Below are 144,179 nucleotides of genomic sequence, written 5' to 3'. Positions count from 1 at the left end.
ATTTTCTCTTTTCTGGCTTTGTGAATGATTTCTTGTGGTTTATAAAGAACCCTAGATTTTGCAGCGTGTGAATAGCTGTTTGAATGTGTGTCTTGTGTTTGCCCTTATGATCCAGTCGTCCAGTTAGGAGTAAACGTGTATCCCTTCTCTTCTTAGGTGTGCCGCCACTGCGGCTAGGCACTTGGTGAAAACCCTTAGAGCGGACTTGATTCCGAAAGGGAGTACCTTGAATTGATAGCGCGCCCCTTGTGTAGGAACCGTAGGTATTGTCTTTGTTTTTGTTCATAGGAATGCGTAAGTAGGCATCCTTGAGGTCTATTGTTGCCATGTAATCTCCTTATTTCTTGTAGCGTAGCCATTTTGAAGTGTTGTGTTAAGATGAACTAGTTTATGAACCTTAGGTCCAGGACTGGCCTGAGTGATAGGTCCTGTTTGGGAACTAGGCAAGTATGGAGAATAGTTTACTTTGAAAACTGCCTGTTTTGGTACTAATTCTATTGCTTCTTTTTGCAGTAGTTCCTTTATTTCCAAATTTAACTGTATGAGTTCCTGTTTTTTGAAAACGTTTGTTTTTGGTGGGTTTGTAGGTGGTGTCTTTGTTAGTTCTATGCAATACCTGTATTTTCCCAGATTTAATATCCAATTGTCTGTTGTGATTTTCTTCCTTCCACTGGTGTTCGATGTGGGTCCTGTTGTATGTGGGAGTCAACTTGAGCCGTTTCCTCTTCCTCTAGAGGGCTGGCCTCTGCCCCTGCCTCTTCCTCGAAAGGGCTGCTTGGGTTGTTGTTGCCAACTCTGGTATCCTGATTGTTGGCCTGTTTGTTGTACGTTCCCTTGGCCTTGTTGCTGTTGCAACATTTGCTGTCCTTCGCCAAATGCACCTCTTCCTGTGGGTTTTCAGTTGTTGAACCCAACTCTTTTGAAGGTACCTCTTTGCTGCAGCGCTCCCATCGCTCTGGCTGTTTCATTATCCTTCTTGATTTGTTGGAGGGATTCATCTACCTCCTTCCTAAACAGTGCGTCCCCTGTGAAAGGCCTGTTGATGGAGGTTTGTACCTCCTGTTTGAACCCTGAGATCCTAAGCCAAGCATGTCTTCTTAAGGTGGTGCCTGTGCACATTTGCCTGCTGGCAGTGTCTGCTGCATCTTATGCAGATTTAAGGCATGTGTTTGTGATGTTTCTGCCTTCTTTGAGAATAGATTTTTCTCTCTTTGTGTCCACCTCAGTGAGCTTGTTGATGAGCTCCTCTATGTTGTCCTACTGCTGATGCCGTATCTGTTCAGGAGGGTGTTGGAGTTAGCAATGCGCCATTGTGTTGCTGCTTCTTTCTCCATCTTTCTTCCCACCATATCCATTCTCTTGCTTTCCTTTTCAGGTGGGGGTCCTGTGTTAGAGAGTGCATTAGCTCTTCTTCTGGCTGTGGTGACGATGATGGTGTCAGGCATAGTGTTGCCTTGAATATATTTAGGGTCCTTGGAGGAGGCCTTGTATTTTTTCTCGACCCTTGGCATCACCCCCTTGATTGAGGTTGGTTCCTTAGAGGCTTCCTTGCCCTGGTCTAGGATGCTTGGTAGCATTGGCAAGTACTGCGTTACCTTGTTGACAGGGGCCAGTGTTTCCAGCAGGAAACAACTGTCTCCGTTTTCCTCTTTGAGGGGTACCCCGAAAGTGTCTGCTGTCCTTTTCACCAGCTGGTTGTAGAAGGCTATATCATCTTAGACGGATAGCAGCATATCTCCTCTTCGGGACTTTCAGTGTTCAGGTCATTCCATGTGTCCTCGAAATTTTTGTTGCCTTCCACCTCTTCTGGAGTGTCTCCGTAGTCCTCGGGATCTTGTTCGTGAGGTTCGGGGGTAGGAGGGGATTCGAAGATGTCCTCCTCTTCTCCTTCGGCGTCTTCCACTTCTTCGGCGTCAGTGTTTTCCGGATCGATGACCAGGGCTTTTCCGGCACTCTTTAAGTGACGCGTCAAACTCCTTTTTTCTTCTGGAGCAGCATCGCCATCTCAGCCGCGAGTCGCCTTCTCTTTTTCACGACCTAGAGTGTTCTCTCGGCATCAGACACCAGAGTCTTTCTTTTCTTGCTCGAACTTGCGTCCTTCAATGATATTGTGTTTCCCTTTGGGGGTTCATGTTCAACCCTGCTTTTTGGCCTCTTATTCGATTTTTGCTCTTTGGTATCCCTTGGAAGGATGCCGTGGGGTTCTTTAGATCGTGGCTGACCTTCGATCGCCTTTTTACTCTGCCTAGCACCAAATGGTGGTCGACAGTGCCTAAAAACAGGAGGAAAAAAACAGACTATTCCAGACCCAACCACTAGGTGGCGGAATGGAATAATGCACAGCATGTGAATCCAGAAAAGGATTCACGCTTCAAAACCAGGTTTAGATTACATACAGTGGCTGGGGGCACCCGTGGAGGGAGTACTCTTTTTATAACTTCCATAGAAGGTTTTATGACCGGGATCCTGAAAAGGGATATGTGTTCTCTATTCTGAAGGTAGGCAACAACTGCAGTTAAGTGGAGCCAAATGGAAGTGTATGTCAGGCCACAGATCTGTAAGTGTAAAAGGTGGCAGACAATGTCCTGGGCGGTTACTGCCAAAGAGTTAATGTGTTGTGATAAGTAGTAGTAGACTGTTTCTACTTAGCTACATAGCAGGCATGGGTAGTTGCCATGCGTGCTACCTTAAGAATGTGCACGCATTCCAGAGAAAAGTTCAGAAAACCAAACTCGAAGACCTCAAGAGCCAAATCACAAGGGTGTGCATCTTGGTGGGGGTGTCTGATTTCTCCATGGCTCTGTGTGAAAAAGTCTGACCTGCCAGGGAGCCTTTCATGTGGCACCACCAAAAGCTTGAGGAGGTTGGTGAACCAGGGTTGTCTGGTCCAATTGGGAGCCACCAGAATCAGAATGAGGAAAGTCTGCTGAAGCCTCCGAACCACAAACAGAAGAAATGGGAGAGACGGAAAAGCGTAGGCAAATAGCCTTGACCAGTTTATCCATAATGCATTGCCCATGCAATGTGGATGAGGGCACATGGGGTCAAAGCTTGGGCACTTAGCATTTTTGCTGGTGGCAAAAAGGTCCATGTCGGGAAATCCCTATTGCCGAAAGTACAAAAGGAGGACTTGCAGGTGGAGCTCCCACTTATGGACTTGTTCCTGCATCTTGCAGAGGAGGTCTGCATTGTTGTTATCCACTCCCAGAAGGTACTTCACCAGCAGACAGTGAGGTCCCATAAATGCGTCCTCCACGCTGTATGGGAAGCCTCTGTTGTGATTATCTGCAGAAATTTGAAGAGAAAGGGCAACCCCTGCAACAGATTGTTGGTGTTCTGCCACTGTAGAGAACGAGAAGAGCGGCACCCAATCAACACTAGATCTTCGCAATGACCCTCCGCTTAAGACCATTGCTGCGCTGATCACGCTTGCAAAGGGCGCATGTGGAACCTGGCATGAGGGACTATGAAAATGCAGGAGGGCCATCATTCCAAGGATGATCATGACTGTTCCAACTGCAACCTGGTGACCTCGCTGAAAAAGAGGAAGCAATGCCTAGAAGGCCTGCATCGATGCAGGACTGGTATGGGAGAGGGACTAATGGTGAAGCCCAGGTCAGAGGTTTATGGTAGCCTGAGTATGCATGAGGCCCTGCTGGTGAGTTGCGCTCTTGATCAGCCTGTCCAGGTAAGGGAACATATGGAAGCCCTTATGCCACAGTTGTGTGGCCACCACTAATAAACATTTTGTAAACACACTGGGGATGTTGGCGGCTCTGAACAGCAACACTGTAAACTGATGTTTGGCATTTTTCACAAACCGGAGGTAGCGCCGGTGATCTGAATGAACTTGGATGTGGAACTAAGTGTCTTTGAGGGGTAGTCAAGAAGGCACCTTGATGTAGTAGAGGCATAACATCTTGTAAAGTGACCATATGGAAATGTTCTGACAGGATGTACTAATTGACGGGCCAAATGTCTAGTATGGGGCTGAGGGGCCCGTCCCAGATGGCACTGGCTCAATGGCGCCCTTAGGCAGGAGAGCCTCTACTTCTTCCCGAAGCGGATGTTGGTGTTGTGGGGGGAGGATGTGTCTGTCGGGTGGGATGCAGGGAGGGGTGGAAGTGAGCTCTAAACACTAACTATGGCTTATGATGTCTAGCACCCACTAGTCTAACATGATCGGCTGCCATGTAGGGAAGAACGTACAAGTTACTTACCTTCGGTAACAATGTATCTGGTAAAGACGTTGTCTAGCTGCAGATTCCTTAACTTGGAATATCCCCAGGCGTGAGACTGGATCCAGATTTTTTTTTTGCAGCAGCACCTCTGCGCGCGGGGACGGGGCCACACGACCGCGCTCTGACGTCGTCCACATACGTGACGTCAGCGAGGTCATATAAATCCCTCTCCGCGCGCTGACTTCAGTTTTCTTCGGAGAAACTTTTCCGCGGCACAACGCGGACCCACCAACATTCCGAATCCACCTACTCCCAACAATGATAAAGGTCTTTAACCACTGCGAGAAAGAAGGCGCAGTCACAAAATCTATGATGGAAGCAAATAAAATAGTCATTCCGAAAGAAGGCAAAGACACACAGCGACCCCAAAACTACAGACCAATCTCTCTTATCAACACTGATTGCAAAATCTATGCCAAAATCCTAGCCACAAGACTGAATACAGTTCTACCACAGCTGATCAATAATACACAAGTAGGTTTCCTGAAAACACGTATGTCCCATGACAACACTAGACTACTCTGCCATGTACAAGAGCGCTCCTCCAAATCTAACAACCCAACAGTAGCAATCACGCTTGACGCAGAGAAAGCCTTCAATAGGGTGTCCTGGAATTTCCTAGAACAGGCCATGCAAGCTTATAACCTAGGAGAAAGTTACATTAGGAAGGTAATGGCAATGTATAAGGCATCCAAAGCGCAGTTACCTATCAATGGCACGACCTCACAGCATTTCAATCTCCAACGAGGGACAAGGCTGGGATGCCCTCTATTCCCTGCACTGTTCCTCCTGGCACTTGAGCCCCTGATTAAAGATGTAATAACAGACAGGAAGATAGCAGGAATTACAATCAATAACGTGACAGAGAAAATTGCAGCGTATGCAGATGAAATACTCATAATTACAGAAGACCCAGAAAGCTCTATTAGGGCCCTAGTGGACACCATAGCTCGATTCTCTGCGATCTCAGGATACAAACTGAATAGAGACAAGTCGGAGTGTATGCCACTCAACGTACACACACATAAAGAGGTAATAGGAGAGTCAAGATTAGCCTGGTAACCCGGGTTTGTCAAATACGGGAAGAGCCTAAAGGCCACTCTGGAACACAACGAGAAACTAACCCTAGCGAAGATCAAAGTACTACTAGAAAACTGGTCTCCCAAATATATCACATGGTGGGGGAGAATAGACACAGTAAAGATGATGGTCACCCAGGTGGTCAACAACCTGGCCAGCATGCTACCACTTACCCTATCGGACAAGTTCCACCGCAAGATAGAACAAATGATAAACATTTTCCTATGGCGGGGGCAAAAAACCAAGAATAAGCCTACAAAAAATAAAATTAGAGAAGAAACTAGGGGGGCTAAATATGGCGGACTTTAGGACATTCCAGACAGCCTTTATAGCCAGACAGGGTATGTACTGGGTACTTAACACAGGTCAAAGAAAAATTCCCTTTGGGCGAGTTAACACTAATACATAGATACTTACAAACATACAGTGATCTGACCAATAACCAACATATAACAAGGAAGCAATGAACATTGGTGAAAACTTCAATATATGTGAAAACACTCTGGAAGAATAAGATATTAAAACAATTTATTAGCATACATTACATAAATTAAAAACAATTAAAAAGACAGTGCGTATAAATGTTTCCCAATACTCAAGCAAGCAAAGGGTCTAGCAGTGAAGGTCACGAACGTCCCGCGTGGATATCTACTCGTATTGCCGGCAATACGAGTAGATATCCACGCGGGACGTTCGTGACCTTCATACAAGAGGGCTAACACGGAGGGAATTGCCTCGTGTCTGGTCGAGGGTATTCTACTGGAACCCTGAACCCCCGCAATGTTGATAAACGCTCCATTGTAAAGTGTTGACGATAATTTTACCACGTGCTTTGGACACAGCGTTTTCATTACTTTCTACCAGCCATAACGCTGGATTTGTCATCTATATCGAAACTTTTGATAAAGGCCTTCGCCAGTATTTTAAATCAGAATTCTGTGTATTTAAAGAAGATAATTCGCTGGACGAATATCTCCACTAAACTATAAGGAGGCAGCATACCCTTTATGATACACTGCTAGACCCTTTGCTTGCTTGAGTATTGGAAAACATTTATACGCACTGTCCTGATGAAGGCGGGTTCTATTTGAATATTCCGCCGAAACGCGTCGATGCAAGGAGTTAATCCGGGATGATAAATTAAGGAAGATTCAAAATAACTGTTTAGTGTTTGAGTTTAGTCCTTTTTCCCTGTAGCTCCTTTTTTATTGGAATGTTGATTTTATTGATTATTGTTCCGTCCTGTATGTGTTTCCCAATTTTTATGTTTTTAATTTATGTAATGTATGCTAATAAATTGTTTTAATATCTTATTCTTCCAGAGTGTTTTCACATATATTGAAGTTTTCACCAATGTTCATTGCTTCCTTGTTATATGTTGGTAATGGTCAGATCACTGTATGTTTGTAAGTATCTATGTATTAGTGTTAACTCGCCCAAAGGGAATTTTTCTTTGACCTGCGTCAATTGTGGAACCCTATCCCTTTGGTTTTGGGGTCCCTCTCTCTTTTACTAGAGATTCTGGGTACTTAACAACCAGACGTACACGCCGACATGGCTTAACCTTGAGAGGGCCTTACTAAATAATACGGATCCAATAACTCTCCTCACCGCAAGCATTCAGACACATCCGAACAGCCCCATACTCAAAAACACTAGAATAGCGCTACTCAAGGTAGACCGGAAACTCGAACACAGTATTAAAAACCCAAACTGGGAATCATTATGGTGTAACCCCAATATAAAATATAGATGTAAGCCCCTGGACATAGACCACTGGATAAGTCTAGGACTCTCGCTCCAAGCCCAACTGGAAGACGGGGGCAATCCTCACACCTTCAATACTCTAAAAGCAAAACATAACCTTCCAGACATAGAGCTCTATAACTTTCTCAAAATTAAAACAGCCCTAACAAAATCTAAGATAACAAGACACAAACCCACGATTATCCAATACATGGAGAACTTAAAGTGAGCCACATGGTCTTCCACCTCTACACACTCCTACGACCCAAATCCTACAAACTGAACCACAAAGCTAGCATGTACTGGGAATCACAACTTCCCTCCACACTCACTGAGCAAGAAAGACAAACCCTCTGGACCTCACCATCGAAAAATAGGATATTCCCGACCCTATCGCAGACAAAATTCTGGCTACTGCACAAGACATACTGGACTCCAGCACGATTAGCAAAGATGGGGCTTAGAGAGAATGACCGCTGTTGGAACTGTGGTATAGAGAAAGGGGACATGGCACATCTTATCTTCCTGTGCACTAAAGTTAAAACATTTTGGAAAAGAGTATTAGCTTTCATTGATAAGACACTAGGATGCACACTCAAGGAGGAGTTCGCCACAATCGCCACGGCTCTTATAACTGCAAATGTAAAATCAAAACAAGACAGGTACCTCATTGATCTCCTACTAACAGTAGCAACAAAAACGGTACTCTCAAATTGGAAGGACACAGCCAAAGCCACATTCAAGGGTTGGCTGAACTGGGTGACCTACCTTAGAGTGGCTGACATGCAAGCGCTAAGAAACACGCCCTAGAAGAACCCCACCAGAGAGATGTGGACAAACCTAGATAGAGCCCTGGATCACTACGAACCCCCATGAACCCCCAAAAAAAATAAGTAGTACGACACTTGGAACCTCACATGGCACGAGAAGCAGAATAGCGGAAAGAAAGAGGGTGGGGCTGTGATCAATCCCGACCAACCAAAACATGATGTACATCGCCTCTAGAATTTATATCAGAAACGCAGTAGAGGGTACCTGATGCAGTACCTATTCCTATTATAACCACCACACTCCATTCGTTTAGTGTTATATGTTGCAACAGATAATAGAAAGGAAGCAAGGAAGCAGAGCAAATGTAATTTATAACTGTGTACTGACCCCCCCCCAGCAGCCACCTACCGGAGGCTGGGGGCCTTGTATCAAAAACCTGGAAAATGTATATGTTTTGTGTATATGTGTAAAAAAAACAATAAAAATATATATTTTTTAAATAATGAGAAAAAAAATCCGTGAATAAGGAAGGAGAATGGTGGAAGACACCATCTTCAAGACAGAATCAGACACGGCCGACAAATATCAGTGGAAGATGTGAGAAAGAGCCCTGCAAGCTAAGCGAAGACCCCTCCCCAAGTGAAACAAGTGAAGAACATCTCAACAGACAGAAATAGACTGATAGTGCCATGTGGAACTGTGCCGTCCACTAAGAACAGAACACAGAAAGAACAACAGTCCACTGTAGGAAAGAATGAAAAGACTGACATTTCCCCTCTAAAAACCGAGATAGGAAACAGAGCACAACCGACCCTCAAAGAGGATGACAACGAGGAGACCAGGACCCCGAGGTAGTAGAGAAGACGGAATGAAGGGAAGGGAACTGGAGAGGAAAACGAATCCCGTTGTGAATAAAAGGCACCATATAACAGAAAAGAAGCCCCTCAGTAGAGGTTAACTACTTATGAAAGCACCCAGGGGAGTGCAACAATCTGAACCCCCTTGAAATATAAGCCAGTGGCAACTGAAGAGGCCAGCGGAGAACACCACTAGACAATGTCCTCGCAGAACAGGGAGGCTGGGTGGGCGTTCAGGAATCGGCGGCTAGACAACGTCTCTACCAGGTGCATCGTTACCGAAGGTAAGTAACTCGTACATCTGATAGAGACATCTAGCCGCAGATTCCTTAACTTAGAATAGATACCACAGCCATACCCCAAAAGGAAGGCGAGTCTGCGACAGAACAACAGAAAGCGCCAAGCATCTGATCCGGCACCAGAGTGACAGATAAAGGGGGGAAGCTGTGGCAGAACAGCCAGGCAGCAACCCAAGCAGCTCGAAGAGCAGAAATAATAGGATAGAAGACATCCTAAATACATGCCAGAACGGCGCCAGACCATACCCTTATACAAAAATGACAGGTAGAACGGCATGAGCCCTATACCAGAGCAAGAAAGAGAGAGGAAGGAGGACCACTCTCCGCTTAATGGCACACAATGAGTGCACTGACCCAAACTCAAAATGAATTTGAAGAGATGCAACCAGCGCCTAACAGACTAGCCTATAGAAGGAAGCCGAAGGAGCCGGTGTCAAGAGCCCAAAGGCAAGAGCTAGACCTGTGCAATGTGTTGGGAATAGCCAGCAGGACAAGAAACACGCCAAGTGCACACCCAGCCCCAAAAAGGGTAATGAGGGGCAATTAGCATCAATCCCCAATAAGCTGAAGCAGGTCGAAATATGCAGCAGGCAAATGGCCATAGAGACCTTAAAGTGACTTATACAGGAAGCAGAAGAGTACCCGACTGGACAGCATGAAGCCAAAGCGATAACCAACCCACAATGTAGGCTTGCAGGCAGTAGTCAATTACCACTGCCAGGAGAAAAACTGTCCCGCAGGCATAGCTTTGTAACAAGAGTAGGTGATAGTTTGGGAGTCTCAGAATCTGAGACCAACACTCCAGAAAAGAGCCCTGCAGCGTGGAACACCAAAAAAGGGAGCATATTTCAATATGGGAAATCACTCCAGTAAGCGAAAGCAAGGAGGCCCCTATGGTAACTTGCAGCAACTCCGAAAAGATCCCCCACACATGGAGATAGTGGTCCAGACCTCGCAGCCTTAACAAGAGGAGGCAAGGTAGGAAGAGGATACCAAGACAACCGGCATGTATACTTAAATGTAGAAACATATAAGTATGTAGAAGCAGAACAAGCCAGGAGCATAAACATGCCCATACCGGATCATACCTAACACAGTAAGGGCAGGAAGGAGACGTTTTTTTGAAGTGGAGACCATGAAAACTCCCAAGGAGGCGGATAACCATGGCGTAAGCAGACGGCACCAGGGAAAAACATAAAACACCCTACAGTGGACCACCAAGCGACGCATGGAGCTCACAGGATCTCCAGGCCCAGGTGAGCTAAGCAAGGCTATATATTAGCGTACAAGTACCCCACATGGAGTAGGCATCCCACAAACAATGGGGAACACCTCTTAGGGCAATAAGCCAGGCCAAAAGAACGCAGTAACTAACTGAAACCGTGAACCGAGTTCCGAGCCGTAATGACATTACCGACCTGAGCCACCGGCTGAGTACCACAGTCAGAGGACACAGCAACCTGTGAAACACGGCCACCGAAGGCCAACAGGCAGCTGAAAGCAAAACACATCCAAGGGATGCCAATAAAAGGGTAAGCACCCTTGACCACAGAAAAAAAGAAGATGTAAGGCTCACTGCCCATGTTAAACACAGAGCGCATCGGATGCGAAATAAAAAAGTACCACCACAGAAGACAGGCCTAAAAGGACCTAAGCGGGAGGACGAAAGCCCCCAGAAGCCGGTGAACCGCCGATTCGGTGTGAGCATCAAACAGCAAAACCTCATCAACGGGCAAGTCGACCAGCCGCTCCCGGATATTTTCAGCAAAGACGCTATCTCTCAACCAAGCGTGACGCCTTAAGGCAACAGAACCCGCCATGGCTCGGCCCAAAGAATCTGCAGTATCTAAGGCTGAACAGATTGTGAACTCTGCAAGGTCGCGGCCATCCCGGAGGAGGTGAAGGAGATCAACGCGAGCACCTTCAGAGGTGGTAGAAAGCAAAGACTCTGCAGAGTCCCACAGGGCAGAAGTAGCCCAGGTCAAAACACACACTATATTCAAGGACCGTAGGGCTGCACTAGTGGATGCAAAGATGTTCCTACCCCATGACTCAAGCCATCTGGACTCCCGAGAGGGAGTAAGCGTTAGAGGGGGCAGAGAAGGAAAGGCAGTCTGCAACACAAACCCCTGCACATCAGGGTGCATAAAAAGACAAACAGGATCATGTGGAGCTGGACGGTGGAGGTGCAAAACTGAACGAGCCACCGGGTTACCTGAAGCAGGCCGGACCCAGGTACCCAAAAGGGCATCATAAAGGGGAGCTTCAAAAGGCAAAAGTGGCTCCACATTTCCGGACCCACAGTGGAGGACCTCAAGCAAGGGGTCCACAGACAAAGGGCCAGAAGGAGGTTGCATATTTAAAATGCGGGTGGCCAATGAAACAACTCTCAAAAAAGCAACACCTGCCTTAGTAGCCCTCCGCGGAGGGGACAACAGCTCATCAGTGGGAGAGGGTTGTAAGCTGAACCTCCCAAGACAATGAGGGTGCGCCCAATGCCCCACGGAAGGAAGCCCCATGGAAGAATGAGGATCCTGATGGGGCTCCTGGGGAGGCGAACAGTCTGCCGGATCTGGGAGCTCCTGAGGAGGCTCCACAAATTCCAAGGGGAGCATTGGAAACACTAGCTCCGTTGAGGTCGGGCGGGAGGGCAGCGCGGAACTCTCTCCAAAGGCCCCTATAGAAGAGTCCAGAACTCAGCGCTGACACGGCGCCAAAACGAAGCGTGTCAGTGCCAATCGTGCCTCTTCATTCGCCGACTCAGCAGCATCCGGTGTCAAAACTATTACAAGCTCCCCTTCTGAAGGAGGAGAGGGCGCTGGGGCCGGTGAGGCAAGCTTCCGGCAACGCCCCGGTGCCGGCTCAGCCTCATAGAGAACAGGCTCCGAGTCCGGAGAAAGGAGCAGAGGCGGAGCCGAGGAGGCAGGGCGCCGACCCCAGCTCCGGACAGGTGGCCGCCTCCCCGGAAGGCTTGGGTGTGCTAAAGTCAGGGCTATGAGCACCGGCAATCACCTGTGGCGTCACAGGGAGCCCCACGGGGCTATACCGTGCGGCAGAGGCATCGTGGGTTGTAGAGGGGGACCCAGCTGGGCTTCGCCCTAACGACTCCATGTGGACCGTAGAGGGGGACCCAACCGGGCCGCGCCCTAACACAACATCTGCAATGTTCCTGTGAGGCAAAGGCTCAATTGGTGCCAGGGGCGAACCTGCTGGCGAGTCCGTCGGAGATCCCACAAGAAACGGAGGCCCAGAGGACGCCCCAGCAACGGGAGAGGATCCAAGGGAGGCCTACAAAGCCGTAGCATAGGCCTCCATATGGGCCAGAGTCGCCCCCACACCCAGAAAGGGCGGATAGAGGGGGAACGATCGTTGGGAGCGCACGTCCGGACAGAAGAAGGTGAGGTCGAAGACCTAGGGGACAAGCGACTCGACTTACCAAGTGGAGAACGACGGCCTCGGACCCCAGAGGGCGATCGACGGCGGAACCGAACAGTAGCGGACCTGCCATCAACAAAGAGGCTGGGGGGGCAAGACGACTCCGACGGGACAGCCATGCCAAAAGAAGCTTCATAAGGCGCTCCCGCTGAGACTTCCGTTTCAGGAATTACAAGATTTAAAGCCCGAAGGCATCGCACCCTGTTCCCGACCCTGTTCCGACAGGCTGCGGAACTGCTCACTCCGGATCCATGTTGCACGCGGAAAAGAAGGAAACTGACGTCAGCATGTCGGGAGGAACTTATATGACCTCGCTGACATCACTTACGCGGATGATGTCAAGGCAGGGTTGTGTGGCGCCGTCCCCCGCGCGCAGAGGTGCTGCTGCAAAACATTTCCGGATCCAGTCTCTCCACCTGGGGATATTCTAAGTTAAGGAATCTGCGGCTAGATGTCTCTAGCAGACACTTGGAGTAGATCATTAATAAGACAAGGGTTATTTGGGTCCCAGGGATAATATTTTACGACCACTCAACACTATACTCCCAGAGGGTAACTGAACAAAATACAAATAATAGTAGAGGGTCAAAAAAGCGAATTTCTAAAGAGACGACTATGTATGAGAATCAGTGGCAATAGTCCACTAGTCAGGGTACATCATTCGTGGTTATTGAAAAATACCCATCAGTAGCTCTTCCTTGACGCCCTTTTCATCATGTGGGTTCCTTCTAACCATGAAGGATGGTATTTTAATATGGTCAATATCGACAGCATAAGGACCAGTGATGGTATAACTGGGTCACAGGGAGCTGCTGAAAACCAGTGCGAGGGGGTGTATAAAAGTGCAAAAAGTGCAGGATAGTGATATATTAAAATTAGATAACTATGAGGAAAAATTATTTATTAGAGACCTCAGTGTTTCTAAGAATTAAAACGAGCGAAATTGGTAGTTTCACCTAATAGCTACCAACAGGTTGGTCGACATGTTTCAGCAGACTTTTTGGATCACAGGGGTATCCACTGCATTCCTCAGGACCTGTATCGCTACTGCTAGTGATGTGTTGACAAAATATATATAAAAAGGAAATCTTTCACCTGGGTATTAGTGAAGAATCATTCTCCCAGCATATTGTGCAGGAGAGTGCTGCCTCACCTCACCTGGCTCACAGCGCAGGTATTTGAAGCACCGCTCTGTCCCTCTGGGACGCTGGAAGTACCGACGGACAGAGCGGTGCTTCAAATACCTGCGCTGTGAGCCAGGTGAGGTGAGGCAGCACTCTCCTGCACAATATGCTGGGAGAATGATTCTTCACTAATACCCAGGTGAAAGATTTCCTTTTTATATATATTTTGTCAACACATCACTAGCAGTAGCGATACAGGTCCTGAGGAATGCAGTGGATACCCCTGTGATCCAAAAATCTGCTGAAACATGTCGACCAACCTGTTGGTAGCTATTAGGTGAAACTACCAATTTCGCTCGTTTTAATTCTTAGAAACACTGCGGTCTCTAATAAATAATTTTTCCTCATAGTTATCTAATTTTAATATATCACTATCCTGCACTTTTTGCACTTTTATACACCCCCTCGCACTGCTTTTCAGCAGCTCCCTGTGACCCAGTTATACCATCACTGGTCCTTATGCTGTCGATATTGACCATATTAAAATACCATCCTTCATGGTTAGAAGGAACCCACATGATGAAAAGGGCGTCAAGGAAGAGCTACTGATGGGTATTTTTCAATAACCACGAATGATGTACCCTGACTAGTGGACTATTGCCACTGATTCTCATACATAGTCGTCTCTTTAGAAATTCGCTTTTTTGACCCTCTACTATTATTTGTATTTTGTTCACTTGGAGTAGATCCCCAACAGGTGTTAATTGGGAGAAGGCAAGGCAAGTCACTGCTTGGCAGGGCCAGCTACCTTGGGGAAACAACTCATACCTCTTCCTGTGGAGTTGTAGCCTCTATAGAATCCTCATAAATAACCCCTTGTGGAGGGTTGTTGAGGTTGCCGACATTGGAAATAGGTGGAAGTGGCTTTGGAGCACCTCAGTAGGCACACGTCAAAAGGACCCACGAGGGGAGGGCATTTGAACGGCACCTATGGCCTTGGCAGTCTCCATGTCCTTGATCTTCTCCAGCATTTGACCAGCCAGCGGCTCGAAGAGGTGCTCCCCGTCAAAGGGCAGGTTAAGGAGATGCTGTTGAACATCTAGCTTGAAACCAGCACATGGAGGCCGGTGTGCCTATGGATGAGGATGCTGGAATTAATGCAGTGAGTCACTTTGTCAGCAGCATTTAGGGCACAGAGTATGGTGGTATTCGAGAGGCGTTTGCCTTCAGAGAGAGACCTTTGGCCCCCTTTGGGGTATTCATCTGGGAGGTACAGGAGGAGCTCCTCCATTTCATCCCAATAGCCCAGTCATACCTGGAAAGTAATTTGATTGAGTTAGAAACGCACCAGTGATTGGCGAATTGTGCATTAACACGTTTGCAACAAGCATCAATCTTTTTGTTTCCTTATCCGGCGGCGGTGGTGGTGCATCACTTGTGTCCTATGCATTGGCCTGCTTGAAGGCAGTGTAGACTCCCAAAGAGCTAGGGGGGGAGTTGGCCTTTAATGCTGACCAGGTCTAAAGGAGACGCCTTATATTTATTATCTGTTCTAGGGGTGACCACCCAAGCTTTAACAGGCTACTTGAAAATATCAGAAGCCGGTTTGAGCACCCCCTTCAACATAGCAAGGATTGTATGAAACACTGGAAGAAAGGGTTACCAGTAGGAAATCCTGCTCAATGGCATCCTTATTCATTTCCACTTTATGGCAAGAGGCTGCTCTGCCTAGAGGACCTCGTGATAGGAGGTGGTGTCATTGAGTGGGGAGGGACAGGCGGAATAAAGTTCGGGGTCCGGGTCGCCCAGACGATCCACAATATAAACACCCCAGGGATCATCCTGCAGGTCATGGGGGTTCCCTGGACTATGGTCCCTGAACTGTGAATGTGGTGGCCTCTGAAGAATGAATGAGAAGGGGTCATCAGGTGGAGGTGTGGTAGAAGGAGTGGAGGGCAATGGCATTGACTGGTTGCCTGGTCATTTCTCTTCTTGCCCTTAGTAAGTGGTGGCAGGTCAAGAGCTTCCTTGAAGTTGAGCTTGTGCTTGGAGCCATCCTTGGTCGATGCCAGTGGCTGGGCGAGGATGTGTCCAGTGTGAGGATGAATGAGGATATGATGCTTATGGGCGTCGAGTTCTTCTTACAGCTGCTGCACAACAGGTTTGTCGGAGCCAGCGGAAGAAACGTGTCTCTATGGAGAGAGAGTGTGTGCCTACGTGTGGGTCGTCGACACTGAGCAAGGCTTCTATGTCTAACATTTCAGCTACGTAGGGAGCATTAAAGCAGCTGCCGGCACCAAGGGAGTGGTGAGCGACTAGTGTGTTGGTTTCAGGATCTTCTACGGTAACGAGCAAAGGCTGGCATGGTGTCCGAAGTGTGCACTCGGTGCCTACCATGGCTGGGAGGCAGTGGCAGCCCGGAAGCCTATTGGTGGGCTTCGAGGCTGGATGACTGGCCTCTTACAATGCAAAAGGGGTATTTGTAATCACGGTCTGCTGGGTGTGAGTCATGTCCTTGGTTTCCAAGTCGGAACCCAAGCACGGCTGGGTTCTGGTAAGAAGGCATTTTCCTCAGCAGACAACGGTTCCGTATGGGGCTCACCCTCAAGGTCCTGGGGGCCAAAGATGTCTGGGATGTCTTCGGCAATTCACTGCGACATTTCAAGATGTCGAGCCAGACAGTACAAAGAGTTTTCTTGGAGTGGAAGGAGCAGCTGGAGGCGTTGTGCTCGAGAGAGTGGCAGAGGTTGCACACCTGGTAGAGATCGGTCCACAGGTATTTGGCACAACACCATACACGGTAGAAGAATGGCATCCAATCCATCACAGGCAAGACAGGCTTGTTGTGGAGAAACAATGAGTACGGCCCCTGCCTGGGCATTGACGTTGTGCCAATCCTAGACCCGGACGAGCAGACACGTGTTAAGTCGATGCAAAAAAGGGGAATGTAACGCAGAACAATACCGACAGAAGGGAGAGGCACCAAGATGGCCCAAACAGATCACTGCAACAGCGCTGATCCTAAGCTCGGTAACGCAACTGAACCCGACAGCAGAAAGAAAACAATCTAACAATTGAGCTTATGCTCATGCGCATTACCAGCAGTAGGTGGAGCCACTATACCTTGAGAACACTTCTACGAAGAAAACCAACTTGCACACATCCTGGCCCAACACTAGATGGCAGGATTATGCACCTGGCCTGCCAAGTGTCACGCATCAGGAGTGACACTACCACATTTCAGTGTGGTGATCCGCACCAACGCACTGAAATGCAAAGTCACGCATTTCGAAGCGCCCAGAAAGCTGGCTGCTATCCCACCATTTTTTACTGTGAACAAGGTGCAGAGTAATAGTTCTGAGCGACATCGCTCGCTCTATGCTGGTCTCAACAGGCTTGGGGGCTGCCAGAGCTCCAGGGAACCTGTTACTGTCGACAATGTAACATACAGTCATTAGGATTGCGTTCACGGCGCGGCCATTTGACTGATCACTTGGGAGGAGTCGGTGAGTGCCCAGTGTGATAGGCGGTGAGTCATGCTGCAGTTGCCCGCCCGCCCGCCCATCGCAGTTGAATTAGAAGTTTGTTGCATCCTCAGCTGGCGGCAAACATTTAGGCTCATGATTGAACCAGTAACCGGAGTAGTTTGCAGTGCCCAAAAAACTTTCCTGACTGTGCAGCAGCTATGTATCTGAGCCGCAATCTCATGACCCGCCCCCACCCCACAGCATTTTTATCTACAGCAACACACGCCTCGAACAGTACATTTTCGAGGAAAAATCGAGCAGATCAACGTCGAACCATGTGGGGAAAAAAAGGAACTGGCATCAGCACACCTGAGTCAGATCATAGCCATGGCCCCACCTGTTGATATGGGAGGGCTATCTTAAATTTTTCTGGATCCAGTCTGGCACCTGGAGAAGATTCATGAGGTGAGGAATCTGCAGGTAGAAGTACCCTTCAGAATTGTAAACAACAGCCCCTCTCGTATGTGGATGCACACCTTTTTTATCCATCTATATGCGTAGGAGGTTCCATCCCTCGCATTCAGTGATAACTACCTAGGAGCCCATGCTGTTCATTTCTTTACAGTCTGTGCTATTTCTAAAGTCTCTATTCTCTTCACTCAGCCAATGCACTTTGTACTTGTAAGCCACACAGACAATCAGAGGACATCAGCCAGCCATTCAAAACAACTAACCTCCATATCCTCTGCATCTTGTTACGGGCATATTCATGCTCTCTTCGCTACCGTTGACACAGATTTTCTCTTTAACAGTTTGGTGTAAATGCAGAGCAAGGTTCAACTTATATTATAGGACACTTGAATGTCATCAATAAATTGAATCAAGAGGTTTGACGGGCACTCAGAAACCTGGTGTTTCATCCCGCTCTGTGAGGCAGCGAGGCACCCTTATTGTGGACCCTTCTCTGTCAGGGGACTTTTTCAAGAGACAAGAGGGTGAAAGTACCTAATGCACCATGTTGCCTCTGGTGCTGGACAACATACTAAGTGAAATCCAATTAACATGCTCAAGAGCTACAGATTTTTTGGGACTAAACGTTCCTCCTACAGTCCAGAAACTACAGAGTAATTGTTTGTGAACAGGCACTCCCTTGTCGAGCTAACGTGCCCCTGCCCTAGAACTACACTCTGTTTACACTGGTTGTACCAGAGCATAGAACCTAGTTTCTGTGGAGAGCACCCTCTGCTGCAGTCCATTTTGTGATTTGTAATCCTTTTCCTGTCCTGTTGTCAAGATTAGTTGCTGATCAGTGCAGAGGGTTCCTGAAAAGAAGGCGGGCATGCAGTCAATACGCAAATGGTAAATTGACATTGAAAGAGGCCTACTTAACTTCGTGCTCAGGGGCAATTTCACCAGCCCTTGCTGAGGTCATTTATTCAGTTAGATGCCTAAAACGTCTTGCCGAGAGATCGGACAGTGGAGATACAACAGATCCAGAAGTATGAGACACATTGCTCCTCTCTACCAAATTGGATTCTGCAGGGTCAAATGTTTACCCCAGTTTCTGTAATTTAGTTCAAAGACAGTTATAGCTGGGCCAACATTTCAGTGCCTGTTCCTTCTCTGTGAATTTTGCCCCCATGGGAGGCAGGACCTGCAACTAAGACAGTTTAGATCCTGAATAGCTGAACATGGATCACACTGCCCTTCTCCTTTGCCATCAAATTTCAGTGGTTAGTATAGCCAGTTTTCCATCATGAGTTCAGACTAAATTCTGCCTAATTGACCAACAGGATGAAGGGGAGGTTACTTCATCTGCCTTATAAATGGCTGCTCCTCAAAATTGTGGCAGTATTGATGCAGCTTCCATGCCCTTCTTAGTGCTACCAGAGTGTTAGCAGTACAAATGCACTACTGTCTCTTAAGGCACCTTTCCACTCGCCACTTCTAGGCCTGCTCTCAGATAGTGCAAAGTCCACTGGGGACAGGTGAGGCTTGAGATGATCCTTCCTGCACGTGTTCTTGCAAGTGGCTACCCTCGATGGTGCAAAACATGGGCTTCGATGTTGGTACCAGGGAGCACAATGAATTGTAACCATTCAAGCATACCTGTTGCTCATAAAGAGCGTAGAGACTCTTCACTGGAAGAGGTTGTCAACGTACAGGTGGCAGCCTTGTCAAACACCCACCAAACTCAACAATAATTACCCAGTGCCAAATCCAACAAGCTCAAGCGGCATGGAACGAGGCACCTTCTACAATGGCCTAACCAAACTAGCTGGACAACAAATGCCTGGCACTGGCAGTCCTATTATCGTCTTAAGGAACTTCCATGGTCACTCTATAGTAGTGACAGCATCTTCCCCAAAAGTAAGGCATAATCCTGCCTCAAGAACAAGGAGGCAAGATTCCTTGATTCATTCGGCATTAAAAAATATAGCATTTCAAAGGTCTCCGCTGAAGCAGGCTAACATGAAAGCCATTAATACCAGATAAAGGATGTACCTGTGACATGAGTTTGGTACTTCTCCTTACGCCCAGAATTTGCCTGGCAGTTACATTGTAGAATGATATTAACACTGCTGCCACAACCATGAAGAGCGGTCTTTTCATACGTAGGCAGTTGTGGCTTAAGTCGTTGCTGTGTACCATGCAAGAGGCATCAACTCTTTCCTGGCCCACAGTGCAATTTTTAATTTTTCAGTCAGGCCACTTTGGGCAGTAAAAAATTTTTTTTCAGGTTCAACAATCACTCCAACATTAATCTCAAGCAATAATCTTCGAGTAATTAAGTCCACATTTTTTAATAAACCTCAGTAAATGTTTGGGCGAAATTCTGAGTCTCTGAATATCCTATATTTAAATATATAAAGTTTTATGAATTCAGTTAAATTACAAAAGAGACCCCAGTCTGTTTTACACCTTGTAACCCTAACCTTTAACTTAAGAAATGTATTTAAGAGGATTCTACTTGTACGCTCCATTATTTGATTGTTTTTAAAGCGTTCTCTAGAAATTTACGTTTTGTGCTTTCTTTTTCTCTAAACCGTTTCCAATGTTTTATTTTTCTCAGTTGTGAGAAAATCTCTTTGACCACCCCCGTTTGTGCTGACTGGTATTGCTGATTTTGAACTATGCACACTGGGGTACGGCTAACCGGTCCCTACTGTATGCATTCTATGACCCCTAAAACAAGGTAAAATGTACTTCTCCCTAATTAGCATGTTTAACCGCATCAAAGCTGGCAGAATTCTGCTCCTGCGCTGAGATATTCAAAAGCGCATGTTACGTGACGAGCTGGGCTCGTCATCAGCGTGCGAGGAGGCTACGCCATGACGAGCCCAGCTCGTCATGAGCGTGGAAGGGGTTAACTTTCCAGTAAGGCAATAGCATAAGTGAGAACAAATAAACAAGTTACTGGTAGAGTCACAGTCTAGCCGCAGATTCCTTAACTTAGAAAATCCTTGTGAGTAGAAGACTAACCCGACAGGCCCAATGGTGACATATACCCCCCCTCAGCACCGAAAACACGTACCTGCACCAGTGAAGAAAACCGGATTGGAGCATAGCATGAAACAGGCTCGCAACGTAACTCCTCCCCCTTGTCCTCTCCCCGTACAGCAGTATACACAACAGGAAGAGGGCGGGGATAACCCCGGAAGAAGAAACCCACAGGAGATGAAAAGGTGCAGAGACGTGACCAGCGGGCGCGATACAGCCAGAAGCAGAACGAGACGGAGGAAAAGGAGAATACGCCAGAAGACGGACCGAAACCAAAGAAGCAGACGCGGGAGACCAGGACGAGAGCGAGACGTGGTACGAGGAATGGTGGTCTCCGCAGGAGGTGGCTGAGGAGCGGCCGCAACTCAGGAGAGTTGCGGCAGAGCCGGTGAGTCTCAAAAACCAGGGGGAAAGAAGGGACTGGGGCGGCGGGAGGATTTATATGTACAGGAGGGTTGTGGGAGGTTAGGAGGTGTACAGGAGGGTGGCGGGAGGTTGGGAGGTGTACAGGAGGGTGGCGGGAGGTTCAAAGGAGTATCAGAAGGGAGCGGGAGGTGGATGCTTTAAGAACAAGGAAATAGTGAAGAAGATGGGCGAGGAAGCCTGATTTATTTTGTTAGTAGTTTATTGATAATAGTAATACCCAGAGCATAATTAGGGGCTAAAAAAAACAAGACATTGGCCCCAAAGTATAAATATCCTGAGCACTTTTCTTCTTGATTAATAGACCCCGAATTCTTGCATTCTTCTCTCACCTTTGCCTGTTCCCGTGCACAACCCGCATGACAGTGGACCTCCTCTAAACCTCCCCCTTTTTTTTTTAAAGTATCATCCTACCTCCCTCACTCACTCTTGTTTTCTACCCGAATATTAGTTGCACCAACCGGGTGTGGTGACGGAGACCTTAAAGTCTACAAACACCTATAAATAATCCCTACAAACACTGACAGCTCCCTCTTTTTTCTCCTCTTCTGACCCTCCTGGGAAGGACCAACCACTGGAGTGGCAAAACCTTGACGAAGAGAAGATTTCCCAAGACCCAAGAAGAACTGTGATTGTGCTTATGAAATTGAGAAGGACACTATTGCTGCCAACATTTGATTATTGTTGAATAAATACCGCCCAACTGGCTCGAGCTGCTGCATGGCCGGTAGAGAAATGGGGCCAGTACTTGGGACCTTTACTATCTGGGGATTACAGGCCTCATACCAAGCTGCCAATATCCTCGGTACCACCCCTTAGGACTAGATAAAACAATGCCTCTTGGAATGGCTAGGAATTGATAATGATACTTATAGAATGAAGTTACGCCAAATTAAAGAAGGCCCCCAGGAAACCCCTAGAGCGTTATACTTCCGCGTAAAAGATATGGCCGACCGATGGTTAAAACCCACCACCGCCACGAAGGAAAAAATTATGGCCAAGGTCTACTTGGAACAGTACCTATCCGGTCTTCACCCCCGATACAAAGATGGGTGAGACAACATGCCCATCTCACACAGGAAACAGTGGTGGGAATTGCTAGTGCATATAATCAAGCTCAAGAAGTACAAACCCGAACCCATGACCCTCATCCCTGGAACCCCAGTGTATAGACCCCCAATAGTTCGACCCCTGGGACCGACTGTGATGAGAACCCCTACCCCCAGTCCACAATGTTACAGATGTGGGGGAAGGGGACATATAGCATGCTTCTGCCCCCAGAAGGAGGAGCCAATGGAGATTGGTCTTGCCAAGAACTATTGTTGTCTTACCCAGTCTTCACAGCCACACTCTTATTATGATGTAACCGTAAACGAACGTCCCTTGACTGCCCTAGCCAACACTGGTTGTCGACAAAGCGTGACGAGGCCTCAGGATTTGGGAGACAACCATGGCCCCGTAGACGGTGTTGTAAACATTCAATGTGTCCATGGAGACACCAAAACATATCCAACTACTCAGGTTCACATACAGCATGCCACGAATCCAGGATATGATTTAAAAGTGTGACTCATTCTGCGCTTACCTGAACAAGTTATATTGGGGAACGATTATTCTCATCTACTACAGCTACTTCGAGAAACAAAAACCAAGGAAGGGGAATGGTGGGGTAATGCTCCCTTTGCCCATGACGAAGATCCTGAATGGCCGCCCTCTAAACCTAGGAAATCCAAAGACGAAGAGAGAAGAGCCAGTTCTCCGGAGCATACCCTGCCGTCCCAGTGGAAAATCCTTGGGAAGTGATAGACATTTTCAGACTGCCCAAAGAGAAGACCCACTTCTGCAAGAGGCTTGGAATCAAGCCCTAACCCAGGAAGATCCACTGCATGTATGTCCTTATTTCTTTGAGAAAAATGAACTGTTCTACAGGAAGGCAGAACCCACTAAACCACCCCAGTTGTTAGTCCCTACCCCTTTTCAAGAAAAAGTACTCTATCTGACACACAGTCATTTGTTGGGAAGGCATTTTGGGGACGAAAAGACCGAACAGCTCATAACCAAGCAGTTCTATTGGCTAGGTATTTACCATAGTCTAGAGTAAGGACTTACTGTCGTGAATGCCCAGTATGTCAAAGAAATAGCAGATACAGACCTCCTAGAGCCCCTCTCCATCCACTCCCCATCATTGAGGAAACCTTTTGTAGAATCGGGATGGACATCATAGGTCGCCTTTTGCCTTCTCGAAGCGGGTGCCGCTATGTATTGGTCCTCGTAGATTACGCAACCCGTTTTCCTGAGGCCATAGCTCTACTCCATCCCGATGCCGCCAGCATAGCTAATGCTAGGATAGCTGTTTTTTCCAGGGTGGGGTTCCCGAAAGAGATCCTGACGGATCAAGGGACCCCATTTGTTTAAAAACTGATGAAACAAGTGTGCTCTCAGTTGGGTATCAAGCAAATACGAACGGCAGCGTATCACCCCCAGACTGACTGTCTTGTCGAGCGCTACAATGCTACTTTAAAGACCACGTTAAAAAAAAACTTTTCGCTCTAGAATCCAAACGGTGGGAGGATATGTTACCCCTCTTATTATATGCCATACGCTGCCAAACGCAGAAAAGTACGGGTTTTCCCCGTTTGAATTACTCTATGGTCATCAGCCTCGCTCCTTATTAGACATGTTACGGGAAACCTGGGAAACAGAACTCCACAGTACTACTCCCCTGATAGAGTATGTCAGTAATTTAAAAACTCATCTAGGCCAGATAAGAACCATAGTGAGGAACAAGCTGGAAAAAGCACAGGAGTCCCAAAAGAGACAATATGACAAAAACACAAAAGAAAGGTCCTTTTCAGTAGGAGACTCTGTATTATTGGTGATGACGTCGTCCGACCATAAGCTGTTAGGACAGTGGCAGGGTCCATATACCGTATTAGAGAGAGTGACGCCGGTCACTTACAGGTTGGAAATGGACAAAGCTAGAGGTACCACCCAAGTATATCACATTAACCTTTTGAAAAAATGGGAGGGGCCCCTTCCAACCTTGATGGGACATGCGGAGAGAGACCAACCCTTATTTCTTCAATGTTTAGATCCCGACTTGCCTTCCCACTTGAAAAACCATCTGGTAGATAATCATTGCCTGTACACAACGTGTTTTCCTTGACACCAGGAAAAACTACGTTAGTAGAACCCGCTATTAAGACCATTCCAGGGAAAAGAGTACGACTCAATCCCTATTGCATACCCGAGGCCCATCGACAAACCATCCGAGAGGAGGTTCAACAAATGTTGAAGATGGGGATCATTGAACCCTCAGTAAGTGAATGGAATTCACCCATTGTCCTCGTGCCAACGGCAGATGGCTCGGTACGATTCTGTATCGATTTTAGAGAGGTTAATAAAGTATCTGAATTTGACACCTATCCACTACCTCGAGTGGACGAGATGATAGAACGCATTGGGAAGGCCAATTTATGTAAGGGGTATTGGCAGATTCCCCTAAGAGTACAAGACCGAGAGAAAACCGCATTCTCCACTCCAGATGGGTTATTCCAGTTTGTCATGCTTCCTTTTGGACTATATGGGTCTCCGGCTACTTTTCAGAGGGCTATGAATCCTATACTACGTCCCCACGAAAAGTACGCAGGAGCCTATATAGACGACATTGTCATAAAGTGATACAGGCTTTGGGTAATCAGGGTTTCAAAATGAATCCCGCCAAAAGTCTCCTGGCTGCCCGAAATGTAAAGTACTTGGGTTATATGTTAGGAGAGGGAATGATACGACCACAAAGCTCCAAACTCTCTGCCATCACTCAAGTACCCTTTCCCCGTACTGCAAAATCCCTCCAAGCCTTCCTCGGGCTACTCAGATACTATAGGAGTTTTATACCCCGATTCTCATAACTTGCAGCACCTCTCCAGATCTCTTACAAAAAAACTTAAAAACCGAAGCCAGACTAAAAGAACCTAGCCTTGATCTCATTCATTCATTTGAGACCCTGAAAAAGACCCTAAATTCGGATACAGTATTAGCCAGCCCAGACTATGCCCAGCCCTTTATCCTTCAGACGAACGCCTCTGACCAAGGACTAGGGGCGGTACTGTCCCAGAAAAATCAACAAGGAGAGGAAGGACCAATACTATATCTAAGTCGGAAACTATATCCCAGAGAGCTTAACTATGCAGTAATAGAAAAGGAAGCTCTTGCCATAAAATGGGCCATTGACACCTTAAAATACTATCTGGAGGGACGAGAATTCACGCTCTACACCGACCATGCCCCATTAGAATGGCTCGCACGCAATAAAGGAAACAGCGAAAGGGTATTACGTTGGTTCTTGTCATTACAACCTACTAGATTCCATACCAAACATCGGAAGGGGGCAGAACATGCAAATGCCGACTTCTTTTCTAGATATCCCTGTGACATTGCCCCTACTAGAAGGACAGCATGGGTGAGGGGATGTGAGAAGACTAACCCGACAAGCCCGATGGTGACATATACCCCCCTCAGCATCCAAAACGCGTACCTGCACCAGTGAAGAAAACCCGATTGCAGCATAGCATGAAACAGGCTCGCAACGTAACTCCTCCCCCTTGTCCTCTCCCCGTACAGCAGTATACACAACCGGAAGAGACGGGGATAACCCAGGAAGAAGAAACCCACAGGAGGTGAAAAGGGGCAGAGACACAACCAGCGGGCGCGATACAGCCGGAAACGAGAAGGAAGCAGACCGAGACAGAGGAAAAGGAGAAGACGCCAGAAGATGGACCGAAACCGAAGAAGCAGACGCGGGAGACCAGGACGAGAGCGAGACATGGTACGAGGAATGGTGGTCTCCGCAGGAGGTGGCTGAGGAGCGGCCGCAACTCAGGAGAGTTGCGGCAGAGCTGGTGAGTCTCTAAAACCAGGGGGAAAAAAGGGACTGGGGCAGTGGGAGGATTTATATGTACAGGAGGGTGGTGGGAGGTTAGGAGGTGTAAAGGAGGGAGGTGGGAGGTTAGGAGGTGTACAGGAGGGTGGCGGGAGGTTAGGAGGTGTACAGGAGGTTCAAAGGAGTATCGGAGGGGAGCAGGAGGCGGATGCTTTAAGAACAAGGAAATAGTGAAGAAGAAGGGCGAGGAAGCCGGATTTATTTGTTAGTAGTTTATTGATAATAGCGATACCCAGAGCATAATTAGGGGCAAAAAAAAATCTGACATTGGCCACAAAGTATAAATATCCTGAGCACTTTTCTTCTTGATAATAGACCCCGAATTCTTGCTTTCTTCTCTCACCTTTGTCTGTTCCCGTGCATAACCCGCATGACAGTGGACCTCCTTTAAAACCTCCCCCTTTTTTTTTTTAAAGTATCATCCTACCTCCCTCACTCTTGTTGTCTACCCGAATATTAGTTGCACCAACCGGGTGTGGTGACGGAGACCTTGATGTCTACAAAAACCTATAAATAATCCCTACAAACACTGACGGGTCCCTCTTTTTTCTCCTCTTCTGAGCCTCCTGGGAAGGACAAACCACTGGAGTGGCAAAACCTTGACGAAGAGAAGATTTCCCAAGAGTTGCAACACAGAAACTGGTGGCAGGTTGTAGCGGGGAGAGCTTACCCTCGGAAGAAGGGACCCCTGTGGTGGATTGGTGGGTCTCTGACGTGGCTGCCCTTCCCTCTTTTTCCCCACATCAGGACAACTGGCAACCCAACTCTATGACAAGCTGGCCAGACAACATCGACGAGGAAGGTGAAGGCTCTTTTAATTGGGAGAGTTGCCAGGACTAAGCCACACCCCTGACTGACGTCTACACTGCCAGATTGGTAGAAAGCAAGGAAGTGGAGAGAACGGCGTGTGACGTCACCGTGCCAAGACCGGAGGAGTGCGAGCAGGTCGTGAGGAAGCAGAGAGACGTACCGGAGTACAGAGAAGAGTCATCCCGAAGAACAGAGGCGGTAGAAGGAGAGGAGGTCCAGCCGGAGGCCCAGCCAGAGGAAAAGGGAAAGCCAGGAGGCCACCGTCAACGAGAGTCGCCCAGCCACACTCACCGGGGAGTGTGGCTCCACCAGGTACGGCAGCGTGTTACTGGGTGGTTTGGGAAGCGGGGAGACACCGCATAATACCTGGAGAGCCTGCCCCTAGTGTAAATAGAAGACTGTTCTTGTGTATGAAGTTCACGGAGCACTAGTCAATCTTAGAAGCGCGAAACACAGTGACCCTTACACTCCCCGGGCTTCCCCATGGGTATACTTCATTAAAGGACCCTTCCTAATGTTAGTCCTCATTTTTATTTTTACGCATGTACTTCGGTGGAGCAACCGAGGAAGCGCTGGACCCCGAAAGAGAGAGCAGTAAACCCCAGCCGAAGACAGGAGAAGTCAATCCTGCCATATTAGCAAGAGAACGAACTTCACAAAGGAAAAAGAAGACCTTTATAAAAATAAAACCCTATATACCTCGGTCCAGTCTCCGTGCCCTTCATTCTCCCCCATCACCCCCGCAACACAGGTATTACTGCCGCACTACCAGGCAGTTTTGAAAACCGTTCCTTGGTTCTAGCCACAGTATGCACTATTGCCCGCCTCCTAAAACCAGCCACCAATATTGGTCTTAACTATATAAGCTTCTTTACACAAAAGTGGAGAGGCAACGTGTATCATATATATTATTGGCTTAAAATGGCATATATTAGACATGAATAGATGACAGGAGTGACGAATCTTCCAACAGATGACGTAGTTTTCAAATGCTTTTATTGTAATTCATAAAATCCGCAGCCTACGCGTTTCGCCCAACACGGGATTCTCGTTCCGGAACACACTTTCCGGAACGAGGACCCGAGAAGGAAGACTCCAACATAGGAGATAGGACTTTATGCCTAAATCAGCACATGATATCGACACAGCTATTGTCAAAGTTATTTGTTCATTCAAAGGAGCAAGGACACCCCTGACATAGGAAGGGGAAACACTCGCCCTCGCAGGAGTGGGAAATCAGTGAAGACTCCACAATTGGAGAAATTACGTTTCAGTCCCAAGATACAAAGATAAGCCCTGAAGAAGCCTGTGTTGGGCGAAACGCGTAGGCTGTGGATTTTATGAATTACAATAAAAGCATTTGAAATCTACGTCGTCTGTTGGAAGATTCGTCACTCCTGCCATCTATTTATGTCTAATGTATGGCATTTGAAGCCAATAATATATATGATGCACGTTGCCTCTCCACTTTTGTGTAAAGAAGATTTCCCAAGACCCAAGAAGAACTGTGATTGTGCTTATGAAATTGAGAAGGACACTATCGCTGCCAACATTTGGTTATTGTTGAATAAATACAGCCCAACTGGCCCACTATTTACAGCCTCCACGTCTGTTTATCCGGCCTGCCCTTCCACAATCCTACAGGTGCCAGACTGGATCCAGATATTTTTCAGCTGTACCTCTGCTTGCCAGGGGACGCCACGCCGCCCCATGGCTCTGCCCTGACGTCGTCCACGGATATGACGTCATTGGAGCCATATAAGTCCCTCCCGGCGCGCTGACGTCCGTTTTTTACGGTGAAGCTTTTTCGAGCCACAACGCAGAGCCACTGCTAAAACTGTGAGAGCGTGGGAACAGAGTGCCAAAAAAGAATAAAAATCTTTGAAACAACAATGACAATAAATAATAAAATGATGAGAAACATCACAATGTATTGTAGAGAAAAAACCATCATACTGTAAGGAACTGATGGGAGAGAGCAAAGTACTCGCCCCATGAAACAGTCTTGCAGAAGCGAAGAACCATACCCTCCTATGAGGCAAAACAGCAATGGGAATGAATGTCAGGCAAAACGACAAGCAGTCAGCAACCATATGAATGCCATTATAATGGATAACAAGACTGTAACAACATGAAGTTATGGCAATTGACAACATTTCTACAACGACAGAATGTGCAACCATACGCATTAAATATGACCAATTGACTGTGGTATAGTCAAATACACCCCAAACTAATGGAGAAAAAGTTGTGGCGGGGAAGAGAGGGAAGAAGGATATGACCAATCTCCACACTGGAAAAGAACCAGAGTGCAAGAGCGTGGATGGATATAGGAGCCCACCACTCAGTTGGGTGGAGAAGCAACAGGTAAAACAGAATAAGACATCTTGACCTGGGAAGGATGTGAAGAGACGAATACGCATGAAGACAGAGACCACAGGCAGAAAGACCAGTGGCAAGAACCCAACCTAAAAAGGTCCTCGCAGAGAGGGGACGATGGGTGGGCGTTAACGAATCTGTGGCTAGACTGTGTCTCTACCAGATACATTGTTACCGCAGGGAAGTAACGTGTTCATCTGATAGAGACATCTAGCCGCAGATTCCTTAACTTAGAATAGAGACCAAAGCTATACCGCATTGGACGAGGGTCTGCAACGGAACCCCACCAAGTTCCAAAGAGAACTAATCCGTCAATAAAGATAGACTAAGACAGGTGGAAACAGCAAGTGCAAGCCTGGCTAACACTAGACCCATTAAGCTCTGGAAAAACAGCATGAACAAGTCAGGGCAATGTCACCACAGTCTGTCAGAGGACAGTAAAAAAATTTAAGGTTCCGGGAAGAACAAAGGGAAAGCACAGAAACCAGAACGGCCAGTGCACAATAAAAGAAAACCCATACGTTTCTGTAACAAAAATAAGAAGCAGAACAGTGTGCTGTACCCATGGATCGACCAAAAATAAAAGTCCCAGAAAAAGGACAAAACAGCATGACAAGAGTCAGAGCGATCAAAATGAGCATGCACAACAGTGGATGCCCAGAATGACATGTAGAGAGTCAGATTTAGATGTCCCCCATGTAGAGATATACTAAACCATGACTACAAGGAGATACAGTATGTGGATAACGGGGATACACATATGCAGACAGTGGAAGCTACATCAGACACATGCACAAACCCATGAAACATAGCATCAACAGCACATATGCATCGGCAGAAAGACACCGAACGTATCACCAGGTGGTCATACTGACCAACCATACACTGAAGTACATTGGTCAAAGGATACACACGCACACCCACACACACATATATATACACACACACACATATTTTTGGTATTATCATTTTCTTTTTTTTAAGAAAAACAAGGAAATCTCGAAGAGCATGCCCAAGACTACTACAGCAGCCTGCACAATAGGTACCTACGGCTCCGATGTGAACCATAGCGGGACATAACATATGGCAAAACACAGTAAATCACATACAGATATACTCAGAAATATGTGTATATATAACTATATACAGACACTGTATAAATGACAATGAGCATATCTGAACAGAGTCTTCTAAGGATAACATCGGCCGAGGCCATGAGTAGAGGGACCTGAGCCCCTGCCTGGTAATGAGCAGAGGGAAGAAAAATGACATAAGCACTTCCCAACACCAGAGATTGAAGAGCAGACAATACCACAAAGAGTAGAACGCAGCCAACGCTGTGGCACCAGTTGGACCAGCAGGCCACCCAGTGCCTATTCACATACCCAGTGTGTACCCACAGACCGTGCCAGAACTGAAAGAGGAACAGAAACTGTTCCGGCAGTGGAACAGAAAAACACCCTCACAAGAGACAGTGGCTTATGGCTAAGACAGCCAACATAGGTAAAAAAAAGGAGGAAACACAGTGAAACGCTTGAAATACAGCCAAAAGCAGGAAAATGAAGGTGTGTACAGGCCAGGATGAGCCAGTCGCAGCATAAACTCAACAATACTCTGGAGAAGGCTTCATTCTCAGAGGGAGGAGAGAGCTATGGACCAACCGTAACGTACAAACATGTAAGCTCCCAAGAGAGCTACACCACCCATGTGGGTTTTACCAGAGGAGAAGTCCAGCAACAGTAGGGGGGGCAGAAAGAAGCAAAAACCATATCGCGATAAGCCTACAGTATGAACTATATGAAAGTTCCCCAGAGGAAAAGAAGGTAACAACCCTAAGAGGACCCCTCGGGATCCTCAGTAAGCATTGTACATACATCACCCAGGAAGAACATCTCTCATGGCATGGTAGAATGGCTATACAATAACTAACAAATACCCCACATAGGGTATGTCACATCCTATAAAAGCAAGGGAACACCTCTTGAGACTAGCTCTTAGACAGAGGAGATGAAAATAAGGGCAGAAACAGCTGTCTAGCTCTACTGTCTATCTGGGCAATAACTTGAACCCAGAGACGGACACCAGAGAAAAGCAGTGACAATACTGCAACCAATGCAAACAAAGACAATAAGTCTGCAACAATGGACTGAAAACAATGTCAATCACAGGAGCTCAGAGCGTTCGCCTCCCCACCTTCTGCTCCACGGCCACCGAAATCATCTGCGGCGTACCCCAGGGCTCTTCCCTCAGCCCGACGCTGTTCAACATCTACATGGCACCCCTCACCCACGTCGCCCGACAGCACGACCTCAACATCATCTCCTATGCCGACTACACCCAGCTGATCCTATCCCTCACCAAAGACCCTCACACTGCCAAGACCAACCTCCACAAAGGAATGAAGGCCGTTGCTGAATGGATGAGGAACAGCCGACTGAAGCTGAACTCGGACAAGACGGAGGTCCTCATCCTTGGCTCCACCCCCTCAGCCTGGGATGACACCTGGTGGCCTGCAACCCTAAGAACAGCCCTGACACCCACCGACCACGCACGCAACCTGGGGGTCATCCTCGACTCCACACTCACCATGATCAAGCAGGTCAACGCAGTCTCTTCATTCTGCTTCAACACCCTCCGAATGCGCCGCAGAATCTTCAAGTGGATCCCCACTGAGACAAGAAGAACAGTCACCCAGGCCCTCGTCACCAGCAGGCTGGACTACGGAAACGCCCTCTACGCAGGAACGTCGGACAAGCTCCTGAGGCGATTGCAACGCATCCAGAACGCGTCACACGTCTGATCCTCGACATCCCCCGCCGCAGCCACATCACACCCCACCTGAGAGACCTGCACTGGCTCCCCGTCAACAAGAGGATAACCTTCAAGCTCCTCATCCACGCACACAAAGCTCTCCACAAGACCGGCCCAGCATACCTCAAAACTCGACTCAACTTCTACACCCCCACCCGCCAGCTCGGCTTCGCAGCCTCGCCCTCGCCACAGTCCCCCGCATCTGAGGAGCAACCATCGGCGGCAGATCCTTCTCCCACCTCGCCGCCAAGACCTGGAACACCCTCCCCACCAACCTACGACAGACCAAGGACCTACTGGCCTTCAGGAGACTCCTCAAGACCAGGCTCTTCGATCACTAGCAGGACCCCACACACCCCCAGCGCCTGGAGACCCTCACAGGTGTGTAGTGCGTTTTACAAGTGTTATGATTGATTGATTGATTAACAGAGTCTCAGAGGGTGAAAGTAGCCCCTACAAACACGCAGGAATTGTTCAAGGGCTGAAGGCCTGAGCTCACAGACACAAACATTTGTCTACCACATGTCTCCAACCAGCAAGACTGCCTAGTGGGTGGAAATATCCGAGGAGAGGACAATAGCAACGAAGCTGAGGTTGCCTGGATGACAAGCCCTTGAGCCCTAGGGTGTAGGGACAGACCGGGTCATCTGGACATGGGCGAGGAGGACCTCGCCCATGTCCCCAGAAGAATGTCGTACAATAAGGCAGCAAGGGCTTGATATCTGCGTTGCCCTGGTGGAGCAGATCCAACAAGGGATTGGAAGACAGAGCGACAGAAGGAGAATGAAACTGTAATATATGTCAGCAGCTTTGCGAACAACTTGTGTAAACGCTGCACTTGTATCGATGTCCATTCTAGGTGGCGGCAGCAGATCACAATTAGGTGACGGTTGCAGGCTAACACGTCCACCAAAGGCCAAAGGCACTGCAGCCTGAGGAGGGCCATGCAATTGCTCCACATCAATATGTTCCGAAGAACGTGTAAGCAACACTGGGGGGGTTGAATCCCCAGGGGCCCCGTCCACCATCAGCAAGGGAGGAGGAAAGGACGTCTCCGGCGTTGAACGACATCGAGACGGCACTGCATTGATGTCGACGAACGTCGAAGGAGACACTGTTGACCGGTGTGGGGACGGCGTCGACCCGGGGACAAGTCCCCTGCTGCAGCCGCATCAGATGTCATCGCAGGGAGCCCCACAGGACTATGAACAGACGCTGTAGGTGGACTACAGCCCGACGTTTGAATGGTAAACCCCACTGGTCCAACTCCCGACATCACAGCGACTCCGAAACCGGAGTCAGGGTACTCGACTGGCGCTGAGGGCAAACCTGGCAGTGAGATCCCAGTCTGAGTCCCTACCACCTCTGTGGAGCTCGAAGGCACGCCAGGTAGAGGGGTGACCCAAAGATGGCCAGCAAAGTCCGGTAATATGCTTCCATCTGGGTCCTAGTCGCCCCAACCCCAGGAAATGGGGGGTAGGCGGTGGTCGACTGCTGTAAGTCAGTGTCTGGTAAAGACCAGGAGCAGCGACCACCGACGTCATGACTACGTGAGGCCGACGGCCTCCGTGACTACTTGTGCTTACCTGAGGAAGGCGAGCGGCGGCTTTGGGAACAACTCTGTGACCTGGCCCGAACCGGAGCCTCAGCTCGATATGGAGACAGGCGACGCTTGGACTCCGAACTGGACATTGGGGGCACAACAATTTCATCCTCCGTTCCCACAGGGACTTCGGTTTCAGCTTCCGACAGGCATCACACACCATAGAGTCGTGCTCACCCAAGCACCACATACAAATCGCATGCGGATCTGTCGCCGACATCTGCCATGTACAGGTCTCACACAACTTAAAGCACAAAGGCATCGGAACACTGTTCCAAGGCATCAGTAAGGCCTAAGAAACAGAAACAGGCCAGAGAAACTGCTTCTCCCAGATCCGTGCTGCAGGCGCGTAAAAGAAGAAAACTGACATCAGTGCGCCGGGAGGGACTTATATGGCTCCACTGACATCATATCCGTGGACCACGTCAGAGTGGAGCCATGCAACGCCGTCCTCGGCACACAGAGGTCCTACTGAAAAATGTCCAGATCCAGTCTGGCGCCTGGAGGATATTGTAAGTTAAGGAATCTGCGGCTAGATGTCTCTATCAGATATTGGTGTGTCCATTTTGATGACAAAGCACCTTTCTTTTCCATAAGCAGGAGCTACAACGAAAAGGCAATGCCTTGAACGTTGCTTTTCAAAGTTTTGATGAGAGCTATGGCTTGGCCCAGCTTTAACCCACTGCTAAAAGTTGTTGCTCCTAAACTACTTCCAACTCTAACATATGGCAGCGAAGCCCTTGATGCGCCGGATACAGCAGTTCTTCACACAGTCATCTCAAAACCCTACAGGTGACTTTTTAGTCTTCTCACCAATTCTTCCCCCGCTCAAATTTACCTGGAATTCGGGCTGATTAAGCAATCAATATTCAGGAAGGGGGCTCACCTTAAAACCTAGCAGAAACTTAAGACGTCAGCCAACAAATCTCTAAAAAGAATTCTATGATTAGAAATATCAAGAAACCAGAAAGCTCCAGCTGGGTTATATTTTGAATCTGCCATCAATACATTGGGGGCACGATCATTATGGGACCTTATGTCTCTCCTGCAGGCTTCAATAGGACAATTAACTGCTCAATGAGGAAGCTCTGCAACTGAAAACAAGGTTGCACTGGCGAACAGATCCCACTGGCAGATGATACTAAACGACTACCAAAGTTTCAAGCCACAATATTATTTGATTGCAGGTTGGAATCCATTTTTAAAGAGGAAATGTATGGGGTTTCGTTTTGGTCACTTATGTTCTCCTACTCATATTTTGTCCTGGCTACGAATCAAAGCTCCGAATTCCAGTTGTTGATGTAGGAATGGAGTGGAATACATGGTTCACCCATTGTGTATTCGCCCTAAACTCCTAAATGAAAGGAGAGCCCTCTTAAGAGTGCCCATTAATAATGTGGCATTCAAGTGCGTAGAAAGGCTGTCATTGCCTGTTTTAACTCTTGGGACACACTTTTAAACAAACGATTTACTATATTTTCAACAGACGTGGACCAAATGCTCCAGGCATTGGAAGTACAGCCTACCATTTGTTCAATTTTCAGTGTTCTATTGAAATCGCTTTTTAAATTTTGAACAATGTTTCCAACTTCAAACTGGCCTCTTCAGTGACTACGTGGACACAAGAAGCTTCAAGAGGCCTTTTCCAACAGTGACCTGTTGCACAGTTACAACTGGACTCAGACTGGACTCTGCTGGATGTTTTTGCTGAGTGCTGGCCCTGAGACCCTCATAGCCATAGAAGTGACCATGGGGAATGGCTTCAAAACAAGAAAAAGTTGGGACTTCAAAAATGTTCACACTCCAAAGGACTGCGGCAAACCACCTAAGGTTATCTGCCCCAAAAGCAAGAACTTGGTGGGCAAGAAGATCAGGCTGGTCATGCTCGGAACTTTCAGCCACCAAAAGAAGACTTTAGCTGACCCTTATGGCTATATGTCCTGCGTCAGAGTGCCTTGACCAGCTACAGCTTCCTGGCTTGTCCCGCTGAAGCTTTTCAAGCTAAAAATAAAAGTCTTAATGTAGAAATCTTTACCAAGTGAAGGTGCGAAAAGTATCTGGTCAATGAGAATACTTCAGAGGGTGTAATATTTGAGAGTTCCTGCACTGAGCCTTTTGCACCACAACCAATAGCTATCCGACTTTGCCCTGTAAAGCCTTAAACCTTGCTCCGCTGCAGGTTTTTAATTTCCTTAAAAAGGGAATATGTCAGAAGGTACAACTTTGACCAAGACAACCCGCTTGGTGTATCCGACCTACGATGCACCTTGGTCGGCTGAAAATCACACCCAGGTCCCAGTCAATCGCAGTGACTTTTGATTTGTGCTTTAATTTTTATTGAACGCTTTTGCAGTAAATCTTTAATAACCCAGATTTTCAGTAACCACTATTGGGTTTTAATGATTTCCGTGTTATTTCTCTTGTTAAATTACTTTTGAGTTTTCGTTGTGAGGTTTTTATTGTGTTGAATTTGTAATTTGTCACTGTTATGGAGTTGCTAAACGATTTTCAATATTTTCCCAAGTGAAGCCTGTCTGTTCTGTGCCATAGACAACAGGGGTTGAGCTCAGGTTTAAATGACTGAAGCTGTGCGTTTAACCATCTATGACTTTGTACTTATTACTTTGGAATGACTTCCCTAATCCCCAACTAGTAATCGACTTACATTAGAAAGATACAAACGATGAAGAACTACAAGTACAGATAACTATGTAGCTTCTTCTCTACAATTCTATATTCCATGGATTCAGGTGCTTTTGAAATAGATAAGGCAGGCAGTGTCACTTTGGGAGGTAGCAAAGTAAGGTTTTGTCATCAATGGAACAGTGAATCAAAAAGGTCCTTCCTCATGGCCAACCGACCTTTCACTTCCATGAAGTTTCAAGTCCAACAGTATAGGTGCTTGCAAATAGGCTCAAGGCATTGCTGACAGCAATGTTCTGTTTGACAAGGAGGTCTGTATCAGCCTAGCTGACATCGAAGTGGTTACGCTGATGCTAAGCTTATCTACATCGATGGCCTCATGGTGAAGGTAAAGGATCAGATGGGAGCCTCCTTTTATGATTAACAAGAGAGCCTTGGGGAGAGAGGGCTTGAAAAAGAGACATCATATCTTTAACCACTCTGCCTGAAGACATAAGAGTTTTCTTGCTCACAAAACAGTCTGCTAGCCCATAGTGTGTGTTCAGCTAGTCATGTGGATTGCTCCTGGAAAACATACTACCTTTGCCAGGGTCTGGAAAGTTAAAGAAGCTGGGTATTTAGCCTTCATGCACATTTATCGGTTGACAAAATAAGCTTCTTTCATAAGCACAAGCTGAAGTTCCACTAACCCCAGCTTTCAGCACATCAAGGGAATAATACTGTTCTAATGAGCAGGTCTATCCTAGCCTCAAACCAATTGTTTTTGTGGCAGTGAAAGTAACTTCTTGTTTAACATTTCAAAAGCACAGAGAAGGATCTACTGATGTGCAGTCAAAAATCTGAGAGGCTCCTTAGGGGAAGAGCTCACTGACTAAGGTTGGACAGCTCAAATAAAGAGGTGGATGGCATTCTTTATTGAATGGAATTATTTCCATGTGCTGAGGATTCTCAGTCTGATGATGAAATAGTGCAGAAGCGTGTGAAACCATAAAAGATGTAATACTTGAGAAGCGTACGCATGGCTGTCTCCAAGGTACTGGCCTCGCAATTATTAAATTAAACAAGAAGTCAGTGCTTGGTCCTGGTAACATGCTGTAGTGGGAGCAAACATATAGGCTAGGGAATGGCACCAGAAATGTAATTTAACTAACACACACACACACAAACACACACACTAACACACACACACTAACACACACACACACACACACCCACACCCACACCAACACACACACACACGTGCCAAGCCCCCCAAGCCCCACTTACCGCATCAGCAGCCTCAGCCGCCACTCCTGAATTCTGCTGCCACCGCTCCTCTGGGCCATCCACTCCGTGGGCGCGTGCTTCTCGCAAAGACGGAAGTCCCGCCCCATGACAGCCGTGAGCGTGCACATCCCGAAACCGGAAGTTCGGGAACGTGCACGCTCACGGCTTGTTGATCCTCCAGCAGTTCTTGTGTATCTTGTCCAGATACTGGAGCTCGTCATTGTAGCTGCGGCTTCCTCTGCCCCTTTCACACACTCTTAGAGCCTCAGAAAGAACCGGTGTCCAAGTACTCACCGTGTCGCAGGCAGATGACGTAGAAACAGACAGCTTTCTACAGATGCAGCCTGCAGATGCCCAAGCAGAAGCAGGGCTTGTGACGTCATCTCTGGGTGCCTCAACACGCCTTGGCTGGCTTTCTGGCAGCTGCGTGTCAACTCGTGTAGTTCTACTGATAGAACGAGAGAGGTGGCCTAGTGCTCTTACCCTTTACCGCTGTCAGGCTGCCAAAACGGAACTTTAGAGTCCTGGATTTTCATGTACAGCAGATTGTGTCTTTGAAAAAAATGGTATACGATAAATTATACAATACACGCATTAAAACTTTACCTTAACCTATTTTACGGAAATTAATAGTGCGGTTTTCTACATTTTGCAAATCGACGAAACAACCGCTACGTAAGAATGGGACATGCTTCCCATTCCAACAAGGATGCTACAAGATAAATTTGTATTTCTCAGCCCAAGCCTATTATCCACGTTGTTATTATGTCATTACGATTGACGTCATTGACACCGCCTCTTCATATGTCATCTCTGTCACTTTCTTCCCCCCCCCCTTTCTCAACCACCATGGCTCACAACAATGGGGTTCCTTCTGATTCTCCCCCTCACGTGATAAGATGGTCCCCGCCCATTCTCCCCTGTCACGTGGGTTTGCTTCTCAGACCGCCGCTTCAAAGAAACATTTGGAGACTAAGGAAGGTGGCAGCGAGTGTCGGCCCGTGTTCCGGTGCTGCAGCGCCTGGCCTCTTCTAGACTTTACCAGAACAGCACGACCTCAGGTACAAGCTGAACAGAAGGCGCCTCGAACATGCAGTTCTTGTCCATATTGAGTTTGTAATGCGGAAATTGCACGCAGCAGAAATCTTTGACTTTTCTGGCGAGGTTGTCAACTCCTAGTATAGCTGCCAAGTTTTCAGATAGTTTATGTGTGACATTTTCATGCGCTTAGTGTACTTATGAGTGACTCCGTACAGAAAAATGGAGACAGTTTGAATGACACACATACTGTTTGTAAAGCAGTTTTAATATGACTTTATTAGTCGCAGTGTTTTCTCAGCCGTAGGCTGCGACCTCCTAGCAATATCAATAAGCAAGTAACTATTCCTCACTGTGCAAGCCAGGATTCAGTTCGGTTTCTCTTTGGTTGCACGCACACATGGTAACCCTCGTTGTCAGTAGTACACATTCTTTTCATTGGTAGTCCATCAGCAGCGGATCAGCACCTGTCCTGCAATGTTAGGTATTAGCATGAGGGTGGCACCTGCACCGGTCCTCTTTTTGACCAAGTAGAAGATGTTACTAGGGAGTGAGGTGGAGGGGAGAATCAATCAGGGGTTTGTAGAGCGCACTACTTAACCGTGGGGGTCTCAAAGTGATGGGGCGCGGGGGGTTTCGGGCTCCTCCGAGGTCATCCGAAGCACCAGGTCTTGAGGTCTTTTCTGAAGATTTGCAGAGTAGGGCTTCGTCTGATGCTGAGGGGGAGTTTGTTCCAGGTTTGGGCTGCGATGTAGAAGAAGGATCTGCCTCCCGTCTGGCTTTGTGTACGCAGGGGATTTCAAACAGGGATTAGGTCAGCGGACCGGAGGTATCTTGGGGGCGTGGAGGAGATTCTTTCGTTGAGGTACTGGAGTCTAGTGTTGTGAAGGGCTTTGTAGGCGTGTGTGAGCAGCTTGAAGGTCACTCTTTTTTCGCCGGGGAGCGGGTGGAGGTGCTGGGTGATGTGGTTGTGTTGTTGGATGGTGAGGATGAGTCTTACTCCTGTGTTCTGGACAGTATGAAGTTTGGGAAGGAGAGATTTTGTTGAGTCCGGCATAAAGGGCGTGTCCGTATCCAGTCTGCTTGTGATGAGTGCGTGGGAAACACTGGGATGATGAAGCCTGGCCATACTCTGGAGGTGACACAAGAACAAATATGCTTACTTGTTATTATAAGACTGAATATAAGTATGATATCGGCAGACGTGAGGCCGATTTATATCCCAGAATAAAGTGAAGACTTGATGAAAAGTGGACAACAATCTGACGACTATTACTTTACTTCTTTTGGAACACTATTTGTGTATGTGCTCAGGGCACAGCTTAACGTTTGAATGTTTTGAGGATGCTGGGTTTACATCCTTACCCTTAGAGCACTACGTACGATTGGATTTATAAACTTAGGGGCACATAGCCTTGTGCGCCTGATTACCCCATTCACCCCCTTAGCTTTAAACCATTTGAAGGTCTTGTGGAGTATGCCAAGGGTGTTGAAGCATGTGGAGGATATGGTGTTGAACTGTCGGTTTATGGTGAGAGAGGAGTTGAGTAATCGAATCAGAAGTGCTGCGACTCAGTAACTATGGGTTCCGGTCTATTTAACACACTAATCTTATATTTAGGGCCGGCCTTGGGCATGGGTGATCTGAGCGCAGCAGGGAGTTGCCTGACTTAATGTCATGCAAGCAGCAGCCTGTCCATTCCACTTGGTGTCAATCTGGTCCCGTTAAAGATTTTGAAATTAGCCCTTAATGAAATTTACCTTTTTGGAGATATTGTTGGGACTAAAGATTTGCAACCGGTGCCAAGAAAACAATAGGCACCAAGTCCACTTGATGCCGGTCCAGGCGCTTAGTTTTTGTTTATGTATGTTTAGCCGACCAGTGCCGGATTACATCTGTAGCAGGTCGGGTAGGTGTTGGCCATGTGGTTTGGCCTCACCACACAGGACCCCCAACAGAATACACGCACACATGTGATTATACTATTGGCAATGGCCCAGAGCAACGATCTGCCCATTTATTTATCATCTCGGACTGAGCCTGACCCTCTGCGTGAAGTAATTGATACTTTGTAATGTAGAGGCAAGGGGCACTCTACATCTCTCCCATCTTTTCAAATGTTCTTGCATGAAAGAAAATCTGGACACTTGAGCCGGACTCATAAAGTCTTTCAGTGTCTGACTGGGGACCAGGTGTGGCTGAAGACCATACTTAAGGCTCCGGGAGATGTTATCAGTCTCATGCCCATTAAGCCGGGGACCTTCTTAGTTGCACATTTCCATGTGAGGGGAACGTGGGGGTATTTCTAGTGCTTGCCCTTTCAGATGCTTGTTGAGTTTTACACCTCTGCTGGGAGGTGGAGGTCAGGTGATACTCTTCCTCGGCTTCAGCATTCTCTTCAGCAGCATTCTCTGAGCGGTCTATGGAAGTTGCCACCTGTTTTAACCATGAGATGTTTCTGGTGATCACCTCCTTGCACTGTGACCATGGTTCTGTTGATCTTAATCACTTCCCATGCTTCAGTCTCATAAGGGGTTCAAAACTTTACCCAGGAAGTCTGTCCTTCATGAGAACCAATGCTCCGATTTGTAGAGTGGGTTTGTCCGGCGACACTGGCTGGCCTTCTCATTGCTGGCTTTTCTCCGGGATTGTGTAGCTTCAACATCCATGTCTGCCGGTCGCCACTCAGTGTCAGCCAGGATGCTATCCCGTGTCTGCTTCCTAAACAGTAGATTTTCTGGATCCCAGTTCATTGTGCTGTGAGGGATTTGCTGGCATGCTGGTAGGAACTTGTGCAGGCAGCATTCAGCATCCTCGCCAAGTTCCAGCCCAATCTTCAGAGCCCGGTTGAGTGTTCTCATGAATCTCTCTGCCTCCCTGTTCGCCTGAGGCCACTGCATGGTGATTTTCCAGTGGCAAATGACCAGAGATTCTAATTATTCTTTTAATTATTTTTTCTTTGTTCAAGTTTTTTTTTTAAAAAAAAAAAAACCTTTATTAGTGAAAAAAGGATAGGAAACACAGCATACTGACTACATCCGCAGTAGGGCCAGCATTGCGATGCGCCTGCACATCATGACCACTAACGTATTGCGAGTAAATTGTGTGTATTCAAAGTGCTGGTGCAGTCCAGTCAAGTGAACATAGAGTAGCTTGACAAGGTGTCCTATGTTCTCCAATGAGCGAGGGATATTGGCGAGGGTGGTAGTCAACATACTGCCTACATCCGCAGTAGGGCCAGCATTGCGATGCATCAAACGTTTAACTGATCTAGTGATGGGGTAGGGGAGTACACAGCAGGCCGCCTACAACCTTCCAGGCTGGCCGTGTCAGTTTGAATATCAGGTTGTAAGGGCAGTAATATCATTGCAGTGTCACATTAACAAACAACGACAATGATGTAATGTAAAACGGTCATGACCACAAACGTATTGCGAGTAAATTGTGTGTATTCAAAGTGCTGGTGCAGTCCAGTCAAGTGAACATGGAGTAGCTTGACAAGGTGTCCTATGTTCTCCAATGAGCGAGGCATATTGGCGAGGGTGGTAGTCATTCATTATGGTGCCTCTGCGTGTGTGTCAGTAGCGTGCTCTAGTAAATAGGTTTGGAGGGGACCCCAAATGTCTTTCGGCTGTGATGAGGGGGGCTGAAGTTCAGCATATGTTTGCAATTGTTCTTGGCAGTAGACAAGGTCTTGGAGCCAGTCCTTGAACTTCGACGCCCATCCTCTGCCCCATCTACAGGCAATTCTCCTCTTTGCAAGAAGGAGCGCAAGGGAAATGTATTTACGCATTTTAGCAGTGAGGGGTTGAGTGTATCCCAATAATGCTGTGAGGGGATCCATAGTAATGTGCAGGCCCGTCATAAGATCTAGAGCACCCAGAACCTCCGCCCAGAAGATCTGTATGGGGTGACAATCTCAAGCCACGTGTTTGAAGTTGGCCCCTTTGCTGCTGCAGCGATCACAATGGTCATTGTCCCAAAGTTTTAGTCGGAACATACGCGCTGGTGTGTAGTACAGGCGATGGACATGTTTGTAATGTATTATTCTACTAATTATTCTATAATGTCATGTCCCTGTAATGGTGGCCTGTTGTCCGACTTCACTTTGTCAGGAAGGCCCGTCATTGTAAATATTTTCTTCAGGACTAGCTTGACTTGGGAAAATGCAGTGGACGACACCACCTCTACCACTGGGAACTTTGTGTGCGAGTCGACTATCACTACCATGATCTGTCCATCCAGAAAGTTCCCAAAGCCAATATTGACTTTCGACTAGGACTGGTGGCTGGGTTTCTCTGTCGGAACCGGAGCCATGATGGTACATGAGTGTTAGTTGCGTACCTTGTTATTAACCTTCGCATCCATGCCTGGGACCCACCGCCTTACCTCCCAAGCAGGACTTCGTTTTCGCTATTTCTTGGTGCGCCAGGTCAACCACACAGACCCATAGGCACTTTGGTATCACAGTCGGCTGCGCACACAGCAGCAGTCCATCTTGCCTTTCACTGAGTTCATTCCTGGCTCTCAACAGCTACTGCTGGGAAACTCGCTAGTCCGGTGTCAGGGTCCGAATCCCATCTAGGAAGCTTTGCCATTACCTGTTGGCTAGGGCTTCTTTCGCTCGTGTCAGGCTTCCGTCATTCTTGGTGGCTTCACCTATCTCTTGGAGAGTCAGGGCCTTGGGGCAGGCTTCACTCATGATAATCTTTTTTTAGGTCTTGCACCTGCGAGCCGATCGCAAAGCAATCGTCGCTGCGAGACCCTATTGCAATCGTTTCTGCTTTCAACGAGGTACGGGAGACAAGAGATGTGAATGCGCAACCTGTCGTAATCGGATCAGGTCGCGCGCGCGCGTTCACCATCTCCTCTCTCCCCTAGCTCGTACAGCACACAGAGACACACGCGCACCCACGCACACAGACATTCGCGCACACATCCCATCTCTCCCCCCCAAGTCATCGGGCTCTTTTTACACACGCATACACACGCGCACACACATTCCCCCGTCCCACTCACCGGGTTGTTTTCGCGTGTCCCTCTCTCCCTCGGCAGCCAGCGGTCGCCAACAGGCGGGGCTCTCCACACGCAAATCTTCCGACGGGCACAGGAGCGCTCCCGTCAGCTTCCTGTATTTTTGCGGCCCGCCCCCATCCCAACACAGATTGCCTGGCTTCCTGTTGAACACAAAGAGCCATCCGTCTGGAAAATGTGGGTTGCCAGGTTCTCATCGTTAAGAACCTGTCGAGTAAACACAGCAACTGCAGCATGAGGAACTTATTTATAGGGTTAACAATGTAAACCTATAAAAAAGTGAAAAATCTAGCACGCAGTGCCGAAATACGCTCTCTCGTACTGGCCGTCAAACCTTGGGGCTGATACCCTTTAAGGAAAATTATAGTAAAGCTTGGGCTGGTACCTGTTAGGACATATACTGTAACCTACTTGCAGAACGTACACACAACACAATAAATGACGTGCTTTCGGAACGATTAGTTCCTATTGGGTACGGACGTTTAGTTCCGCATAAAGACAAAACAAAAACTTAACTTCAGACTTTTTTTTTTAACTTTATTGAAAATATCTTAACTGGTCTAAATCCAGAAAGAAAGACTCATGCGCACACTATTTAAAAATGCAAAATCGGCTGTACAATAATCAGGAGGGTCTCTCGCACTCTGGCGATTAGCACTTAGCAGTCACCATAAACGTGCTTTCAGAACGTGAGCTACCGCTGACCGATGCGTCGTCACTTGTGGACTGATACTATGCTCGCTGGTACAAGCCAGGTAATTTATCCCTTCTTTCCAGGGAGCAGCTTTGCTCGAACTTAAAAGTTATGACGGGGCAGGCCCGGGAGATGGAATGTGCACAGGAGATCGAGGGGCAGAGATGACGCGGGCATATCTTTAAAATATACATTAAATGAGAAGCAGGACATGAGTGGGGCTTAAGGGCAGGAGTGTAGAGTCTTATGGGCACTTAAAACACAATATTTTGCCAACCAATAAACATTTGTGAAGACCTCAAACACAGACGAGACTGTGTTTTTGTTTGCGTGGGCATGTCAAAATCCAGGTGATATCCGACAGACTTCACAGAACCAGAATGAAAGCACTTGTACACAGCTATTTACCACACAAGACGTTTTTACGAGGGTGTAACACCCCTGTGAAGCTGCGCTCCTGTGAGTAGATCAGGATAGAAAGCAGCCTTTATCTCAGGTCACAGTCCACGGCAAGCCACCACCAGACCCACACGGACAGGATTTGTAAGATGCTCAGAGGACGTGCGCCCGGACTTGTGTCTAGCGTGGCTAATCTAATGGCAAATGTGCACTGGTGCTCAAAGGTGATCACTTCAGATGCACTCTATTTTCGCAGGCTGTAAATAAAGTTTACAACCAAAGAGGGAAAATAGACAGAATCATCGCACAGTAAAATAGACGCTCCTGGCACCTTTTTGTCTGCCACAGCAGAGACAAGATGGGGACAGCGGCCTTGAAAGCACACATGTGTTTTTCTAGGCGGCTAGCGGACCACAAAACACTATAAAACAAGCATTTGCAATGCAATAGGTCTCGCAGTTGTTAGAGTTTGAGACATTGGCATTGTAATTGGCAATGCCTTTTATTTACGTTTTATAAACCAATACATAAATAAAAGGCATTGCCATTTACAATGGCAATGGCTCAAACTCTAACAACTGCGAGACCTATTGCATTGCAAATGCTTGTTATAGTGCAGGTTCTTGTCTGACTTTACACCAGGTAAGAGCAGGTTGTTAAATTCCTGCTGATAACATGCCTTATCGCCTGTTTTGTGATCTTATCGCCGATCTGGCTGGTCGTTGAGAATGTTGTGAAGTGGTGCTGTTGCTGCTTTTTGCACGGGAACGCCTACTCTGTATCTTATTAGCGATAGTTGCCAGTGTCATCTGTGGCAATGTTTTTTGCGGCTGCTATCGCAGGGAAACTGGTGATATCAGATGTTAGCACCAGCTTGAGAATGGGACAATACATTTATTGTGACTTTGGCTGCAATAAATTGCTGCTAACTTGGCGATAAGTCCTTGAGAATATGCCCCTACATATGCTGTGGGTTTACTCTTACTGCATGGAAGAATTTCTAATGTTTAGAACTAAGAAGAAGATCCATAATAAACAATGATCCAAATTGTAAATTTTCCAAAGAGCTAAACATGGATATCTGTTCACTAAAATGGTTGGGGTAGCAGGTAGGACACCACACTCAACATCACAAATAACAGCACATGATTTACGCCTTCTTCCGCACTTGGCCGTTAACATCCTCTTATTTTCTGCTCAGGCACTACACTAAGGACACGAAGTGAAAACAGCAGGCTAAAAACAGGTCTCTCAGAACCCTATTAACTTAATGTCCCAGCCGCTGCCTTCATGATTTCTGTAAACAAGGGTCGTAAGTGGAGTTTTTGGTGTACCAATGGGCAAGCCAAGGGTTGCAGATGTTATTGTTTCATAGATATACTATTATTAGCCTTGGCCCACCAATGGTTTATTGAAACAAAAATTCAAAAAACATATACAGAGACCAGCAGTAACATTGATACTGCAGGTAATTTTACAGGTAGTTCTGCAAATACCTGTCTCTGGAAGCAATGCAGAGACGTAACCTCACTTCTGCTATATAGTATTATTTTAAACCTTTTCCCGGACCTCTAGACAAGGTAATAGGCAAGACAGTTAGGAAATAGATGCAGTAGTTGCAATCCTCTTTGTGTATCATAGAAGTCATAAACCTGAAAATTAAAATTCACTACATACCCATTCATATAGTGGCACATTCATACAATGCCACTATTACTTAGAGGGAGAAACACTTTTTTATTTGTTTTGGTTAAATTTTTGCCAGGCAGTTCCACATGAATTGTTGATGATGATACTGAGTTAATGTAAAAATTCACACAGCGCAAATCTGTAGAGACTAGAGTCACAGGGGATTGGTATGTTTTTGTTAATCTGTTATTCTAAGCAATGAAAAAGTATGGATTAAAATACTGTGATTAATTTTACAGTATGCATGTTGTACTCTTTTAAATGTTTGCCTGAAATCACAAATTCCCATTCTATTTCACTCATACATAGCAATCAAATCCATGGGAAATTTGCATAAATCCCACCCTTACTCAAATTAGTCCACAGAGGTGATTAAAAATAATAATGAGCAAAAAATATAAACAGAATACAAACTTTTTCAATCCACTTGTAAAGCATAATCAGGCTATGTCTGCTCTGCAGGTGAACCAGAGAAGCATGTAGATTTTGCAGATTTTCTGTATGGTCGAATTTTGTGTGGTTCTCCCTGGTAAACATGGCCCACAGAGTCCAAATCAAATCACAATGTATCTGCAATTTGCACTTCATCTCAGGATTACTGTCTGCCTTCCTTCCTGTTTTTCATCTGTGACAGGTGGAAGCAGATTACAAAGGTTTACATATTAGCAATGTAATCAACTTGTGCTTACTGCAAAATGAAAAAAAAACCTTATCACCCTGGGGTTGATGACACCTTTTAGTCAAATTTCACAGAGATACCTCCATTAAGGTTTAGGCTTTCCCAGAATGACACAAGTTCTTATCTAAAAAAAGAGGTGTGTCATGCATTATGTGCTATATTTTCATTAATCTACCTTTAGACAAAAAGGGGAATCAAAAATGAGATGATTTATATGTTATAAAATTGCTTTACAAACCTCCAGGAAGAGGATAGTTTCAGAGACTTTTTAAATAATTGATGCCAAGACAATGTTCAAATGAGATAAATAAAGTTTATTTTGTGAACAAATACTGTACAAAAGGACAAATGAATCATTTATAAGAAAAACTCTTTCTAAATGGAAAATGAGTTGATTTGGAAATTATCTTTCTTCCTCTGAATTCATTATTGGAACTCAAGGCAGTTGTTACCAAACCATCTGCTGTGCCAAATTTGAAAACCTGCAGAATTTAGAACAAGTAACATAAATATCTGTTTGGTTGGTATAGCATAAACACAGGTTGATTGATTCACATACGTAATTATAGAGATGAAACATGGAAAACGCAATGTAAAACCAAGATAATATGTTTTATTACATGCCTAAAACTAATTTGAAACATGCCCCCAAATAAAATGTTTTTTTTATTAGATCAGAGGTTTGAGTGCTTTCAGATCAACTTTTGCTTCTTTAAATCACGTCAGTATCATTTATGCTAATAATTAATTGGTTGAATCAACACCCTATCAAACAGAATTATCTTGCCAGTCATGCCGGAGTTTTGCTTACAAACATGGAAACTGGGTACACATATGAGCTTTTAACACTTTACAGAAATGAAGCCACAAATCTAAGACATGAACAGTTGAACTATAGATATTATATGTAAGCAATGAAGAGCTTGCACCCCAATCCAAATAACTAGAAAAGTGTCTGTAAACTTCCCCCAGACTTTGCGTTGGTGCTTTTAGCAGTCTGTTTAATGATATTTTTAAAATGTTCTAGTCTACATTGCTCTCTGGACACTGCATGAGACACCATTCCATGCCGAGTTTGTTTGAGCTACAATCCAAATCTCGGTTATAATATATATAAAAGCCTACATTTACCTCACTACCTCTTAATATTGCTAAACCACAAAATATATATATATATATATATATATATATATATATATATATATATATATATATATATATGTATATATATATATATATATATATATATGCTGTGCCCCTTTTCTTTTTCGAAGGAGAGAGAAGCTTTCGCATATATATATATATATATATATATATATATAATATATATTCCTTCATATTGCTTGTGTAGCAGCCGACGCAAAGTCCTAACCAGAGGGCGCGTCGTCACAGCAGACCACCCAAACAAAGATGTTGCTAGTTCCCCAAGCCTCTTTAGTGCGACGATTGTGCAGCGGGGTAGCAAGCCCCATATAATCCACCAATCCAGTTTCCCAATATCTCTCATTCCATATGGTGAAAAAGGGAAGACGGCCCATCACTCTGGTGCGAATGTAGCAGGTTTATTTACACAAATAGGCAGCAAAACAGCCCAAAGAGTTCCAAAGCAATTGACTCCTTGATTATGATCAGGTTATGATCACTATCACGTACTTTTAATACACCCATGTGATTCATAGTCACTTAACATAAATGAAGGAATCTCCTGTTGACGCTGGGTCAATGTAACGTTTTCGCCCATTTTAACATAGTGATTATCCAACGTGATCAACATGTCATCATATCATCTGTGGCATAAAATAAATCACACCCATCAACATCTTTATACACTGGTATCAGTTCAATTGTCATCTAGTCTGGACAACAGCCATGAAAGCAAGACTACAGGTTGGTCAGCAATAGCATGTTTTCTCATTAACTTCATAGGATTGCTGAAGCCGTAGGGTAACCCAACCACGGCGAAACGCGTTGGCACAAGGGGATTAGAGTGTGATGAAAATAAAGAAAAGAACAGCAAGAGCCCCATTGACAATTTGTGTTGATACTTTATATTATTTCTGTAATCTAGACATTGATACGTGCTTGCGTGCTCCAAATACTATTGTATTGAGTTTTCAATCTGTGAATGAGTTTAGGGAGGTAAGGGTGTTCTCTTCCCATAATTTTGGATGCACCAGACTAATCTGCCTTGTAAATAGAGAAAATAAGTGAATTTTACTATATGAGCACCCATTTGCCCCAAACACCCAAGATATTCATAGGATTGCTGTATAACCCAGAATCCAGAAAGGAAACACATTACGATGGCTGCAGCTAGGGATATAAAAAGACAGCAAGCTGCAGAGAAACTATTTGTTCAACCCAGTGACAGGACTAATACCAATGATAACAATGGCGATGCAACGCAGGATGAGACACATACTTAAAAAATAATTGTGGGATAACTTATGGAGGGCATCTAAACAAGAACAATTAAAGTAGTGGAAGGCTACCACTTTGCAGAAGTATATGGACTGTGGCAGAGTCCAGAGAGAATTAAGAATCTTTATTACACCCATCCTCAACAACCCAGATCCAGAGATGATTGAGGAGTGGGTGACAAGCAATCATGACTGCAGGAATAACAATGCTCAAAATCCTTGAAAAATATGCAACAAAGACTGTGAAAGATTATCAGCAGAGCTCGAAAAAATGACCAATATGTTGAAAGAAAGTGTATCAAATAAGAATTTGATAATGATATTAATAATTGAAGAAGAAGAATGGAGAAAGTCGAATAAGAGATCAAGGCTAAAAAACAACGCACATTCCATTGAGACAAAGTGGACTATGAAAGAGGTCAAATCCTCACAACCGGTAGAAAATTTGATCACCTAAGAAACAATATACAAGAAAAGATGCAAGGGGAGCAGCCTCTGGCAGAATCAAAAAGACAGTCAATGATCAGGAATAGTGGCCATCCAGAGCAAGCTGAAAGTGAGAGTGATACATCAGTTCAGTAAGAAGCGGCAGGAGTAAAATCAAACATTTTAAAGGTGTTCAACTATACGGCATAAGGAAGCCTGATAGCACAAGCGGGCAAAGGTGCACAGGGCGTACAGAGGTCACGGACACAAAGGCAGAGGAGGCAACAGGAAAGGTGCAAAAAAACAAGAAGATATAGAAGGCTTCATGGGAATCCAAACAAGAGAGCAAACATCAGCACAATTATGGGGAAAAACTGTGGTAAATCTTTCTAAACTTGTTTGTAAATATCTATAAAAATTGAAATTCAATTAATAAACCAAAGTTTGAAGATAAGTTATAGTTATAAAGACCTATTAATTATTTGTATACAAAGCCAAAATAAACTACACAAATCTTTAAAATTCTACATTTATAGTTATAGCTGAAAGTCATAATTTGCGCATCACCCAACACCTAATATATGTCTATATCTGTCTATCTATCTATCTATCTATCTATCTATCTATCTATCTATCTACCTACTATCTATATATCTATTTGTATGTAAATATATATATATATATATATATATATATATATATATATATATATATATATATATATATATATTTATTCAATGAAAAAACCATAGGTTATAGTCCATATATAGTTAGGAATTAGCATTTACAAAACCTTATTTTACTCGCATAAAACCATTGAAATTCCATATATAGTTAGATGCGCTAACTATATATCGCGCACCCGCAAACCACTGCTGATGATGTCACATATTACATCATTCATGACATGGTCAGTGACATCACTGATGACATCACTGATGACAACTCAAATCACATCACTGATGACTTCTCAAATGACATCACTGATGACATCACTGATGATAACTCAAATGACATCACTGATGACATCTCAAATGACATCACTGATGACATCACTGATGACAACTCAAATGACATCACTGACAACATCACAGATGACATCATTCATGTGTTAATACGATGAACCTTTACAGACTCTGATATATCCTTAGATACACTCAGTGAAAACAGACACTCACAGATTGTCACTCATCCATGGAGTTACTCATACACCTAGACAGTCATGCAAAGAATCAATCACACCTCCAATTCCTCAACTATACAGTTATACACACCTTACTTATTGAAGCATATTCTAACACATATTTACTCTCTTATATAATCCCTAATAAAAGTTCACAATGATCCATACAGCCATTCACACATTCACTGGCTCTAATGCACAGTTATTTATATATGTTAACTCTCACATGTACTGTGTTTTACATATGTACTTACTTTGACATGTAGCACTGAGATATCCATTCACTCACCAATACACTCATGCACACAGTCAACCGCCCATACAGCTGTTTCCACATGCACTTTTGAAACCATACATCTAGTGAATCAACTGCTCACACATCTATGCACAGAGTCACACACCTCCCAGCCACTCACACATATACTCAGTCTCCCATACAAATACTTGAGCAACCAATCAATAACCCATATAGTTATTCATATAGCTACTGATCAACACATGCAGCAGTTTACAGAACAACAGATATAATGATGCACAAACTAATATAGTTTATTCACTAACCCATGCACTCAGTGAAACACATTTAATCACTCCCTCATACAATCAGTCATGCACCTACTAAATCCTTCATCCAGACATTTATACATCCACTCATTCTTCAATATGTAAGACATATTTTAACTTTACAGAAACATACAGTCACTGGATGTTGTCATCAGTGATGTCATCAGTGATGTCACTGACCATGTCATGAATGATGTAATATGTGACATCATCAGCAGTGGTTTGCGGGTGCGCGATATATAGTTAGCGCATCTAACTATATATGGAATTTCAATGGTTTTATGCGAGTAAAATAAGGTTTTGTAAATGCTAATTCCTAACTATATATGGACTATAACCTATGGTTTTTTCATTGAATTTCAATGGTTTTTTGAAAGCTAATATTTGTATCTGTAAAATGTATTCTTCTTTAAATCATAAAATATATTGTACATGTTTTTTATACATTTTTAAAAAAAAAAAAATTTGTTCCGCTCCTAGTCCGCGAACTGGTCAGCTTCCCGTTAGCTGAATTCAAAGCCGCGACTTGGTGCGCGAGCCGGTAATCGTTCCTTAAGCGTAACTGTTACGTTATCATGACGTTTTGCGTTGTCGCGTAATACGTTATCCGACGCGCCAAGTTAGCGGACCCGGAAGCGGATTGGATAGTGGCGCAAAGCGCGAAACGTAAAGACAGCAGGTCATGTGACTCGATAATAACACTTTTCATTAGTTCATTTCACTTTTGGTTTCCTAATGATGTAATACTAGGTCATGTGACCTAAAAATAACACTTTTCATTGGTTCAGAACTTTTGCTTTTCCCAAATCATGTAAACCCCTCCTTCTTTCCTCACTCTGACTTTCATCTTGGTGAGAGAAAGACCATTTACGTGAAGTTCAACAATGGCTTCCATTCTTGCTGCAGCTGGTACACCCCCACCACCACCTCCACCTCCTCATAAGAAGAGAGGACCACCAAGTCAATTTACCTCCAACAGAGAGCAGGAAGAGGAGGAAGAAGAAGAAGAGGATCCACATCAACAACAATTTATCCCAGAGTTGCCCCGTGTTTCAAAGAGAAAAACTAGTTTCATCTGGCAGTTTTTTTCCATCCCTCCAGGGGAGAAGAAGGTGAATGCGAAATATGTCACCTGCCTCATCTGTGATTACAGATTGTCAAGAGGCACAGAGAAGAAATATAGTATGGGCAACTATACTATGCATCGACATATGACCAGGTGGCATCCCTTGAACTACCTTCTCCCACCATGTTTAACGTCTGGATTGTTGGACATAGTTACATCCACTGGGCTCAAAGGTATGCTGAGAACAGAAATTTACCTAACCTCAATTTACAAGATGTGGAAATTAAGTGGTTGGGCCAAAGAGGATTAAAATGTCACCAATTGATACCATTGGTGAAAACCTTTATGCATTTGCCAAAACCTGACCTGTTAATTGTGCACTGTGGAGGTAATGATTTGGGCACTTTGACAGGGGTAGGTCTGGAAATGCTTTTAAAGGACACCTTTGAGCAATTAATGGCACTTTTTCCTCAAACTGCCTTGGTATATTCCAATATATGCCAAAGACAGAAATGGAAGTGGTCCAACCAATTTTGTCCACAAATTGAGAAAGCGAGGAAGCATGTAAACAAATCTGTTTCAGCTTTCATGAGAGACCATGGAATGGGCTCTCTGTACAACAATAACTTGCGTTACTACATGCAAGATATCTACAGAGGAGATGGAGTTCACTTCTCAGATGAGGGCAACAGAATTTTCATTCTGAATTTAAGACTGTGCATTGGTACCTACTTATAAGTACCTAAATGCACCATAAACCCAAAAGCTCTTCTCAGAGCTACCCTTCATCTGATCACTCACAATTATTATTTTTTTCTAATTTTTTTCATTAATTTTCCACAAAATACGCTCAAAGACCGCTACCCGGTTCGCGAACCGAAAGCTAACCTCGCGGAATTTTTTTTAAAAAAAATGTTTTTTTCCGCACATGTAAGCCTCCTCAGCCACCCTCAGAAAACCTAGAGGGCCAAGATAAGTCTACCATGACCCCTTCTACCCATTCTAAACATTATTTGCCCTCCATCTTGTATCTTAATGCGACCGAAACACAAAATGGTGGACTCCCGTGACGCTTAAGGTTCGCTAACCGGGCCGCTTCCCGGAAAGCGGTCCAAAAAAAAGGTGGGAAAGTAATTTACAGAAAAACGACTAGAGACACTCTCACCAAATATAGATTAGCTCATACTACATAACAATCCCTTCCATTCTCACAAATTTCATTGAAATTTCATTTAGCCATTTAGCCTGTAGACCTCTCCAAGTACCGTGAGGTAAATTACTTCACAAAACACATCTGAAGTGTTGGAATTGACAACCAATGAAAATGTTACTTTCATTTTCTACTTTTATTACCTGACATTTGATTGGTTATATACCTGAATATATATAAAGGAAGAGAAGGAAACACAGCCATTTTGACTACTACTTGTTGTTGTATATATCATTTAGAATATCACTAATAACATCAACTTGTTTCTAAAGGTAAGTTGTTATTTTTAAAACTGAAGTATATTGTGCACTATAAGTAAATATGGTAAACTTTTTCAGATAGTTATATACTATCCCTCTGTAAGAGTTAGACATTGAGAAAGGCTTCTTTATTATAATTATGGACTGATTTAGGTTTCTGTGGTATAATTATGAATTTACTTAGGCTTCTTCACAGGCACTTTTTAATAGTACTACTTCACGCCTGAAACCATACAGTGCCCATAGATTACTTCTCTGTTAGAAACTCACAAGTGCCTGTCTGAACTTAAACCCAACAGTGCCCTATCTCTACTGATATATTTATTTTTTATGCAAATTACAGCAATAAAATGGAAGGTGAGCAGAATGTTTCCTTCGAAATTGTTCTGGAGAACAACACAGAAAAAGTTATTGAGGACAATGATGACTCAGATTTCATGGATGAATCACGGGACCATGAATTAGTTCAATGTGTAGAATCTGTGGATCATTTACATCATTATGATGACGGACAAATGTTGGAACTTATGTTCACTGAACAAAAACACATATCAGACAGTGAAATGCTAGACGTTGTATTAAATTTTGAAAAACAATCCGAAAAATAAAATTGTATGTAATATTAAAAAATTGTTTGAGTCTTTAATCATTTTTATATGTAATTCATAAACTAGTTAAATGTTAGAAATGTTATTAAATTTTGAAACACAAAAAAGCTCACGCACAGAGCAGTTTTTAGCCATGTTATCCAATGGAAGGTGGATAACATGGCTAAGAGCATTTGCTGGATAATGCATGAATATCGCTGACTTTTCAGCGATATTCATGCATTGTGGCCGATGTGCGGCGATAATTTTTGTCTCTAAACAATTAAAACGAAGCACAAAATGGCGAATTCCCGTTTCGCTACCAGTTTGCGGCCCAGTTCGCGGCCCGTGAAGCGCTTCTACCGTGAAAAATCATTTTTTTTTTTATTTTCCCCACGGGACCCTTTAATAACCCCAACAACATTCCTAGGGGGTCAAGAGGGGGATACCTTGCCCCCTTTCATTAAATTCCCCTTTCGTTTTTCACCTCTTCTTCTCTCTCGATCCTACCGAGAGATAAGATGGCGGCCGCTCCGGACTGTTTAGAATGTTGACAGACACCGGAGAGCCAATCAGCTTTCTGCGCGCAAAGTTCCGATAAGCGAAAAGTAAGCGGACCGGATCGCTGCCCAGAGCGCTGTTACAGATATATATCTTGGTTTGAACGTTAATTTCTCAAAAACTACTGGAGCACATATATTGAGACCTAGCAAAGGCACATCGGGCTAACAGTCCCTACAATTTTGCCAAGTTTCGTGCAAATCCATTCAGCCGTTCGAGCTAAAAGTGAGTCCAACCGCCCTATGGAAAAATGAATGGGAAAAACGCGTTTTGGGACCACCCTTTTTTCTCAGCCCCCCCTTGACGAACTCCACCAAATTTTCAGGGGCTGCTCAGAATCAAAATGTGCCATTTTCCTGAAAATTTCAGCTGATTCCGTCCACAAACGCCAAAGTTATTAGACATAGAATTTTCAGAAGTTCCATAGAGAAAAAATCCTAACTATATATACCTACTGGCTATCGCCAGTAGGTAATATATATATAATATATAACATAATCTCAACATAGTATCTTTCAGTTGCCTTTCTTCTTCCACGTGAAGGTGCCAAGCCATCTGATGCATTTAGCAATGAAGGGAGCTGAGCGGAGGCAAAGCATGTAGCACGACTAGTTGGTGTCAGTCCTTGTTTGCCAGCTAGAAAGCCTGGGAAGAGGAAGTGCCTTGAGTGAATTTTTTTAAAAGCGTGCCCTTTTATTGCCCTGACTTTCTCACTGGAGTTTCAAACCAGTATTAATAGTAACCCCATTCAACCAGTAGTTGAAATTCAACAGTATTTATGAAAGAGATCCTGTGCATCAATCTAGGAGAGGGAACTGCTGAGAGAGCATTTCTATTGACTTGATAAGGTAATTGAGTTGTCTTATAATAATAGAGGAATGTAATGCAAGATATGACAAGTGTTGTCAAGTAGTAGAAGCCCTAAAACCACTGCTTAATTTGTACAGGTGGGGACAGGCTGTGGCCAATGGCACACTTTTTGTAATAGAATTAGTGACTTATTTTTCACATTTGACTATCTATAGTAAGGCAGAGAAAGACAGAAAAGAGAGATAGATGGAGGAAGAAGAAGATAAGAAACAGCCCTCTATGCAGTAAGCAGGGATTAATAAACCCTGCAAGAGTGAGGTTAAGAGGACGGAAATATAGTGTGGTGGAAGACATAGGCCTAAGTTGGAATCAAGACTAGGCAGCCTTGCTATTTATCATTTCTGGTATTTGGTATTACCATCAGTGGGCTACTAAGGAAACCTTTGGGCCTTGTAGGTATACTTGTAAAGCGCACTGCACTTGCACTTTGTTTCTGAGTAAGAACTGTCTAAAACATATCTGAGAGCTCATTTAGATTATTTCTAGTTATTAAAAATAAGATGAAGAATTAACCTAAAGCTCATCATCCCAGGACTTCCTTTACACCCGTAAAATTGATGTCCTTATTTATCTTGACATTTGCACACCATGATGCTACTCACCTACACATGTGTAGGAGCCGTGCCTGCTCCATCATTTCCATTTTCAGAAACTGGGTGGATTGACCTAAGGTATATGATGATGGTTATTATTTGTCTTTTACCCTTCTTATTCTTGGATTTTGCTTGGTCATCGTTCGATATCTGAAAAATGGAAAAACAAAATACTGTTCTTAGATAAAGAACACATATTTTCTACTAGTACGTTAACAGACCATTCCTATAGTTTCCTGAATAATGGAGGATTTTAATTAAGGCATGTGAGAATGTATCAAAGTAAAGTTGTACGCAAAACATATATTTGAACAATGTGAATTTCGTACAAAACAGGTTTCATCTTATAAAGTTTCATCATAAATCGTTTGAGGATTTCACACAAGAGGTCTCAGGCATCCTCATTATATGCTACAAAAGTATGGGGAAACAATGCTGCTTGTCTAATTTAGCATCCCTTTCTGAATGTGAGGTACCCGTTCAGAAAATATATTTATTTCCCAGAGGATTGTTTTGGATGGACAGGGCATGCTATGTTCATACTTCTGAAAGTGGTTAGACTATGCTTTTGCTAAAACGCTGTTTATCTAATGTTCATGACATTTTTAAACTGGCTTTCAAAAATGTGAACACCATTGGAAATTGCTAAGAATTTCTTAAGCTGAGTGAGTAACCTATAACACCTTGAAAGTTTTAGGCTGCTGAGCTTCCAAAGACGTGTTTTCCCAGACGACTTTTGGTGTTGGCAGTCTTGAACTGGGATCTGGGTCCGCACAGAGAATGGTCACATGCACAGTTAGGTTCCAACAAGAGGTATGAATTTATCAGCAACATTTGCATGTGCACTTCTGATAATATTTATGCTGCATCTTTGCTAAATTACATACTACCTTCCACTAATGAAAAAATACTTTGTCAATTAATAAAACTACTGCTAAATTAACAGAATAATTGCCTATCATTCAACTATCTCGAAGTACACGGCCATTAGGACTTTCCTGTACACAGCCAATCGGAGCGAGAGCTCAGATCTTTAGAAGAATGCACCCCCTTTATCAGTGCATACAGAACTGGGCCGTAAGCACGAGAATCTAGGGAATTCATGATATTGTCACCTTCTAACCAGATATGTATTTTGGTTACATAGCTGTGCCTTTTCAAAAGATCTGAAGGACCAGTGAGGCACAATTTGTCTCCTTCCAGACCAAATACAATCTTACAGATATTTGTTTTGGGATTATTTGGACTTTTTACAATAACAATATCTCCTTTTTTAACTGTCTAAAAATCATGACTTAAGTTTTCTGACACAACCAATTGTTAGTTGTAGGCTCCATCAACGGACCAGAGCACATTAAAACTTAGATAGATATTCAAAGCACATAATGAAAGGTACAGCCAACAAGTACCAAACTTTTGCCTAAAACAAGTCGAAACTTATTTCGCTTTGTCACAAAAAGAGCTGTACAGTTCACCAAATCTGTGTGCATATCCATGAGTGATGTGTAATGGTCTCTTCCCATTTCTAATTAAATCCTATTGACTTGCTGTACTCATGTCCTTGTTAGTCCTTTGTGTAATATTAATGTAGTCCCATTATAAAAGTTGGCATTCTCTTAAGGGTCTGTTGATCTATTTTCACTTCTAAAGGTTTCCTTCGGACTTGCCCTGTTTGTATCAATTGGTCCTTTGTTTGTTTCTTTTATTGTTCAAGAGAGCTAGGTTGACTAAGCTGAACTCTCCTTGGGGCATATGGACAGGTCCGCACAAGAGGGTAGAGTACAGTGTCCAAGAGTGATACAGCAGCAGGTACAAACCTCCAATCTGTGTGAACTTAAATAGTGTAAAAGCCTCTCTTGGAAGAGCACACCAGCAGACCCCCTTCGTTACGGAGAAACGTTTACAACTACGAGATACCTAAACATGGAAGAGACTATTTAGTAAGACCAGTCCCCTCTACATTCCAAAATAAGGAATGGTTTTAGCGATATGAAAAACAAAGATGATATAACCAGTACACAAAATATCCTTCTTTCAACGTATCTTTCTTTAAGATCATAATGTGGATCTGATCTGGAGCTCAATAAGTTGTGAACAAAAGCCTATGAACCGCCACCTCCCGTAACGAGCTTACTCGACCAAATTATATATCCTAGGAGAATCTTGACGTATAATAAGAAGCAGAATCAGAAAATATCAGTGTTACACAATTCCTGCTGAAACCTCCTTAATATTAAAAACCACTGAATCTCCGTTATATGAAATATTTGGAATCTACTCTACAGGATAACATATTAAAGAATTTGTTGTACACCTGTCTCTGTGTAAAACACGAATGACGGTCACCTGATGAAGGCCTTAGGCCGAAACGTGTTGTGTTCTATTCTACCGCATTTGCCTTCATAAATTTTCCATCGACCGAACATATCGTACAGCACCTTTTTTGTTTAAATGTATATTGTCTTGTTCTTGTTTACAATGAGTATCGCATGTTATTTATTGTCACTGTCATGAATTATAAGTGTTTTTTCATAAACTAATTCAATATACCTTTTTAAAGAAGAAATATACAATCTTTCTGTCCAAAATGGAAAAAAAGACATAAAAAGTTACAAAAAATAACAAGAAAAATAAAATAATCATATATTTTTTCATACGTTGCTGTCTAAGCGAATTATTACTGTCTATGTAAGTAATATGTAAAATGAGGTTGTAACAAGGGCACTAATATTATCAATGGTTTGCTATTTTTCTTCTCAACTTATGTATGTATATTCCCTACGAATAGCAAGCCACTAGTTTGTAGGGGTCCCCTTTCTTTCCAAACAGAAGGAAACAGTACAGATAAAAACATGCCCAAATTACAGACTATCTGCTTTTGATGCCTGATGGTTGATGATTTTATTTTCAAAATGTCAACCTGACTTTCTAAATTTTGATTAGCTAGTTAAAAGGACATGCTGCAAAGTCCATGAGTCAAATATTTACATTTTAAATTATTTATCTCAACTGAATCTTGTTTTGAACATTTCGGGCCACACATTTCCCTCATAAATCTAATAGCTAAGAAGCTGATCATGGCTCAGGATCACACAATGTGGAAGGGGCAATAGCAATACCACCAGATCAATATCCTTCTAGAAGCAAATAGGGCACATTACCATCACATATATACTGAGAGAAAACTGAGTACACGACAAAAAGACATGCACGTTCATGGAAATACAACCCAAATTCTGGGTTCCGTTCTACACCTTCTTCTAAGGAATTACAAGCCATATGGTCCCATCAATATTGTCACATTACTAAGTGATTTAGGTAGTAGTTACGTTCCCCTTAGAGATGCCTGCAGATGACACTGTTTCTTCTGATGCCGGTAACCTATACACCCTTGCCTCCTGTATACCTGAAAAGCTTCCAGTTTTACTTTGTAAATACTATTTCCAAAAAGCAGAGAGAGTGGTAACTCACAAACCTTGAGAACATTTTCTTTTAGACCTTCTTTTCATCACACACGCTCAGATAACTGATTACATTGCCTCTGTTGTGAGATTTAGTCCCAGTTTAGAAAATACTTCAAAAAATCTTATAAGAGTTGGTTTATTGTGGTCTGCTATAATGATATCTTGTTTCTTTTATTTATTTTATTTTTAGTGTTTTCTATAGCGCGAACATGACCCTGCAAAGGGCGTCAGAGCGCTTTACAGTAGCATTTAAACAACATTCCTAACTTTACATATTACTATACATTGGTGGTTGCAGTAATTGCAATTCCGAAGGGCTAGCAGCAACCAAAAAGTTCACTGATAGATTACCATAAAGTCTTAGAACTTTTTAAAACAATGAGATAAAAACGAGTTTAACAGACCAACATTGTACAGTGAGCTTGTAGTGTGAAAATTGTGTCCGCCAGGCAGAATGAAATAAATAAAGAACAATTTTAAGGAATTATGGGAGAAATTTCCTCATATGAAACGATTTTGCTTCCTTTTTGAATTTTGCGAAGGTTGGCATTCTTCTCAAGTCGGGGGGAGGGCGTTCCAGATTCTCGGTGCGGCCCCTGAGAATGCTCGGTCATACGTTCTTTTCTTACGGAAGCGCGCCGGTTTCAGTAGTAGATCAGCCTTGCTTCTGGAGGAACGTGACCCTCCCGACAGCGTGAGTTTCTGGGCGAGGTAGACTGGAGTATTGTTGTGTATTGCTTTGTGGGTGATGCATACCAGTTTGAACTGGATTCGTGCTTCAAAAGGAAGCCAGTTGAGAGCTTTCAAGTTGGTGGAGATATGGTCAACTTTTTTGGATCCCACTATGAGTCTTGTGGCTGCATTAAGACATGCTTTCAACGGGGCTGTTGAGATCTTAGGGAGTCCATCTAAGGTTGTGCAACCATATTCAATCCTTGAGATGACCAATGCTTGAACTGCTGTTTTGAGGTCTGCTTTATTTAAAAAAGGTTTTAGATTTTGTAAGTAACTCAAGTGGAATCTGGTGTTTTTTTGCCATTGTGTTGATATGTGCCGACATATTAAGGTTTTTGTCCAGAATGATACCCAGAGATTTAGTTGACTCCACAATCTTCAGAGTGCACTTTAGTGCAGTGATGAGGTTGGACCATCCTGCCATCAGGAGCTGAACCAGGATAGCACTGTACCCTCAAATCCCGTCCTTTCTTAATTATGTAGCTCATTCCTGCAACTCCTTGATAATGTTGCACCACTATAGGGTGGCAAGCCATATAACCAAATATTTTTCGGCAAGCATGGGAGAAAGTGCTGGTGCTTTGCCTGTCAAATTGTGTCCAAAGGAGGGTGGTTACTCTAGGATATGCCGAATGCTCCGGATAAGGTAGGGGATTTTTGCCGCGCCGGCCACTTCCATCTTCCCGTCTGGTTAAAAATGGGTTGGAATGCAACCTGAACGATTGTCAGTACCTAATTGGACAAGTGTATTTTCAGACAGGAGTTCCTTGCTCACTGACCCACTAGAACCAAGGTACACATGACTGAACAGCCCCAATCAGGGCAAAACGAGTCTTGGGTTGCATGTTGCAGTTCAGAGAGGACCTGGTTTGACAGTTTGGCTGGGCTTTTCCTTTTTGAATAGGGTCAAGACTAATTTGCAAATGGCTGTCCTCAACTGAGGTGGCATGCTGGGCAAAAGAACGAAGGGTTGGAATGCTACCAGATCATTTGCCCTAAATGGCCATGGGTATGCACAGACAGGGGTCCCTTGCTTGCAGTCTCACTTGAACCCAGAGACACTGGACTGAAGAGCCCCAATCAGGGCAAAAACGGTCTTAGATTGATTGTGGGGAGAGGATTTGGCCTTACAGCTAGAGTGGTCGACCTCAAAGCTGGGGAACCGGGTTTGAGTCTTGGCAACGACCCTCAACATCCTGCGATTCTGGGCAAATAGATTAATCTTCCTGTGCCTAACAAAAATGAATGTGTTCTCATGTAACAAAACTGGTGCTCATGTAAAGTGCTCTGATAGCCGATGTCTAGGGTCTAGTTCGAGCTGTATAAAACTTTTTTTTTTAAAAAGAAAAAATTGTCCTGGTTCACAGAGGACCTGGCTTGGCAGTTTAATTTAGATGCTTCCTATTAGAGCAGGGTCAAGACTGATTTGTATATGGCTAGGTCTAATCTGATTTGGCATGATAGACATAAGAATGATGTATTGGAAAAACCCTTTCAGTACTGGAAACTTCGCGAGTCAAGACCCACGAGAGCACCAAAGTACACGTGTTACCTCACCCAGGGAAGCAGGGTGCATAGGTGTCTTTTCGTGTCGGGTTTTCTCGTCGTTTCCAATGGAGAACTGCAAAAAAGTGCTGCAGGTGACCAAGTGAAGAGTTTACGGATGGATCCAAGGGTGGATTGGAGATCTGAAGAACCTGAAAGCAGAGGGGACAGAGTTTGGGTCAGTAGCCAGTGACCAGGAAGGCGACAAGAAGATGCCAGCCAATGTCGGGTGCTTTCGGGTGATGTAGGTGAAGCTTGACTCTTGAGCCACGAGGTCCAGGAAGCGTCACAACAAACAGGAGCTGGATTAGAGCTGTTCCATGTCGATTGTCGAGTGCTGCAGTGTTGGTATCCAGATTGGACCCAACAAGCCTTGGCAACATCAACCCACACAAAATAGAAAGATTGGCTTCAGAGCAGAACAGCAAGGTCTGAGGGACTCACCCTTTGGGGGGGAGTCCATGCACGTCTTGAGCAACCAGTAAAGCTCAAGAAACAAAGTAGATTCCTTTGTGGGGATCCACCAGTCGACGGACCAGGGATCACAAAGGGACCTCAAGCAGAAATGCAGGAAGCGGGCCCAATGAACACTTGTGGAGTGTAGGCCTCTAAGCTTCAGGGCAAAAGGTGCTCAGGGCTTGGACTACAAGTAGCCCAATGCACAACTTTGGGAAAACTTGGGAAGTCAATGCACTAGCAAATGTGCTGGATGTCCAGGAGTTCCGGCCCCACGTCTCTCCTGATAGCTACAGGTCTCAACTCTGCTGGGGACTCATGTCACCCTCGGAGATGTCTGGAAGTCCATGTCCTGTGCCGCAGATTCTTCGGGATCCGGCGGGAGCCTTGAAAATGCAGACCGGCAAGATGCTTCTTTGGTGCCTGTTTGACAGGGGAGTCGCTCCTTGACCCCAAGGGAGATTTCTTCCCTCTTCCAGTCGATATGGAATGTCGAAGGTCCAAGATTTATGTTTCAGAGTTTCATCCAGGGTAATCTAAAGTCCTAGGGACTGGGTTCCTATACTTATACTAAGTTTAGGCATTGGACTAACTCTAGGGTCCCACCTATGGTAGGACCTGGGGAGGGGGTGGTTACACCCCTTCAACTTTGTCTAGTTTCACACTAGAGCTGGGGCTGAGTGCCCCAGCAACCGGTTTGAACTGGGAAATGCATTGGGTACACCTTGTGTGCCACAGGCACTGTCTGGAAAGCATTCACTGAATGCACCCACCCTGCCCCAATACATTAACGCCTGTCTGGGGAGGTGCTGCCACCTCCCTGGACCGGAAACCTGTAGTCCAAGCCTCCCCTGCCGGAGTTCCGTCCAGCAGCAGGAGGTCAGACTCGTGTCTGTGGAAGCAGCATCTATTTTGTGATGCTGGGGCTCTGTTTAACTTCTATCGGGTTTACCAGTGTGGACATGTCTTCTCCCTCCAGAAGTGGGGGGGGGGGGGGGGGGTGTAGTAATCCAAAGTGCACTTAAGAGTATATGGTATGGCTGTATCATAGAACAGCTATAAGGAAGGGATTCCGAACGCTGCAGAGGGCTCAGCTCATGCTTGGGCACCCTCTCTCACCAAACCAAGCACTCTGCCTTCAGTATTGTCAATACATGCTTCAGCCCCTGGTAGGCCTCTGGGGTACCTATGCCCTTGGTCCCTAAGGAACCATATACTAGGGACTCATAAGGGTGACCCAGTAACCAATCTGGAGTGTACCTAATGTACATGCAATCAATTTAGAGAGGAAGCCACAGCCAGACTAAAGTTGATAAATCAGTGAAACACAGCAAAAAGCGGGGGTAACCATAGTAAGCATATCCTACTCCTCTACACTACCCACGTTATTGCTCGTGGTTAGACCTATTGCAAGCATCCTCCTATCACCTTTCGTGTTTGTCCTGTACTACCCTAAGTAGACCATGATATGCCCAGACGTGGGTCCCTAGCTCACTGTGCCAATGGAACCAAACAAACCCCACTGAAAGGCACCAATCAGGGCAAAACCTGTCCTGGATTGCATGTGTTCTGGGTCAGGAAGGACGTAACTTGGCAGATCGGACTGGACTGTTTCTATTGTAGTAGAGTAAAGACTGATTTTAATACGGCTAGTTTAAATCTGGGATGGTAAAATGCTACTCTGAGCGATTGCCAGTGGTAGACTTATTGCAAGTATCATCCCATCACCTTTTGTGTGGGTCATGAACTGCCCTAAGCGGTAATGGTCATATTCCGAGTTGGGTCCTTTGCCCATCGTGCCGAATGAACCAAGGTACACCCAACAGAAGAGCCTTAATATTGGTGGTACCAGAGAGGGGGTGGCTTGGCAGGACTGTTCGTATTGGAGCAGAAACAAGACTGATTTGTACATGGTTGGGTCTAATTTGAAATGGCATGACAGGCAAAAGAATGGTGGGTTGAAATGCAATTGGCAGTGGTTAGACATATTGCGAGCATCCTCCAATCGCCTTTTTGTGATAGCTTGATTAGTTAGCCTTTTTCCAACCTAAAAGTACATTTAAATATCATTTGCTTACAACTGTAAATTTACCCGGAGTTACTGCAAGAGCTGTGGCAATTAATACAAGTACATTTTGACGAGGAGGCATGGTAAGTAAGACCCTTATTAATATTCAAAAAGGCCCCATGTGTGGTGTTGATTTCATAGACCCAATCCAAAGCTTTTGGCTGCATCTGAAGGAGAATGACCCAAACAAATTCAAGAAAGAAACACTAACTCCTCGAGGCTGCTTTACAGTATGTCACGGTCCACAGTGGCCTACGCTGCTGAAATGTTGAAGAATATGAGGCATGTCTCCCAATTGTTATATTTGAATGCATTGGAAGGGTTTCTGGTCCTCACACAATCACTATTTCTGTCTTGGCATTTCAGATAAAAGAAACTCTCTTTCATAAGAACAATATGTAGTCCACACAAGAGAGTGCCCATTATCGAGGAATTACACGCAAGATACACACAGATCACACAGATCGATCTCAGTTTCAATTCAGAAGTACAAACCCTTAAAAGAAATGAAGGCAGTGTTAGTGGGAAGACAGCTGGGGAGGGCACATGAGGTGCAGGAGAGGAGTTCAAGGACAATCTGAGAGGGCAGTTTGATGTCCCATACTTTGCTTTGCTATCCTTTTATTGTTTGGGTGGTTGGTTATTATTTTAACCAAAATACCAATAAATTACATTAGAAAAAAAGGAGGAGATTCATGAGCATGCTAGTCTATAACTTCTATGAGCGGATCAGAAGTTGTGAGAAGCTGCTGACCATTTGGTCTAAAGAACCAAAGATACAATGCCTACACCTTAATAGTGATTCCAAAAAGTCTCAGTAACAACATTATTACAAAGGAGAGATTATGTCATAATGCCATATTTACCTAGGTGAGTGGAAGAGCAGAGTCATGTAGTTTATAAATGGAAGGTTGGATTGTGTAATATAGTGGGTGTGCATTGTGTCCTTTGCTTTCATAATTTAACTGTTAGTGTTAAGCTTCAAGTTCATCTCTAGAAACTGAAAATACTTATCAAGATGAGAATGAATGAGGTCATAAAGTATGAGTAAAAGTAGATTACCAAAAAATGTGTTTCTGTACTCAGAGTATAATACTAATGCCAGAGAAATGGAACAAGTCACAAAAAAAATTGCACACTCACAATGTTGCACATAGTTCTCGATATACATTAATATATCTTTTTGAGCTAGAGAAATCCCTTTCCAGCAGACAAACTACATTACTTGTTCCATAAATTGTTCAAAAACCAAAAAATAGAAATTTCTCGATCTAACCTGGGGTGTCAGGGTCAAGTAGGTGTGGTCAAAGATGCTACTTGGTGCACAGGACAAATTTGACGATCTTTGGTCTGTTGTTGCCAATATCTGCATAATGGAAAAAGTAAACTGATGAAGTTACAGAGTGGCTAAAACATCTATAGGAATGAAACAGAAGTAGTTTGATTCATTTCTACGACATAAGATCAAAGTTGTGGAAATTATATTAGTCATACAATGGAAATCTCATATGAAATGTTTGTGCAATTGCTTATTTGGACTGTATAGTTTAATCAAATAACATTCAATGGATAAAATACAGTGGAAATCACAATTTATATATGATGATATATCCCTGTACCACCTAACAAAAGAGTGTGTACCTCAATCTTTCGCAGCTGTTTTGATTGGACAGCAAGGGCATTTCCACATCTCATGCTAGGCATCATAGTCTGCATTTCTTTGTTGCTTGTGTCATGCCATCTGGTTACATCCTGTTGAATGTAAAAAGATTAAAAGATATATTCTATTTTTGGAGCAGTATATTATAAGAGAAGAAAACATTGGCTCTGATTTAGAGGTGGCTGGTAATGGGCCAGCTGTGGTGTGTCCACCATAGACTTTCTGCTGGTTCACCAGAGAAGTATCCTCTAACATTAGAGTTAGCTAATCCCACACAAATTGAGGACAGTTCAATAACAGGCAACTTCAGATCGAGCCACATGGCCTCACTTAAACTGTGCTGTTGAATTTCAATTGCTTGAAAAGAAGTAAAAATTAGAGATTCTCATATTGGACATTGACGGTGTTAGTCACAGATATGAAAAGCTGCTGACCATGTGAGCCATGGAGCCAAAGAGAAAAAATTTGCAACCCACCTGCAAGCAGACCCGGTACCAACAAGATGTTTGAAAAATGTGATCAGCATATTCTGTGTTTCTACTTAATTCACACAGTTTCACTCCTGGGGCATAGTTTTATGTTGTGCCACAGATTACCAGAAGTATACATAGTTAAGATTGGTAATATCTTGTTTTAAGAGTGTGATACATGTCACAGAAGATGTAGACTATGTATTCACACCATGGACCAAAGAATGAGGTACCTCACACCTTAAATACTGCATGCTAACTTCAAATATCATGGATCTCCATTGACATACAGTAAATATAAAGAGAGCAGAGCCATTCCAGAATCATGCCAGATCATAGCAATCATGTGTTGTTTACTGCACAATTTGCAGAACCTTATAATACTAACCTGAAGCATTAATTTGTGGCTTTGGCTGGTTTTGAGGGCACAGATAAAATTTGAAGGAAGGCTGATTACATTTTGCAGATATCCTAGAAGAATGAATTTGTTACAAAGGCAAGTCCAGAGTGCACGGTCAAAATAGGAGGGACAGTTGGTTACGTTCTCCAAGGAGCCCAATGTTGTCTAAAAGAAAAAAAAAAGACCTTAGTTAAAGATGTGTTCTGCTGCACACCAGAGCTCATATCTGTTTTTCATGTATTGTGGAACATAACATTATCTACCCCAACTCAACTTATCAACAGATTTATTGTTGGCAATGTAGATGCAGTGCAGTGCAATATACTCATCACCAGTGGTAGCCACATGGCAATCATATTCAGCAATTGCAGCAAATGCACGCATAAAGTGCATCATGCACATTGTATTCGACATGTGTTTACAAAACAAAATCTTCTTGATAAGCCAAAGTAAAAATTATGATATAAATAATTTTTTTAATTGCCTTTACTGGTTTATAGGTACATAATACAGCTGCATCAAGTATTGTAAGATAATTATGAAACATGTATGGTGACTACAAAAATTGTATCCATACAAGTCTATTTCCTCTTCAAGTACAGTCTGTAAAGGACAAGTAGAGTGCAATATACATAGCCAGCAGTAATTAATACATTGAGGTATGAAGAGGTCCCTCTATGTTGGTTGTGTTGAAGACGTGGGGGGGGGGGGGTATTCAGGGTCTTTGTCTAGAGAGTGTAGGTATACATGGAAGGATGACCAAATATCCCTGGGGCATGATGCAAGGGGTTTTAGATTGCCATAGTCTCCCCGCATGTTTTCGCTTCTGCTCATGCTTTTGAGTCACTCTTTAACAGTAGGAGGTCTGGGCCCAACCTAGCTCAGGAATATTTCCCTCATGCCAAGTAATAATGCAACAGAAACCAGCCAGCAGATTGCCTGGGGTATGTCATAGGTGTAACCTAACAGAGCAACCATTGGATTGGGAGCCAACTTGTAGTCTGTTATGTTGGAGATCTGGATATATACATTTTCCCAATAGTGAGCAATCACCAGACATGTCCATGTTAGGTGGGCAAAATCAGTTCCAGGGTATGACATTTCAGACATTTATTGTGTCTGGGGGTTCGAACTTTGCAATATCTGCTGGGGAGAAATAGCACATGTGGAAATATTTAAAGTGTATCCATTTATGCTTTGGTTAATGGAAATGCTTTTTATTTGTGCGCAGCAGTAGCCCCATATTTGGTCTGCAATAGGAGCCCCAAGTTCCTTCTCCCGGACCTTCCGCACCCAGGATGTTACGTCTTGTTTTAGGACCCGGGAATCTTGGTATAACCTAGATGTCATATGTCCGCCATCTGATACCTCAATCACTACAGACAAGGGTGAGAAGTCTTCTGGAGGGATTGGATAGGTGGGTATAAGAGATTTAAAGGAGCTCTGGAGCCTTTTAAAGACAGAGAGGTCCATTTATGATGCATTTGGCAGCCACATGTCGCCTAATAATTGTATGACGTGTCCATTGGGGAACAGGTCGCCAAGGGTGGACATTTAGGGCCCGATGTAGGTAAATTAGATTTACCGATTCATAAATACCGAATTTTACCGATTCGGTATTCATGAATCGGTAAATCTAATGTAGGTAATTTTTCGGTAAAAAATACTGAATCGGTAGGATTCGGTATTTACCGATTCTGTAATTACAGAATTGGTATTTGTCATTGATTCCTATGGGCCTTGAAGCCCATAGGATTCAATGGCAAATACCGATTCGGTAATTACAGAATCGGTAAAATTGCCGAATTGCCAAGGGGGACAGGGTGTCACTTTGACACCCTGTTGCACCCCTGTTTGTCGCTTGTGTGCCATGTGACACACATACATGCCCTTAGGGCATGTATGTGTGCCACATGGCACAGGTGTACATGTACACAGGTATTCGTTATTTACCATGCAATAGTATTACATGGCAAATAACGAATCGGTAAGGGCCTGTGGCACTGTTTTCAGTGCCACCTACAAATTTATTTACCGATTCGGTAAATTTACAGAATCGGTATTTTACCGATTCGGTAACTTTACCGATTCGGTAAACATACCGATTCTGTATATTTTAGGGCCCCTACATCTCCATTTGCAAATACCGGTATTTGCTGACCTACATCTGGCCCTAAGTATCTGTGAAGTGCACTTTTGACCAATGTCTCCTTGTGGGTGGTATCCAGGGATTATCTGCAATGGGGATGACGTCGGAGTACAGGGGACCGCCCTGTAGCGTATGTCCCAACCTGCGCCATAGCCAGCAGGATGTGGAAACTGTCTGTATGTACAACATTTTGAATGGGATGCCCGTGGCAGTATCTGTGAGTGGAAGAAGCCGTCCAGCTGAGCGCATTCTGGGCGTATGTATGGTATGCGCGCGTCAGGGTGGTACCAATGATATGTGTAGATACAGAGGCAGATGTCAGGTACCGCAAGACCTCCATGCTTATTGGAAAGTGTCAATGGCTCCCAGCGTACCCGGGGTCGCCCCCGCCCAAGTCTGTCACAGCAGAATGCCACGTAGATTGCCAAAGAAGTAATGTGTGAGCAGGATGGGGGTGGTAGTGAACAGATATAAAAAGCATGGTAGCACCACCATTTTAAGAATAGCCACACGTCCCATCAATGAAATAGGCAATTTTACATATTGTTCAAATTGTGCATTCAGGGTGGCCAATGCCGGTCCATAATTGGGCTGGAGGACCTGATCTCTATCCCTGTGTATTTGGATACCCAAATATTTAGTGCAGTCAGTGGTCCATCTGAGGGGGTATTCCGTCGGTAGGATTGGGTGGCATCCGTGAGCGGGAAGACCTCCGACTTTGCCCAGTTGATGCAGAGTCCTGAGAGTCGACCATAGCTGTCTATCTCCTGCATGAGCGGGGGTAGGTTATCCCTGGGGTGTCGCATAAACAGGAAAATGTTGTCTGTGTATAGCGATAGTAGCAATGGGCCATATGTAAGTTGCATTCCGCTTTGTATGTGTCTGTCCTGCAGTGCCCTTACCAGTGGATCCATTGCAATTAGAAAGAGTAGGAGGGAAAGTGGACATCCCTGTATAGTGCCCCGGAATATTGGGATCGCGTCTGTGAGCGTGCCGCTTTTTCTCAAACAGGCTGTGAGTTTTGTATATAGTAGCATAATCAATGCATGAAACGGTGGGGGAATGCCTAGTTTTCTCAGAACGGCTCTTAAGAGAGGCAATTCAAGTGAGACGAAGGCCTTTTCCGCATGCAGCATGGCCACCGCAGCAGGTGTGTCCGGTGCCACCTTAGTGAGCACTGCAAATAGGGTCCATAGATTGAGGGAAGTTGCGCGGTGTGGGACGAATCATCCTGGGCTGGTGAAATGATTTACTCCATCAGCAATGCCAGTCTGTTGGCCAGTGCTTTGGCAGGTATTATATTATAGAGGTTAAATAGCCATAATGGGCGATATGAAGTGCATTTTCTGGGATCTTTGCCTTGTTTCAATATTATCATGAAAATTAGGAGTGTCAGCAGCAGTTCGCCGGTGCTTAACGATTTGTTATATAGCGTGAGGAGCTGTGGGACGAGTAGTTGTTTAAATGTCTTATAAAAGGTACCAGTCAGCCCTCCCAGGCCTGGCACCTTGGAGGGACCTAAGGCGGTGATAGCTTGTGTTCTGTGTTCCAGCATCAACGGTTCGCTAAGGAACTCCTGCTGCCCGTTTGACAGCCAAACCATAGCTAAGTCCTCGAGGTAGGAGGTCATCACTGTGGGATTGTAAGTGGCGCTAGAGGTGTAGAGGTTTTGATAGTATGTTTTGAATTCATGCAGGATGTTTTCGCTGCCTGTGAAAGCGGCTCCCATATCTGAGCATTTCCTGGCTATGTAGTTCTGCTGTCCGTTTGGGTGTAATAAGCACGCCAGTGTGCGACCAGATCACTCCTCCTCCCCATAACGTTGTGCCTTAGCATGTTTGTCCATGTATTAAATCTTCCTATCCGCCAAGTCCTGGAACTCCGTAACGAGGATATTTCGTTGGTACGTCCGGTCCTTATCCCCCTCCCCCACTGTCTGGTCTGTGTCATGAAATGCCTTCTCAGTTTTCTGCACTTGAGTGTGAACATCACATAGTATGCCTGTGTGTTTGGAAATGCACACTTAGCGGATATAGGCCTTGAAGGCTTCCCAGAGGGTTACTTGTGTGGATACAGATCAGGTGTTTAAATCAAAATATTCTGTAATAGAGGACTATAGTTCATTGTGGAATACAGGCTCTAGCAGGGCTTCTCTTCGGATCTCCAGCTGAAGGCCATGGGGCAACTTCATGGGATTCCCATTTATAATAGGACTGGGCTATAGCCAGAATGTTTTCAGGGAAGGACGGAGATCCTGCTGAGCCTTTAATGGACAAGCAATGAAAGAAACTAGTAGTCTAGTCCAGTCCAGACAGCGTGGGGGGACGAGTAGAATGTGAAACCAGGAGTACATCGGTAGTGGGTACGCCAGGTGTCTAATAGTAAATATAAATCAGTAAGTTGGCTGAATGCTTCCCAGGTGCGAAGCTTGCGAACTGGCTGTGTGCTGGTTGTATCTATCTGTGGGCAGTGTAACATGTTCAGGTCACCTCCCAATATCCAGTGGTCATTTCTAGGCGAGTATATAGTTCCTAGAAAAATTCAGGGTCATCAACATTGGGGAGGTCTATATATTGACTATTTGGATCCTTCGGTCTGCCAATGTACCCTGGATATATTGATATCTGCCGTTGGGGTCAGAGTATTGAGCCGTGAGGGTAAATGGCACACTCTTGTGGATCAGTATGCAGGTCCCCCAGGAAGTAGGAACTATAGTAGGAGAAGTACCTATGATTTCCCACTGCTTGTCAAAAGGGGGATCAGTGAATGGAGACAGATGGGTCTCCTGCAGCAGAGTGATTTTAATATTGTGCTTAGCTAGGTAGGAGAGCACTTGCTTCCCCTTCCGTGGGTTGTTAATGCCATGGATATTCCAGTATATAAGCGTAAGTTCTACTGTCTTCGACTTGTCATGTGGAGTGCTACCTAAGGGTATATTTTGATTCGATATCAGTTGCGTCGTAGCGACGTGTGGTTGGAGACATGTGCAATGGCGCAAGACAATTTATAGCATAACTGCACAGGATTAACATCAATGCGTCCGCATCTCATAAGTTCGTCCTCCTTCACAGGCAGGCCTAAGATGGTCGTGTTCCTGTAAGGGCTCCAGATGCAGCCTCGGTGAATGTCCCTGGGAGGGTGGTGGCCAGCTGGGAGAGGATGGGGAATGGGACCTGGGGAGCTGGTGTGCACATTGGCGGGACCCAGCGGTCCTGGCCTCAGGCTCGGCCATGGTCACTGTCACCATGGGGCCTCTGAGGCTCCCTCTCCTTCTCTGTGTTTTCAACCCTGGGAGTCGTCTCACTGTATCCCGCTGTCTCTCAAAGGTCCATGTAGGGTTTTCCTGGATTCTGTGACCAGTTGTGCATAGTTAACAATGGTGTTTGCTGCTGAAGGCGGAGCCTCACAAGAACGGGGCCATCTTGGTGGTGGTCGTGGCCACGCCCATCTGAGGATATAAATTAAATATTATGTTTTATAATTTTCAAAATGCACCTCACCCATCTGAATGATATAGAAGATCAAACAGTAAGGCCTCATTAAGAGCTCCTCAGTTAGACTGCTAGGTTGTCTACTTAGTGAGTCAAACATCTCATCCTCCAGCATGCTTGAAGCTGTCTCTATTGAAAACTCTGAATTCAATACCACCTTGCCTCTCCTGCAAGGTGCAATTGTCATCACTAATGTGGTCACCAAAATTATACCCTGCAACAGGAGGTACATTCTCTGTACCCACATTAAAAATATCCTGGCTATGTAGATATGTACATTTTGAGTATTTTCTGTATCAGGCAATGATAGTTCACATTTTTTATTTTTTTTTGCAGAGTTTTATATAGCGCGAACTAGACCCGAACCGAATCGGGTATCAGAGCGCTTTACATATTTTCCCGTTACGTTACATGAGGACACACTTTCATTTTAGGCACGGGGAGATTAAGTGATTTGCCCAGAATCACAGGAGGTTTTGGCGTCGTTACAGAGACTCGAACCCAGATCCCCAGGTCCGAGGTCGAGCGCCCTAGCCGTTAGGCCAACTCCTCTCACATGGGAGAATTGAATCATAAACTGTGGTGCGCTCAATAGATGAATTCCAACTATAAACACTTGTTGTTTAAAATAAATTCTGCAATCACTTTATGCTTTATTCCATCATGTTTTATGCCAAAACATATCTTTCCTTTATCTCTGTAAAAACTTCTTCTGGGCAAATATAAAGACCCAAATAGTAACAATATATGGTATCTCCAAAATGGAATTATAAAATATGATGTATGGTATCACTGCTCCAATTAAGATCAAAGGTTATTCAGTTTAATGTTATATAGTGACATATTATAATAATGAGTGATTGGTGTTTCTAGTGCTTTTTTGTCAGACAAAGCTTTTTCAAAATGTATGTATAAGTGGCACCACTGGGCATGGTGACATACCACCGTCTAAGATTGGGGGTCAGCTCAATGCAATTTCCAGAAATTGTATTGCTGCTCATTTGTCTTCCCCATCTTAGAGTTGGTGATGACTCCTCTGCCTGGAACAATGCCTTTGACAGCACAATAATTTACCTGAATGAAGGAAGGGCATCTGTTTCTTGTTGGCTGGTGTATTACTGTCCACTGCTAAACCTGTCCCTAAGTTTCAACTTTACAGAACTGTTTCCATGGATAAGTCACTGTACCTGGATATCTGGTAGCTGTATGACAACAGGGCTGACCTCAAATCTCTTTTTAGGTATCTTGTTGCAAATTGTGGCAGTCCATAGTTCGAAATCCTATAGGATGAAAAGAGGTAAAATATGTTGCCAATGGATTTCTTTCTCAACTTAAAATCTACACTACTACTATTCTTTTACACAAAACATAGCTATAAATATGCTGAAACAGGCTCAATTACTTCTATGTAAATGTAGATTTTAGAAAGTGCTCAGCATTTCTTGACATGAGATTTTGAAACAGTGCTTCATTTGTAGAGCAAGCAGCATTTCATTTGTCAAAATCAATTAATGAAAGCTATTAAAACACCAAACATGTGCCTAAAAACTGGTTGTGTCTGTAGCTTGGCTTTTGGCAACTGTGTACATTTGAAAATAGAGACATTTCCACTCAATGAACAGAAAAGGGTTAACATTTAAATTAGCAGCACTGCAAAATCATGCCCTAAAATCTATACTACTAGAGGCTTGATGTGGGATTATAATATTGGCAATATGGGTACATTTGCTACTCAAACTATGTGGCAGATCTGGGAAATACACTTTTCAACTACTGCTCTTTCCACTCAAATTTAGGAGGACATTTAACACTGATTCTTCAATATGCAGACATTGTCCTGCTAGGCAAGACCAGTTTAGAATTGTAATTAATGTATCTGAGCTTCATTCTTCTTGGGATCTCAATAAGATAAGAATAAATTCAGATTTAAGATAAGAATAAATTCAGATTAAACTAATATATTAATCTTTGGCATAAAAGTAAAAAAAACAGGGTCAATCAGTGGTGAGAGCAGTCGTGTACAAGTGTTTGGGAGCCTGGTATCACGAGAGCGGTGGCCATCCTCCGCAGTTAGCAAAAATCTAACTGAAGTGACCTTTCATAAAGCTGTCATTTTAAAAAGATTTTTAGTTATAAAATTTTATGAAATATACAGGCAGAGAGTAGTAAGTATATAAAGGGAATAGGTGTATTCATCACTCCAAGAAATGAAAAAGAAACACATTTTGTAACCACAAAATGACACAGCAAGGACATCATAAAACCCAACCCCAAATCACTCCTCCTGTCCATAAGCTGGGAAATATCACACACTGTGGTCGGAGCAATGCAGGGTGGCTAACCGACTCATAAATACCTATAACAGCAGCATCTTCCACTATACTAATCACTCAATTCCCAACAATTAAATGGAAGCACATTACACAGTGTTGAGGATTGGCAGATAAATGAGGAGGGGTTACAAGACATTTTTTGGTTTTGCCACCATGGGAAGGGTGTCAGCATGGGCCACAACCCATTCCACAAGGTATGATATCCTTTAGCTAGTCTTAAAAATGGTGTGCTTTGCAACTACCCAGTGCCATTGCCACTCGCTGCTTAGCAAGCAATATCATCGTAGAAAATTAGCTGTTGATTTTATATTGGCTATAGAAATGGTTTCTAATAACTACACATTTTAGGTGGGTCTGTTAGAAGATCTGTGCTGACTGACAGCCCATAGGCTGAAATCCTATGAAACTGACATAGGTTTAAAAACCTGTGTTCACATTTCTTGCTCCACATTCTATAATCTACAGGGATATTATTTTGTTGAACTGTAACAAAGGTTTAAATGACAAGCAATATCTAGTCTATTGACCATAGTGGACCTTATCAAACCTATATTAAAATGAGTCTTCAAAATGACCTAACTTTACTAGAGTTTTACATTGTACAGGTAAAACAAGTTTGCTGTTCCACTAATTCCATACCAACTTGTCAATTTTGTTTTATGAAAATTTGTAAATGAAAGTAAGATACCTCATAATACATGGTTTAAACAGCTTGGTAAGGAAACTCACATTACTTTAAAAGAAAATCTTCATGACTCCGTGATGGATGGTTGGGTTGATGTGCTACTTTGTAAAACCTTTGTTATGCATTGATTAAACAAAATATATACTTTATAAATAACAGAAAGACATTTCTAAACTATACACCTCATCTATATTATGGTTATATTTTTGTAAAAGACTGTGAGACTGATGCACAGACACTAAGGTAGTTTTAGAATAGAAATGCAGAAGCACAAGTATGGCTTGCAGGTATGAATTTAAAGATCTCATATACAAGTAGGAAAATGCCAAAATTGTACATTAGGATACAACATTTTCTGAAAGAAAGTGTGATCTTATCAAAACACTTTACCCACATGTGGACTAATGGGTCAGTGAAAGTACAAAATGGAAAATTGTTGGTTTTACAAGATAAATCCTGCTCATTAACCATCTTTCACACTGATCTCAACAGATACTGTAATTAGCCATTAGTTATAAACAAAGTCAGGGATTTTCAGAAATCATATAATATCATGTGAATCATGTTATTCATAAAACAAATGGCAGAGCTTTTCAGTACTGACCTGTATCATTGAGGTTGAGAGTCTATGCCCACGACTAGGTCTGGGTAAACAGTCAAAATGTGATGCCAAGTCAAAGGCATTTTTCAGACATACCCATAACTGCATATTGAAACAAAGTAAATTGATCATCGTCTCAAGTATATGACTGTCTAAAGAGCTTATGTCTATTTTTTTGGTTGTAGGGAAGGGTGCATCAACTAAATATTTACAATATTTTTCAAACTGAAGACAATCATTTTGAAGTTCAAAATGCTTCTAGAAAGTTGTCAGAATATCTATAGAATTGGGATGAGATGATATTAAGCAGTGCATCATCAGGAAATCAAGACATATTTTTGCTTGCGAACCCATTGAATTGAAGCCATTGTAAATCAACAAGACACCTAAATAAGGTTTTCTTCTGTACCTGGGTGTATGACCTCTGCTTGAGTTGGAAAATTATGACCCTTCCACCTTTCATGTTAGGCGTGAATAATGAATGAGCTGTACTGGCTGTCTCAGCCCCCAGTTTGAAATCCTATATAATAGAAATAGATTAAAAACCTGAGTTTACATATTGATGCTACACATTCCAAAATCCACACTACGGGGCAGATTTACAAACCCTTTGCGCCACTTTTGCGTCACTTGCAACATGGGAAAAGTGATGCAAAAGTGGTGCAAGGGGCTTGTAAATCTGGCCCTACCTTTTTATCTGTAGACCAGATAAAGTGGTTAAAATAAAGGACTGACTACTCCAATGTATTTGATCTCATTTGACCTTATTTTAAATCTGTCTTCAAATGGGTTTTCAAAATTGCATCACCGGCCAGGAAATTTGCTTTTGTTGGATTTCCGAAAGTGATTGATTTAGGATGAACGTTTTGTAGGTTACAAAAAATATAAAAACATATCTACTGTGGCACATAATCCATGAATTGGTACTGTGTTGTCCTCAAAAAAGTCAAAATGTAGAATAAATCTTTTAAACAATTTGGTATTGGAACAAAAAATAATTCAGAGAATTTGAACGTTCATGTCATACTTTGAAAAAAGTCTGAAAAATCATTGAGAGAAAACTACTTTTTCAATTTATAGAAAGAAATGTACATCTCATGTATTCTTAATTATGCAAACAATACTGTTTTTTGCACCGTATGTTAGGTTTAGAAAAGCATTGCATGAGCAAAAACATGTTGTGTTTGCATGAATTTAAAGGTGCTCAACTAGTTAAAAGGCCCAGGTGTTAGTATTTGGTCTCTGAATGATCTGGACATATGTGTGACTTTGACACCTATGGTCTACGGTACTAAAAGATGCACATTGTCAGCTCGATTCACAAAGGTAAAGTTAGACCAAACGTCTAATTTAGACCAAAAGTCTAATTTACTACATTTCAGTATTCTCAAAGGTAAGTTCCCACTAATAACTTTACTATTAGTAAACTTGCTCATAGTAAAGTTACTAGTAGTAAGTTTAGTGCTAGTAAAATCACTAGTAATAACTTATTTTTGTGAATAGTAAAGTTCGATTTTTGGTCTAACATTACCTTTTGTGAATCAGGCCCTTAGACTTTAAGTCTAAAGTTAGACTTAAGGTCTAAACTTAGACTTAAGGTGTAAAGTTATACTTCAAGCATAAAGTTAGACGTCAGTTGTAAAGTTAGACTTTGGTCTAAAGTTATACTTCAGGTCTAAGTTTACCTTTGTGAATCAGGCCCTCATTGTGTAGATCCTCCTCATGTACTCGCTTGAAGGTTATCACAAATTAATTGTGCATGGGCCCGCAGATGCATGTAGGTCCAAGTGAGTTGTCTATTCTTAGTGAGACACTACTCATGTTCAGAGAATATACATAATATTGGATGAATTACTTACCTTAATGTTTGGCCAGTGTGTTGGTCGGACAGCAAGAGCACTTCCCGTGCTCATGCTAAGGTTCTCAGTCAATATTTTTGGGTAACTTGTGCCAAGCAACTGTTTGAAATCCTAAATAATATAATAAATATAAAAAAACCTTCACTTGGTTTGGAGCAAATGTAAAACCATACCAAACTTCTTTCCTTCACATTGAATGGTATGGCAAAACAATTTTCAGACTGGAGTACTTTAAATCTCTTTAAATTGATTACACTTAATTTGAAGCCTACTTCACACTTATTTTAAGCTTAATTTGTAGTCTTCCAATACATATTGAATTGCTGTCAGGTACATAGAAATGTATATTTCCCAAATGTATTTGTGAAAAAGCTGTTATTCCAGTTAATTCAATTGTAGCGGTGTGTCACTGAACTAATTGTCAGATGTTCTAGTCATGTTCCACATGCAAGTCTTTAAAAATCTATTAATATGCATATTAAAAAAAATACATGTAATATACTATGTGGAAACAGAATCTACATTACTTCAGTAATGGAGAGATTTTGACATGAGACACCATTGTACGAGAAAGAATGTGTGCCTTGTTTTGCAAACAGTTGTGTAAAAATATATTTATAAGAGAGCAACACATTGGAAAAATGTAGAATTATATGTTAAAGGGAAATCCTTAGATTTGTGGAGTAAGCTATAAATCCTGCATTTCCATGTCTTGAATTGTTGAAGTATCTGCTATCATAATTATCTCTGCCATAGTTACCTTAAGTTTATTCTGGGGGCATACTCTCAACAACAGAATTCTTTAATGGAGAATTTTGCACTTCCTTTTCATCTGGTTATAATCTATTGCTACTGAAATCTTTTTGATGCGTGGCTCTATTAGAGAAATGCTAAGATGAATAACAGGATTCAAACAAAGTAACTCACTGCTCTGACCTAGAAACTGTTGTAAACAAAAACTGTTACTCACAATTGCTACGTTACAAAGGAATTCTAGGCTGCTCTGGCTGGGCTCTCTAAGAGCCTGTCAAAACAGTGCTGGAAACCACAAAGCATAGCTTCTGAAAGAAAAGGCATATTTTAGACATGTAAGAGAGGCCATGTGATTTATGGTTCGCCCATTAATCCTCTTCTCCTACATAGCAAGTGAAAACAGGTTTAGAGGATTTTGGGGCCATACATATTCTAAAATATAGATGAATAAGAGGCGAATTATAGAGTTGTTTTTCACCTTGGGGTTTTGAGTGATTCTATAGACAAGTAAAGCTGCACTCTTGATGTTTGGTTGTTTTCACTCAGAACCCCTCTGTGAAGAACACCCCATCATTTCATGTTACCCATCTAGAATTCTCTATATATAATGCCGTGTTATACCTATTTAGAGAAGTTTGGACATCTTTGATCTTTTCAAATCACTTTTCATTAAATGACCCCTATAAGTGCAGAACTTTCAGTAGATCCTAAAGCTTTTTACAATTACCACTGATGGCCACAGGTGCAAGAAGGAGCAGGCCACGTGATAAAAAGATTCAATGAAAAACCCCATGCTGCCTGCCAGTCGTAAGAAGACTCAGGATCTAAAAAGAAGTTAACAGAAGCATGACAGGCATTCCGATTTTTGCCTTTCCTTACACAATGTCTCCCAAGTTTGCCACAAGGTGCCAGGACTGCTTGAAGAGTTGAGAACAGCTGTTGGCATGGGGTAAGGGTGTAAGAAATGTAACAAGAAACATACTCCATGTAGTCAGGGTATGCTTCTAATATCCAAGAAAACTTAGAACTTCACAAGATAAATGATACACACTAGCCACCTTTCTCAGCAATATTAACAGACATACACATTTATCATCAGATGTGCATATATATAGTCACTTTCTAGAAATCAAACTAAGACAGATTTGCATATGGCTGGGTCTAATCTGAGGGGGCATGGTGGGCAGAAGAAGGATGGGTTAGAATGCTACTGGAGTGAATGTCAGTGGTAAGACTCATAGTAAGCATCCTCCCATCACCTTTTGTGTGTTTCATGTATCACCCTAATTGGCTGAGTGTATGTCCAGACACGGGTCTCTTGCTAAATGTCCTAGTAGAATCAAGCTACATGTAAATGAACAGCCCCAATCAGGGCAAATCCAGTCTTGGGTTGCTTGTGTTGTAGTTCAGAGAGAACCTGGCTTGGCAATTTGGGCTAAACTGTTCCTTTTGTAACAGGGTGAAAACTGATTTAATATGGCTGGGTCTAATCTGAGGTGGCATTTTGGGCAAAAGAACAAAGGCTTGGAATACTACCCGATCATTCGCCATTGGTCAGACTTATTGCAAACATCCCCTTTGATCCCCTTTTATGTGTGTGATGTATTGCCCTAAGTGGCCATGGTCAAGCACAGATATGGGTCCCTTGCTCTCTGGCCCACTGGAACCCAGCTACACTGGTTTGAAGAGCCCCAATTAGGGTGAAACCGGTTTTGGGCTGCTTGAATTATGGTCCACAGAAGACCTGGCTGGACACTTTGGACTTGACGGTTCCTACTGGAGCTTGGTCAAGACTGATTTGCATATGGCTGGGTCTAAGCTGAGGTGGCATGGTGGACAAAAAAATGTTGGGGTTTAATGCTAACCAGAGCTATTACAAGTGGTTACACTTACATTAAGCATATTCCTATCAGCTTTTGTGTGTGTAATGTACGGGTATGCCTAGATGTCGCACCATGTTTACTGTGCCACTGGAACCAAGCTACACCTGACTGAAGTGCCTCAATCAAGGCAAAACCGGTCTTGGGTTGGGTTTATTCTGGTTCAGAGTATACCCAGATTGGCAGTTCAAGCTGGATTGTTCCTATTGATCTTGACTGATTTGCATATGGCTGGGTCAAATTTGAGGTGGCATGGTGGCCAAAGGAACGATGGGTTGAAATGCCACCCAATCAATTGCCAGTGGTTAGACTTATGGCAAGCAGCCTTCCATCATAATGTATCGCCCTATGTGGCCAAAGGTATACCTAGTCGTGGGTCCCTCACTCGCTGTCCCACTGAAATCAATGACTGAAGAGCCCTAATCTGGGAGAAAACAGCCTTGGGTTGCTTGTTTTGTGGTTCAGCGATGACCTGGATTTACAGTTTGGGCTGGACAGTTCCTTTTTGCGCTGGGTGAAGACTGAGTTGCAGATGTATTGGTTTTAACTGAGGTGGCAATGTGGACCAAGGAACGATGGACTGAAATTATAAACAAGCATTTACAATGCAACGGTTTCGCCCTTGGAAAAGTTTGAGCTATTGGCATTGTGAATGACAAACTTTTTATTTATGTGTTGGTTTTGAAAACAGATAAATAAATGGCATTGTCATTTACAATGGCAATAGCTTAATCTCTCGCAAATGCGATTTCAACGTTCCAAGCACATCAGCCGGCGTAGTGAGGCCAAGCTGTGATAGAAGACTGTCCTGGGAAATATGGACCCCTCAGGACTAAAGGCCTGCAATATTAACTGGACTCTTCCCAGGAGCCACTCGGAAAATAGTTGTTCTTGTTGAAAGAGATAACAACTACAGCACTAATACTCTGAAAAGTGGTCGCCATGGAGAGAAAGCAGACAGAAAAAGTGGTAAACGGAGATTAAGCACCGCACCGAGTCTTGTCCAAAGACACCGCTTGTTTTTTTCCTTTCATTTTTTAAAAAAAAGTGAATTTATTATCCATGCTTTCTTTTACAAAGTAGAAAAGAGAGCGATGCAAGAAGGGCCTGGAGAAATTTGGAGCAAATATACTGGCATCTGACCAATAATATATTGTATACATAAAACTGTCAGCTAGCCAGAGATATTTCCTCAAGCCTTATGAAGCATACTCGACTTTCTTTGGAAATCAAGGACCTGCCTGCAAATGAACAACTGGTCTGGCAACACTGATCAACCAAACCAGACCACCTTCCAAGTAGATAACACTTTGGGTGAGGCACAGAGAACAGAAAATGGGAAACTGCTTGAGGACATAAGGCTGGTCCAGACCCTATACTCTTAAATGAGCTGTGTGACAGAGATGCTGCGGATTCCTTCTAAGGCGCAAAAAATCCAGGATTGTATGGAGACAATTCACCTGCACGTAAACCAGCTAAGAGATTCTTCCTAATTCAAAAAGAAGTTCAAAATATCCAGTCCAATGACCTAACTCCAGTTGTTTGCGAACATCAATTAATGAAGGCGCTCATGTAGCTACAATTATTCAGACATTCTCAGTCAGAATAACAGAGTAAATCAATCAGGATTCTTGTAAAGCGCAACTACTCACCCGTTTGGGCCAGCCCCTTTGTGTGCATCCCACCAGAAATAGAGTTACTATGGCCGTAGCAACTGACACCAAAATATCCCTCTACCCCGGAAAAGAATGGCTAATGTTTCACCATGGCAAACAGTCATTCTTCGAGGGAAACAAACTACTGGCGAATTTGAAAGATGGCACACAAGGCAAGGCAGAGCAGAGAACCACTCCTAGGCCAGGAAGAGAGACAGGTTATACCCCATGGGCTGACTAATGAATAAGGCAGGCTGTGATGAATGGACAAGTATAAAAAAAAGAGGCTTGGAGAAGTTCTGGAAATGAAAAAGAAATACTCTGGGATCCCATAAATTGGAAGTCAAGTGTTGGCAGCATAAAAGAGGAGTCTTGAGGGGCAGACTGACTGTCAAAGTATACATTCATCCTTTCAAAACACTGCGCCAAGAAATCGGCAACAATGATAAAACAAAGATTATTGTATGCATTTATATAGTGGATATTGCCCCTGACAAGGCGTAGAATTGCTTTACGGTGAGTAGCACACTACTCCGGAACCCAAGATTAGAGGTTAACCCAGTTTTACTGGTTACAGTGATTGGTTTTACGTTCAAGGAAACCATTTAAAGTATTTATTCCAGATTAAATTAATAGGGGTTGGGTGTGATCATTGTTAAATTTGTTTGTACTAAATTGGTCACAAACGGTATCTGTTTTACAATAACTTATGCAGTTACGGTACACACTTGCCAAGATCTCTGACCGTCCAGCATGTTCCAGCATACAATAGCACTGAGACTAATCAGGTGGTTAATGCACTTACTGGAGAGATCTGTACGGAATCTAGTCACATGTTTGACTCAACCTAAAACAGCATAGAGCCTTAATGTGCCAGCAGCAATAGGCGTGTAACATTTGCACATTACGTAGATAGCTCACTAGTTTACTGTGCTAGCTGAAGAGATGCTTGTATTAGTTGCTGGTCCAAAGTTATAATAATCCACTTTTGATAGGTCATTGAAGGGCTGCATTCAAACTGCAAAGCGTACTTTTACAGCGTGTATTTATTCTTGGACTTTCATTATTGCAAGGTTGCTTAAAGGTTCCTTTAGGTAGTGTTAAGCATGCATTCGTAAGTGGCATATGCATGGCTATTAGTACAATTATGCAACACAAAAAGATGCTGGACGGAATGTTGAACATTATCAGACATTCACCCTCAGTCACAGATCTGGGTGTAATCCATTGTTACTTTTCTCGCCACGACATTCCAGTTTTTGAGCTAGCTAGCCTGGCTGATGAGGGAGTTACCCCGAAACCGGCTCCAGGAGGCTTGTTTCTGGTCCAGGGAGGACCTGGCCTGGCAGTTTGGGCTGGACTGTTCGATTTGCATATAGCTGGGTCTGAACTGGGGTGGTGAAGTGAGCTAAAGAATGATGATGGATTCAACCCAAATCTGTGACTGGGGGCGAGTGTCTGAAAAGTTTCAGCGCCCCGTCCATCATCCCCTTTGGTTTTGCTTTGTTCGCCCTAAATTGGCAGGGTATGCCCAGACATGGGTCCCTTGCTCACTAGACAGATCTCACATCCGCACCAATTATAGCGGCAAACCCAGGATCCGGGCGGACGCAGTACAATGCACCGACTGAGCACCGGTGCGATCTGCAAACACATTTGTCAGAACTTTGCAACGTCGGCCTGTTCCACGCTATACAAAGCTTCAAAAATAAACTAAAATACACTTTATGTCAGCAGCCCTTGCTGCCTTCCCAAAACTTCAGTTTTACCACAGCCGTGTGGGGGGAGGGGGGCCCTTTCGTCCTCCTCCAACGGCCAGCCCGGCCTGCACCTCACCTTCCTGTGTCAGGGCTCAGCCCTACCACAAACTACCCGACACCTGTGAAGAGAGGGGCTGAGGCGAACGCAGGCCCCGCAGACACGGGATTGGAAACGGAAGAGTGAGACACATTATATGCAGGGTACAGGCGATGGCAAACACTTCAAACGGGCGGCAGCACGGAGTGTGCAAACTGGCACAGGAGACGGCGCCATAGGACACGCCTACACATGAGACAAACATCGCGTGTCCTCGCACACACGCAACAAATAACTCCAAACAAAGCAAACTGCATGCATGCGCGTACACACACGACACAGCCCTACATCGGGAAAGCACTGCTAACATTATTAAACAAACAGTCCTACAAACACAGACTAGCCGGGGTGAGCCAAGGGCGCCGGGCACGCACGCCTGCAAACACAACAAGCAAACAGCCCAGAGCACACAGGCCAGCCTGTGATAGTACACACACAGAGAGCAGGCTTCATGCCTGCAGCACACAATGGCATTAAAGAGGCTGACTCACAACGTGGGTGCGGGAGACAGCTGGCACACAGGTGGGCACATAAAAGACAGACGCACCCACAGAGGGCACGAGCACACAGAGAAACAAAGAAACTGCACACGCCCGAACTCAGATAATACGAGCACAAGGGAGCCACACACGACATGCCGGCGCATACAAGAGACAGGAGCACGCAGACCGCCAGCGAGCACACAGGAAGGAACACATGCCAGCACAGGAACGAAACAGACAGGTTCACAAAGTATGGGCACAATTCACAACAAGCATTTACGGACGGACAGCGGGAGGTGGGGGGGGCGGTAACGGGCAAATGGATAGCGGGAGGGGGGGCGGGAAGGCAGACACAACAGAAACAAGCATTTACGGACGGACAGCGGGAGGGGGGGCGGTAACGGGCAAATGGACAGCGGGAGGGGGGGGCGGGAAGGGGCACACGGACAGCGGGAGGGGGGGGCGGAATCAAAAGCACTCACCTGGAACTGGACTACCTCCGGGGGCGGCGGTCGGCCGCGGAATGAGCTGGATGCCGAGACAAAAAAAAAAAACAACTCCGCCCACCGCCGCATGACTACACAGAGGGAACGCCCAGGGAAAAAATCGCGGGAATGCCCACGAATCTGGTCCGTGAATGACGGACAGATCTCTGTTCCAATGGCTAGCCTCCATTTATGGAGCTAGCCAATGGAACAGAGGGCGGATTCAAGTCCCCCATACTGAAAACTAAAGATTTCTCCTGGGGGCAGAGCTAGGAGCTCCGTGCCCCAGGCGAAACCTAAAAAGAGCATTTGCAAGTGATAAGACTTATTGAACGCATATTCCTATCACCTATGGTGTGTTTCATGTTCCGCTCTTAGAGGCTGAGGGTATGCCCGAACATTGGTTCTTTCTCACTGCGCCACTGGAACCAACGTGCACCCCACTGAGGAACCCCAATCAGGGTGAAACAGGGTCTTGGGTTGCTTGTGTTCTGGTTCAGAGAGAACCTGCATTGGCAGTTCTGGATGGACTATTCCAAGTTAAGCAGAGTCAAAACTGACTTGCATATGACGGTGTCTAATCTGAGGTGGCATGATGGGCAAAAGAATGATGGGTTGAAGTACTTCTCTGAGGTATTGGCAGTGGTTATACATATTGCAAGCCACCTCACATTGTCTTACATGTGTGTCCGCCAGATTCACCAGCCTTTTTTCTAGCTGAAAGTAGATTTACATTTCATCAGCTTGCATTTGCAGGTTCACCTGGTGTTACCTCAGGAATTGTGTCAATGAATACAAGGAAATGTTGAAGAGCAGGCATGGAAGTGATGACCCTTATCATTCTCTGAAAATACATTGTCTGCAGTATTGATTTAATGGACTAAATTCAGTGCTTTTGGCTGAATCTGGCGAGAAATTACCTAAATAATTTCAAGGTTGAAACCAGTGCTTAATTTGAGCCAGTGGTTCCGGGTGCTCGGTACCTGCACTTAATACCAGCGCCGGCACTTATGACGGTCTGCCACTTGGTGGGGATGTCTGTCTAATTGTGAATTAAGCACAGCAACAGTTGTTTTGCTATTCAATAAACAATAAAAATGAATGATACCTGCCACACAACGCATTGGTATAGGTTTGGGCCACCTAGAATAATCTCAATTGTCACACATGAATGAGTGTGGTGGTAAGTACGTGAAGGAGGGAGCTTGATTGTTGATGTTGTTATGATTCATCATTAAGCTTTATTTCGACTGTTCAAGTCATAAAAGCTACACAAAACTTACATAGTAAAACATTGTTGAAAATATAAAAGAAGAAGAATTCAAACAAGACAACCGACAATAGACATGCAAAAACGTATATCTCAAAATTTTGATTTGACAGCAAATTACCTGCATGGCTAAAGCATGTTAGACCAATGTGATCAAAATTGCATAGGTTGCTCAGTTCAACTACTCACAACAGTTAGAATAAAAAGCACACCCCATTAGCAACCAGCAAATGCATACCTTATCTGTTCGACAGTAGCCAGTTGAGAGTTGTACATCATAAAATCTTTTGTACATTTAAAAATAAGATTCAATAATTAAAAACAAGTGTGGAATATAAAAACTAGTGAAGGATGGTAAAAGCATCCAGCAGAGAATGTCACGTGGTTGACCTTAAGGTCCAACCCTAGCAATCAGGTTATGAAATCAATCTACAATAAAGTGCTTGTGCAACGTCTAAAACACGTGGGGGTAACCTAAGTTTAGTCACTGGAACCCAAAAGGCAACTCCAACTACGAGTCAACCTAGCCATTACTAAGATGATCTCATAAGTGTCTTCTTTCTAATGCCCTACATGTGGTTTAGGAACTTAGCCAAAAAGGGGCCTGGCATCTGACTTCAGTATGCGAAGTGCATCGCAGTCGGGCTGCATATAAGCAGAACATGCAAACAGCACATGGGCTACGGACTTCACTGGGGCGTTGCAACCGGGGCAATTGCTTAAACTTGAAGAGTTGGGGTCCACTTAGCTGAAACCTCGCCCACAGGAAGGGTATCAAACCCGAAGTGAATGTATAGCATTCTGTCCTGGGGACCTGGATTATGTGTAGATCGGGTTCCAATGATCTAACCTGTTTATGGAGCAAAAATTCCTCTTTAAGTTTCCCCAGAGTAGGCTTCGGAAGCTCATGTTGCTCCACCCATTTCCAGTAGTATTGTTTCTGGACCTCTTTTTGTAGCAGGGTGGGATTTGGCTTGTCCCAAAGACCCTTGAGCCCGACATCTGACACCAAATTCCTGAAATTTTTAATCCACCCTACCTTATTGCACGTGTCAAGATGGGCAACCTCTCCAAGGGCTTCCGCAAAGGGCAGTAGCTCTGGTGTCCTCATAATGTGTGCCCAGTAAAGCAGCGGGCTGAGCTTCGCTCTGTCACTAATAGTGCATCTGCCCATATCAAGCATTAGTGGTGTGAGCAGGGTAGTTTGGGGAAGCAACACGAGGTTCCTGAGAAATTTATTCTCAGAGGTACTAAGCTCAAGTGTGTAATTAAAGCCCCACAACTCTGCGCCATACAGCGCTGCACTAACCGCCTTCAGATCCTAGACCTGCGAGGCGGCAGTGACCGGTCTACTATGTGAGCAGCAATGTTCCCTCCCTAGTACTCCTGTGACATGCTTGTGGCCCAGTAACATCTTGGTTACCTGAGGATTCCAGGACATTCTGTCTGAAAGGCGGACACCCAGGTAGTCGAAGTTACCGACTCTTTCCATGGGGAACCCATCTAGCACTACGCTGCCTTTGAAGGACTTATGCAGATTAAAGGCCATGCATTTGGTTTTGGTAGAGTTAATAACCAAACCCCTGGTATCACAGAACAATTGAAATCTATTGAGCAGAGGCTGAAGTCCCGCTGGAGTCTTGGACACCAGCGGGGTATCGTCTGCAAGCAAGGTTGATGCGTCTGCAGGTTCTTGTTACAGAAAACTGACCACCCCGTTCATGTACAGTGAAAAAAGGGTGGGAGCCAAAACTCAACCTTGGTGCACGCTCCTACTAACTTGGATATGCTCTGTAAGTTGTTCCTCTGGCCCCCACCTGACAAGTGCATGGTTCCCCACATGCAATCGAACTAGCAAGCTGAGAATAGGTGGCGGAATCCCCATGTCATTAAGCACAAGCCATAACCTATGCCTGGGAACTAAGTAGAAGGCAGTCTTTAAACCAATAAAAGCTAGATAAAGACTGCTCGACTGATCACAACCACTTTCCAGTAGAGGAGCAGGAGACGAAATACGTGGTCGATACTCCCGTCATTTCCCTAAAACCTGCTTGGTATTGGGATAAGATTGCATTTTCTTCCTCCCAAGCCTGTATTTTGTGCAGAAGGGCTCTACAGAAGACCATTTGGAGGGCTTCTAGCTAGCTGATAGGCCTGTAATTTGAAGGTTTGCTTCTGTCCCCTTTTTTTTTATAAATTGGGACTACCTCGGCCCCCTTCCATGGCCCTGGAACTGGAGCACCATTGGCCAGAGCATTGGACAGGTGTAAGATGTACTTAGCCCAGCTAGGAATATCTGATAAGAAAAAGTCCCCTGGTATGCCATCAGGCCCTGCTGCCTTAGATCGTATTATTCTCCTTAGAGAGGACTTGATCTCGTTCAGAGTAAAGAACTCGTTTGTCGAGTGCTGGATAAGGGGCCCAGCTTCCTCCATAGTGGGCTTCTCCCCAGAAGCCGAAAAAAGATTCAAGAAATGATCGAACCAGGCCTGGCCCGTAATATAAGTGGGTGGTGATTGGGCCCCTTCTTGGTTACCCCAGGCAACTATCGACCAGAAAGATTTGGAATCTTTACCCGTGCATGCTTCCTTTAATTGCTGCCACTGGGATTCATCCCAGGCCCATCTCGCCTGATGCAAGGTTGACTTATAGCTCTTCCTTGAGGCTTTGATTAAATCACCATCTTTTACTTTGGATGGCTTAAGCTAGATTTGAGCTTGCACGTTTACAATCCTTTGTGTACCACAATACTGTTCCCCCTTTTGAAGTGCTTGGCCTTCTGTCTGTTCTTGAATCAATGAAGTGGGAGCTGAGGTGAGCAAAGATACGTGCATGGATCGTAACTATCTCATCCTTGCTACCTGGACATGTGGCCAGAGATTGAAGCTCAATAGTGCCAGCTTCCAAGTCGTTATGTATGTTCCTGATCTGATCTTCCTGTAAGACTATCTTCCGCCATCTTAGTGCACACCTGTAGTATGACTGATGAACCTCCTTGGTGTTACTCATATGGGCGCCTCTCATAGAGGTAGGGAGATGATCCGACAGGGGCTTCATAATGAGAAAGAGAGAATTATGATCACTGTCTGTTGTAACACCCACATTTAAATCGATCACATTCCTCCAAAGCCCCATGTCGAGGAGGATGTAGTCGATCGGGGATGGACCGCTGGCCCTATTGAACATGTTTACACCCAACCCATCCGAGGGGGGTCTTCCATCCACTGCTCTTAGCAGAAATTCTGCGCTTAGGGCATTCTTTTGGAGTGCCAGCTTTGTCCATTTCCTAACTGGAGGAAGGTCTAATTGGGGGACAGCCCATCTACAGCCATCTTCATTCAACAACATGAAGTCCTCTATGTCTAGGGGCTCAAAAGAGGTGTTGAAATTGCGTGCTAATATTAGTCTTGAATGGGATGGGCACCTATGTAACTCCTCTTCCAGAAGTGTGAGCGTGGGTGAAGGTCTCCCCCCTTTGGTTCCCCTCACATAGATGTTAAATAGGTCGATGGAAATGCCCCCATTAGGACCTTTAATGTGGACCCCTAAGATATCAGGACTGGGGCTTGGGAGGAGGGTGATCTGATATCCCAACGCGTTCCCCACCCATATTATCAACCCCCCTGATGGGCGCCCTCTTCCTCTAATAGTCACTGGAGAGCAATAGCATGCATACCCAGATTTGACCAAGGGTACCAGGCTCCAGGTCTCTTGGAAAATACAAATGTCAAATCCCTCAATTAAGGTGTTCCAGTGAGGGAGTGACATTTTGCATCTTAACCCTGCCACATTCCAGGAGACTATTCTAAGCTGTTGGTCAAGTTCTGATCTGGGAAGCAAATCAGATCCTGGGCTAGCGGGACAGGTGCTGGTGGGAGACAGCATGATTACATGGCGGTTGATGTTTCTACCAGGGTCGGGCTCTCTGGAAGTGAAATAAGATCCTCCCACCCCTCCCTCCTGTGTACTTTCTTCCTCCAGCCCTAAGGTACTTCTCTGAATGGTTGGTGGACTAGCCCTCATGAGCATGTTTGTTTTGTGTGAGGGAAAAGGCACAGCATTATAACACTCCTCCCCTTGGAGTCAATCATTCATATCTAAATGAGAACTCAGATAGACTCACCAGGGTCAGCAAAGGAGCCAACAGCTCTTTGCATTTGTGGTCTCTAGCTCTTACATTGGATTTGAGAATCATCAGGGAAGCAAGTGCGATATTCCAAAGCAAGTAGACCCTCAGACAGACCTGCACCCTTAAGAATTAGTTCAATACAGTCATAGGGTTGATCAGGGAATGTAAGTCTTCTTGCCCTGATAACATCGTCACAGATCACAGAACGACATCACCTGACGTGACAAATCCAATTAATCGCTTTGTTGGTTAGTGCATCTTCTCCCTCATACCCCACACTCCCGTTAAGTTTGGGGACATTGACCATATGAATTTTCTGAACTAATGCTGAGTTAGTAGGGGGTGGTAAGTACGGCTTTGTCCTGTAGTGGTTTGAATGTACTGAGTCTTGGTGAGAGATTATACTTCTTACCCCTAAGTGTTTGGAAGGGCTGTTTCTGGACATTACAGTGGGAAAATAGTTAGTAGGAGTGGCATTTTGGTAGGCTGGTCCTTGGGTTTGAGAAATAACAGCACAGTGTGGAAAGGGTTGCCTGTGGGGAACGCAAACCCCTTCCGATTTACCAGACAAAAGTAAAGAGGGTCCTGTACTAGTTGGATGGTTGAGTGTTCCTTGGGAGGGCTCAATGGGCAGTTGAGGTTGCTTGTCATTCTGTAGCAGTTGTTTGACCAAAGTAGTAAGCCCATCAATCATAGATATTAAAGTCCCTACCACGGTTCTAAGGTCGCTGATGAGCTGATAAGAGCATTGGTTCTTACACCCATGGTAAGAGACAGGTGCAGATACTGGTTCGCCTAGGCCTTCTGCGGACTGATGGTCCAACGAGTCATCAATCAGATCAGAAAGGGGGGAGAACCTGTTGGTGCACTCAGGTGCAGGCTCGGGCTGGCTTATAAGGTTTATAATGGAACTTAAGGGTATGGTAGTGGACCCTCACAGTATAAGACGGTTCCCCCTTGTTTGCTCATCAAAGTCGCTTTGGTTGGTAATCTTCTGAACATATCCGGGATGCAAGGTGAGCCACTGGGGCTGGTGAAACTGGTGGATGGTTGTCTAATGGCAGGACAGGGATCGGGCCTGGTGAGGCAACTAAGGCACCTTCGCATTCACTTATCAGGCAATCAATGCGATCCATGATGCAATTGTTGCCTCTGTGCTTCAGCGGTTTGGTGGATTTTTTTGCTTTCTTGCCCGTTTGGGCTGCCACGTGCCCTCAGTAGCTTCCCTTTTCCCCATCTCTCACTGGTGCGGGCAAGTAACAATCACTACTCCGAATCTGGTCACTATTTTACTGGATAAATATCATGAGGGAGTAATTAAGAATGCTTAGGCAGCTGGAGTTTAGGTGTCACCAAGAAGCTAGGGCCCGTCCAATATAACAACTACAAAACAAGTAGTCCTTCAGAATACTCACAATAGAGAGACAGCAGGATTAACAAAATGGACACAACTTGTAATTAGTTCAATTCAGTTAATCAATTGTCCAGGGAGGGACAAATATCCAATTCAGTGTCCTACCCAAAAAAGTCTGTGCCAAATCACAGAGTGAGGGGCTAATAAAAGCTAGCCATAGACCAGCGGGGAAACAAATGTGAGAGTTACAGTATCTTGCAAAATAGGACATGACTCTTCACGCTGCTGTCCTGAACCGAATGCAAGGGGTTGGCCCTGCCCTGTCTCTTCCTGGCAATGATGGGAAAGGATGGGCCCGCCCTTGGCCCGCACGCGTCCCGCGTCGGGGGAATGAAGATGTTCTTAAAAGCGCTAGAGTGCTGTCCTTGGCTCCTCTGTATGGGGCAGTGCACACTGGGACAGGGAGTCCACCTCTGACAAGCCCCGGCAGCTAGGTGGTGTAAGGCAAGAGCCCCGTGGTGTAAACAGAAGAAAAACTGTACTGTGTGTATGGAAGTTTGTAATAAAAATGTATCTGAAATATATATTTCAGACGTTCTTACTTGAGCACCCATCAATGTTTTATACACTTTAGGTTAGTTTAGAAAAACATTGCAGAAGCAAAAACATGTCTTGCTTGCATGAATTTAAGGGTGCACAACTAAGTGAATGGTACAGTTGTTTGCATTTGATCTCCAAAGAAGCTTGACATATGTGTGACTTCGATGCCTTTGGTTTATGGGACTAAAATATGCACATTTATTGTGTATAACATCATTGCGTGTTCACTTGCTTATTGTCACTAATGAATTGTGCAAAGGCCCCCAGTGGCACTTAGAACAAGGTAAGTTGTGCAGTCTAAGTGAGCCACTACCCTGTGTTCAGAGAATGTGGGTAATATTGGATGGATTCCATACCTTAAGGTTTGACCATTCTTTCGGTCGGACAGCAAGAGTACTTGGGCTTGTGCTAGAGGTCTCGGTCAACAATATTCTATAACATGTTCCATCCCATTGTTTGAAATCCTAAAGAATAAAAACAGTCAAAACCTTAACTCAAATGTGTTCTTAAGCAAATGTGAAACCATACCAAACGTCCTCTATTACACACTGGCCGATCTAGCAAAATAATTCTCCGAATGGAGTACTTCAAATCTGATTGAGTGGATAACAATTAATTTGAAGCATAATTTGAACTTATTTTTAAGCTTAATTTTAAGTCTTCGGAAGCATATCGAATTGTTGCCAGGGACATTTCTTTTATATATGTGTGAATTATTCATTATTCCAGTAAATTTAATCACAGTGGTGTGTCACAGAACTAATTGTCAGATGTTCCAGTCATGTTCTACAAACAAGTCTTAAACAATGTATTGATATTCATGAATTGTTTTTTTTATAAATGTAAGATACAATGTGCAAACTGAATCCACATTTCACATTTTGACATGAGACACCATTGTACTAGAGAGAGTTTACGTTCTATTATACAAACAGTTGGTAAAAACATATTTTAGGAGGACAACACAGTGGGAAAAGTAGAAGTGCGTGGTAAAGGGAAATAATTCGATTTTCAGTGCTGCATATACTGCATTTCTAAGTATTCACTTGTTGAAGGAAATAAAATGATAATTATCTCTGCCATATTTACCTAATTTACCTTAAGTTAATTCTGGTGGTAGTCTCTCAACAAGAGGAAAATCCTCCAGTGGAGGATTCACTACGTTCCTCTCATCATAAGGTATTTGCAGCGATCTTTTTAAAAGCGGTAGTAACTAAATTACCTCTACATGTGGCGTACCTTGAGAAGATCCTAAAGCATGTTACAATTACCACTGTTGGTCACAGGTGCAAGAAGGAGCAGGACTCATGATAAAAATATTCAAAGAATAAAAACCATGCCCCCTTCCAGTAATCCCAAAAACACTCAGCATCAACAAGGATGCCATGGAAGCATGACAGGCATCCCGAGTTATGACTTTACTTACACAATGCTACACCCAATTGAAGACCTCAATCAGGGTGAAACAGGTCTTGGGTTGCTGGTATTCTGGTTCAGAGAGGACCTGGCTTTGCAGTTCAGGCTGGACTATTTCTATTTGAGCAGGGTCAAAACTGATGTGCATATGGCTGTGTCTAATCAGAGTTGGCAGGGAAGGGCAAAAGAAGTGGGTTGGAGTGCTACCTTGAGGTATTGCCAGTGGTTAGACCTATTTCACACATTCTCCTATCATCTTATGTGTAGGTCAACTTGATTCACCAGCATTTTTTCGAGCTGAAAGTAGATTTGAATATCATCAGCTTAGATCCGTAGGTTCACCTGGTGCTATTTCTAGAGCAGTATCAATGAATACAAGTAAACACTGAAGAGCAAGCACAGACGGTATGACCGTATTATTCTAAAAAAAATCCATTTGTGGTGTTGATTTCATGGACCCAATTCAGACCTTTTGGCTGCATCTGGAGAGGAATGACCAAAATAATTTCAAGGTTGAAACCAGTGCTTAATCTGAGCTGGTGGTTTCTGGTGCTCGACGCCTGCACTTATGATCAACACCGGCACTTACGACAGTCCACCACATGTCGATGGTATCTGTCTACTTTTGAAATGAGCTCAACAACAGTTGTTTCACAATTCAATATACAATCAAAATGAACATTATTTGCTACTGCTTTGAATTGCCTGGGATATTCTGAATTGTCAGAAAAGAAGAAGTATGATGGTTTGTACTTGAAATGGCACTGTCACTGGCAGCACAGGCAGGGGGTATGATTGATGTAATCTACATTGGCCTCCTAAGAAGGTCCCGGGCAATTTCTTTCTTTACAAATTTAGCACTGGAAACACTAACTCCTCAAGGCAACTCAATAATATCTCATCGTCCACAGTGCCCTAGGCTTCTAGGCTGTTGCAATGTTCTGGAGTATGAGGCCTGTATATTCTTGTTTTCAAACAAGCAAAGGAACAGATCTTCAGTGTTATTAACCAGTAGCTGGCTTACACCCAGATTAGTGATTGGAAGAACTAACTTTACCTCAGCAAACTGAAACTATCTTCATCTCCCTTGGAGGGGAGGGTGAAAGGAAGAATGACGAGGCCAAAATAGAGAAGTACAGAGATGCCATGGAAATTTTCCTTTTGACCCCCAAAGCTGCTCCTTTATCTATGAACTTCATTGACACTGTTCTCATGATTTGTGAGCAGAAGAAAAACTATACTGTTTGTATGGACATTTTTAATAAAAGTTAGTATCAAATACAAAACTGGGTAAGGGGGAGTTCACTTATTATTATTAAAAAAAGTTTGAAAACCATTAAGAGAAAACCACATTTTTAAATTGATAGAAAGAAAAGTACCTCTCATCTATTCTTACGTAAGCACCCATCAATATGTTATATACTTTAGGTAAGTTTCAGAAACACACTAGAAGAAAAACATGTTGCTTGTGTGAATTGTTTACGATGCCTAACTAGGTGAAAGGTGCAGTTGTTTGCATTTGGTCTCCAAATAGGCTTGACATATGTGTGACTTTAACACCAGTGGTCTATGGGACTAAAATATGCACATTAACTGTTTAGGACATCATTGTGCATTCACTTACAGGTTGGTACAAATGAATTGAGCAATGGCCCACAGGTTCACCTAGGACCAAGTGAATTGTGAAGTCTCAGTGATCCACTACCCTTGTGTTTGGAGAATGTGGATAATATTGACTAGATTGCATACCTTAATGTTTGGCCACTGTTTCCAACGGACAGCAAGCGCACTTGTGCTCATGCTAGGGGTGTTGGTCACCAATTTTTTGTAACTTGCTCCATCCCACTGTTTGAAATCCTAAAGAATGAAAAAAGTCAAAACCTTTACTGAAATTCGTTCAGCAGTAAACATCCATATCAAACATCCTTTCCTTCACAATGAACCATTGAGCAAAATAATTTTCCGAGCAGAGTACTTCAAATTTGTGTGAGCTGATTACACTTGCAGTGTACCATAACAATTGCCAGCGTCTACCACCCCCCTTCCCCTGCCCGTCCACCCCCTGAACCTGGTGACCATAAGAGTGAGATAGAGAAGTAATGGTGAAGGGCTGGGATGTGTCCAAATCAGTGTCAATTTCAATGAGCACCGGTGTACAATAGGAGCTAACCTTTGGGCATTCCCATAAAATGTGTAGGAGTGTACCTCAGGATCCACAGTGCCACCATCAATCACGAGATTTAGACTGGTTGTATTTATGAATCTGGTGGGGTGTGTAGTACCAGTATGTGACGATCTTTGTGGCAGTCACCATACTGGCCATGCTATGCGTGGTGTGTCGCGCCGTGTAGTAAATGTAGCCCCATTGTAATGTTGTAAACTCCTTGACTATTTCTGATTCCCATCCTGTTTGGCTCTTGGATTTGGAGACCTCTGTAGGTGAATTGATCAGGCAGTATAGGTCTGAGACCAGGTACTTGTTGGATGACCTCGACACAAGCCAGCTCTCGAAGGGGGTAAGTTGCCGCTCTGCACCAGGGCAAATAGTGGGGTGCAATACCCAGTGTCAGATCTGAGTGTAGTGCCAATGCTCCATTTCAGCGGGGACACATTCTGAACAGAGGGTCGCGAAGGGGAGTGGACCTTTCAAGTCGAACAGGTGGCCCACCAACCTGCATCCTGCATGTACCCATACTTGGAATGAGGGATTGTGGGTGCCTGGTTGAAAATCTGGGATCTTGACTATGGGGGTAAGTGGCGAGGGAAAGGTCATGAGACCCCTCTGTGTTGCTAAGCTGTCCCAGACTGCCAGCAAAGCCTTGGTAATGGGCAAGAGGAAGTGATCTGGACTGTGCTTCTTTATGGAGGTATGGGATGCGCCACGGTGCCTGGCCAGCCAGAGCTCAGTCCTTAAACAAACATTTTGTTTCTGATTCTGCATGTGACCATTCCACTAAAACCCTTGATTAGGTGACCTGGTAATAGTGAACAAGGTTGTTGTCTCCCAGGCCACCCTCATCTGGGGAGCGGTAGCTGAGGGCTCTACAGATACGAGGATGCTTATCTGCCCACACATCCATTAATTTCTTTTTAGCGAGAGAGCCTGGGGAGGATTGTCATTTTAATTGCTAGTATTAGTCCTAGCCAAGAGAGAGAGTATGGAAGGGAGGAGCCAAGATGGCGACCTGAGCGGACGTGCAGCCTTCGGCTCCGCCGGCCCCGGATTCCCGCACCACGATCCTGACTGCCTTGCTTTCCAGTTCTTGTCCTGAAAGGTGCGGGCAACGTAGCTGAAGCTACCGGTGTTCCGCCGGCCCCTCCACCCGCCCGGGATCCGCAGCAGTGGACGGATGAGCCCCGGCCCGGGACCCAGCTTGCACCGCAACGAGTCGCGGACCTCACGTCCCCTTCCGTGATTGCTCTGCTGCGGGGGTGGTGCGACAGAACAGCTCTTCCCTGTGGTGCCGCGGTCTGTGCGTTGCCTGCCGACAGCCACCACTGTGCACGTCCTGGGCTGACACGGTGACGGAGGACGGAGGTGCCGGACCAGCGGGTCCTTTGTTCTCGGCCGCCATGCACCGTTCCCCAAGTCACTCTGGCTGATGATGGTACGCCCTGCCCGGCTCCGAGCACCTCGCCACGCAATTGCAGACCTTCCAGCACTGTTTTCGACTGGACCGCGGAACGCTAGCCAGGGGACGGCTGATAGCTGCCTGATCGCGCCCCGCTGCCTCACTGGATCTCCCCCCGCACTATCTCACTGGGAAGCGGACAAGATGGCGGTTTGCTGCTAAAAGTAAACCCACGCATCACCCTTGCAAGCAGCTAGCTCCCCGACGGGAGAGGGGTCGGTGTATAACTTTCCAACAGAACTGCCGACATGGGTGCTCCACAGCCTGAACCCACCCTCGCAGACGTGATGGCGGCCCTGGGTGAGTTACGAGCAGCGATGAATAATGGCTATAGCGCGCTGGGGTCACGACTCGATGTATGCACTCAAACTTCCAGCCAGAAGCGAGGGGACTGTCTCCTTCAAAACTCCGGCCAGGAGCTCTCGCAGCATACTACCGCAACATTGTCTCAGAGAGAAGCAGTGGCTGATACAGTAACTATTGCTGCGGCTGGTGGCGGAGTGTTGCCACTTCCTAGTACTGTCACCGATACAGTGTTTCCCCCCTGCCCAGTGCTTGACTGTGTGAGATCCTTCGAGATGACGGGGAATTGGCTGCTAGTGTCCTGTCCTCCTGCTTCAGTACCAGCATACTTGTTCTGGATTTTGACCGCCTTGCCTCGTGACTTTCACGGAGGGACTATGCTAGATACGACTGAGACCGAGGGGGATTTCTTTCCTGGGACCGGACGCCATTCTTTCTTCGTGTATGCACCTCCCCCCTCCTTCGAGCAGCCATTTTCTCCTGTTCTCCAGAGTTCCAGATCTGGCCAGGGCTAGGTGACTCTCTTTGTTTGGTGACCGGGCGGGTGGGTGGAGGTGGGGTGGACCTCGGATTTGGCCTGTTTTGCCGCGAACTGTACATTGACTCTCCCCAATTGCTTGCTTATTGATGCTCAATCTAATGTTGCTAATGGGGCGGGGAATGTTTATTGGACCGGCGGAGTTCGTAAGTGTGTATAATGTATCCTCCTCCCAGATCTTCCCTTATGGGAGTTCAGGGACGGATTTCTGTTCCTACTCCCTAAATCAGTGGATTGTACTTTTTATTTTTATTTTCTCTTTCGCTTTCTCTTCTACCCTTTCTTTTCTCTCACTATATTTCGGGTTTATGGGGCGACAGACACTCTGCTGGGGGGGGGTAGGCCATAGCCTCTGCATGTGTGTAGGGTGGGGGGTTAACTTTTAGTTTGAGGTTCTTTTCTATGGTGCCTTTTTTTGCTCTTTTATGATTTTTCCCTTCTTTCTTTGGCCCGTGCTAGGCGTGCTGGGGGATGGGTGGCGGTGTGTATACAGATGGGTTGTTGAGGCAGCTTCCTGTGGACTGACTATTTTGTTGCCATCCTCTGGTCGGGACTTGCATGTTATGAATCGAATTGCCTGATGATGATGTTTCTTGTCAAGTCCCCCCTGCATGGACCTTGCTCTCCTTTTTTCATTGATTAAGTACGGAATATTATGACCTGACCTTAATGCTCGCACAAAAATTTAAAATTAACCTACATTGCTCCTGTGCCTGGGTACCGCGGCGTTTTCCAGTTTGCTCTAATACCGTAATCATTGCCAAGCCGCAGTACCTTGTCGCCGTATTGCATGCACTGGTGCTACACGAGAGTTTGTGGCCGGCCGGATGGTTGTGGGCCCGTATTTGTACTGTTTCTGTGCACAATAAAGGTTTTCAAAAATTTAAAAAAAAAAAAAAGAGAGAGAGAGTATGACCACAACTGACACAGTTCGGATTTGATCTGGTGAGTTAGCTTTTGCTAGTTAAGCCTAATAGTGTCAGTGATGGCAGCAGTTATCTGGAGGCCTAGATATGGGATTGATACCGGGGCCCACTGTTTGGGCAGGGCCTTTTGCAAATTCTCTAACATCTGTGGCCAGAGGGTAGGTTGAGGGCATGCGATTTTTGGATATTTACCGTAAAGCCTGATGTCTGACCAAATGACTCCAGTGCTGCTAAGAAAGCTGGCAGTGAAGCGGGGGGCTCCTCCAATGAGGCTTTGACATCATCTGGGCAAAGGCCGATGGAGTGCAATTCTCCTCCGCATTGGACACCTTTTTATCTGTGAGTTGGAATATACTTTTTGGGCCATGGGTTCTATGTACAGGCTGAACAGCAGGGGCGACAAGGGGCACCCCTGCCTGGTCCCTCTAGTGATATGGTTAGGGGCGGAGGAACAGCAGCTGTTGATGCCAACTACGGCTGTTGGTTGAGTGTAGCTACTAAGACTCCACTTTTGAAAGTGATCCCCTATGCCAAAAAGGGTGAAGGCTGCCTCCAAATAGGGCCATTGTACCCTGTTGAAAGCTTTCTCTGTTTCAACTGCCAAGAGCATTCTTTCTTGGGCATATCTTTGGGCTTTATCAATTATGTACAGGATCATTCTTGTATTGTCACTACACTGCGTTGGGGATCAAATCCAGCCAGATCGGACCTATGATGCCTGGGAGGAGGGGATTAAGCCTAGCAGCAAGAATGCCTTTAAAGAGCTCAAGAGGGAGATGGGATGATAATAAGAACAGTGAGTCCTGTCCTTCCCAAGTCTGGGATTTACTACTATTGCTGCTCGGAGCATTGAAGGGGGAAGTGACCATTTGTCTCCAATTACGTTAAAAAGCCTGGTAAGAATAGGGTCTAAACTGTGGCAGAATGTCTTATAAAAGGAGGATGGTAATCCAGCTGGCCCCAGGAACTTGGATAGCTTCAGGTGGGACATGCTAGAGATGACTTAGTCTATTCGGATTGGGTGTTTTAGCTCCGCCGCTTGCATGGACGTCAGGGTGGCAGTAGTAGACGCCTTGAGATATTCAGGGATTGCGTCCGGTGGAAGGTCTTGTGCTGTGTAAAGAGTCTGGTAATATTCCAGAAATGGTTCAACTATGTGTGCATCATCGGTCCATTTGGGTCCCACCCTGTCCAGGACCTTTGGAACCCCTGTCACTTGGTGTTGGCATCAAAGACAGCTTGCCAGGAGGCGACAATGCTGGTTGTCCCCTATGTAAAACCTATGCCGGAGCCTAAGGGCTGCGTGTTCTGCACTGTCCACATGCAGTCCAGCTAGTTGAGCTTGGGCAGTCTCGAGCTGTCTAGAGGTCCTAGGGGCCCCTGTTCTCTTATGTATATGTTCTAGTTCTGCCACCTGGCAGGACATGCTCCCCCTCTTCTCATGTCGGATTCTATTGTCCGCCAAATCTATAGCTATAAATTCTTCTCCAACCAAAGCTTTTAAGGCATCCCACAGAGTGGCAATTGAGATTTCAAGGGTATCGTTAATTACCAGATCGTCCTGGATTGTTGTGGTGATCTGGGCTAATACCTCAGGGTGGTAGAGCAAGAAATCTTTCAGTTTACAGGTTCTGAGGGGTGGGTTAGACCTCGGCACAGCAAGGGTCACTGTCACAGCGGTGTGGTCAGAAAGCAAACAGGGTTCAATCTCTGTTGATTGGACCATGGAGGCCACTTCCAGAGTGTCCAAAAAGTAGTCAAGTCAAGCATACAAGCATAAGTTTTGTGAGCATGAGAGTAGAAGGTGGAATTTTGGGAGTCAGGGTGTTAAGTTAATTTAAATCATTTATATAGCGCGCAGCTATCTCAGCGAAGAGGTGTCACAGCGCTAGTAGCAGTGTCACTGATGAGATACAGGATTAAGGCACTGGAAAGAGAAAGATCTTCGCGGCCTTACGGAAAGACATCAAGCTGTCCAGACAACAAATCTGCATAGGAAAGGAATTCCACAATTTACCCGCAAACAGCGAAAAGATCGTCCACCAGATCGGAGACGCTTCACTCAGAGGACCATAGCTAGGTGTTGCCCAGCTGATCGTAGTTGACGCATAGGAACGTAGGGTACCAGTAATTTGGAAAGGATCTCAGGGGAGGAGAAGTTTAAGATTTCAAAAGTCAGGCACAGAGTTTTAAATTTGATTATTTTCGTCAATGGCAGCCAATGAAGGTGGCAAATCGCCCCAGTTCAAGTTCTAGGGAGCCTCAGCAGGACACGAGCTGCTGCGGTCTAAACACGCTGCAGACAATTCGTTCCTGCCTTATTTGCCCCTAACAGGAGCGAATTAGCATAGTCCAATCTGGACAGGATGGCCGCCTGTACTATCGTCTGGCGGATAGAAGGATCAAGGAACCCCAACAAGGGTTTAAACCCTCGGAGTAGGCCAAAGCAAGTACCTGCTAATTTCTTGGTATGCTCCTGATAGCTAAGAGTGGCATCTAGCCAAACCCCAAGATTGTGTGTGGCTCAAAAGGTCTATCAAGCCCATGCTGCCCAGCCAGGACTCTACCGCTACCGAGAGTGTCCCTGCCTGTCTGTGGCATTGTGCTGATCTGTCCAGGTTGGCATTGAATATCAGATTCAAGTCCTCCCCCAGAAGCACCATCCTTCAATGTGTACCCATGATTTTAGACACTGCTTTGCGAAGAAAGGGTTCCTGTCCTTTGCTGGGGGAGTATATGGTGCCCACTGTGAGGTTGCTAGATCCTACGTGTAGAGAGGATACTAGAAGTCTGCCCTTAATCTCTGCCTGTTAAAGCCCCACCTTACGAGGGAATGTCTTAGAGACCAGGATCGCAACACCAGCCGTTTTAGTCAGGGGAGACAAGAAAAACTAATAGGGGAATGCCGTTGAGCGGAGTCCATGCTGATCTTTGGGTAGAAGGTGAATTTATGTGTGCCCCAGAGTTTTCTAGATAGGAGAGGATAGAGCTCTGCTTCAGCATATTGGTTTAGGTCCTTAACATTGAGTGTGAGAATCACTAAGTGGTCAGTCATGTAATCTTCAAGTTGCTCCGTCTGTGCCAAGGGCGTGGGCCATTGAGTCAATGTGGTACAATAGATGTGGGATGTGCAAGCGTGTCTAGTCACCAGGTCCAACAAGTCCCCATAAGAAAAGGACCTAATGGCCAAATTAAACAAATAACTCATATTTTTCAAGAGAGGAGCATTGTCCAGGATGGGTGTCTCTATGGAATACCAAAGGTAGGGAGGAATCTTTGTGCACTCCCCCACCTCTGAACCCCCAAAGAGGAAAAGAATGGAAGTTCATAGAGAACGAGTGTAAGTGGTAGGAGCGTTGCAGATCATGTAGCCATCGCCCCCTCTGAGTCTCCTGCTAGGGTAACCAGGACTGTCCCCCTCTCCCTAGAGATGGTGTCAGGGTCTGGTCAGAGTCCAGGTGGGGGAGATCATGGGCCCCCAGGACCGTGAGGCCCCCTTCTCTCACTGCCTCCCCTCCTGGTGCCGGGACCCTCCGGGAAAGAGTCCTTCAGGTTGAGTATACAGCAAACCTCGTACAGAGAGGGAAGGTGGTGGAGCTTGCCCTCTAAGCAAAAAAACATTCAAAAGGGATGTCCCGAGGAGTAGGACACCCCCAGCTCTCTAAGGTGGGAGGTTACCGGCCGAAAGGCATTACGCTTCTGAAGGGTAAACGCTGCCAAATCCTGATACAGGAGGGTAGACTGGCCTAGATACTGGATTGGATGTTTGTCCCTGGCAGCCCTTAGGAGTTCCTTCTTGAGTGTAAAATCATGGACGCAAGCCAGGATGTCTGGGGGAGGTCCATCCGGACCTCTCTGAGGTCCGACCCTGTGTGCATGGTCTATCTTGATTTCTACCTCGGGCCAGCATCCAGGATTGCTCTAAATAGTTCAGATACGAAGGCGACAATGTCCTTTCCCTCTGCCCTGGAAGCGATGCCCCGGAGACAAATGCTTCTGGTTGAGTGGCATCTGCTGGTTCCTCGCAGCTCTTAGAGGGGGCCAGGTCTCCTGTGTATGCCTCCGATGGGCAGAGAAGCATGCCCTTCACCATCCTGCCTCTCTTAGTTTTCCCCGAAGCCATGGCGGGGAGGCAGTAGGTCCAACCCCACTCGCTGGTGATAGGCAAAGGACAAGCCAGGGGCTGGAGCAGACGGAGGTGTGCCTGTGGCTTTGAATTGAAGGCTGGGGGGGGGTCCGTAGGCTGGGGGGGGTTCGGAGGTGCCCAGAAAGGATGCGGACCCCCGGATCGGTCACCGCATGGAGGGAGGTCAACAGGGAAGGGTGATCTGCCCCCTGCCATGGTCAGTGTCTGGATGCTCAGGCCTTTCCTATTCCCCTATATGCAGGCGCGAGAGGGCAGGCCTGGTTTAGGCAACAAGGGCCAGGGGACTCAAGGGGCTGAAGCAAGGCATCTGTCTTGATGTAAGGCTTGATCCGGATATGAATTACTGAAGCTTTTGGGGCATTCCCCAGTGCACTCATGGGCACAGGAGAGGGGCCCCTGCCGTCCACCCTGGGGCCCACTTATCAGGTCAGTATATCACTGGGGGGCCCCATCCACTAGTTCTGCAGCTGCTCCCCCCCTCTCCTCACCTTCTTGTCTGGGTTGGTCCCTCTGGGCTTGTTCTCAGGAATGAAAATGCTCTGCACTCCCTGCTGCAGGCCCAATGCTCTGTCGGCCCAGTGGGCCTTCAGGTGTGCTCCTCTGGGCGTGAATGGACGAGGTCCCGCTCTCTGCTCTGCAGGTGATGCAGCACAAGCACAAATCCCACCTCAGGATTCTCCTCAGGGGTTGTTGCATCCACCAGGGGCCTTGGCTTGGACAGGTCTATGGTGCAGAGCGGGAGATTTCTGGGCCCCACCAAGTCCCCAGGGAAATCTTCCATGGGGCGGGCCAGCACCGGTGTCTCAGCGGTAGAGTTTACGGTCCCAGCGCTCACAGTCGGTCCTTCAACTCTCCAGCCTAGTTGCAGCCGTCCGGAGACCCACACGTGGTCTTGCGCGTCTCTGCGTCCTTTTACCTGTCCAGGAGTCGGGGCAGCTGCTGAATTGGTCCGCCAGGTACCAGAGGTCAACTCGCTCACCACTGGGGAGTGGCGTCCACCTGCTCCAGGCTATTGTCAGCGGGGCTTTCCAGTGAGGATCGGAGAGGGACGAAAGCGCATCTCAGCCATCCGCCATCTTGGCCATGCCCCATTTAACCTTAATTTAAACTCATTTTAACTCTTAATTTGTAAGTCTTGAAATGCATATTGAATTACTATAAGGGACACAAAAATGTATATTTCTTGAATATATTTGCGGAAAATGGATTATTCCAGTTGAATTTGATTGCAGTGGTGTGTCACTGAGCTAATTGTCAGATGTTGCAGTCATGTTCCACATACAAGTCTTTAAACATCTACTAATATTCATTACTTTTTATTAATAAATGTAATACACAATGTGGAAATAGAATCCACATTTTTCAGTAATGGAGAGATCTTGACATGAGTCACCATTGTGCAACAGAGTTTATGTTCTATTTTTCAAAAAGTTTGTAAATAGATTTTCATAGGAGACAAATTAGGAAGAAGGAGAGTAAAGTAAAGGGAAATTCTTAGATTTGTTGAGCTGTATATCCTGCATTTCCAAGTTTTGAGTTGTAGAAGGATTTTTAATTATAATGAAGGATCCTGGTTTGATGGTATTTATTTTTTTAACATTACCGTCTGTATTTATCCATATTTATTTTTTGCCCATTTTATCCGCATTTATCCAAATTTATTTTGTGTTTTGCGTATAAATGAAGTTGAAAAACTACATTTCCATATTTGTATAACTGATAGACACACACTTATACTGTGATGTCTGTCGTGTTTTAACTATTTAAGCTGTCAAATATTACATAACAATGCATCCAATACTAGCATATACTATAAATGTATGTTGACATATGGCGTTATTTAAAGACATTTCATCCTGTTTTTTATTTATCATGCTGTGCACCTGGTCAGCTGCTGTCCCTTAATTCAGGCAAGACAGCACAGAGAGTCACTTAAAAAGAGCACAATTTACTGCATTTATCCACTTTAAAAAATAAATGCAGACAGAAACCACATTGTTTTCTGTCTGTATTTATCTGTAAAAATCCGTAAAAACGGAAAACAGTGAGCCCTAATTATAATTATCCCTGCAATATTTACCTAATTTACCCTAAGTTAATTCTGGTGGTAGACTCTCAACAATTTTCCAGCTAAGGATTCATGTGAGAAGTTGGCCCGGTATATGATGTCCACTTATTAAAGTGGACACCTTGCACCATTCCAGACGACCCTTATGGTGATTTAAGAGGTCTCAAACAACCTTAGAAAGTTATCCATGTGGTAGCTGTGGAGAGCAGCCTTCAGACTTGAAAGAGTGAAAAGCAGCTTGTTTTACCAGAATACAATTATATAGTGTATATTAAACAAAAGAGAACCACACAAAGTATTTATAAAAACATGTATTTATTATATAATACTCTCTAGTACGTTCCAGTATCTCCTACACGGAGATATACACAAAGCACACAATACTATTGCAAAGAAATCAATGTAAATAGCACTAATAAACAGTGGGCCCCAGAGGGGGACCAAACCATATACTAAGAAAGTGGAATAAGAACCACGACTCGAGTCAGGACAATGTTGAGAAGACATAGAATTGCTGGGAGCCCAAGGAACTACCCACGGAGTCCATGTGCTGTGTGGGAACACGACCGCGTGCTCGGTACAAGTCTATGTGCAAGTCGCGGTTGGAGTTTTAATGATAAGGGACCCTTCCCAGTGGGCTTGTAAGAAATCCCATGGAAGACAGAAGGTGGGAGATCCACCCCACCCGTGCATACTGAAGAACCCAAGTTAACTATCCCAGGGAAGCCGGGTGCATAGGGACGAAGTGACCTCCGGAAACCACCGCCAAACTCAGTGGAGGACTTCGAGAAAGTGCCACTGCTGAAAGGGAGAAGAATGTCCGGTGGAATCCAAATGTGGATTCTAGATGAAGAGTACCTGTAAGCAGAGTGGACATAGTCTGGGTCACTTAGAAGTGACCAGGGGCTCAGGATACGTATGCCCACTGATGTTGGGTGCTTCAGGATAGTTAGATGGTGCTCTTGACACCGCGGCTGCGGGGACCAGGCGACATTGAGGACAACCAGGAGCTGGATGCAAGCGGTCCCACGAAGCATGGCGGGTGCTGAGGGATAGGTGTCCAGCAGGAGCACCAACAAGCCTTGGCAACAACAACCTACACAGGAAGTCAAGAAAGCGTACGGTTCGGACCAGCATGGTCTAGGAGACATAGAATTTGCAGTTTCACAAAACAGCAAGCCACAGAACACTTGGTGCAAGATGGATAAAAATCTTTGTATAGAAAGTCGCCAGAGGTGGGGCCACTCAGAGCCCAATTCACTTGTCAAGGAATTGCCAACAAGCTCATGCACTTGCAAATACATGTGATGCACAGGGGTTCAGGTATTGCAGCCCCAACAAGAGATACTAGCCTCAACCTTGGTGAGAGGGCAGATCGAGCCTCGAGGGACATAGAAACCCACCTCCTGTGGTGCTGGAACCTTCAGAGTCCATAGGAGCTCAGAATTGGCAGACTGGTCAGCAGTGTTGAGGTGCCTGCGAATGCAGAGGAATGACTCCTTTAATCCAAGGGTATTATCTTCAGTTGTCTTTGATTCTCCACAGGTCCGGCACAGATCCTGTATGTTGCACAGGCACAGAAGATGCAGCAGGCTGAGAGGGAGACAGAGTCAGGCACAAACGAAGTCTAGAAAAGTCCAGAGTGCCCAGACGGTTGAAACGCAGTGGTCTCAGGTCTGAATTTTGTCCACAATGAATCATTGGTCATACAGCCAGGTAAGCCCTTAAGTACCCTAAGACAAGGGATGGGAAGATTCAGGGGAGGGTCTGGACAGGGGAAGGTTACACCCATGTCCTTTGTCCATTTTCGCGCCAGAGCGGGAGCCAACAGCTTGTTGAACTGGACTATACACAGGTACACCAAATGTGCCCCTTGTGCAGACTTTCAGTCACTGGGAAGCTCACCCACCCAGCCCTAATACACAAACGGCTAGATTCATCAAAGACCCGTTTTGCGAGTCTTTAATAGCGATTCATAAGGAATCGCTATTAAGGACTTGCAAAACGGGATTCATGTAGGAATCGCAAAAAATATTGCGATTCCTACATCTTCCTTATTTGCGATTAGCAAATTGCTAATCGCAAATAAGGAATAACTCCCCATTCATTCCTATGGACCTAAAGGCCCATAGGAATGAATGGGGAGTATTCCTTATTTGCGATTAGCAATTAGCTAATCGCAAATAGGATAGCGATTTCAAGGGTGCCAGGGGTGTCCAAAGGACACCCTGTAGCACCCCTGAAATGCAAATTTACACAGGTGTTGCGCACACACATGTTCAAAGGACATATGTGTGTGTAACATGCAACAAAGAAAAATGCACTAAAGTGCTTTTTTCTATTTTTTCGCTATTTACCACAAAGTCAGACTTCGTGGTAAATAGCGACCAAATATTGCGAATTCGCAATTTCAAATTGGTTAATGAATTGCATTTAAGGAATCTCTAATAGAGATTCCTTAAATCCAATTCCTCGCAAATATGCAATTTCGCAAATAGCGATTTTTGCATTTGGGATGATGAATCCCAAATGCAAAAATTGCACTCGCAAAGGGCCAGATTCTCAGAATCTGGCCCTTTGCAAGCGCAATTTAGCTTGATGAATCGGGCTGTATATCCTGTCTAGGAGTTTGTCACACCTCCCTGTGATAGGATGCCTATTGTTCCGCCTTCCCCTTCTAGAGCTTGGCACAGCAGCAGGAGGGCAGGAATGTGTCTCAGGTCGGCAGCATCCATTTTGTGCTGTGCGGGACTAGAAGGCTAGTAGCAGGAACACTGAGAGCTTCACAGATTGCTCTACCGATGGGTGGAATCATGCCTCCCACACCGATTACCAGTGTGAGAATATGATTCCAACATGTTTGACACCAAACACAATACGGTTTGTGGCAGCCATTTTAGAGATGGTTATCATGCAGTCGCATAATTCCCCTCTAAATTCGTCAATGACTGCTTCACTGACAACCCCGGAGAATAGACTCCATAGGCTGCAGTGGTGTCCTGCTTATGCAGGGGCACCCTCTTACTTAGAACCAAGCACCCTGCCTTCAGGATTGTAAAGTCCTGCTATAGGGGTGACTTATAGGTTTTAAGTGCAGTGACCCTTAGATATAGTAAACCTGTATCTTTAATAAGTGGAGCACACTTACTGGCAGCCACCCCTCTCATGAAGGTATCTACAGTGAGAAGGATGTCAGATTGTGAGACTATCGCATTTCCTGGTAAATGGTGGTATGGCAGGTTTCTTGCATATGGAAAAGTGGAATCCCACAAGTGGAACTTACCTAAAGTTAGGTGCCTCAGTCTTCCCGGTGTCCGGCGAGGTTTAGCCCTGTGAGCACCTATTGTCAATATGAAGCCGGGAGATGGGCCCATACTCAGTAAGTAGTTTGCGTGCCAAGCTTCGACATGGAACGTACTGCGTCCAAGGATGCTTGGGATTAGCACTCCGGGGGAGGGGGGGGGGGGTATGATGTAATTAAACCAGTCAGTGCCTGTGGTGTGAAGGAGAGGTGGCGGGCTCACAGTGGACAAAGCGCAGAGTAAAATCAATGGCTGTGTCCCAAAAGGTATAAACTGAAAAAATAACAACTTCCAACAGTAAAATGTTGCAAAGGACAGGAGAAAGGCATTGTATCCTTACACATGACTAATCGGGCAGTGTGACTCAATGCTATCAGGTATGTCCTAGGACAAAGTCAGGTGATCATAGGTAGCCTTATAGCCCTTGTGAGCATCCCTCGTTGGCAGTTCCATGGTCTACAATTAAAATATATAGGTTGAAGCTGTGTAAAGACAGAGGCACTCGCTCATGTCCTAGTGTTGTGGCCTTCACGAGTCAAATACTAGGAATGGGCACGCATATTGGCGTCCAGGGGAGCATAGCCCAGATCTACTTTGTCTAAGAACCCTATGGAAAATACCATCAACTGACTTCTTGGCATCATGCTGGGAGGCAAACTGGTCTGTCAACTTTCCAGGCTTGTCCAGGGTATATATCATCACTTAACCATTGCTTGTCGCTTTCGAGCCTATAGACCCAGCGTTGTTCACTATGAAAGAGAACTGACTCTAAAGTACCTATACTGGTTGCATAGTTGGGCTTGTCAAATACCAGCCATGTGATATCGTTCTTAGAGTGGGCATGCTGCAAAAAATGTCTAGTCAGTTTTGTATTGTTTCTCTTACACCGCAAAGAGCTGTGATGCTCAATGATCCTTGTGCGGACCTTGCGAGTAGTCATCCCAATGTAATTTAATCTGCATGGGCATCTCAATAAGTATATTACCCCCTCTGTGTTGCAATTTGTATGTCTGGGAAGTTACCATAGTGTCCGTAAGCCTAAATCAATCTGTGTAGTTGTTATAGTGTATGGGTATGCTGAGCATGACCCACATAGAAAGTGTCCCCTTACCGGTGGTAGGGACCACAGTGTGTTCTGTACTAACTGTGGTTGTTTGGTACGTGGTCTGGTGTGGACTACCATATCTTTGATGTTCCTACTGTGTTTGAGTACAAAGAGTGGTCTATTCATGTATTTAGTACAGGCCAGTTTCTTGTCACAATCCTCTTCACTGTGTTGGTCAAGTGACTGTAGGTCCCTACACAGACTAACCTGTCATCACGTTGTTTGATGTGCCTACCTAGGAGGGCCTCTCTATTATTATTTCTGGCACGCTTAGCTCCTCGGTTGATTCATTTTTCTGGGTATGCTCACCGGGATAGGATAGTACCAAGTGTAGTCGTATGTTCTTTGAGTTTTTCACATTTCGGTGCAGTTTCTCCTTAGTCTCAGAAATTGCCCTACTGGCAGATTATCCCTTAATGCAAAAGAGTGAAAGCTATTGTAGCTCAGAAGGGAGTTCCTATCCATGGGCTTGTTGTAGAGTTCTGAATGAATACCACCGTCTTTGGGGTATAGCAAGAGATCCAGGAATGGTAGGGAGTCTTTGCTGTGTTCGCAGATAAATCTGAGATTGGTGTTCCTGGTGTTCACCCACCCTGAGAAAGCATGCAGTGTCTCTGTGTCACCTTCCCAGATCACCAAGATGTCATCTATATACCTCTTCCAAATTTTCGGGTTCTCTGTGTATGGATTGGATGGAGGGTAGATGCAAGATGTTTCAAAATTGTTATGCTCGGGGCACAAATACTCCCCATTGAAGTACCATTAGTCTGCCAATACAGATATTCTTTGTACTGAAAAAAAGTATCTTTCATTGCTATTGTTGCACACTCCAATATGAATAAGGTAGGTGTCATGTCTTCTCGTGTTCTAGAGCTAAGAAGATATGCAGTGGTCCTCAGTGTGTCACCTTGCGGGATATTCGTGTATAGAGTCTCTACATCGTAGGAGACAAGTAAATGTTTAGTTGGATCGAACGTAATGCCTGTCAATGTGTTCAGAACATGTTTGTATCCTGGAGGTAGGATGGCATTTCTGACACACAAGGTCGCAGGAACCAATCCACGAAATGTGATAGGGGCTCGAAAAGGGAGCCAATTAACCCTGGGCGAAGTACTACGCTGCGCTCCCGTAGTTTGCGAAGTTTGCGCTACTTTGCACTAAGCGAATTGCAAGTAGCACAGTGCTAACACGCGTAGTGGTCATTTTTTGCTTGTTCGCGGTCTTCAACGTCAAGTTGACGACCTCGAGCGAGCAAAATGACATCCCGGCTAGACTTTTTCTTAGTTCGCCATCAGCAACATCAAGTTGGCAATCACAAGCGTGGAAAATAAACCTCTTGGCAAGATTCTCAACGCAGGGAGGTCAGGTTTCTCATTGCGAGTGGTCGCGTATGCTCGAGACCGCTCGTGATGAGAAACTACCAGTCCACGTTGAGAAAGCTGCAGCTCGAGTAGAAATCTTCTCGAGCGGCAGAAAACGACCGCTTGCACTGTGCAATAGTGCAGACAAACATCCTGCACTACGCAGTTCGCATACCTACGCGTAGCGTGCGAAGTGCACTTTGCGTAGTTACGCGTAGCATTACTACGCAAACTACGCCCAGGGTTAGAGCCGATCGCGATACTATTGGTGGTCTAGTTGATTTCTGAATCTTTGGGAGTATGTTGAAATATGGAACCTTGGGATGAGTGGGTTGTAAGAACTCAGATTCACTCCTAGTGATCCAGCCTGCTTCATATCCTCTCTCTATCGGAGTCTTGATGGTTTTCTTCAGTCTCTGAGTTGGGTCATTTTGTAAATGTTGATACTACCCATGATCACTCAGTTGGCGGAGACGTTTCTGATGGTAATCTGTGCTGTTCATGATCACTATGGCTATAGTCTTAAGAGGGGTCAAGGTCTCAAGGCTAAGATTGACTATTATGATGTATGACTCATCCAGGGCGGTGGATCCTTGGACATTGCTCCTCTTCACTTGTTGTTCACTCGCAGGGTTCCACTGTATATGTGGTCTCTCCTAGTATATTTGGTCTGGCTGTGTTGCCCTGGTTCCTTGTCTTCTTCTACTGCTTTTGCCTCGGCCCTGTGGATACTCTGCCAGGAAGAAAGACTGCTGTGCTGCTGAAGGACTGCCACTCTGCTGTACTGCCGCTTTGAAAGAACTAATGCCCTGCTGTGCTGCCTTCTTGCCTGGCTGAGTTGGACTGGATCTGCATCTCTTGAGCTCAGAAGCCAGAGTGACTCCATTGGCTAGATGGCTGTCCTCCTGATCTAAATCCTCATGGACATAACAGGCTTCCAACAACGTTCCCTCTGCACCTGGACTCATCTATGAGTCTATCCTACCAAGTGGTGCCACCCCAGACCTGGACCCTCAGAAGTGCACCTAAAGTGCATCCATGAGCAGCCTCGTAGCACATCCAAAACAATACAGAAATTCGCACACCAGCCTCGACGCTTCTTGGAATTTACACATCGCTTCGGCTGCGCCATGCATCTTTGACTTGGATCCGCACAATGCTCTGTAACCTGGATTTCAGGTACTCTGTCAGTAAACCTAACTGGATCCCTGTAGCCATCCCACGTGTCATCGCAGATGGCCTGAACTTGTGACTTTGTCCTGGTCTGGCGTGACCAGATACGCACAATTGGCTCTTTGCGCTGGTTGGTGCTATTTTGACCTAAAACTTAAAAAATTGAATAGACTCCAGTTCTACTAATTGGATGCTTGTCATTTTGGTCTTGATTATTTATTAAACTGAGCTCTATTTTTCTAACCTGGTGTGGGAACTTTTTGTGTTTTTTTCATTGCCTTACTGTTTGAAGTGTTGCACAAATACTTTACACACTGCCATCATGTTAAGCCTGACTGCTCTGTGCCCATCTACTAGAGGATTAAACACAGACTAATTGGGTGGTTGCCTATGCATATGCCTTTCCCTGACAAGGACTGTGGCTGCTGCTTGACCAGGCTTGCTGCTCAACCAGTAACCCATTTTCTAACACTGCATGACACCCAAACAGTGCAAGAAAGCCAACACTTAGCCCGTTGCCCCAGAGATAGCACGGCCCACCACTCAGAACAGCTGCAACCAGGATCTTTTCCGCGGAGCTCCTAAATCAAGGCAGCCAAGCCTGTGACTGTATGGGAGCAGTTAGAACCTGACTTGACCTGCCACCATACCAGAGACCAGCATCCGGCCCAGACACCTGGGAATTGGATTAAACAAAGATCTTCTCCCCCATGCAAAATAATTTAATCCGGAGATCATCTTTCAGGGTAGACTGTCGAGCCTGATGCATACAGCCCTCCCAAAGCTAGACATAATGGTCAAACCTAAGCTGACCTAGTTCCACCCTCCGAAGACAGTTTGGAGCACTAAACTACACAGTAATGCAAGGGGGGGTCCCCTGAGCCATCGCAAAGCCATACTTGTAAAACATTCTGAGCGATTTGAAAGGATACTACCACTGATACAGGAAACCAAGACCTCACCTCACATACTTAAGGGGGAACATATATATACACAAGTCTATTGAGATCCAGGGCACTACTGGCCACTTAGACTCACCAAAGGAGGATGGCCCGCATCCGCTGGCACAAATACGTAGGTAGGGCCAGATCAACCCTCTCATACTCGCCTCTGACCCCCATATGGCCCCTACCACACCAACAGACAGTCACAAAGTGCCACAATGTGACACCATGGAACTAAGCTGCCTCACTTCTATGTGGAGGGAACGCTGCATACTTTCCAGGAGCAATGGGACCATGGCACACGTATCCCACAGCAGAACATGGAAGATCATTAATGCATTGTTCACTGCCCCACTAGTGCAACATCACAAAATGGACACTGGGGTTGGGGAGCGCTGGGCAACAGACACGCCTACCGATCTCACTGACTAGCAATGTGAGTGCGCATCACAATAGGTTAAGGAGGTGTCATGAAACCCAAGGTTCCGCTACACACAATTTAATTACCTGCACCAAGCGTATCTTTACACCACAACATATCAAACACATGTTTACAAAGGCCTTGGTGCTCTGCACAAGGGGCAACTCGCCATTTGTGAGATATTTCCATATGGTGTGGGACTGTCCGGTAGTACAATGTGCTCAGACTAATATAGGGGGAACCTTCTTGACCCTACTAGAGCGCATAGTATTGGTTACACCAAAAACATACATGCTAGGCATTAGAACTAAAGTGAAAGGGGATTAATTCTTCCATAAATTCCTCGACCTGTCCTTTGTGTTGTTTAAAAGATAAATTGTGATTTCTTGGATGCCCTGTGCAGCTCTTGGTACAAAGAGCTGGCTCAAGGCTTTACTTAGCTGAGCAAAGGCAGAGACAGAAATCATGATAAAGTCTTGAATTTATGGAGGCGAGGGACAGGGGATAACATTATGGGATATTTACATTTGAATCTGGAAGCAAAGACCGACATGTGTCCTCCTTGACCCTGCGTGCCCATAAAATCACAATAGGATACTTGCACTAGGACATTGCCCACACTCTCTGACACACTTCCTATGTTACACTATCCAGTTGAAGATCATCACCCCCTTGAGTGCACCCCATGGGCATGCCCCATTCAGCAGGTTATGTACATACATAACAGTGGTCATCCCAGACATCCTGTGGTATAGGGCCCCATCACTTGCAGTCATACACCTAGCATACCCCAGCAAGAATAAGGTGAAGATTTATGCTGTAGAGTACCCTGCGTATGACCTGTTTTAGCAAATAAGATGGCAACTTCGGATAAGACCTTCATGTTTATATTTAAGCTAGTACAAGACTTGAGCAATGTGTGTGCTCAGCAAGTGGACTTACCCACCTGGTAATGGATTCAAGTTTGCGCAGTGGTGATTATCATGTTACAGACATGCCACTGCAATACTGCTGAGACTCCACAGTATATGTTGTTTCGGCGGACAACACCCCACGTGTTATTTCTTGTTTTTGTGCTTAAAACTCAATAAAGAAATGGCAAAAAGAGGAGTAGCTTAGAACCAGTTCTGCCACTCAACTCACCTCGAGAGGCCAATGCACATTCTCGGCTGGAGTTATTGACCCTACCCTCCAAATGACAATTGCCTAGCTTCTTGGCAGGTGTGTTGTCAAAAACAGGCCTCTCAGCAGGGATTAACCATCCGGAAGAAACCATGTAGCTTTGGCACATCAAAGGGCAGCTTTAATTCTGACAAGTCAGAATGCTCCCCTTTCATGACCCTCCTAGACCTTTTGGTACCAAGCCTAGCGGGTGGGAGAAGCGGGTTTGATCCTGACAAAGGGGAGGAGATTCCATCTAACCAGGCAAGTGATGGTAGAGAGAGCCAAAGACCTTCCTGGTAGAAGCAGGGCTCAGTTGTGTTAAATTTTGGGCTCCAGAAAGTACTACAGTAATTCCAATGGGAAGGACTACAAAAGGAGTTTGGCATAGGGTAAGAGAGTAGATGTGATTTGGTAGGGAGCATTCTCTAAGCACTGTCTAGTGCACATGGGTAAGACTAGCACCTCACCATTACCTCCTCTGAATATGCCTTGCCTTGGCAACATTCACAACTGGAGAAGGCCTTCCTTGAAGAAAGCAGCCTCCTGACTTTTTCCTGGTACCTAGAGACTGAAACTGCTCTACAAGGAACAGGCTGTTGCCCTCCTATTAGAATGTTTCAGTGATACAAAATCAGAAGGATCATCAACTTCAAAAAGGCCCAGCTGACCACTGAATACTAGTAGCTGCACAAACCCTGGGTGGCGAGACACCTGGTACCTAGAGGCCAGCTCTGGGGACCTGCGGATTCCAGAAGTGACCGGAATGAACTTTACCAAAGGGCCTGAATGTGAGTTTGACGAATAGTGCTCCATTTGTTAGGGTGTAGTAGTTGAAGGAGCTGAAGGACTACCATCCTTCTAATTTACAAATGTTGATAAACATAACTTGTACCTAATTACTAGTAGTTTGTGTACCTTAGTTTTTGGCTTCGGTTTAGGTAAGGCAGTGAATGCACTCCCAACTCTCACAATCGGGTAATCAGTCAGCATGTTTTTGCCTCTCGAATCAGCCCTCTGTTTGACATCCTGTAAAACAGAAAAAAGGTCAATACAAGTCCGACCAGTTAGCATTCCCATAGTTCTAGCAGTAGTTCACATGTAAGGGTGGGCCTTTCATATGGGACAGCATTAGACCAAATATGTGAGTTTGTTAGGTCAATGTAGTGTCAATCTGGTCCTTACATAGTGAAGGCAGATTGAAACCATACCCCACACATGTGGGGTATGATTTTTATCAGAAGTGTGGGACCGTGGAATGGTTAGACATCTGTTATTCGCCTTTAGGTCTGGAGTTTTTTTTGTGACAGAGAATTGAAGAAATTGTGATTTTTGTTGCATATATTTTGGAGATTGGAAAGGATTTTTGGTATTACAGTTTGATGGGTATCATTCAAGCCATATCCTATTGGATGACTCTGGAGCTCTAGTTTTCCGACATGTCCAGAGTTGGCAGGAGTTCCTGGTTGTCAGCCAGCTCCGCTCCATCAAAGAATGGCATGGTGACTAGTGCCTGGATCTTTGCTCAAATCAATGAAAAAATCCACAGAATACAGATATGGGTAAAGCCTTGGAAGGGACATGTTCGTGTGTGAGACAAATTGTGGGGAATAACCCTGTTTTTGAGAAACAAATTGCCGAAATTCTGACAAACATCATATACAGCTGTACACCTCGTCAGCCGATCAGGATGAAGGAAATCTGGCACCCACTGATAAAACTGTGAATAGAAATATGCATAAATATTAAAAAGTTACTTTTATGTTATATTTTCATACAGCTCCAGGGTCAAACTTATTATGAAAAATCAGGTGCTCTTAACCACCATTTCATTTTCATTTGATTTCAAAATATCACACGTGCATGGCACCCAAGTTATTGCCCGTGGGCACACCAAACTCATGGAAATTCTGATATTCATGGTACTCCACACTCAAGAGACCCCGGGTCTATAGTTGTAGGACAGTCCTTCACACAAATAGGCTCCTGCCTGATGGATATTCTCCTGCAAGCCCACACCTGTGAAAAAACACGATTTAGATACACATAGGCTGTTACTAATACCAAGTGCTTTCTGTACCTTAGTTTTGGACTTCTGTTTTGGTAAGGTAGTGTACGCAATCCCAACCCTCACATTAGGGGAATCAGTCACAAGGTTTTCAATGCTGGTGTCTCCGCACTGTTTAAAACTCTATGAAACAGAAAAAAGGTCAGTAGCAGCTTGTACAAAGTTTCAAAACAACCATCTATTTTTCATTACACTCCAGCATATGGTTACGATTAAAGCAGATTTCGTTAATCAGAATTTAGTTGATCTGATTACATTAAAATTCAATCCCTATCTACAAATGTGAATCAACACAGGCTACACACTATGAGCCTGTTTAACAAGGCGATTACGTAACAGATGTGGCCCTTTTTTGATGCACTGGCAGCGCTATGGGCCTGCTCATATTTACAAGGCCATGTAAAGTCACCCTGAATGACTTTTCATGGCCTTGTAAATATGGGCCCCATTCACGCATTACTCTGAATGGTGTTGCTTACGGTGTTCTCACCCAACATCCATCGAACCTCACACATTTCCAGATTTACAACGTTTTGTTAAGATAGGAATGCATCAGAATCCTATGCCTCCCCAGGGGGAGGCCTGGACAATAGGTTTCCTATCACAGGGATGTATAACCACCTCCCCAGACAGACTTTAGTGTATTCGGGCTGGGCTGGTGCACTCAGTGAATGCTTTTCAGACAGTGCTGGGGGCACACTTGGTGTCCCTGTGCATGCCCCAGTTCTAACGGGTTGCAGGGGCACTCAGCCCCTGCTCTGGCACAAAACGGGACAAAGGGGAAGGGGTGTTACCACCCCCACCCTGGGTCCTCCCATAGGTGGCACCCTAGAGTAAGTACAACCCCTAAACTTAGTATAAGTATAGGAACCCAGTCATTAGGTGTTTAGATAATCCTGGAGGAAACTCTGCAACATATATCCTGTAACTTCGACATTCTATTTCGATTAGAAGACGGAAGGATCTCCCTTGGGGTCAAGGAGTGACTCCCCTGTTCAATCAGGCACCAAAGAAGCATCTTGCCGGTCTGCATTTTCAAGGCTCCCGCTGGATCTTGAAGGATTTACGACACAGGACACGGACTTACAGACATCTCTGAGGCCACACGAGATCACAGCAAAGCTGAGACCTGTAGCCATCACGAGAGACGTGGGACCGGAACTCCTGGACACCGTGCACATTTGCTAGTGCACCTACTTCCGGAGCTTTCCCGAAGTTGTGCATTAGGCTACTCGTAGTCCAACCCTGAGCACCATCTGCACCAAAGATTGTGGGCCGACACTCCATGAGTGTTCAGTGGAACCGCTTCTAGTATTTATGCTTGAGGCCCCTTCGCCATCCCTGGTCCGTCAACTGGTGGGTCCCCACGAAGGTAACTCTTTTGTTTCTTGGGCTTCTCTGGTTGCTCCAGACGTGCCCTGACTCCCCTCCAAAGGCATCTTCTTATTGCCTGCCTGGTCACTGGCAAGTGACCCAGACTCTGTCCCCTCTGCTTTCAGGTTCTTCAGATCTCCGATCCACCCTTGGATCCATCTGGACACTTTCCACTTGGCGGCCTGCAGCACTTTTCCGTAGCTTGCCATAGAAAACTAAGACGAACCCGACACGAAAAAACACCTATGCACCCGGCTTCCCTGGGTGAGATAACATGAGTACTTCGGTGCTCCCGTGGGTCTTGACTCTCGAGCTATCTAGTTCTCAAGGGGTTTGCTCCAAGTTCACTTCTAAGTGTCCCTAATCTTTAAAATTCTAATTGCAACTTTCCCTATAGAAGTCAATGGTGATTCGGGACTGTGTTTAGACACTGCACGCGTCCCCGTGGGTCTCCTGCGTCACTACCTTGGGTGACTCCTGGTTGCCCCAGCGGTTCTACAGGCCCTAGGCATTGTCTCTATGACTGTATTGGTACTTAAACCACTTTCTTAGTACATGGTTTGTGACGCCCCTAGGGCTAAATGTATACTGTGCTAATTTACTGTGTGCTAAATAAGTTTACTGTGTGTACTTTTGCCTCTAGCCTCATAAAGAGACTAGATGGATGTGTTTAGATTAAATACATATATTTTATATATATATAACCTGCTGTGGTTCTCCTTTCATTTGGTCATTCACGAGATTATAGACTGGTAAAACAAGCTGTTTTACATTCCTTCAAGACTTAGCCTGAAGGCTGCTCTCCACAGCTACCACTAGAATAGCTTTCTATATAGGTTGTCTTTAAACCTGTCATCATAAGGGTTGTTTGGGGGGGGCGTGGCTAAGCACGCAATGGCGGCGGACGTGTCCGGGTAGAGCTCCGAGCTGAGCTCCACTACCACAGGCCATTTATCCGAGATAATTGCTAAAAATCTGGCCCTACCTATCGACCTCCGTGCCCCTGTCAAGGTTGGAGCCGAGCGGAGATCCCTGGCCAGTCCTGCGGCGGCGTGGAGTTAGCACCCCCCTGGCGGGCTCTCCCGGCCGACGTGGGTTTCGGCGCAAGCCTGGGGCCGTGCTGTGACCGCGAGGCCCGGCCGCTGCTGTTTGTGGTGCGAGGCCTGCGGGCTGCGGAGCTGGATCTGCCCCGAGAATCATCAGCGGAGCTGCATCGGGACAATACCTGGACCCCTGCCTCTTGTGGGGTGTCGTGGGGGCTGCTGACCGCTCCGGAGACGGCGAGATCGGACCACCCCCTCGGTGGGCCCGCCTGGTCGGCGCGCAGGTCGGCGCGGGGCCGGGGCTGGTCACACCTGCGAGGCCTGACCGGGTGGGACCTGCGGGGCGGGGCGTGGCAGCTGCGGCAAGTCTTCACGGACCCTACCCCCTGCGGACGCTGGTGCTGCATGGGGGGCCCGGCTGGATCGGCCGTCCCTGAGGAGGGCTACGACCCCTGCCACCTGCCTGATCTGTAGCGGGAGTTGCTGTGCACTTGGCTGACTCCTTTGGCTGGCGGGGGGGCCTGCCGAGCCCGTGGGCGGCAACCAAGGGTCCCCCCTGCTGGAGACCATACCCATTGGCTTTCGTGCTGGACAGTGAGACGAGCGCCAGCAAAATAATCATGAGGTGACCAGCTTCCCAGGCTCTGAGCTGGAGATACCCTCCATTGGTGCGTGGACTCCTTTATATACATTGGCTGGCTGCCCCTCTGGCCTCGGGGTGGACATCTACGCGGGGCCTGAGGTGGAAAATGAGCGGTGTCATCTGCCCTGTTGGGGCCCCAGACCTGACCGCCTCGTCGCTGGAGAACCCCCCTTCCGGAGGGAGCTGAGGGAGCTGTGTGAGGTGCCGGGGAGGCACGCAGTCGTTTTGGTTGGCCTTGGGGTGCTCACTGAGGTAATCGGGGCCACCCGGATGACTGGCTGGATGTGCAGGGCTGCTGGCGGCAGCCAGGGGACTGTGGCTCTCACATCAGACCTGCAGAGCGGGGAGGGGTTTGCTGCCTGGGCACGCCGGAGGGTACTGTCTACACGAGGGAAAGATACCTTACTCCTCCTCCTTACTTCTACCGAGCGGTGAACACTCTCCTTGGTGTGCGGTGTGGCCACCCACTTGACTTAGTGGAGCTGTTTCCCCGCGCCCCCCTCGAGGACCTGGGGGGGGCTCCCCACGTGCGCACGAGCACCACACCACATCACGCTGCCCATGTCTGGGGGATCCAAGATGAGGGCCGGTGCTAGCGGCACACAGGTGAAGGGGAAGATGGAAAAATCTACAGATCACGACCAGACCACCTCCAAACTAGACACGATGCTGGCGGCGATGGAGCGACTAGAGGAATCATTGCAACTGACCCGCACATCTTTGGAAACGAAAATTGATAGCGTTGCCATTGACCTCATGCACCTGAGGGCTGACCACAAGAAGCTATTGGAACGCACGGCTGCCCTAGAGGCCACTGTGGCCGATGTCACGTCCAAGGTCGCGCAGACGGATAAGCATTTCCAAGACCTCCTCAACCGAGGGGAATTCCTGGAGGACCATGCGGAGGATGCGGAAGGGAGAGCGAGGAGGAACAACGTCCGCATCATAGGCCTGCCGGAGCGATGGGGAAATAGGGAACTGGAGGTGCACATGGAGCGCTGGCTCACAGACCTACTTCCCGAGGGCACCCTCTCTCAGCATTTCGTAGTGGAGCGGGCCCACTGGGTCCCGACGCAGCCCCCTCCTACAGGCTCCAACCCAAGACCCATGCTTATTCGTTTCTTGAACTATCAGGACCTCAACGCCATACTGCGAGAGACTAGGAAACTGTCTGACGTCAGGGTTGACAATGCCAAGATCATGTTTTTCCCTGATTACACTGTTCAAGTACAACGTCAGCGGCACTCTTTCCTGGCAGTGAAACAGCGACTCCGCAGCCTAGCCCTGAAATACTCTCTTCTCTTTCCGGCTCGCCTACGTGTGGTAGCCCAGGACAAGACCCATTTCTTCAATACTCCTGAGGCGGTTGAGGCTTGGCTGAACTCAGGCATAGACACGGAGCCCAGCGTGACGCCATCTGCGTTGACCATGCGGCGCGCCCGGGGGCCCCGGCGCAGGCCCTCACCGACGGGATGAATACGCGCGGAGTCAGAGGTGGGCCCCCCGGCCGAGCTCATGCACAGTGAACAACAGGAAGCCCTTCAGATGGTGGCGGAAATCAGCGGTTCATTGGAAGTTTACCCCACATTGGGAGCCAGCCCCCGCGGGATCCTAAGCGATGACAAACGTATTTATGGACTGTCGGATTCACAGGTGTCGACGGACCTACCAGATGTCACCCCGCAAACTGCCGACCTCATTCACTGAGGACAGTCTGGAAAGTTTGGCTCTTTTTGTTTGACCCTGAGAATTTTTACTCCCTCTTGGAGGTTTTCTTTGACTCCATGGACCACAACTGTAGCATGGGCGAGGCTGCCTTGCCGCAGGGGGGCATTTGGATTTGGATTTGGATCTGGCTGACGAGACGCTGTGAGTGTAGCTCTGCCAATTCAGACTTGGAGTGAATACAACCATTGCCCACTGGCTGTGGGGCGGCGCTGCGAGGGTGGTCTGACCCCCGGAGGTGAGTGACATATTGGAAGCTGCCCGGGGCGCCGACGGGCGGCGGGGACCTAAACCCGGAGGAACCGGGACCCCGTGCAGCAGGCGCATCCGCTGGCACTGGGCCGACTGCCAGGTGATACCTGTGGGGGGGGATGCGCCCTCAACCTGATCACATAATGTGCCGGCAGAGACAGAGCCAAGCGCTCAGCGACCCCCCCTGAACTCACGGTCTCTTTAGCTCACTAGAGCGTTTGGACGATAACATGTTCTGCTGTCGACCTTTTGGTATTGTGTTGTTGTTTGCCTTGTCCTCAGGCTGGTTGATTCCCCTTTTTTTCTTCCCCTATATTTCCCTCGCATATGATGGGTGTGTGCGAAGGTGCTCTGATGATGTTAGTGGGTGTTTAACCTGCCGAACGGTGTTGTCAGCTGATGGTGGTGGGCTGGGGGGAGGAGGGGGTGATGGAGAACCGGATATATTATGGCTGTGAGTAAATTCTGTACATGGAATGTGCGCGGCATGCACACACCGTCACGCCGTTACCAGATCTATTCATATCTTAAACGACACCATGTACACATAGCACTGCTGCAGGAGACCCATCTGACTGGCCCAGAGACGCTAACGCTACACCGTAGATGGAGGGGACAACTGTACGCTACTGGATTTTCAGGATATGCGCAAGGGGCGCTGATCTGGGTGCGCCCTGGGGTCCCCTTTGCACTCTCCCACTTTAGGGTAGACACGGAGGGCAGATATGTAGTAATTCACGGTAAACTGGATGGACAGCTCATTGTTCTTGCTTCACTTTATGCCCCAAATACTGAGCAGAGCTCCTTTCTCACACGGCTGTCATCAGTAATGGCACCATGGCATGGTGTTCCTTTCTTGCTCGGGGGCGACTATAACTGTGTATTGGACACCTCCTTGGACTGGTCATTCCGACCCTTTAGCCAGCGCACCGGTACATGGGGCAATGAGGGCACTCACGGACTGGGCGACGCAATGGGGCTTGCATGACGCTTGGCGAGGTCGCAATCCGCACAACAGGGTATATTCATACTACTCAGGCGCCCACTCATTGCATGTCAGGTTAGACAGATACATGCTGACAAACGACCTGCTCCCCCATGTCACGGACACTTGTTACCTAGGCCGAACTCACTCTGACCATAACCCCCACACCCTAGACCTGGCCTGAGAACGCCCGCATCCACCGGTGCCTCCTTGGAGGCTCCAGCTAGACATGTTGCTGGATGCCCCGTTCAGAGAGGCGCTCTCGACCCGCCTCTTACAATATTTTGAAGAAAATAACCACACTGCATCCACCCCGCAATTGGAATGGGATGCATTTAAAGTCGTCACGAGAGGCCACTGTCTGGACATGCAGGCGGGAATGCGGAAGCAGATAGAGGGAGAGCCGACGCGGGTCGGATATGACCTGTTGACTGGGGAACAGGAGGCTGTGGAGGGAGACAATGGGACCCTGATAGCAGCCAGGGAGCAACACACACAGTTGCTTGACAGGCTGAAAAATTTAAATTATGCTGCCCACTCAGCACGCACTCATCACTTTGGGGACAAGCCTGGTAGATTCTGTGGGAATTTTCGGTTGGGTGGGCGTTATTGGAGCAGGAGGGGGAATCGAACCCTGACTTGCAGTGCACTTCCGACCGACACCGCCATTTTGGTAGACGGTGCGGTCTAGTTGTTTTTATCTTGCCCTCACATTCTCACGCTGCCCTACTTAACGGGGACGTTGTGCGAGCGCGCTAGACCCAGAAAGCAACAGACTCGCAACTTACTCACCACACTCTGCTGAAACTTGCTTCTTTGCCTGAATCTATACTACTATTATAAAGAGAGAACACACACCTTTGAGCCAGGTAAACTCGGGAACCACAGCGCCAATCAAAACACCCAATACATCATAGGAAACGTCAGGGTAAGCAGATGGACATAGGCGATATACCATAAAAAAATATACCTTAGAAGGGAAAAGTACGTTCTTTCAGAAAGTAGTCCCTTGGAAGTAGCGCCATGTCTGAGGTGGGCGTGTGCGTTTAATGCGTGCTGACATCACAATCACGGGTCTGCCATGTTAGTAAAGTAGTAAAGTGCTCGGAGAGCGGACAGGAGCGTGGCCAGAAGCGGGCAGGACAGGAGCGCCGAACCGACAGACTACGGAGTTCTACATGCCAAAAGCGGACAGGAGCGTGGGCAGAAGCGGGTAGGAGCGCCAAACCAACAGCCTCCGGAGTCAGGACAGGAGCGTGGGCAGGAGCAACAAAACGAACGTGGGCAGACTGGCCAGGAGCAAGGAAACGGGGGCAAGGAAACAACACCTTGCGCACGTGATGCTGGTGAGTACGCTCTGCTGCTCCCGCTGCTGGCCGCTCTGCTGCGTGTCTCCTGCAGCGGAGCTGCCCCCAGCCCCCATCTGCCCCGGACAACGTCGAGCCTCGATTTTAGCACAAGCATAAACAGGTCAGGGGGCTGAAACTTTATAAGAATCGTGGACTCTACTTGAGTTTCTCACCACAATGGTTCGGTAGAAAATAAACAATTTTCAATGGTACTGTTTTAATGACTTTTTGGTTTAAGAACTGTTTGTCTTTATTGGAGAGATTCAGGAATCTGTGTACCATCTTTATACGCTCATCCCACTAGATGGCAGAAGAGCATCATAAAATGACGTCGCACGAGCATAATCAACAGCGGGCCAGTTCTTCATTAAACGTGTTTGTACCTACTATTACTTTTGCACTGCATGGAGGTTCTTGGGTCACTGCTTTGTGCAATATTCCAGTCGCCTTCTTAGGAGCTAAGTAAGATAGTAGTTTTTTTGCACTGCCACGTTCTTGCCTTTTTAACCATTTATAGTTTAATACGGGTTGTAGTGTGCATGTATTAGGGTGGCCAACAGGCATGGGTGCAAATTCAGGATGGTGAGTGTAAAAATTCAGGACCGAGGGTCAGAATTCTGGACAAAAATTCCAGACAGGAGGACAAAATGCAGTACAACACTTCGGGACAAAAGGTACGTTTTACAGACACATCAGAGGAGGTCGCACAATCTATACTACTATTATAAAGAGAGAACAAACTCTCCTGCAGCGGACCTGCCCCCAGCCCCCTTTTGCCCCGGACAACGTCGGGCGGGCTGCTAGTCTTTTATAAATTGAGAAACTGCTTTTAAAATTGAAGACATATATCTTTGTGTTTGATTCTGTGGGAATTTTTGGTTGGGTGGGCGTTATTGGAGCAGGAGGGGGAATCGAACCCTGACTTGCAGTGCACTTCTGACCAACACCGCCATTTTGGTAGACGGTGCGGTCTAGTTGTTTTTATCTTGCCCTCACCCCCTCACGCTGCCCTACTTAACAGAGACGTTGCACGAGCGCGCTAGACCCTGACACCTTTCCCCTCAGGTTCCTGAGAGCTGTCTTTTCGGCCCTGTGGGCGGTGCTAGGGGTAGGTCTTCGGGCTCAAATGCAACATGTCATGCGGCAGCTCAGCGGACGCGCCGGCGGCGCGCCAAAGGCAAGCCCGTCTGCGCCCGTCCGCGCCCGTCCGCGCCCGTCCGTGCCCGTCCGCGCCCGTCCGGAACCCGGGGCCAGCCATAATGCCCGGTTTCTTACCTATTCCGCCGTATCGCTACAAGGTCAGCACACAACCAGTCTGTTCCCTACCAGCGACACATTAGATATACTGTCGAAATTTGATATACTCGCAAAAAGAACCTCCTTTCCTGAACTGTTAAACTGTACAGTATCTACTTGTACTTCATTGAACCAGGACAGGTTAGGTATTAGTCAAGACATCATGGTCTACTATCTGAATACTCGTTCGCTTGTCAATCATCAGTTGGATATTTTTTCCCTATTACTCTCGGACAACCCTAACCTTTTGCTGCTGACTGAGACATGGCTCATGGAGGACTCGAGCTCTGACATGCTGGCGGCCATACCTAATAACTACTACATTATACATGCAGACCGTTCTTCTGACAAAGTAGGGGGAGGTGTGGCAGCTATCATTCATAAGGATCTTAGATTCTGTCCCTTGCCTTTCCCTTAAATAATTTGGTGATAAAACTAGAATCCGCCCATGACTCTTTTGTCTGTGTCCTCCTCTATAGCCCCCCTAACAAAACCCCCTCTTTCCCGCTGGAACTTAGTGAACAGATAGCTAAACGTGCTACTGATCATGCAAAGGTAATACTTGTGGGAGATTTTAATTACTGTTATAAAGACCCTGAGGAGGGACCACACTTGGCTGAAATGACGGACTTGCTTATGAACTTGAACTTCACCCAGCAAGTCCTGTGCCCTACCCATCAGAAGGGACACATCTTAGACCATGTCTGGACGAATGGGATAGAGATTTCTACTCCGACCGTTACACCTTGTATTTGGTCTGATCACCATCTACTGAAATTTACCTTAAGGCTTCCATTAGCTGAGAAACCTAGCACCACTGTTGGTGGTTTTGCTAGGAAATGGAACTTCGTTAACAAGGAAGATCTCCTCCGTTCCTTAGCCGACACAGTCCTTTTGGCTGGGCCGAATATAGAGATGATGGAAACTAGCATCTCAAATTGGCTCATGAATACCAGTAATAAACACGCCCCTCTTACTAGATTAAAAACCACTCGACGCGCCAATGCTACAAGATGGTTCTCCACTGAACTCAAAAATCAGAAGTTGCTGCTCCGTAAATTGGAGAGACAATGGCGCTTGAAGTACTGTCAGGAAAAAAGACTGATCTATACAACTGCTAGGAAAGAGTATAAAAAAAATTCTTTTCTACTCGTATCATTAACTCAAATAATAACTCCAAAGAGATTTTTAATATTGTCAATGAACTCTCTAATCCAGAGAGGATACTATTGAAGGCAGTCCCATCTCAGGAACTATGTGACTCCCTTAATGACTATTTCATTGACAAAATTACCACTATTAAAAATAATATTCCTAAGCTTTCTTACGTATTTAGTTCTGCTGATCAGTTCAAAAAAAATCATTCATTAAGTCAATTTCCCAATATTGACTTGGAAACTTTTCAAAAGCTCTTACTGAAGGTCAAATCAGGAGCTTCATCTGACTGTTGTCCCCCCGCACATACTTAAAGACTGTCTTGTTGCCTTCCCTGGCCCCGTATTGGCTCTAATGAATGAGTCTCTTACCTCGGGGGAAGTTCCCTCAGCCTTTAAAAAGGCTATAGTTGTCCCTTTATTAATGAAACTCGGACCAGACTCCACATTGCTATCTAACTGCCGTCCAATTTCTCTGCTTCCATTCCTCGCAAAGTTGCTGGAGACTTATGTTGCAAATTGTCTCTCTGACTTTTTGGAGGAATCTAAATATCTCGATTCCCATCAGGCAGTTTTTCGGCCGGCTCATTCAACTGAAACAGTCATTGTGGCGGTACTAGATACTCTCTGAGACCATGCTGATAGAGGTTCCCCCCGGGCATTGGTACTCTTAGATCTTTCCGCCGCTTTTGACATGGTCGACCATGCTATTTTGGTTGATCGTGTCGAACTTGCGGGTGTCCGGGGGGCGGCCGCTTGCTGGTTCTCTTCCTTTCTGAAGGATAGTCTCAGGCAGTCCGTCAAGGGCCCTAGCTCGCCTCCCCTCAGAAAATCTCATGCGGGGTCCCGCAGGGTTCGGCACTGTCACCCCACCTATTTAACATCTATATTTCCCCTCTGATTCGTTCCTTGAAGGAGAGAAATGTGACAGTCCTCAACTATGCAGATGATCTGCAATTGGTCTTTGAGATAGATGGCTCTAACCGCTCAGTGGCGGATTTTCAGGGAAGTGACAGCAATCATTTGAAACTGAACCCGGGCAAGACGGAGCTTGTCCTGACCGGGGACAGCTGTACATTTTGGGGTCCACATTATTGGCCCGTGGAGCTGGGTCCACCTCCTTCCCCTTCCAGCTCAGCTAAAACACTGGGAGTTCTCCCTTGATAAGGAACTCACATTGAAATCCCAGGTGGGCAATGTGATCTCGAAGTGCTTTCTCCAGATGCGTAAGATCAGGAAAATTCACTGGTTCTTCACCCAGGATGCTCTGATCCGGATCATAGCTGCCACTGTTACATCCCATCTGGATTATGCAAATTCTGTGTATCTGGGTATGCCACTCTTTGTGTTTAAGCGTCTGCAGTTAGTACAAAACCAGGCAGGCGGCTGGTCACGCGACAACCTAGATGGCAACTGTTAGACGGACCGGGAGGGTCGGCCGAGGACAAGGGGAGAGGTCTCCGGGGAGAACCGTCTCCAGCGATCGTACAGACAAGTAACTTCCCCCCCACAGACGGACACCACACCAGGATAAGGTTCAACGATACTTTATCAGCAATTCTTTAGGTACGGTAGAATTATACAAGGAGGTCTGGACTCAGGGGTCCCCTCGATTCTGGTCTCTGGATTGGGAAAAGGGTAGCGGGACAGTCTTGTTACCAATAGATGAAAATAGCTCTCAATCCTCGAGCTCGGCGTTCTAGATGATCGGGCCGCGGCGGAGCCAGCAGGTCCCGAGATGGATGAAGGAAGCGACGGTCCGCGGCGGAGCCAGCAGGTCCCGATGAAGATGGTGGTTACAAACGGTCCGCGGCCACGCCAGCAGGTCCCGACGACGATGAAGGTTACGAAGGTTACGGCAGCGCCAGCAGGCAGGACGATAGTTCGCAAGGCAGAGCTACGGCAGCGCCAATAGCCCGTCAAGGATGAGTTCTTCTCTGCGTCTCTCGACTCCAGGATACAACTGCCTTCCTGCTCTGGAGCTGCCCCAGTTATAGGGCTGGTGCCCTTTGATGTCCGGACCCTCGCACTTGGAGGTTGGGGGGTCCGGGACGAAGGGGTCCAGACACCCAGCAGGGGGGTGGAGCCAGCGCCCGGGGAGGTTGTGGCGAGCGGCACCTGGCGAGGGAGAACCATCGACACCTCTTTCTCCCATTGACCTGCCAAGTAGTCCGCTCACCTCCTGGGTGGATGGTGGTGCCGGGATGTCTGAGGCCTAGCCAGGCCCAGGGTTGGGGTTGATCGGGGGCCACGCGGCCTCGTGGCGGAGTGTCCAAGATGGCGCCCAGGCTGGGCGCGCGGGCCAGTAATGGATCGGGCCCACGAGGTCGATATGTTCAGAGGCAAGGGTCCCGGAGGGGACGGAAAACGTGAAGTGGTGATGTGTGACACTCGAGGGACCGGGCTCGGGCCTGGTCGGGCAGAGGGGGAGCGGCCCTTCACGTGGCCTGTCCAACATGCGTCCCCCCCAGCTGAAGGCGGGGAGAGTCACCCATCCTCTTGGGGACTCTCCTCGTCGAGGCGGAAAAACCGGGACAGGCCATCTGCGTTGGCGTGATCTGGCCCAGGCCGGTGTTCAACAGTGAAGTCCATCCCTTGGAGGGAGATGGACCAACGTAGTAGTTTTGGGTTTTCCCCCCGCATCTGCATCAGCCACTGCAGGGGTCGATGGTCGGTCTGCACCCGGAAGTGTGTGCCAAAGAGGTAGGGCCGGAGCTTTTTGAGGGCCCATACCACGGCGAAGGCCTCCCTCTCGATGGTGCTCCAGCGTTGTTCTCGAGGTAGGAGTCGCCTGCTGATGAAGGCCACTGGCTGATCAAGGCCTTCGGTGTTCAATTGAGACAGGACCGCCCCAATGCCGTGGTCGGAGGCATCCGTCTGGACGACGAATTCCCGGCTGTAGTCGGGGGCCTGGAGCACAGGGGCGGAGCACATGGCGGCCTTCAGTTGTTCGAAGGCTGTTTGACAATCTGGGGTCCAGTTGACTTTCTTGGGTTGATTTTTGGACGTGAGCTCTGTGAGGGGCCCCACTATGGTACCATAGTCTTTCACGAACCGTCTGTAATAGCCCGTGAGTCCCAAAAAGGCGCGGACCTCGGTCTGGGTGATGGGGGGCTGCCAGGACTGGATGGCGGCAATCTTGAGCTGCAGAGGGGCCACCAGGCCGCTTCCCACCTGGTGTCCGAGGTAGGTTACGGACCCCTGACCAATTTGGCATTTGCTGGCCTTGATCGTGAGGCCAGCTCGCTGAAGGGTCTGTAGCACCGCTCGGAGGTGGTGGAGGTGGTCGGACCAGTGGTGGCTGTACACAGCGATGTCGTCTAGGTAGGCGGCGCTGAATCCTTCGAGCCCGGCCAAGACCTGGTTGACTAGCCGCTGAAATGTTGCGGGGGCATTCTTCATGCCGAAGGGCATGACCTTGAAATGATAATGGCCATCAGGAGTGGAAAATGCAGAGCGCTCTTGGGCCCGGGGTGTGAGGCCGATCTGCCAGTAGCCCGCCGTCAAGTCGAAAATGCTGAGGTAGCGGGCAGCTCCCATGCGGTCGATTAGTTCATCCGCCCGGGGGATGGGATGTGCGTCTGTTCTGGTGACCGCATTCAAGCCCCGGTAGTCGACGCAGAACCGGAGTTCCGGTGTGGTGCCGGGAGCGGCTGCTTTGGGGACCAGTACTACTGGGCCGGCCCAGGGGCTGTCTGAGGGCTCAACGACCCCGAGGGTGAGCATTTTGGTTACTTCCTCCTGGATGCAAGCCCGTACCCGATCTGGCACGCGGTAGGCCCGGTGGCGGATAGGGGGGCTGTCCCCCGTGTCCACGTCGTGCACGCACCAGGAAGTGACACCTGGGGTGAGGGAAAACAGGTCGGCGAACTGCAACAGAAGGTCTCGACATTCCTGGCGTTGGTCCAGGGTGAGGGCTCTCGAGAGCCGGACCCCATCCACGGAGCCATCTTTCTCCCGAGTCCGTAGGAGGTCAGGAAGGGGTTCGGAGTCTTCTTCGGCTCCATTGTCTGTGGCCATCAGGAGGCTGAGTTCTGAACGCACAAAGTGGGGTTTCAGCCTATTAGCGTGGAGGACTCGGAGGGGGTTCCGGGAGGACTCCATGTCGATGAGATAGGTGACAGGACCCTTACGCTCGACTACTTTGAAGGGCCCCGTCCACTTGTCTTGCAGAGCGCAGGGCTCGGTGGGGGACATCACCCATACCTGTTGTCCGGGTTCAAATTCGATGGAGGAGGCATTTTGGTCATACCACTTTTTCATGTCCTCTTGACTGGCCTCCAAGTTTGCTTTTGCCAGCTCTCTGAACCGTCGGGTCTGGTTGCGGAGGGTTAGGAGGTATTTGAAGACATCTGGGGGGTTCTTTAGAGGGGGCATTTCCCAGCCTTCCTTGACTAGACTGAGAGGCCCCCGGACGGGGTGTCCATACAATAACTCAAACGGGCTGAAGCCGAGGGACTTCTGGGGGACCTCTCGATATGCGAAGAGGAGGCACGGCAGCAGCACATCCCACTGGCGACGGAGGGGCTCTTCCAACCCCCCAATCATTCCTTTGAGCGTGCGGTTGAACCGCTCAACGAGTCCGTTTCCTTGAGGGTGATAGGGGGTCGTGAATTGGTAGGTGACCCCACACTGTTGCCAGAGGGACTTCATATATTTGGAAATAAAGTTTGTGCCCCTGTCGCTGACGACTTCTCTGGGGAAGCCCACACGGGAGAAGATCCCCATCAGGGCCCGGCCGACCACCGGGGCTGTCACAGTTCGCAGGGGAACAGCCTCGGGGTAGCGGGTGGCGTGGTCCACTAGTACCAGGATGAACCGATGTCCTTGTTTTGTACGGGGGTCCAGGGGCCCCACAATGTCTTTCCCGACCCTCTCGAACGGGGTGGTGACCACGGGAAATGGTTGCAGGGGGGCCTTTAGTTTGCGGCCGCTCTTTCCACTGGCTTGGCACGTGGGGCAAGATCGGCAATGCTGGAGTACATCATTCCTCATTTTGGGCCAGAAGAAGTGGGTTACTAGGCGGCTGTAGGTTTTATCCTGACCCAGGTGTCCAGCCAGGGGGACATCGTGGGCCAGGTTTAGCAAGAAGTCTCTAAAACGGAGGGGCACCACTAGCACTCGGCTGGCCCCCAACTCCGCGATCCTTTGTTCACTGTATAGCAGATCATTGTCCCAGTAGATCCAATGTGTTCCGGAGGTATCCCCTGCGCTCTGGGCGAGGGCTTGTTGGCGGAGTCCCTCGAGGGAGGGACAGGTCTTTTGCTCTTGGCGAAACTGTTCCTGTGTGGGTCCCCCCTCTTGATGCCACTGGTCGAGGCCAGCGAGGTCCGGAGGTTGAGCTGGTTCTGGGGGGACGGCACGGCCGGTGTCTTCGACTGGGGCGACCGGGGGCGGAGGCGCCGGCCATTCGAGTTCCTCTTGTCGGGGATTGGCACGGGCGGCCATGGACCGGGTGGTGACGCACGCCCAGTCCGGGATGCCCAACATCCCCAGGTGTTCTCTTCGTTCTACGGCTGCCCAGGGAGAGCTTTCAAGGTCATTCCCCAGGAGACAGTCTACGGGAGCATCATCTCGGACCGTTACTTTCAACATGCCGGAGACCCCTCCCCATTCGAAAGGGACGCAGGCCATCCGACACAGACTTTCTGAGTTATCGGCTGAACGGACAGGGCAGAGAATGTTTGGTATGAACTGTTCTGGGGTCACCAGGTGACAGCGGACGGCTGTTACACTGGCCCCGGTGTCACGGAGGGCTTCGGCCTGGCGTCCATTGATGCTCACCCATTGGCTGTACTTCCGGGTGTTAGCGGGTAGGGGGACCCGCGGGACCATGTCTTTCCCCCCTAAGCATGCTAAAGTCATGGCGGCTGGCTCCCATTCTTGATGCTCTTGTTCGTATTCTTCCTGCTCCTCGGAGATCTGTTCTTCCCCTAGGGCAGCAGCGGCCACTTGGCGGGGCCTTGGGCTCTGGTACTGCGGGCAATTTGGGTCGTTTGCATAGTGGCCGACTCGTTGGCATCGGTGACACGTGACATTGGCTCTGTATCCCGGTCGCGCCGGGGTGCTGCCCCGGTTGGCCGGGGGGGTGGTGCTGGTAGCGGGGGCGACCGGAGCGTTGTCTCTTCCTCGCCCTTGGCCCCCCCCTCCTCCTCGGGGACGGTGCTGACCGTTGTTGTTCCGGTTCTGTTCATAGGACCCATTTCGGCCCACTCTGGTGATTTCCCACCGGTCAGCCTCGGCTGCGAGCTGCCGTGGATCAGTCAATTTGCTGTCGAGGAGGTGCTGCCGGAGCTCGATGAAGCAATTGTTTGATAGATGCTCCCACACCATGAGGTTGAAGAGTTGTTCGTACGTTGTGACATTGCTTCCTTTGATCCAGCCCTCGAAGGCTCGGCTAAAGTAGTTCACGTAGTCCACCCAAGTTGTACCCGGGATGCGGGTGCAGTCTCGGAACCTCTGACGGTACATCTCGGGTGTGAGCCCATAGCGGGTGAGGAGGGCAGCTTTCATGTGGTCATAGGAGGTCATCTGATGGTCCGGGAGCTGTAGCAGGGCATCGCGGCCCTCATTGAGGAATCTCCCCCATAGACCGGCTCCCCAATCGCTTCGGTCGATCCGGTGGGCGGTCATCGCGATTTCGTAGGCCTTGAACCATTGCTGGATGTCGTCCTCTCGGAAGTATTCTCGAACGACATCCTTGGGGATGTGTACCTTTTTCTCTGTTGCCCCTGGGTCGCGGGGTTGCTCGGGCACCCCTAATTCTCTGTTCTGCTTGCGTAAGTCTATCTCAGCTAGTTTGCGCTCGTGTTCATACGCCAGCCTCTTTTCCTCGAGCTCCCTTTGTCTCTGTTTTTCCTCTCTTTCTTCGCGGAGACGCAGGTGCTCCAAGCTTATTTTTTGTTCGGCCAGTTTAAGTTCAACATCCATTTTGAGCCGGGCCATTTCTAGTTCGTGTAGTCGTGTTCTTTCTCGTTCCTGGATCTCGTCTTGCGAGAGACCCGTTCTTTGCTCCTCGGGGGCCGTGGGGTTTTTTCCTACTGCTGCGATGTTTTGGTCGGTGGTTCCCACGGCCCCGGTTTCTGCCCAGGACTCTAGGGCCTGCTTGAAATCGTCTTTGGTACTTAGACCGGTGGTAGCGATACCTAGTTCGATGCAGAATTGTTTTAGTTCACGATGGCTGTACTCGTTCAATTTCTCCATTTGAAATTTCTCGGTGGATCCGCTTTCTTTGGTTGTCATTGTGATTTCGTCGTGGGGTGAGCTACTCTCTGTACGATTATGCGGTGATTCGGATCGCGCCGCTGGCCACCAATGTTAGACGGACCGGGAGGGTCGGCCGAGGACAAGGGGAGAGGTCTCCGGGGAGAACCGTCTCCAGCGATCGTACAGACAAGTAACTTCCCCCCCACAGACGGACACCACACCAGGATAAGGTTCAACGATACTTTATCAGCAATTCTTTAGGTACGGTAGAATTATACAAGGAGGTCTGGACTCAGGGGTCCCCTCGATTCTGGTCTCTGGATTGGGAAAAGGGTAGCGGGACAGTCTTGTTACCAATAGATGAAAATAGCTCTCAATCCTCGAGCTCGGCGTTCTAGATGATCGGGCCGCGGCGGAGCCAGCAGGTCCCGAGATGGATGAAGGAAGCGACAGTCCGCGGCGGAGCCAGCAGGTCCCGATGAAGATGGTGGTTACAAACGGTCCGTGGCCACGCCAGCAGGTCCCGACGACGATGAAGGTTACGAAGGTTACGGCAGCGCCAGCAGGCAGGACGATAGTTCGCAAGGCAGAGCTACGGCAGCGCCAATAGCCCGTCAAGGATGAGTTCTTCTCTGCGTCTCTCGACTCCAGGATACAACTGCCTTCCTGCTCTGGAGCTGCCCCAGTTATAGGGCTGGTGCCCTTTGATGTCCGGACCCTCGCACTTGGAGGTTGGGGGGTCCGGGACGAAGGGGTCCAGACACCCAGCAGGGGGGTGGAGCCAGCGCCCGGGGAGGTTGTGGCGAGCGGCACCTGGCGAGGGAGAACCATCGACACCTCTTTCTCCCATTGACCTGCCAAGTAGTCCGCTCACCTCCTGGGTGGATGGTGGTGCCGGGATGTCTGAGGCCTAGCCAGGCCCAGGGTTGGGGTTGATCGGGGGCCACGCGGCCTCGTGGCGGAGTGTCCAAGATGGCGCCCAGGCTGGGCGCGCGGGCCAGTAATGGATCGGGCCCACGAGGTCGATATGTTCAGAGGCAAGGGTCCCGGAGGGGACGGAAAACGTGAAGTGGTGATGTGTGACACTCGAGGGACCGGGCTCGGGCCTGGTCGGGCAGAGGGGGAGCGGCCCTTCACGTGGCCTGTCCAACAGCAACCAATTAGTCCTGTGCATGAGAAACTACATTGGCTTCTGATCTCTCAGCGAAGTGCTTTCAAAACAGGCTGCCTTGTTTTCAAGGCTCTGCATGCTAAAAGTCCTGCATTCATCAACAATCTATTACCCAGATATGTTCCCAATCGGACCCTTTGCTCAGCCCATCTCTCCCTGTTATCTGTACCTAAGTTCAAACGTGTGCGTCAGGGAGGCTGCCGCTTTGCGGTCCTGGCGCCAAAACTCTAGAACTCGTTCCCTTTGACAATCCGGTCTTGTACTGACACTATGCAGTTTAGGAAGCTCCTTAAGACCTGGCTGTTCTGGCAAGCATATAACTTGGTATAGTGGACAGCTTGCTGTCTGATCAGTCTGCCCTCAGTATTCTCTGTTTTCTGTTCAGCGCCATGAAGCCACCCGGTGTAAGTGCGCTTAATAAATAACCCCTAACATTAACATTAACATTACTATCGTGGTTAATCAGGCGTGATACCCAGACGCCCCCGATAACGTCCGTTTATACAACACAGGGCGTTGCTGTATACACACAAAGGGCTATTCACGAAGCCTTCACGACACACTATGAGGGCCTTTACTGCTCTCATCTGCGGGTCTCCTCCACCGACATCTTGGCATATCTATTTGCCTTACCCCTGCCAGAGATCAATGATGTGCAGCGCGACGACCTTAGTGCGCCGCTCACGTCAGAGGAACTCCGAACAGCCATTTTTTCTCTCTCTAATGGGAAATCCCCGGGACCTGAAGGGCTACCCACGGAGTTTTATAAAGCCTACTCCATCATCCTAATCCCCGAACTACTGCGCATGTTCGAAGCCGCAATTGCTGATTCTGCTCTTTCGCCCACACTGAACGAGACAAACCTAATATCTCTTCTAAAGCCGGGCAGAGAAGAGACCAATATGGGTTCGTACAGACCTCTGGCCCTCCTCAACACAGATTATAAGATCCTGGCATCCACATTGGCCCAGCGGTTGGCGCCCCTGGTGCCTGCTCTTGTCCATGCCGACCAAAATGGTTTTGTACCAACTCGCAGCACATCGTACAACATCAGACGCCTGTTTCGAATACAGAGCTTAGCCACGCCCTGATGGCCTCATTCGGGGTGCTTGATACTCGATCTCGAGAAGGTATTTGACTCTGTGGAATGGACCTACCTAGTGTTGAAGCTGCGGAAATATAACTTGGGCGACGACTTTCTCCAGAAGGTGGAACTCCTGTACCAGAGACCCATGGTACGAGTTCGCATGGGCAGGCTGCTTTCTGTCCCGATACGGGTATGCAGAGGTACCAGACAGGGTTGCCCTCTCTCCCCCCTAATTTTCGCCCTCGTGATGGAACCCTTAGCGGTGAGACTTCGAGCCTCCGGTGTAGAATGGAGCATCCCCTTGGCCTACGGGGTTCATGCGGTGTCACTGTACGCTGACAACCTGCTACTTTACATCAGAGACCTGACCTGCTTCCCACCTGTACTCACCGACATATTTCGTGCATTCGGAGAGATGTCGGGTCTTAAGGTAAACTGGGCAAAGTCAGGTGTGTATTCCTTTGACGCTGCGACGCCGGAAAGTGCCATCACAGTACTGGGCGAACGACTTGCCTGGTACCCAACCACTTTTCGCTATCTGGGGATAAACATGTATCGAGACCCCACCGATTTCTTGGAAGGCAATTTAAGACGGGCAATCTCATCTCTCACGGCACAGGTCGCCTTCTTGAACTCTCTCCCACTGAACGTCCCGAGTCGAATCACGCTGACAAAAATGATAGTGTTGCCAAAATTACTGTATTTCTATGCCAACCTGCCAATTTATGTCCCTACTCGTATATTTCGTGAGTTGGAGACTCTGGTTAGAAGGCTGATATGGAATTCGGGGCGGCCCAGGGTTGCGCTAAAGACTCTGTATGCACCGGCGGAAAACGGAGGACTGGCTGTACCTCATCAGGAGCTCTACTACCTAGCTGTGCAGCTTCAATGGGTGACCTACTGGCTGAGTGGGAAAAATCTAGGAGACACTGCCACAGACACGGTGGTCATGACGACTGCACAAGTGCACGCACTTTTTCACCCACTGGCTAGAATTCACTGTCCCGATCAGCTGCACCTGGTGGTGGCACGGAAGTGCTACGTGCGAAGTCTGAAACTCACGAGCCTTACCAAGCCATATGCTCTGGTTCTGCCGTTGCTGGGGACACCCTGGGAAGATGGTGCGCTCACGGAAGGGGCACTAAGCAGCTGGGCACGTCCTGAATTAGACACGCTGGGGGACCTGTTTACAGAAGGTGCCCTAATTCCATTCGAGGCTCTGGCCGCAGACACGGGGCTACCTGCGGGACAATTCCTGACACACGCAACCCTCATACACATACTGACACAGGCCTGGGGTAACCTTATGGAAGAATTGCCGACCCACCTGCTAATCCAATATTTGCATGTGATGGGAAACGGATCACACGTGGTGCACTGGCTCGCACAGGCCTTACACACACACACACACACACAATTTTCCCCACAGTGGTTACGGGATAAATGGGCTGAGGACAGGGGACGGGACTGGACCGACAAAGAATGGGCGATGACAATTGCCAGGGCACTGCACATTCCGTGTAATTCTCGCTTCAAAACCATTCAATACTACATAATACACTGGGCATACTTATCCCCAGACAAGATAAACCGCTATTTTGGACTCACCACATTGGCATGCCCCAGGTGTGGACTACTAGATGCAGGTTTCTTACACATGCTTTGGGCTTGCCCTTCTATACACGACTACTGGAAGGCGATATCGACCTCCCTGACGGCGGGGGCGGCAGGAGGATTACCACACACGTGGGAGGCCTGTCTACTGGGCCTTTATAAGCGGACAAAGCAGACGAAGGTCCAGGCTAGATTTTGGGACCTTGGGTTAATAACAGCGAAAAGACTTATTACTAAGCGCTGGAAAAGAACGGCGAGCCTCCTCGGGCGATACACTGGCGTAACTCCTTTGATAATTGGGCGAGAGCGGAGACAGTAGCGTTGCACAGGGAAGAAACAGCGGGGTTTCACAAGTACCCTATAGCCCGGGCCTGGGATGATATTCTGGCTGCTTTCCACCGGGCGTGTCTGCAAGGAGGTATTATTTAGACACACTCCCCTTAGATCACTGCCCAGACGATACTGCCGGGGCCGGAGGCAGCTAGGCGCGACAAACTCGCGCTTACGCCACCATGAGTGGGCAGACTCTGCCGACTCACACCCAATAGACACGCCTGCGAAGTGCTGATGGATGTGACCTCCGCGGCACTGGGGGGGAAGCCATGGCCGCCCCCTTCAGGCCCACCCCCCCCCTGCGTTCCCCCCCTCCCCCTTCCCCCCCTCTCCCTCTGATCACGCCCCGGGGTCAAGCACTGCATTGGAGCCCCCCCCCCTTCTCCCACTGTAACGACTCCAAGCCGTTCTGGACGATTTACTTGGCTGACAGAGTAATGTGCACATCCACCCTTGCCCGTGCTACTTCCCATCTGATTTGATTTCATTTAATTTTCGGTTTCTATTTTAACGAGTTCTAGTTCAAAGTTTATTATCATGTGTAAAAGGTATTTAATATCGATTGCCCAGCGGATCCCCCTAGGCCTCACCCAGTGCCGCTAAGGTGGATTAGAAAATGATGACCCTACAATTCCCTGGATACACGCACTTCCCTTTGGGTATGGAGCAGGAGGCACACCTTAGATATGGGGACATTGACATATGATATACATGACCTGACACACAGACGCGCTCAGACTGTCCTGTCCTTCTCTTCCAATATACACCTTACACCCGGAATGGCACCAATACACCAGCCCATACCTGATTCAGATTGCTGGAAGTAATCCTGATTGGTCACAAGTGGGCCAGATTATTTCTGAACTGTTAGTTTAATGTCAAAGGTGTACTAACCCGGATGTTTGAATTGCAGGACATATGTGACGAAACATTGTCATCTTAGCGAACTGTTGTTGTTCAAGTGTATCCTTGAGCAGCTGTATTTGACATTCTTGCCGTATTCTTTTTCCACATTGTCTGTGGGGGACGGATACTGAAAACGAGCCTATTCTATAACAGCTGCTGCTTTTCTTTTATTGTCATGTAATCTCATAAGAAATGCAATAAAAAATATTCAAACAAAAAAAAATCAATAAGGGTTGTTTGGATTGGTGCAAGGTGCCCACCAGAATAGTGGACAGCATATGCCAGGCCAACTTCTCACAGCGCCAAAGCAAGCATCATTGCACCATGGTTCAAGGATGCCTGGGTTGGGAGTAGGATTGTTTTGTGCACAAAAATCAGTCAATCAATCAATCATAGAACTTTTAAAGCGCACTACTCACCCGTGAGGGTCTCAAAGCGCTGAGGGGATGGGGCTGCTGCTACTGCTCGATGAGCCAGGTCTTGAGGAGCCTCCTGAAAGTGAGCAGATCCTGGGTCTGCCGCAGGTGGGTGGGGAGGGTGTTCCAGGTCTTGGCGGCGAGGAAGAAGAAGGATCTGCCGCCGGACATTGTACGTTGGATTCGTGGGACGGCAGCGAGGGCGAGGCTGGCGGAGCGGAGCTGGCGGGCGGTGGTGTAGAAGTTGAGTCTGTTGTTCAGGTAGGCTGGCCCGGTGTTGTGGAGTGCTTTGTGTGCGTGGGTGAGGAGCTTGAAGGTGATCCTCTTGTTGATGGGGAGCCAGTGCAGGTCTTTTAGGTGGGGGGTGATGCGGCTGTGTTGAGGAATGTTGATGATCAGGCGGGCCAAGGTGTTCTGAATGCGTTGCAGTCGCTGTAGGTGTTTGGTCGGGATTCTTGCGTAGAGTGCGTTGCCGTAGTCCAGCCTGCTGCTGACGAGGGCTTGGGTCACCGTTCTTCTGGTTTCGTTTGGGATCCACTTGTAGATCCTGCGAAGCATGCGGAGGGTGTTGTAGCAGGAGGAGGAGACGGCGTTGACCTGCTTAGACATGGAGGGAGGAGTCGAGGATGAATCCCAGGTTGCGTGCGTGGTGTGGTCGGCCACCAGGAGTCATCCCAGGCCGAAGGGGTGGGGTCGAGGATGAGGACTTCTGTCTTGTCCGAGTTTAGCTTTAGGCGGCTGCTCCTCATCCACTCGGCCACGGCCTTCATTCTCTCGTGGAGGTTGGCTTTGGCGGTCTGCGGGTCCTTGGTGAGGGAGAGGATGAGCTAGGTGTCGTCGGCGTAGGAGATGATGTTCAGGCCGTGTTGGCGAGCTACTTGAGCGAAGGGGGCCATGTAGACTTTGAACAGGGTAGGGCTGAGGGATGAGCCCTGGGGTACGCCGTAGATGAGGTCGGTTGCTTTGGATCGGTAGGGTGGGAGGCGGACTCTCTGGGTTCTGCCGGAGAGGAAGGATGTGGTCCAGTCCAGGGCCTTCTCCTGGATTCCGGCTTCTTGGAGGCGTGATCTTAGTGTGCGGTGGCAGACCGTGTCGAAGGCAGCAGACAGGTCCAGAAGGATGAGGGCTGAGGTTTCGCCGTTGCCTAGTTGGCGCCGGATGTCGTCTGTGGGCGATGAGGGCTGACTGCGACAGGTCCAGGATGTTGTTGTCCTCAAGGTGGCAGGTCAGCTGTATGTTGGCGATTTTCTCAATGACCTTTGACGGAAAGGGGAGCAGGGTGATGGGCCGGACGTTCTTGAGGTCCTTGGGGTCTGCCTTGGGCTTTTTGAAGAGGGCGTTGATTTCGGCGTGCTTCCAGCTTTCCGGGAATGTCGCTGTGTCAAAGGAGATGTTGATGACCTTCCTTAGATGAGGTGCGATGGTGGCGTCTGCTTTATTGAACACGTGGTGTGGGCAGGGGTCTGATGGTGAACCCGAGCGGATGGAGTTCATGATCTTGCGTGTCTCGTTGTTGTTGACGTGGGCCCAGGAGGTCAGTTGGTTGGTGCAGGTTGCATTCGGGGTTTGGTCTATCGTGGTCGGGGTGGACTTGGTGTTGAAACTGGCGTGGATGTCGACGATCTTGCGATGGAAGAAGGTGGCCAGTGAGTCACACAGTCCTTGCGAGGGCGGGATGTTGTTGGTGTTGGCGCTGGGGTTGGAGAGTTCCTTCACTATGCTGAAGAGCTGGGGCGTGGCTTGGACGCCGATCGGGATGGCGGCGTGAGCTCGTAGCTCCGCGCGGATTCCCGCTAATTCTCCTGTTTATCGGGACCCCAGGCGACCCGGAGAAGACGTTCCTGCCCTCTGAAGTGTAGGGGGACAGCTGGACATAATCGGTTAATTGCTGGGGGACTGCTGGCCCCGAGGAGATCGAGAAAGAGGCGGCCGAGGTGTAGACCAGGGTGTGCAGAAAATGGCGGCGAGGAGATCGGATGGTCCCGAACTACAGCCCTGAGTCCGGCTGTCGCCAAGCAGAGAGGGACCCTGCACCCGACTGCCCGACGCACTGGGATTGGCGGCGCGAAGCCTTGAGACCGGGGGACGCTGCCCGATTCACCCAGGGGACCCGGGGCCCTCGTCGGCCGCCGTCCCGTGACTCATCCTCCCCCCACCGGACTAGTGGGGGTGACGGACCGGAGCTCATCCGCCTGGTCATTGCTCCTGAGACCATTGGCGGTGACATTGTGCTGCCTGGTGCCCGGTGCTCGGCACGGGCCCACGAGAGCGCCCCACAGACAGGGTGGCCGGACTTGTGACGCAGCGCCCTGACATGGCGGCGATCGGAGGGCCGACACCCGGGAGCCGCGAAGGGGACTCGGCGACATCGACCCGGTTGAGCGAGAGTCCCTCCCCGGAGCTTGACCAAGAACAGCGGCTGAACCGGCGCTTGGATGCCATCCTTGAGGCGATCACCTCCACCAAGGAGGCGTTACATAACGACATTGCCCAAGTGGCCACGGGCCTGGGGCTGCTACGTGCGGATCACGCGAAGCTGGCGGATCGGGTCAAGGATCATGACCAACTGTTGCTGGACCTGAAGCCCTCGGTGGTGACCGCGGAGCACAGGATTACAGACATTTTGGCCCGGCTGGACACTTTGGAACGGAGGGCGGAGGATGCCGAAGGCCGCAATAGGCGGAACAACGTGCGGGTCGTAGGCCTGCCGGAACGGATTGAGGGGGAGGATGCGGTGGCCTATATGGAGAACTGGTTCCGCACTGTGGTGGCGCCGGAGGGGCTTACTCCATTTTTCACTCTGGAGCGAGCCCACCGGGTGCCCGCTCGCCCGCCGGGGCTTGGCCGCCCCCCCCGTCCAATGGTGGTGCGGCTCCTCCATTATAAAGACCGAGACCTTCTCATCCAGCGGGCCAGGATGTCGGGTCCTTATGGGGTGGAGAACAGCAAGGTGACGATATTTCCGGACTACACGCAGGCGGTCCAGAAGGACAGGGCATCGTTCCTTGCTGTGAAGAAGGAGCTCAGGGAGGAAGGCATTCAGTACTCCTTGCTCTACCCGGCCAAGCTGCGGATTATCTTGGATGGCACCACACACTTTTTCCAAACTCCGGACGAAGTTTGGCACTGGCTTGAGTTGTACAGAGCGGGGACGGACAGGACACACCAAAGTAGGCGAGACCAGCCCAAGCAGCCCCGGGTGCGGCAGTCACAACGTATCAGGTCCCGCAACAGGCGCCAGCGGGAGAAGCGGGAGGCCCAAATGGCGGCGGAGAAGAGGGACGCACTCGCGGCGACGGCGGCCATTACAGGGTCGAAACAGAATAGTGAACGAGCCGAAACGGACTCGGGAGGAGAGGGCAGCAGAACAGGAGAGGAACTTTCGGAGGCAGAGAGCCAGAAGGGGCCGACAGTGACCCCACAGACTTCGGATAATATTATCTGCGGCTAAGACGGACTTTGGTCTTGATCGGGACTTCATGGTAGGGTGATATCCTGTTGCCGGGTGGGGGAACGGAGTGTATCTGAGGGGATGAAGGGCGGACGCGGGCTCCGCTGGCTGGGGTCGGCGGCGACTCACCCCCCCTAGGCCCTTAAGGCCGACTGTGGTGGAGACCACAGGGTAAGTGCGCGAGCAGTTGGTTCAAGGTTTGGATGGGGGCGGCCATTGGGTTCGTATGCTCTGTCCTGGGGAGTGGGGGTTGGGGAATGTTTCAGTTTTGGGGTTGTTGTTGGGGGGGGGGCAACTGCATTGGGGGGGTCATGGACCGTTGGAGGGTGAATTGGACTGTATGGACTTGGAATGGGGACATTACCTAATTTGAAATGCCTAACGTGGAATGTCCGGGGGCTGCGGACTATGGTGAAACGTCACAAAGTGCATGCATACCTGGTACGCAGGGGGGTTCAGATAGCTATGCTCCAGGAGACTCACCTCACTAAAAAAGAGTGCGCTGCCTTGCAGAAAAGATGGCGGGGCCAGGTTTTTGGCACCACTTATTCAGCGTATG

At 46.7% G+C, this 144,179-nt stretch overlaps 2 protein-coding genes across 2 annotated transcripts; both read right to left on the bottom strand.

Moving 5' to 3' along the window:
* Window positions 1-47,224: 47,224 nt before the first annotated feature.
* Window positions 47,225-77,246, bottom strand: LOC147748760 (uncharacterized). The gene is made up of 7 exons (XM_086963768.1): window positions 76,730-77,246; window positions 74,295-74,387; window positions 67,456-67,632; window positions 66,579-66,689; window positions 66,214-66,303; window positions 56,679-56,819; window positions 47,225-47,411 (listed from the first exon to the last, which is right to left on the bottom strand). The coding sequence occupies exons 1-6, from the start codon at window positions 76,856-76,858 to the stop codon at window positions 56,679-56,681; spliced, it is 741 nt and encodes a 246-aa protein (XP_086819894.1). The 5' UTR covers window positions 76,859-77,246; the 3' UTR covers window positions 47,225-47,411.
* Window positions 77,247-77,725: 479 nt separating this feature from the next.
* On the bottom strand, window positions 77,726-117,562 carry LOC147748759 (uncharacterized). The gene is made up of 5 exons (XM_086928418.1): window positions 116,466-117,562; window positions 96,216-96,323; window positions 93,407-93,514; window positions 78,586-78,696; window positions 77,726-77,752 (listed from the first exon to the last, which is right to left on the bottom strand). Exons 1-5 carry the CDS (start codon window positions 116,625-116,627, stop codon window positions 77,726-77,728), a joined length of 516 nt encoding a protein of 171 aa, XP_086784544.1. The 5' UTR covers window positions 116,628-117,562.
* Window positions 117,563-144,179: the final 26,617 nt, after the last annotated feature.

Source organism: Lissotriton vulgaris, chromosome 1_1 (genome assembly GCF_964263255.1).
Source record: "Lissotriton vulgaris chromosome 1_1, aLisVul1.2, whole genome shotgun sequence".
NCBI lineage: Eukaryota > Metazoa > Chordata > Amphibia > Caudata > Salamandridae > Lissotriton > Lissotriton vulgaris.
This window is presented reverse-complemented; position numbering and strand designations above follow the sequence as displayed.

Coding starts and splice junctions, on each gene's coding strand:
- LOC147748760 (XM_086963768.1), bottom strand. CDS start 76,858: ATGATCAATTTACTTTGTTTCAATATGCAGTTATGGGTATGTCTGAAA. Junction 66,304..66,578: donor AACAGCTGCGAAAGATTGAG/GTACACACTCTT, acceptor TCCATTATGCAG/ATATTGGCAACAACAGACCA. Junction 56,820..66,213: donor ACTTGACCCTGACACCCCAG/GTTAGATCGAGA, acceptor TCCATTTTTCAG/ATATCGAACGATGACCAAGC.
- LOC147748759 (XM_086928418.1), bottom strand. CDS start 116,627: ATGGGAATGCTAACTGGTCGGACTTGTATTGACCTTTTTTCTGTTTTA. Junction 93,515..96,215: donor AACAGTGGCCAAACATTAAG/GTATGCAATCTA, acceptor TTTATTCTTTAG/GATTTCAAACAATGGGATGG. Junction 77,753..78,585: donor CACACTGGCCAAACATTAAG/GTAAGTAATTCA, acceptor CTTTTTTCAAAG/TATGACATGAACGTTCAAAT.